At 43.7% G+C, this 144,179-nt stretch overlaps 3 long non-coding RNA genes across 4 annotated transcripts; 2 read left to right on the plus strand and 1 right to left on the minus strand.

The window, feature by feature from the left end:
* Positions 1-15,696: 15,696 nt before the first annotated feature.
* LOC310833197 lies at positions 15,697-77,670 on the minus strand. 2 transcript variants are annotated; one of them, XR_014558582.1, is made up of 6 exons: positions 77,592-77,670; positions 74,796-74,897; positions 49,701-49,896; positions 39,570-39,631; positions 29,592-29,664; positions 15,697-16,145 (listed from the first exon to the last, which is right to left on the minus strand). It is a non-coding gene; the product is annotated as an uncharacterized lncRNA (long non-coding RNA). The 2 variants fall into 2 exon arrangements; XR_014558583.1 differs by lacking the exon at positions 15,697-16,145 and adding an exon at positions 38,299-38,417.
* An 81-nt stretch (positions 77,671-77,751) lies between these two features.
* LOC310852449 lies at positions 77,752-79,604 on the plus strand. Its single transcript, XR_014568103.1, has 2 exons — positions 77,752-77,879; positions 78,404-79,604. It is a non-coding gene; the product is annotated as an uncharacterized lncRNA (long non-coding RNA).
* Positions 79,605-140,864: 61,260 nt separating this feature from the next.
* On the plus strand, positions 140,865-142,559 carry LOC310834061. Its single transcript, XR_014559079.1, has 2 exons — positions 140,865-141,075; positions 141,667-142,559. It is a non-coding gene; the product is annotated as an uncharacterized lncRNA (long non-coding RNA).
* Positions 142,560-144,179: the final 1,620 nt, after the last annotated feature.

Genomic DNA, 144,179 nt, shown 5'->3' on the forward strand with positions numbered 1-144,179 from the left:
CCTGAGAAAGCACTGCTAATAACAAGGCCAGTGGAAGCTGAACTATTTACAATTTTAAAAGATGATGCTGTTAAGGTGCTACACTCAATATGCCAGCAAGTTTGGAAAACTCAGCAGTGGCCAGAGGATTGGAGAAGATCAGTCTACATCCCAATCCCAAAGAAGGGCAGTGCCAAAGAATGCTCCAACTACTGCACAATTGCACTCATTTCACACGCTAGCAAGGTTATACCTAAAATTCTACAAGGTAGGCTCAAGCAGTATGTGGACTGAGAACTCCCAGAAGTGCAAGCTGGATTTCGAAGGGGCAGAGGAACCAGAGACCAAATTGCAAACATGTGCTGGATTATAGAGAAAGCCAGAGAGTTCCAGAAAGACATCTACTTCTGCTTCATTGACTATGCAAAAGCCTTTGACTGTGTCAACCACAGCAAACTGATGGGAAGTTTTGCTTCTGCACATGACTCTGGCAAACCGTTCTAAGCTGAAGCATTCCGTCCTCACCCTAGAATGTTCAGTTCACATTGAGTTCATGAAAACATTGTACCCTGACCTGTTCTTAATGCATGATTGACCACATCTATGGAACGTGATAGTTATGTTCTTTTAAGCCTTGCTATATCAATCACTAGTAATAGTTTAATAAGGAGGTTTTCATGCCTGTCCAATTCTGTGTTCCCTTTCCCAACCTTTAATCTATTGATGATTAATGCTTATATGCAACCTTTGTATTTGTGTTAACCAATCAGCAACAAGCACATATGTGGCAATGCTGTAATATTCAATAAAGGGGACTTTCCATTCGTCTGTCGTTTATTTCAACCCAACAGCAAACTACGGCAAGTTCTTAAAGAAATGGGAGTGCCTGATCACCTCATCTGTCTCCTGAGAAATCTCTATGTGGGACAAGAAGCTACAGTTAGAACTGGACATGGAACAACTGATTGGTTCAAAATTGGGAAAGGAGTACAACAAGGCTGTATATTGTCTACCTGCTTATTTAACTTATATGCAGAATTCATCATGCGAAAGGCTGGGCTGGATGAATCCCTAGTTAAAGCTATGGTTTTCCCAGTAGTGATGTATGGAAGTGAGAGCTGAACCATAAAGAAGGCTGATCGCTGAAGAATTGATGCTTTTGAATTTTGGTGCTAGAGGAGACTCTTGAGAGTACCATGGACTGCAAGAAGATCAAACCTATCCATTCTGAAGGAAATCAGCCCTGAGTGCTCACTGGAAGGACAGATCCTGAAGCTGAGGCTCCTCATGAGGTGGCTTTGGCCACCTCATGAGAAGAGAAGACTCCCTGGAAAAGACCCTGATGTTGGTACAGATGGAGGGCACAAGGAGAAGGGGGTGACAGAGGATGAGATGGTGGGACAGTGTTCTCGAAGCTACCAGCATGAGTCTGACCAAACTGCGGGAGGCAATGGAAGACAGGAGTGCCTGGCATGCTCTGGTCCATGGGGTCACGAAGAGTCGGACATGACTAAATGACTAAACAACAACATGGTCCAGAGCACAGCGCAAAAGACTGAAGAGCAGTTCCTCTGCCCCAAGTTTCTGTTGGAAGTTGTAAGAACTGCCCCAGAATATGAGGAGGAGTGGATATCTGCTGCAGGGTGAATCCTACCCTGGGAAAATGAAGAGTTACCGGTAATTACATATTTAACTCTTTCCCACAGGAATTCCGCGAGAATGGGGTGTGGGAGTCTGCCCTGCCCACTTTTGGAATGAAGTCCTTGTCAGTCTCCCACTGGGATCCCAAAAGGGTTCTGTTTTCTGTACTGGACCTTGGCTAATATGTCTTGGCCCTTGTCTAATTTTAAAAAGTGATAATAAGTTATCCAGGTTCAATATTAAAGTGTTTCTGTACTGCAGGAGCCTTGGACAAGGACAACTTAAGAAAGCTTAGCATATACCCCAGAAACCCAGACAATGGGATGACTTTCTTGTTTCTGGTTACTTTTCCTACAAATGTTTTTAGCCAAGGGCACTGAGCTAACACGTTGTGCTCTGGACCAGGTTTCTGCCTGCCTTGACCTCTCCTCAGTCTTTTTCATTAGCGTGTGTGATCATGCCACAGTTGCTTCTGTCTGGCTTGCTTCTCCCTACTAACTAGAGGCCTCCAATAGGATGCACAGTAGGAAGCAAAGCAGTTTATATGGCAAGACCCAGGCCCTGTTCTAGAGCAGCAACGTCACAAATCAAATTTGCACTATGCTCTGATTTTGCCTCTAGTTTCGGTGGATGGGGTGGGTGTAAGCAATGGCGAGAGGCAACCCTGAAAGCTGCCACCATTTCAAGAGCCATGCTGCAGATTGGACACCAGGATCCTAAATTTTGTAAAGAGTAAAATCCTGGCAAGATTTGTCTCTTGTTAACACCATTTCTGTTAACACCATTTCAAAGTAAAGGGAATAAAGGTGAAGAGAGACAAGCTTGCAAGTTCATAAGATTTATAATATTGGGAATTCCCCCCAGCAAAAAAATAAAAAAATAAAATTCCAAAGCAATCACATTGAAGCAATGTCCTGCAGGAGGCTCTTTTTTATATGGTCAGTAAAATTCTGCTCCCTGTTCATTATGCGTGTTTACAGTTTGCCACGCCCCGTGGGGCTCATAGCCGGGAAAAGAGCCGAATGAGCATCTTAAGAATTAAGCCTGGAGATTACATAAAATGAAAACAATTAAAAAGCAGTTTGGAGGATGAAGCAGCTGTCATAAAGAGGTTAAGAACCCTCCTGTGTAAAAAAATACTATTTTTTTGAAAATATCTGGATGGCATGGACATCCACGCAAGGCATCTTTGGAGAGGGAGGGAAGCAGTCTTCCTTCAGTCGTGTGCCATGGGCAGCAGAGCAGCAGTGCATTCACTTACTATTTAGTTTGATCAACTGCAAAGTATTAATGCTGCTTTCAATGGCTTTCCCATTGACTTGCATGTCACCACATGTAATTGCGGGTTTGTTCATTTGTTTGTTTTGGATCGTGTTGATATTGTCCTGTTTATGTTGTCGCTTCATATTTATTTTTTAAAAAAAGGTTGTCTCTCTTCGGAAAGAGGCAAGGAAGCGGCTGTTCCCTTTAATGGGCAATCAACAGAAATGGGACAAGGATGTTGCATTACAGCATGCGGCAATACAAGTCTGCTTGACCTGGACATCTCTTAATGCTGGAAACAAAGCTGAAGGCGCCTGCCCTCCTGGTGAAGCCAGGACGCACGCTCTGCTAGATGGGCCTTCACCCTCACGCAACACAGCCGCTGGTAACAGCTCCTCATTGCCTTGCCTGAAAGAGGCACACCAGCCCCCTGCTCACCCCACTTTTAAAGAGACAATGGGCAAGTCCCGCCAGCTCACATGCAAAGTGCTCCTAAGCATCATATCCTTTCCCATTCTATTAGCCTGGGATCTGAAAACCAAGGCCCAACGTGGATTCTGTTTTTATTAATTAACCAGGTTGCATCCAAGGCATACACACCTATTGGGCTGCTTGTCACCTACTTCTGCTTGATTTTATATTAATGTGTTATACATTTGATGTTAGCCACTCTGAGCCCGGTTTTGGCCAGGGAGGGCAGAGTATAAATATAATTGTTGTTGTTGTTGTTGTTGTTGTTGTTCTTGTTGTTGTTTATTCTCAGTATGTGCAGCTTCTGGAGAGCCAGTGTGGTGTAGTGGTTAAGAGCGGTAGTCTCGTAATCTGGGGAACCGGGTTCGCGTCTCCGCTCCTCCACATGCAGCTGACCTTGGGCCAGAAACACTTCTCTGAAGTCTCTCAGCCTCACTCACCTCACAGAGTGTTTGTTGTGGGGGAGGAAGGGAAAGGAGATTTTTAGCCGCTTTGAGACTCCTTACGGAAGTGATAAAGTGGGATATCAAATCCAAACTCCTCTTCTTCTTCTTCTTCTTCTTCTTCTTCTTCTTCTTCTTCTTCTTCTTCTTCTTCTGTCACTACCTTTGGATAGTATCTTAGGGAGATTAATTGGAACCTGAACAAAACCAAGTTATTGGATTCACAGAACCCATTTAACCACTAAAATTAGATTAATCACTTTGTCAGATACAAACTTAACAATAAACAAAACGTTGCCAAGGCTTTATGTGTGGTATATTTCTACTAATGCATATTGATTGCTTTTTATATAAAACAACAACCCAGCTCCGTTCTCCATTGCAGACAGTTTATACATTAGAGAAGGTTGTCTTCTTTATCCTCTTTTTTGGCCACAAAATTAAAAAAATAACAAATAAATAAACCCAGGTTTACTGACAACATAGATACCATGAAATTCCCAATACATCTGCTTATTCCACACTGGCTCAAAAGCTCAAGCCATGCATAAAAGAAGCAAAGAAACAGGCCACATTTCTGAAACAGGGCTCTGAGAGTTTCCTATATTCTGAGATATGATATTCATGATAAAAAGGCATTTTTGTAATAAGCCTCTGCTCCATAATACTTTTTGTTTTCTCTAAGTATGTGAAAGATTTTGAAAGTGGAAATATAAGCAATGCCTCATTTCTGAGAAATGACTGGACATCAGCAAATTGATATTGCCAAACTTAAACAAGACTTAGTTTGCTCATCTTCCTCAATCCCTAAGTAAAGGCTGCAAGCTTTAGACTGTAGGTGAGGACTTGGGAGGATGCTCACAAACAAACAAAAAAATTAAGAAAACATTTGTAAACCATGAGCATGAGTCAACAGTGTGATGCAGCAATAAGAAAGGCTAGTGCTATTCTTTGCCAACAAAGGTCCGTACAGTTAAAGCCATGGTTTTCCCAGTAGTGATGTATGGAAGTGAGAGCTGGACCATAAAGAAGGCTGATTGTCGAAGAATTGATGCTTTTGAATTAATGATGCTGGAGGAGACTCTTGAGAGTCCCATGGACTGCAAGAAGATCAAACCTCTCCATTCTGAAGGAAATCAGCCCTGAGTGCTCACTGGAAGGACAGATCGTGAAGCTGAGGCTCCAATACTTTGGCCACCTCATGAGAAGACTCCCTGGAAAAGACCCTGGTGTTGGGAAAGATGGAGGGCACAAGGAGAAGGGGACAACAGAAGACGAGATGGTTGGACAGTGTTCTCAAAGCTACGAACATGAGTTTGACCAAACTGCGGGAGGCAGTGGAAGACAGGAGTACCTGGCGTGCTCTGGTCCATGGGGTCACGAAGAGTCGGACACGACTAAATGATTAAACAACAACAACAACAGCGCTATTCTAGGCTGCATCAACAGAAGTAAGTATAGTGTCGGATCAAGGGAAGTCATAGTCCCACTCTATTCTGTCTTGGTCAGACCACACCTGGAAAACTGTCCAGTTCTCGGCACCACAGTTAAGAAGGATATTGACAAGCTGGAATATGCGCAGAGGAGGGCAACCAAGATGATCAAGGGTCTGGAAACCAAGCCTTATGAGGAATGGTTGAGGGATTTGGGGATGTTTAACCTGGAAAAGAAGAGACTGACAAGAGATATGAGAGCCATCTTCAAAAATGTAAATGGCTGTTACATGAAAAATGGAGCAAACTTGTTTTCTCCTGCTCTGGAGGGTAGGACTTGAACCAGTGGCTTCAAGTTACAAAGAAGGAGATTCATCAGGAAGAACTTTCTGACAGTAAGAATTGTTCAACAGTGGAATGGACTCCCTCAGAAGGTGGTGAACTCTCCTTCCTGGGACGTTTTTAAGCAGAGGTTGGATGGCCATCTGTCAGGGATGCTTTAGTTGAGAAGCCTTCATTACAGGAGATTGGACTAGATAACCCTCAAGGTCCCTTCCAACTGTACAATTATATGATTCTATAGTTCTTTTAAATATCAACAACCTCAGATATGCAGATGACACAACCTTGATGGCAAAAAGTGAGGAGGAGTTAAAGAACCTTTTATTGAGGGCGAAAGAGGAGAGCGCAAAATATGGTCTGAAGCTCAACATCAAAAAAACGAAGATCATGGCCACTGGTCCCATCACCTCCTGGCAAATAGAAGGGGAAGAAATGGAGGCAGTGAAAGATTTTACTTTCTTGGGCTCCATGATCACTGCAGATGGTGACAGCAGCCACGAAATTAAAAGACGCCTGCTTCTTGGGAGAAGGGCAATGACAGGCCTAGACAGCATTTTGAGAAGTAGAGACATCACCTTGCCAACAAAGGTCCGTATAGTAAAAGCTATGGTTTTCCCAGTAGTGATGTATGGAAGTGAGAGCTGGACCATAAAGAAGGCTGATCGCCGAAGAATTGATGCTTTTGAATTAATGATGCTGGAGGAGACTCTTGAGAGTCCCATGGACTGCAAGAAGATCAAACCTCTCCATTCTGAAGGAAATCAGCCCTGAGTGCTCACTGGAAGGACAGATCGTGAAGCTGAGGCTCCAATACTTTGGCCACCTCATGAGAAGAGAAGACTCCCTGGAAAAGACCCTGGTGTTGGGAAAGATGGAGGGCACAAGGAGAAGGGGACGACAGAGGACGAGATGGTTGGATAGTGTTTTCGAGGTTACCAGCATGAGTTTGACCAAACTGCGGGAGGCAGTGGAAGACAGAAGTGCCTGGCGTGCTCTGGTCCAGGGGGTCATGAAGAGTCGGACATGACTAAACAACATAGTTCTTTTATCCTGCTATATTGGTTTTCCTACATGGAGGGAATATTTTACATGGAGGGGCATTTAGCCATGTGAATCTCACCTTCACCCTAAGGCCATACAGCCCAAACACAGATTTACCATCTCTGAAAATTCAGCCTAAGGTTCAAATAACACATTATAGTCATTAAAATACCAACTATTGAAGAATATCAAAAAGATATGCTATCAGCACCCCTAAATATATCAGATATTGGGAATGTAATAGAAACAATGGGAAATGGGAAATCACTTGGACCAGACGGTCTTCCTAAAGAATGGTATAAAATATTCAAAAATCTACTAATCCCCAGACTTCTAGAAGTCTATGAGGAAATAGCTCATAATGGTATATCTGCTACAACATTCAATGAAGCTTTAATAATAATTATACAAAAACCTAACAAAGACCCTACTAATATGCAAATTATAGACCAATATCATTAATGAATGTTGATGCAAAGATTTTGAATGCAATATTGGCGGCAAAACTACAAAAGATTATTCAAGACTTGATACCTAATAATCAAACAAGTTTTATAAAAACAAGACAAGGTACAGACAATATCAGATTAACATTAGATTTGATAAATTTAAATAAAGATGAAGAGGAGTTTATGATATTGTCATTAGATGCAGAAAAGGCTTTTGACAGAATATATAAAGAATTTATGTGTTGCGTAAATTTGGTTTCCCTATAGAATACCGTAATTGGATTAAAATGATTTATAAAAACCCAACGTCCCGGTGTGTTACAAACAGAAGAATTTAGAATTTGATTAGTTTAAATCGACGAACGAAACAAGGATGCCCTCTTTTTCTGTTATTATTTAATCTGTGCCTGGAACCATTAACGAGCAATAATTCAGGATGAGCATATCAAGGGTGTAAAACACAACAAAGATAATTACAAAATTGTGTTATTTGCAGATGATATCCTTTTATTTATTACAAAACCAGAAGATACAATTCCAAAAATTATGGAGAAAATAAAAACCTTTGGCAGAATATCGGGATATTCTATAAATTGGACAAAATCCGAGATTTTACCAATTGGGCCAAGGGCTACATTGTATAGAAACCATCAATTTTGGATGTGCACTTTATTAAATACTTGGGTATAATGATTTCATCAGATATAAACCAAATTGTAAAATTAAATTTGAATCAAATTATAAATGAGATTACTTTTGATATTGAAAGGTGGGGACCTCTAAACCTTTCCCTTTGGGGAAAGGTTAATGTCCTCAAAATGAATGTTGTTCCAAAGCTTTTATACATTCTTAGAGGATTAGCAATACATATTCCCAAATTTTACTTCCAAAAAATAAATCAACTATTTAGATCATACCTGTGGGGTACAAAGCCACCAAAAATATCACTACATAAAATGCAGCTTCCAACTAAGGAAGGTGGTTTTGGTCTCCCAAATCTGGAACTGTATCACCAGGCCTACCTGCTGAGTAAGACTAACGAGTGGAGAGCTAGCAGGAATCCCAATTGGGCTACTCTCGAATATAGTTTCTTTGAACCTCTTGAAGGGTGGACTAAACTCGGCTCTAATTTTATGAAATATCCTATTATTCTGGAGACTATTAAAGCACCTATAAAAATTGGATGAATATAAATAAAAATAATAAGGATGACCCCTATCAGCTTGAGAAACTAACAATATGGGCCAACCCAAAATTAAAAATTGGAAATCAAGTAATAATTTGGCAAAATTGGATGAAAAAATGTATTTTGACATTGAATCAATTAATTGATGAAAATTACAAATTTGTGGAATATAAGACTTTGCAAGTAAAGTATGGATTAACCAGTGAAACACAATGACAATACATCCAACTGAAACATATGTTGGAAAGGCAGTTTGGTCCTGACGCTATAGCAGCCTCGGAAACACCCATGCTGCTACAAGATTTACTTTCTGCAACAAAAACAAAAAACTCTACACTTGCACTATATAAAACCCTACTCAACAGGAAAAAATATGATTTAGAATATGATAGACAAAAATGGAGTGAAGAGTTTTCTGGTGTGTGTGTTTCTTTGTGGCTGATTAGCTGCTCTCCCTGTGCAAAGGTCAGAGGGGGCAGGGTTTCTGTTGAGGTAGGTGATTAGCTGTGGGAGGAGCTTATTAGAGCTTACAGGGCAGTTTGATCCATCTTTTAGATTTAGGGGAGCTAGTCTCAAACGTTTGTTGGGGGAGACCTAGGATTTTTTTGGGGGGGATTTATTTGTCCTGTCTTCACGCTTTTTATGATGGTGGACCACTGTAGCCACCCCCAACGACACGTTCTCAAGATGGAGGATGAGGGAACAGCTGCAGTCGCCTGCGGTTCCTGCGCAATGTTTGCCATCTTGCCAAAGGTTGCAGGCAGCTTTACCTGCAGCAATTGCATGTTGATTGCCCTCTTAAAAGACAAAGTCCAGCAACTGGAGGAACATGTAGCAATGTTCCAAAGAATTAGAGAGCTGGAGCTCTTCTTGGAAGCAACCGTCTCCACCAAGGAGGAGGCAGGAGACTCCCCTGAGAAGGAGGCTAGTTCACCAACACACCTTGGAACGGACAGCTCACGGAAGAACCCCGACCAGACCTAAGAGGAGGCGTGTAGTGGTGATAGGGGATTCCCTACTGAGGGGAACAGAAGCAGTGATCTGTGGGCCTGACAAAATGTCTCAGGAAGTGTGCTGTCTCCCCGGGGCTAAGATCCAAGATGTAACTGAACAACTGCAAAGAATCATAAAACACACTGACAAATACCCCTTCCTCTTGGTTCATGTGGGAACCAATGACACTGCAAGCAATAGCCTCCACAAGATCAAAAGAGACTATGAGGCTCTGGGCAGGAAATGAAGCAATTAAATGCACAAATTGTCATCTCATCTGTCCTCCCAGTTGAACGACGTGGCCCAGAGAGAGAAGGAAAAAAAGGGGAAGTGAACAGCTGGCTTCGCAAATGGTGTAAACAGGAACGGTTTGGATTCTTAGATCACGGACTGCAGTTTCTTGAAGATGGACTTCTGGCAAGCGATGGGCTGTACCTCACAACGGTTGGGAGGAATGTTTTTGCCAAAAATCTCAGAAACCTCATCAGGAGGGCTTTAAACTGACTAATGTGGGGGAGGGAGACAATGCTCCTGAAGGTAGGAGTCTATCAATTGATGAAGATGATCATCCAAATGTCATAGACCAAATGGAGCAAACAGCATGCAGACCTAGTGGTGGGAGGAAAAAATCCTTAAATAAGAGACACGGGGGAATGATTAATGGACTTCAATGTCTGTACACTAATGCGCAAAGCATGGGAAATAAACAAGATGAGTTTGAGCTCTTGGTACAGCAAACTAAATATGACATAATAGGCATCACTGAAACCTGGTAGGATAAGTCCCACGATTGGAATGTAATAATGGAGGGATACAATCTATTTCAGAGAAACAGACCAGACAAGAAAGGAGGAGGAGTGGCGTTATATGTCAGGGATGTGTATACCTGTGAAGAGATCCAAGATTTAGAACCTCAAAGCCAAAGTGAGAGCATTTGGGTCAAAATTAAGGGAGAGAAGAATAACAGGGACCTCATTGTGGGAGTTTACTATAGATCCCCAAGCCAAACGGAGGACATAGATGATGCCTTCCTGGAACAGATGGCCAAGCATGCAAAAGGAAGGGAGATAGTAGTAATGGGGGACTTCAATTACCCGGATATTTGTTGGATGTCAAACTCAGCCAAGAGCATAAGGTCAAACAGATTCCTCACTGGCCTTGCAGACAACTTCATTGTCCAAAAAGTGGGAGAAGCAACAAGAGGAACAGCCATTTTAGATCTGGTCCTAACCAATGTTGATGACCTGGTTAGTGGGGTAGAAGTGGAAGGATCATTAGGCGCGAGTGATCATGCTCTTCTGAAGTTTACTATACAGCGGAAAGGAGCAGCCAAGCATACTAGGACTCAATTTCTTGACTTTAAGAAAGCCGACTTCATAAAACTTAGGGAAGTGCTGGGTGAGATCCCATGGACAGTAATACTAAAAGGAAAAGGAGTTCATGATGGCTGGGAGTTTGTTAAGAGGGAGATAGTAAAAGCACAACTTCAGGCAATACCAATGAGACGGAAACATGGAAGGTGCCTAAAGAAGCCAGGGTGGCAATCTAAAGAACTTTTAACTGAGTTAAGATTAAAAAAGGATGTGTACAAAAAATGGAAGAGGGGGGAAACCACCAAAGAGGAATTCAAACAAATAGCCAGTACGTGTAGACACAAAGTCAGAAAAGCTAAAGCACAGAATGAACTCAGGCTTGCTAGAGAGGTTAAAAGCAACAAAAAAGGCTTTAATGGGTACGTTCGTAGCAAAAGGAAGAACAAAGAAACAGTGGGGTCACTCAGAGGAGAAGATGGTGAAATGCAAACAGGGGACACAGAAAGGGCTGAACTCCTCAATGCCTTCTTTGCCTTAGTCTTTTCCGATAAAGAAAACAATGCCCGACCTGAAGAATTTGGAGGAAATGATTCAGCAGAGGAAACACAGCCCAGAATAACTAAGGAGATAGTACAAGAATACTTGGCTAGTTTAGATGTATTCAAGTCTCGAGGGCCAGATGAACTACATCCAAGAGTATTAAAAGAACTGGCAGATGTGATCTCAGAACCACTGGCAGTCATCTTTGAGAATTCCTGGAGAACAGGCGAAGTCCCGGCAGACTGAAGGAGGGCAAATGTTGTCCCTATTTTCAAAAAGGGGGAAAGAGAGGAGCCTAATAATTACCGCCCAGTCAGTCTGACATCAATACCAGGGAAGATTCTGGAGCAGATCATTAAGCAAACAGTCTATGAGCACCTAGAAAGGAATGTTGTGATCACCAATAGTCAGCATGGATTTCTGAAAAATAAGTCATGTCAGACTAACCTGATCTCGTTTTTTGACAGAATTACAAGCCTGGTAGATGAAGGGAACGCAGTGGATGTAGCCTACCTTGATTTCAGCAAGGCATTTGACAAGGTGCCCCATGATATTCTTGTAAGGAAGCTGGTAAAATGTGGTCTTGACTATGCTACCACTCAGTGGATTTGTAACTGGCTGACTGACCAAACCCAAAGGGTGCTCATCAATGGTTCCTCTTCATCCTGGAGAAGAGTGACTAGTGGGGTGCCACAGGGTTCTGTCTTGGGCCTGGTCTTATTCAACATCTTTATCAACGACTTGGATGATGGACTCAAGGGCATCCTGATCAAATTTGCAGATGACACCATACTGGGAGGAGTGGCTAACACCCCAGAGGACAGGATCACACTTCAAAATGACTTTGACAGATTAGAGAACTGGGCCAAAACAAACAAGATGAATTTTAACAGGGAGAAATGTAAAGTATTGCACTTGGGTAAAAAAAATAATGAGAGGCACAAATACAAGATGGGTGACACCTGGCTTGAGAGCAGTACATGTGAAAAGGATCTAGGAGTCTTGGTTGACCACAAACTTGACATGAGCTAACAGTGTGACGCGGCAGCTAAAAAAGCCAATGCAATTCTGGGCTGCATCAATAGGAGTATAGCATCTAGATCAAGGGAAGCAATAGTGCCACTGTATTCTGCTCTAGTCAGACCTCACCTGGAGTACCGTGTCCAGTTCTGGGCACCACAGTTCAGGAAGGACACTGACAAACTGGAACGTGTCCAGAGGAGGGCAACCAAAATGGTCAAAGGCCTGGAAACGATGCCTTATGAGGAACGGCTAAGGGAGCTGGGCATGTTTAGCCTGGAGAAGAGGAGGTTAAGGGGTGATATGATAGCCATGTTCAAATATATAAAAGGATGTCACATAGAGCAGTGTTTCCCAACCGGTGTTCCGCGGCACACTAGTGTGCCGCGAGACTTTGCCTGGTGTGCCGTGGGAGGGAGGCGGGCTCCATGTGCTTAGAGCAACAGGCTGCCGCCCCAAGCCTCGCGCGCCCGACGGGAGCTCCTGCCGGGTGCGCAAGGCTTGCAGACACTCGCCCGAAGCACGGGGCACCCTCCGGGGGGCTCCGCGTGCTTCGGGCAACAGGCTGCCGCCCCAAGCCTCGCGCGCCCAGCGGGAGCTCCTGCCGGGCGCGCAGGGTTGCAGACACTCGCCCGAAGCACAGGGAGCCCTCCGTAGGGCTCCCTGTGCTTCGGGCAACAGGCTGCCGCCCCAAGCCTTGCGCGCCTGGCAGGAGCTCCTGCCGGGCGCGCAGGGTTGCAGACACTCGCCCGAAGCACGGGCAGCCCTCCGTAGGGCTCCCTGTGCTTCGGGCAACAGGCTGCCGCCCCAAGCCTTGCACGCCTGGCAGGAGCTCCTGCCGGGCGCGCAGGGTTGCAGACACTCGCCCGAAGCACGGGCAGCCCTCTGTAGGGCTCACTGTGCTTCGGGCAACAGGCTGCCGCCCCAAGCCTTGCGCGCCTGGCAGGAGCTCCTGCCGGGCGCGCAAGGCTTTCACACACTCGCCCGAAGCACGGGGAGCCCTCCGTAGGGCTCCCTGTGCTTCGGGCAACAGGCTGCCGCCCCAAGCCTTGCCGCCTGGCAGGAGCTCCTGCCGGGCGCGCAGGGTTGCAGACACTCGCCCGAAGCACGGGGAGCCCTCCGTAGGGCTCCCTGTGCTTCGGGCAACAGGCTGCCGCCCCAAGCCTTGCGCGCCTGGCAGGAGCTCCTGCCGGGCGCGCAAGGCTTGCAGACACTCGCCCGAAGCACGGGGAGCCCTCCGTAGGGCTCCCTGTGCTTCGGGCAACAGGCTGCCGCCCCAAGCCTTGCGCGCCTGGCAGGAGCTCCTGCCGGGCGCGCAAGGCTTGCAGACACTCGCCCGAAGCACGGGGAGCCCTCCGTAGGGCTCCCTGTGCTTCGGGCAACAGGCTGCCGCCCCAAGCCTTGCCGCCTGGCAGGAGCTCCTGCCGGGCGCGCAGGGTTGCAGACACTCGCCGGAAGCACTGGGAGCCCTCCGTAGGGCTCCCTGTGCTTCGGGCAACAGGCTGCCGCCCCAAGCGGCATATAGTCAATATAGGCACAGAGTTAATTTTTTAAACATTTTCTAATGGTGGTGTGCCTCGAGATTTTTTTCATGAAACAAGTGTGCCTTTGCCCAAAAAAGGTTGGGAAACACTGACATAGAGGAGGGAGAAAGGTTGTTTTCTGCTGCTCCAGAGAAGCGGACACGGAGCAATGGATCCAAACTACAAGAAAGAGGATTCCACCTAAACATTAGGAAGAACTTCCTGACAGTAAGAGCTGTTCGACAGTGGAATTTGCTGCCAAGGAGTGTTGTGGAGTCTCCTTCTTTAGAGGTCTTTAAGCAGAGGCTTGACAACCATATGTCAGGAGTGCTCTGATGGTGTTTTCTGCTTGGCAGTTGGAAGATGGCCCTTGTGGTCTCTTCCAACTCTATGATTCTATGATTCTAGTTAGGGGTACAGATAACATTTGATATATGGGAGTCAAGTATAAAATCAACAGAAAGAGCCTCTATGGATCTAAGACTAAGACTTATTCAACAGAAAACAATATTCAGAGTCCAATGGACTCCAGCAAAACTTTACCAGAAGAAAATAACAAATGCAGACAACTGCTGGAGATGTGGAAGTAAAAATGTGAACTTAGTACATATGATGATTAACTGCCCAATGATAAGAACATTTTGGTGCAAGATAAATATATATATAGCAAGAGTGATAAAAAGAAATTGTTATTTAGGGGAATTTAATTTAATTCTGAATTATATATCGGAAACATGGGAGATTACAAGGGGTCAAAAAAATTGGATGTACCGTGCCATATTAGAAGCAAAAAAACTTGTTCTGATGAATTGGAAGAGCTGCAAAAAGATTCCATTGAGCACATGGCTTGACAATATGGACAGACTAGTTACCTATGAACAAATTGCATATCGACGCAAATTAAGAATGGATAAATATGAAGAAATCTGGAAGGAATATTTAAGCGATAAGGCGGACGGTGGTGAGAAGTAGGGGGAGGAGAGGTGGGGAAATATTGTTAAAAAGGTGTAGTCATAGGTATATCAGTACTCAAATCTGAAATGTTAAATTGTGTTATTAGTGTTATTGCGGTTTTTGTTGTATGTGTTTTTTGTGATTGTTGTTTGTATTGAAAAATTGATTAAATAAATTTAAAAAAAACACATTACAGTCATTGTGTGAAAGCAATTTAATTGGTTGTTCTTTTAACTAGGGGGAGGACCAGGGTGTATGGAGGGTGGGGGTGTCACTCCCTGTTGTCATACCCCTCCATCTCAATTGTCTTCACTACCTCCACCAGTAGATGGGAGCAGTCAGCTCTTTCTATGGAAATACCCAGGAAGTGAACGTCTGTTATGGATATTCCATCATTTTTAGGGAATTTTCAAAAACATTTTACCCAGATTTGAAGCTGCTCTTAAACAAGAAAGCAGTGTTTGTACTGCCCCATAGCTACTTGTCAGGGAACTGCCATCGGAGAGTCAGGTGGTGGAAGGGCTCAAGGAGGCTAGGAGACCTTCGGATGCGGAGGAAGGAACCAGTAGGGGGAGAGGGAGAGTTCCTGCAGAAACTCAATCGGAGGAATGGCTCCAAGATGTTTCCAGTGAGAACAGCGGGGAGGGCTCAGGACCTCCGCTGGGGACGCCCACTCCGCGCAGGAAACTGTCACGCAGAGAATCCAGAAGGAGAGTTTCCGTCAAGGAACTCTTATGTTGGCGTAAATTCTGGAAGCGCCCACTGACGGATTCTGCCAGCGATTGAGGTAGCCATGCACCCATGGCTCCGCGGACTGGGAGAGTTTAGGAACTGATGGCAAAGCTTGGAGGGCTTAAACGCTTACGCACGAGCAGCCCCCTTTTCCCATTACACTACTTCCTACATCTGATTCTAAAACAAAACAAAACAAAACAACAACAACGTAATTATAAATAATTTCCAGTTTTCGCATGGTTTTTTTTTGGGGGGGGGGTTTCCCCTAAAAAAATCAACAATAAATCAAGCTTGTTTTTGAATGCATGTGGACATGAGGCGAAAATGGGCATAAAGGCCTTTCTGCAAACTTGTGTTTCTTATTTGTTGTGCCACAATTCTCAGTCCTTGGCCTGAACTTGCCGCTGTATGAAAAAGTATTAAGATCTTCAAAGAAGAAGAATAAACACACATTTTTGATAGAATAATTATACAGTGGTGAAACGTGTAAGGGAGAGTGGAGCAGAGATGATTCCGCGGCAAGATCAGCTCATGACCCCAAGATACATAGCAGGCAGCATTAGCATTACAAGCTTGGAGGAGATACAATGGAAACTGCTAAAGCTCCAGGCTCCAGAAAGACACATAAAGATGAGCCTAACAATTACCTTATTTGCAGAGAAAGAAAGAAATGTATAATGTGGAGAAGTGCAGTTATAGGCTGTAAAAGAGAGATATAATGAAGTGTTGCAGTTATCTGGCTCTCATAGAGCTATAATGACAATCATTAGTCATCCAGCTGTAAGAAGGACATGTAATGTGTAATATTATTGCTGTTACCTGAGGAAGAGAGAGAGAGAGATGACAAAAGGTAGAAGTAACTGGTAATGTTACCTGACCCTGGGAGGCAGCAAAGATCACAAGACTTGCAGTTGACTGCAACTCAGAATGGGAGAGCCAGAAACTAACACAGGATGCTGTGGCTTGCCAAGGCAGAACCAGCAAGCTCAAGCCAGTCAGCCACAAACTGACTCTGGAGAATTGAACCCAAAAATAAACAGGGTGCTACTGTGGCTGAAGAAGCCCAATCCCACTCAACAGCCTCACAGCTACATTTTGAATTAGTTGCAGGTTTGAAATTGTCTTTGAAGAAAGCCCTGTATATAATGTAGTAAAGGTAAAGGGACCCCTTTAGGTCCAGTCGCGGACGACTATGGGGTTGTGGCGCTCATCTCACTTTATTGGCTGAGGGAGCTGGTGTCATGTGGCCAGCATGACTAAGCCGCTTCTGGCGAACCAGAGCAGCACACGGAAACGCCATTTACCTTCCCGCCGGAGCGGTACCTATTTATCTACTTGCACTTTTTAGTGTGCTTTCGAACTGCTAGGCTGGCAGGAGCAGGGACCGAGCAACGGGCGCTCACCCCGTCGCGGGGATTCGAACCGCCGACCTTCTGATTGGCAAGCCCTAGGTTCTGTGGTTTAGACCACAGCACTACCCACATCCCAGTATATAATGTATTACAGGAGTCTTATTTTATGGGGCCACCAAAAGATAGTTCGCTGATGCCAGGCTCTGTCAAGACAGAGTGACATGTGGTCCACCACCCCAATCTGATGGGAGGTGTTCTGTGCTAGGGCAGGAGCCTGCATTGCTACTGACAGAGATAGTTTCGGGGGTACAGGCGCGCCACCCCCCTTATATGCGACCAACTTACACACAACCACATATGCGTACAGCACCAGGAAATAATTAAATCCAAACCCAGAAATGGGGAGAGATAGAGCTGAAGAGTCCTCGTGGCTCATGAGATCATCCCCAGAGCCCAAAGAGGACTTCAGTGAGGGCAGAGGAAGCCCCAAAGAGACTGGAGGCACAGCAGGACTTTGTTTATGCTGCTTAGCCTAATGTGCTCAGCCTCCTCACCATAAGAGCCAACTCCTAAGGACCATAGGGGCTTGGGCCCCCACAATAAAATATTTGAGGAGGCTGCCCCCCAGTTGGTGGGGATTGCCATTCAAATGTTGTGTGTGCACTGCATCATGCGATCAACTATGTGAGGCAGGGCTTACCTGCCCCCCCCCCATATTTTATTCAAGTTGGCCCCCCTGCTCCCTGTTGCTGTGCTGGGTAGTGCAGCAGCCAGCGCCACTTCCCCATGTGTCCTCCAGCCCCCTGCCAGCCCCAGAGCTTCAAATCTAGCTGTGGATATTTTGGATATAGTATTTTTGGTATGGGTTGAAGAGAGTGGCAGAGAGGGCCTTTAAAGAGGGTTTAGAGGGTCCTCCCACTTCCATAGGGCCTTCTCAGAAGTTGCACCCGCCCTTTGGGAAGGAAATAAGCTATCTGACTTTCAGAAGACATCTGAAGGTATAGGGAAGTTTTTAATGTTTATGTTTTACCGTGCTTAATGTATTTATTTGCTGGAAGCCACCCAGAGTGGCTGGGGCAACCCAATCAGATGGGCAGCTTATAAATAAATGGGTGTTGTTGTTAGTATTATTATTATTAACACAATTTCACTTATGCGCACACAGACCCAGATCATAACCCCAATGTAAGTGGGGAGACGCTTGTACTGCCAGAATGTGAACTTGTTTCTCTATGAGAATTGCAGCCCCATTCAGCACAGGATGAACTCCACTAACATGGAGCTCCTGTGAGCCACCCACCAACAGGACCTCTCTTTTGTCTGCACTGACGTCATCTATTCCATTACTGCACACTGGCGCTAGTATAGCTCCTCATCACCTCACCGGAATTGGATGAAAAAGAAACTGAATTACCCTGTTGAAGGCAATTTGCACCACTGGTGCATTTGACGTGATGAGAGACGGTGCTTTATGGAACTTCCTTCCAGCTGAAGTCAGACAGGCCTCTTTGAACTAATGAAGGCTTTGAATTGAATTCCAACTTTATAGTTTTAACTTACTTTTGGTTTCATTGTTTCAATTACAGATGGCAGTAATTAAGCTTCATATAAATTGTCAAAGCGACCAAACGAAATAAAAATGTTATGTGGGAGTCATAAAGCCATAGCAGAGGCTTGTAATATTGCAGGGTACCTCCTGACCAGCACTCTGAGCTTCACAATGTATTGGAATGTATTGACCTTAAATGGAGTTGTGTTTCCTCTGGGCAGTGATGACCCTATATGGTGATGTATGTAATAAAAGCCTTGACCGGATGAGGTAACGTGAGACATTGGCAAACGGCCATGCGGCTGGGGAGAACAAAGGAGAATAAATCGGGGGAGAGCAGAGAGAGGATCTGCTCTTACCATCATGAAAATATAGCTGGCTTTCTGTGTCATTTTTCTATGCTAATCACCATCTCATGACGGCTGGATTTCCGTCAATGTTAGTAAATCCGTGTGAATGTCCCGGGCTCCACGCCCAGTGGGTTGTGCTCTGAATGTATTGCTAACACAGTCATTTAAAAAAATCAAATAATTTTCTAAATAAAACATTTGCCTCAGTTATGAATATAAAAGTGCCAAACTAAACTTCTCTCACCCTTCTGTGGAAATGTCAAAGCAAGTTTTCACAGGACTACAAGTGCCCTTGGAGTTATCTGGGCTCAAAGCCAGAAACAAAAGAAAGATGTTCCTTCACTGCTTTGCCTAGGAGCTGCTCCCGGGAAAACTAGGGATTGGAGGGGGGGGGGGAATCTATCCGCATGGGGGACAGTTTGGTCTACTCTAAAGCAAGGAGGGGTCATCTTAGACAAGGGAAGAGTCTCATCAAGCCTTGGATTGATTTGTAATATGATCTAACCTCAGAGAGCTTCTGAGTTAATCCGAGGTGAGCAGAGGAGAGCTTACTCACGCAGGACACAAAATGCCACAGAGACCAAAACAGCCATCTATTATTTCACTTCCGCCTCTCCTCTCCTTTCTTGCCTTGTCTGCTCTGCTGCAGCTTCCCTTCTTTATCCCTTCTTTTCCACTGTATTTAAAAAAATCTGATTGAGGAACTGGCATTGAACCCAAACTAACAGCTAGTTCCCACATGCATGTGCAGTCCTTGGTTTCTCATCACTTGATTGCTCAATGCAGCTGAAATGTGCAAACTGGCCAACTCCCAGGGATGTCACAACAATTCAACAGCTTTGATTCCAGTGTGGCTATTAAAGTTACGCTGGTGTGTTAAATTCTCCAAAACACATCCATTGTCTGTTTCTATCTGACTCACTTTCAGTTTGCAAAAACAAATTATTTGTAGCTGGAAGTGGAAACACTTGTACAAGGTAATTGGAGAACTGAGGAGGGAGGTGTGCATTTGAAGGTGCAAGCAAATGCAGTTCATTAAAAGGAAAGGGTGCCATGTGCTTGCAATTCTTAAAAGTATATATACACAAGAGATTCCACAGTCTGGGTGGACATCCAGGAACTATAGCAGAGAGAAGTTGATTCATGGAAATAAATGAATGGATGAGTTTTCGCATCCCTGCTGAAGTCACTGAAAACAATTGTTAGAGATGCTGTGAGACAAAAGGAAAGCTGTCAGTGATGTCTGATCAGCAATGACACATTCACACATGCAAACCGTCACTTTTGGATGAAAGAACCACGTGTGAACAGTCCCTTTGAGTAGATGCTCTTACACTGCAAAGATGCCCTGATTGCCCAGAATTTCAGAGTGGGCTACCGTACCCTCATGGTAACTTCTTGGCACCTATATTAGAATTCCATCATTAACTCTTTTTATTTATGTTACACACTGCCAGCCTGGTACAGTCTTCGATTTCAGACATTACTATTTTTTGCGAGCTTAGAATGGAAGATGCCCTTGATATTATAGCAATATGGGTCTGTCGTACTCACACGGCATTTGATTGGCTCATTCCAATTTCCCTGAGCCGTGATCAAATCCACAAATATTTTAAGATCTAACCCTGAGCACTGGAAACATCTGATTTTCCTTAGGGCTGTTATGGAAGTGACAATATTCAGAATTAATAAATGGCTGTTGGGGTCAATTTCTTGTAGAAGAAATTGTAGAAGACTTTCTTTAAAAAAAATATGGAGTGGTATATCACCAAATATGTAGACTGTGAGCTGCTCTAGATTTTGCCCATGCATTCCTAGATTTATGCACACCTAGATTTGCTGGTCAACACAAGCTGTGAGCCTGCCATTCCAATGAAAGGCCAGCATAAAAATGTTGAGCTACAGATTTGTGTTTGATCCTCAAAGGATATGGACCATCATTAGCTCCCTTCGGTCTTGATGGACCGAAGTACTACCTGCCCAAGTCCTTTTAGGAAAACTGTATCTTCAGCTGGTCTCAAATGCAGCGTAGTATACTTTGAAAGGCTTTACTGAGAGCAAATGTTATGACGGCTAAAGTAACACCACGTTCTATTCTCAGAGCCTCTGGACTCTAAAGGGTCTTACATCAAGGTCAAACAAGGGGCTGTGCTTTCTCGCTATCTCTCTTGGGAGAAGGAAGCAGGAACAGCAGCTATTTAAGCCTTCTGGCTCCCCCTCCACCTGCCTATGCTCCCCACAGTGCTTGCTGATTACCAGACTTTGAACAAAGCAGTTTCACAGGGATATGGAGAATGTTGCACAGAGACGCCTCATTTGAGAAGTAATGATGGGCACCAATTTACTTTCCTTTGTGGCATGTTTAGTTCACTTGCAAATAATGCCCTGTAATGTATAATATATCCCCAGTCCCAGCAACACTTATTTGCCCAAGAAACTGAGGAGGCTCAGTTGGCAGTGGCCACTGAAAGGAAAACATATCATTTAAACATCGCTTAAAACCTACAGCGGCTTTTAGTCAGAGCAGAGGTACCATCGGAACTGCGTTAATCATCCTCTCTGATTATTCACACAGTTGAGAAGAAAGTTGCACTTCAGTAACCTTTTACAAATATCTAAAAAATAAAACTGGCATTTTTTAAAAAAAAAATACTGCTGCAACTTTGCAATATAGATAGGGGAAATAATCTAGGGGTCAGAATGCAGACGCCAATGTCATGGGATCTAGAATGTGATTTCCAACAGGGCACCAAATCACTCTTGCAAAGCCCTGTGTGATTTGTGCAGCGTTCTCAGTAGACCACAGGCCAGCCTGATGGTATCCATGCTTGCTTAGAATGTGTTGTATATGAGCAAAATGGCAGCCGTGTGTCCAGTTCTACTCTTCGCCCCTGTAAAGTTTAGTGGGATTTACCTGTGTCCCAATGCTACAATGCTGTGCATTTCTGAGAACTCACTTAGAGGGCAGCCTATAAAGACTTAAAGGAAATAAATGAAAATGTGCATACAATTCTAGCCTTAGAGAGCTCTTCATTTTCCCCAAAACATTTTGTTACCCATAAAGAAGGTACTGGCAAATCAAAAAAGACCCATAAAGAAAGCCTCAGGAGAAAGGCAGGAAAATAGTATTCTGAGTCCTCCAGTGTGGATTTAATTTTTAACTTGTAGCCCTACGCCTGGCATTGCTTGGGAATTCCACGAAACCAAAAAATCGGTGCAGTTTTGTAATCTGAGTTATGCCCTGCAATTATTTTGCCTGTATTGCTAGGTGGTGCTGTTCTTCCACTTGACATATATCCCATAGAATCCTAGAAGTCTAGAGCTGGAAGGGATCCCAAGGGTCATCTAGTCCAAACCCCTGCAAAGCATCTGTGAGAGATGGCCAGCCAGCTCTGCTTGAAACGATATTGTCTAGCACTTTGGTGGTTTTATATTTTGATTTTATTCTGTGAACCGCCCTGAGATCTGTGGGTGGAAGGCGGTATATACATTTAATAAAGAGTAAAATGATAATAGCCCTAATATCCAAAGCAATAGCAAAAAGGAGGAGGTAGAGGAGGAGATTTACTCACCTGAAGGTGCTTCGGTCGTTTGTATTTGTCCACTCTGGGTGCAGGATACAGAGTATCCTGCAGTTGCATGGCGGTATTCTCCCCTGGTCTTAATAGGATGTTCCTTGTGCAAATCTGTGGAGATTTGTTGTTGTTGTTGTTTATACTTCATTTACTCTGGGCCGCTTATAACATATCTAAAAACATAAGAAAAACATCAAGTGTTTAAAATAGAGTTACCAGGTGTCCCCGGTTCCCGGGGACAGTCCCCAGACTTGCAAATCTATCCCTGGGAAACGTGGCAGCGGCAGCCTCAGCAGCCTGGTAGCACAGTTGGCTCTGGATGGCTTCAGGAGCTGCTTGCTGCCGCCGCCGCCACTGCTGAGGGGGAAGCAGGGATGTCCAGCGGTACAGATCTTCTGCCCCCTTCTCTCTTTGTTTTGACAGATCGGGAGAGGCTCAGGAGTCGCAGGCAGGTGGCTGTTGCCCAGGAGGGGCGAAAGGCACGTGGTTTTCTGCCAGGCAAGGTGCAAAGCCCTTCTTTCACACCCTGTGAAACATAAATGCTTTGCGTTTTTTAAAAAACCGGGAAACGGCCACCCGCCCACAACTCCCAAGGCTCCCTTGATCAGTCAAAACAAGGTGGGAAGCGGGCAGGAGATTGGGGGAGGCTTGGAAGTCACTGGTGGGCAGCACACCATAGCCCAGTTTTTTAAAAAACTCAGGGCATTTATGTTTCACAGGGTGCGAAAGAAGGGCTTTGCACCTTTATACAATATGCATGTGTGCTTGGGCCCAGGGTCTTTCACCTCACCATCCCCAGTACTGACTCCCTGTTGCTACTCAGCGTCAAAAAAAAAAAAAAAAGGGTCCCCAGATTCATTGAAAAAAATCTGGTAACCATAGTTTAAAACCTCCCAAAACAGGGCTGCCTTCAGATGTCTTCTAAAAGTTGTGTAATTCTTTATTTCCTTGACATCTGAAGGGAGGGCATTCCCCAGGGCGGGAGACACTACCAAGAAGACCTTTGCTGGTTCCCTGTCCCTTCGCTTCAGGCAGCAGAAGGCCCTCGGAGCAATGGGGGTGGAGACGCGCCCTCAGGTCTTGTGGGCCGAGGCCATTGGGGGCTTTCAAGATAAGCACCCACACTTTGAATTGTGCTCGGAAGCACAACTGAAAGGCAGCTGTCATATTTATAACACCTGGTATGATATTTACAGTATTATGCTGTCTGCCACTGTGGTGTAATATTACTTTAAGAAACCTGTAGGCAATACTTGCTGAGCAAACACAAAGTGTGGCCAAACAGTTCTGTAAACCGAACTGGGACCTACTATTGGTGCTTTGCAATGTCTGAATCTTATTAATAAATGTTGGTGTTTGTTATGTACTGAAGTTCTCACCCTGGGCCAGCAGGGGGATACTGTAGATAGTTCAGGTCCCCATATGCAAATAAGGGATCGAAAGTGGCATTCAATGATTGGATAGTTACAGAAAGTTGTTACAGTTACGTTGTACTGACCTTCAGTCTAGTTCTGTTCTGACCTGTGAATAAACAAGAGCTGTTTGGAGAATCACTGTGTCGTCTGATACGTTCACCCACAACTTAACAGTGTTTATAGAAGACTTGGATATGCTGAGATCTAGCAACAATTAGCCACTCTCTCATCTGTTGAGATACCAAAATTTATTTGGTAATATGTTGCTGTTCAGAGAAATGCTATATCATGAAACTTTGAAGAAGACAGTTTCTGCTTTTATCTATAGACATTTGCTTAGTACTTTTACCCCCACCTTCAACAATAATGCAAATAATGATTTGCATAAATTAGCAAGTTTCTGTTTAGGGTTTTTGTTGCTCTTGCCCATATAGTTTATCTGATTGCAATATTATTTATTACAGAGCTTGCATGTGTGGCTCATATAAATGACTGGCAGCTGTCTAGTTAAAGCTGCGTTTGAGAGAAAGAGATGCGCTTGCCTATCTGTTCAGAGGAGGAGGAGAAACCAAGGAAGAAATCTGTATGACTGACAGCTGAGAATGTGCCCTCGAGGCAATGTATGAAAACAAAATCTTTCTAATCCCCAAGGAAATATCGCGTGATCAGCAACACAGAAAGTGCTACCCTTTTGTAGCACCAACTGTTTGAAAGTGAACTCAGATGTAAGGAGTATTGCATTGATATATCCACCAAAATTACCGTATTTTTCCTTCTATAACACGCAGATTTTTTCTTCTAAAAAGGAAGGGGAAATGTCTGTGCGTGTTATAGAGCGAATGTGTGGTCCCTGGAGCCGAAAAATCATGCAAAAATCAAATCGCGGCGCTGCACGCTGCACGGAGAAGCGAAACCTGAAAAGAGGAAGCGGCTGCTTTCCTGCATTCTGCCTCAGGGTCTTACTGCCCACCCCCCTCTGTTTCGTTGCTGTGTTTGCTGAAACGGAACAAAGAGCAGGGAAAGCCCCTCCCCTCCAGGCAAGCTCCGGTGCTGCTGCGGGAGAGGGAGAGAGAGGGGGGAAGGGAGAGAGAGAGGGGGGAGGGGGAGGGAGAGAGAGAGGGGGGAGGGAGAGAGAGGGGGGGAGGGAGGAAGGGAGGGAGGGAGGGAGGGAGGGAGGGAGGGAGGGAGAGAGAGAGAGAGAGAGAGAGAGAGAGAGAGAGAGAGATGGCTGGCTTGGGTGAGGGGAAACTTTTGCCTTTCTTTCCTCCCCCCCCCCCCCGTTAAATCCCTCTCCTGCATTCTTAGCCAGCTGCTTCTCTGCACACCCCTCTAATGCCCCTTCTTTGTTTTTCCTTCGCTCCCCACTTAAAATGTGGTTACAAAGCATGGATCCTCAGGATCTTTGCATTGGGTCACCCCAAATTCACCATCAGATCACATAGCATGTCCATGGCTACAGCCTGCACCAAAAAAATCACGCACCCACTGTTGCCTGGGGCTGCAATGGTGCAAAAATGTGGTTAAAAAGCATGGATCCACAGGGATTCTCAGGATCGTTGCATTGGGTCACCCCAAATTCACCATCAGATCACATAGCATGTCCATGGCTACAGCCTGCACCAAAAAAATCACGCACCCACTGTTGCCTGGGGCTGCAATGGTGCAAAAATGTGGTTACAAAGCATGGATCCACAGGGATTCTCAGGATCTTTGCATTGGGTCACCCCAAATTCACCATCAGATCACATAGCATGTCCATGGCTACAGCCTGCACCAAAAAAATCACGCACCCACTGTTGCCTGGGGCTGCAATGGTGCAAAAATGTGGTTAAAAAGCATGGATCCACAGGGATTCTCAGGATTTTGGCATTGGGTCACCCCAAATTCACCATCAGATCACATAGCATGTCCATGGCTACAGCCTGCCCCCCCAAAATCACGCACCCACTGTTGCCTGGGGTTGCAATGGTGCAAAAATGTGGTTAAAAAGCATGGATCCACAGGAATTCTCAGGATTTTGGCATTGGGTCACCCCAAATTCACCATCAGATCACATAGCATGTCCATGGCTACAGCCTGCCCCCCCCAAATCACATACCCACTGTTGCCTGGGGCTGCAATGGTGCAAAAATGTGGTTACAAACCATGGATCCACAGGAATTCTCAGGATTTTGGCATTGGGTCACCCCAAATTCACCATCAGATCACATAGCATGTCCATGGCTACAGCCTGCCCCCCCCAAATCACATACCCACTGTTGCCTGGGGCTGCAATGGTGCAAAAACGTGGTTACAAACCATGGATCCACATGGATCCTCAGGGTCTTTGCATTGGGTCAGCCCAAATTCACCATCAGAGCACATAGCATGTCCATGGCTACAGCCTGCCCCCCAAAAATCACGCACCCACTGTTGCCTGGGGCTGCAATGGTGCAAAAATGTGGTTACAAACCATGGATGCACAGGGATTCTCAGGATTTTTGCATTGGGTCAGCCCAAATTCACCATCAGATCACATGTCTGTGGCCACAGCATGAAGCACAAAAATGATACATCCACTGTTTCATTCAGAATGTTTTTTCCCTTGTTTTCCTCCTCTAAAAACGATGTGCGTGTTATGGTCAGGTGCGTGTTATAGAGTGAAAAATACGGTACTTATTGATTCTTGTGAATGTTATGGCTAATATCCAATTATTATCTACCAACTCTGTCAAGAAACTCAGTGTCACTGTTGATTCTAATGACCTGTAAGGAATACATTAAAGACCTACTTCTAAAGTTGTTTTTCTCCATCTCAGAGTATTACCAGCCTGAGACCTCACGCTTTTGTTGTGGCTGCAATTGATTACAGCAATTCTCTGCTGGCTGAACTCCCAGCTCATGTTCTATATCATTTTTGTCTCATATATAACACTGCTGCTGGGATTTTATTATTTATTTTTACAGTTACTAAGATATGTCGTGGTCTTCTTCTCTTTCAGCATCTTTTGCAATTTTTTAATATGTTTCTGGTATATACCTGATCACAATCCTTTCTCTTTGACAGAGTAAGTGGATTGCTTCTGAAGTGCTGCAAATGCAGAGATGTGCCAGAACAACAATTATTTGTCTTTATTAAAATTTCCTCGGACGTTTTGTTTGAGGAGGAACTTTCAAATATGTTCAGTTTTCATTTCATGTGGCAATTTATGTTTGCACAGAAGCCTCCTGAGCAATTGTGGGTTTTTTAATCAAAAGTCCTTGAAAAACATCACATGTTTGAGGCAGAACCCTCAAATTCACCTCAAATTTCTTTAAGGCAAAGCTGTGATGGCAACTTGACCCAACAGAGTTTGGTGGCCCATCTCCTCCTCCTATTCCTCACTCACTGATTCATTCTTTTCTAGGTCAGATATGTAAGCCTCTCTGGCAAATAAATACACATGGATGCTGATTTGAGCTCCTCAGAAGACAGAACAAAAGGTCAATAAGATGAATGGATTCCAGTGTCATGTGCCAAAACGAAGGGTGTCACCAGTTGAGGAAGTCTGAAAGTGAACTCAGATGTAACTCAGGGGGCTGCTTACCAGAGCTGGAAAGATCGCAGGAGGGTCCTGAGAGTTTTCCAGGGCCATACCACAACCTTGGCAGACTCCAGTATGCAAGGAGGCACCTTCCTTACCACCCTCTGGGACACTGGGTTTACCGGGCTTTGGGAAGGTGGTGTGAAGGCTCTGGGATGCTGTCAGAGCCCTCGGTTTCCCTGCCCAAAGCCCTGTAAGCAAGGAAAACCTGCTAGGTGTGAAGGTGGAGTGAATAAATAAATGCAGAGAACTGTGAGTTTCCCCAGCTTGTCATTTACTTATTTATTTAGCCTGTCATTTACTTATTTATTTAGCCACATCCATGTAAGGTTATGGTCTCATAAGTAAAGTGAGCGTAAACTGCGAGCTTCTTGTACCATGGATGGGACCCCAGAGCGGCAGGCTGCTGGTTGTTTAAGAATAGCTGAGGTTGTAATGGAGCACACCAGCATGCCAGTGGTTAATGCGATAGAGCGGGGGGGGGGGGGGGCTGGGTTCTGCTTGGTGCCTGTGAAAAGCCACTCCACAACCCAGGGGAAGTGTGTGATCATGTCTTCAGGCATTTCATGCTTGAGCAAGATTCTGCAGTTATATCGACAGTTGTTTGCTTTCTGTGTGCAACATCACATACAGCAGACAGAGGCACACTGGGTTTTATTTTCTTTTGCTGTCATTGATGGGCTCCTATATATTACATGTTTTTTAAAAAAGAAAAAAACCCAGTGGGTTTCCCAATCATTTTATTAAATGGAAATGAAATGTTAGAAGCAGTAACTGCCTCACATTCAGAAAATGATCATTCTAGCTGCACATCTACAGTAAATGTAACAGAAAATTCAGTCGCACAATAAATTCCCCCACATTAGGCGCATGGAGAGTTTCTGGTTAGCTATTATTGCACATCTTCAGGCTACTGTGAAGGTGATGTATTGTTATTTTTAAAAAGTAAACATCACTTCTCATTTACCTGTCAGAGTTTGCTGCATTGCTATAGGTCTTTAACTCTTCTCTCTCCTGCAACCCTTTTCATTATTTGAACACTTCATGATTTTGAAGTGGTGGTGGGGATAGGATTAGCAACTTGCTAGACACCTGGACCCATCCAAGTACAGTCTGTCCCAGTTCTCAATGGGCTCATATTCAGAGAAGACCCAAGGAGGATTGAAATCCTGCGATTTCAGTGAGCACTTGAGATCTTCCGACCTTTCTTTGACATGACACCTTGAGGAATTCTTCTTTCCTCCCCATTCAAAGACCAATCCCACTCAATCCAAGTGCTCTAGCTTCTCCTTCTCCTATATACTATTCTGTACAAGAGCCTCTGTTTCCCTTGGCCTCCACCATGTCACACTTTAACACTGCCTAATTGCACGAAGTGCAAGTAGATAAATAGGTACCACTCCGGCGGGAAGGTAAACAGTGTTTCCGTGTGCTGCTCTGGTTCGCCAGAAGCGGCTTAGTCATGCTGGCCACATGACCCGGAAGCTTCCCTCGGCCAGTAAAGCGAGATGAGTGCCGCAACCCCAGGGGCAGCCACGACTGGACCTAATGGTCAGGGATCCCTTTACCTTTACCTTTACCTCATAATCTTAGAAGAAGAAATTGCAGGTTTCATTGTTTCTGAATGAAAAGTGTACATTTCCCCAATACCAAATCTAGCACAGAGAACACACAAGGGCCTGTTTTTATTTCATAACAAAAATGGAAACGTTTCTGTATTTGTAACAAAATGGACTGTCCAACTCAATTTGTAAAGGATGCATTTGAAAATCAAATGCCCATGACGATCACTGCGCAAGTGTTGTGTCGCTTTCAAGACATCAGTTTTCATCATAACACTTTTCACATGTACCCTGCTATCATGTTGGAACTAAACCACTCTGACATCTCAGCAGTGTTGATATCATTTAGCTAGCAGGAAGTTATAAAGCTGTGAATTGAGATGAATGGATTTCTAAACTGTCATCTTGTATTTCATTTTGCATAATGTACTAGGGTATCCAATTGCATTTGAAAAATATATAAAATGCTAAAGGACTGATGAGACTAGATCACTTGAATCATCCATGTTGAAATTGGAGGCAGTGAATGCTTATTAGCACCATGCTCCAGGATACAGTCTAAATTTTTAATAGCTGTTAGACATTTTGAGTACCCAACTTTGGCTGATCTTTAAAAATAGTTCTGTTTTAAATGAAAACTGAGTCTTTGAAATCAAGACCTCCTAGCATTCAGGGTATTAAACATTTTAAAATTTATTTTCCAGCTTGATTCATAACACAACTAAGACTAGGTACGGTAACTGGACTGAAATTAGTTTTCACCTTGATTCAAACACTTTCAGCCCCAGAAGGTGAAAAATTAAGATCAGTCACAGATCTGCTTCCATCATCTGAAGAACTGCACCATAGAGAGAAATTGCTAAAATCACACATTAAGGTAACAAAGTAATTCTACTTACTACAAGCTGCAGGTCCTCCACCTCGATCCCGATTTTCCTCAGTTGATTTGGGATATCCCTCCCCATTTCTTGACTGCAAAAGATGAAGACTATGTATCAAACTCCATTGCTCTGCTCTTGTCTCAGAGAAATCCACCAGGATCCCTCAACATTCTAGTCTATTCTGGAGAAAATACTCCTGTCGTCTGCGGCCAGTTTTTAAGATAGGCTGCAACTGGGGTTCCAATTGTGGCACAAGCATGCAAAAGGTCAAAAACACCAGAGGCAGATGACATGGTCTAAGACAGGTTGAGGGTCAGGTTCCACATCAAGTAAGCTGACCTGGAGCTAGAGGAGTTGGGAGTAAGTCATGTCTGTATAAGAGCTGGTGTATGGTATCAACCGATAGTATTCAGGTTGTGGGGTTAGCTGACATATTTAGACTAGAATGGCTGTGAAATTCCAAGATTTAAAAAGAAGCACAAGAGTTTTGTGTCTTTTTTTAATGCCTATCTTGATTTTTTTCCCACTGAAACAGATGAGCACCACCTGGACAACATGACCAAATATGCACCATATTGCCAATTCACATGTGTCAGGCTTTGCATACATGAGCAGTTACAGCAATTGCCAAGAAAAGTCTTCATAGCTTCCTTGCATTTAATGACAGGTGTGATGTCCCCATTTATGGGGTCCCATTTATTCCAAGGCTGGGTAATAGAGGAAATATAGCAGAGGGAACTTTTACAAAATAAATGTGCTCAGAAGCATTTGGGGTTTTTTTAAAAAATGTTTTTTTCAAGTGCACCCTCACGCCTCTAAGAGTCCTGTAAAATTGCTGTAATTGGTGAGAGCAAATTTAAGCTGCAGGGCTGTGAGTTGGGAGACCCATTTGCTTCCCTTCTGAAGGATCCCGTTTCCAATGCACAACTGCACTGCCCACTCTGGCAGTCTCTCGGTTGGATTACCTCAATGCTATATGCATGGGGCTGCCTTTGAAGACAGGTCAGAAACAGCAGACGGTGCAGAATTCAGTGGTCAGGTTGCTGACAGGGGCAAGACAGTCCAAACATGCAACCCCAATTCTAGCAGGACTGCAGTAGCAACCAATTAGTTTCTGGTCTTTGGTGTGTTTTATTTGTGCATTTTATATAATGAAGAGGCGGTGCCGGGGGGGGGGGTAATGCTTACATTTGACATCAGTACTGGACTCAGCCGGCTGCAGGGGCTGGTGGGATTGCTCACCAATCATTTCAAATTTTACATGGGCTGTTCAGAGCCCAGAAGAATGGGGACCTGGCTGGGCTAGTCTTTGGTCTGGTCCACTCGCAGGGCATAAAAGCTGGCTGGCAGTGCTGCTATCTGGTCGCCGTATTTGGGATAGGCCTGCAAATAGCTATAACTTTAAAGGGAAGGGGGAAGGAGTCCAGGAGAAGCCCTGGATCCTGGATTCAAATTACTGATGTAAGCAAAATAGCTGGAGTTGAACTTTTGTGTAGCCCTATTTAATATGATTTATGCTTTTAATTTCCTTAACATCTCTAAATTGTAAATTAATGGGTTGTGGGTGCCTTTTAGTATTACAGAACCTGAAAATAAGCTTGGGTGATTCAAGTGAGTGCTTTTACTTTGTAAAGGGAAAAATGGTTCTTTTTTATCTCTGAGAGCAATCCACATGTTGGGTAAACTGATCAATTGCTGACTAGCTCCATTCAGGCGGGCTCATTTTGTCTTCTCCCAAGATTTAATCCATCACACTGTTTTTTTCTTGTCAACACAACCAATGAACATCCACTGATAATGAAGAGCCACAAATGCTTGGAAACAAATGTAGTTCATTAGGCAGAAAGATAGCCTGGCTGTTTAGGTAGCAGTGGTGGTGCAGAGATATCTAAGAGCAGGGAAAGAGCATTTCTGGGATTATACACTAAAGAAAAATTGCCAAATGGCTATATGCATCCCTGGCATGAGTGTCAATGCAGTGGTTATAATCAGTTATGTTTTGTGTGATGATACTCTCTGGTACAAAGAACTGCCCGTGGTAGCCATTTTGTGCAGGCACTTTTTTCATTTTTTACCATTTTTGATGATGTGTTAGGCCTCAAACTTGTATGGAACGCACATCATATGATCTGAACAGGGCCGGCTCACCTACGAGGCAAGGTGAGGCAACCACCTCGGGCGGCAGGATCCACAGAGGCAGCAGCTCCCAATGTAGATCTTTATTCCCTCCTTGTTCCTGATGTAGATTCTTCCCTAGCAGGGTGGGAGATGCCATTTTGTGCTTTGTCTCAGGTGCCAAAATGTCTTGGACCAGCCCTGGATCTGAAAGCCCTAGCCAGAATTCCAGATGTTTGGGAGCTGCCTCTGTTGTCTCAGGGGTGATTAACATAGCTGTCAACTTACAGATTTGAAAATAAGGGACCAGCAGCCTTGAAAATAAGGGACCAGCAGCCAAAATAAGGGACCAGCAGCCTCACCTGTTCCAGGCATCCAGTCTTCCTGTCCTCCTGCAGGCTGGTCAAACTCATTCTGGTAGCTTCGAGAACACTGTCCAACCAACTTTGTAACCAGAGGTTCAACTGAATAGAATCTGAATCACATGCACCACAAGGCCTATGCAGCCTCAACTTAAGACGGCTCCCCGGCCTGGCTTTGCACTGTAAAGTTTGCAGCAGCACGTGCAACAAAATGGCGCCCAGCATTCAAAAAACCCCTCAGCTTGCATTAACTAGCCACACACAAGGCATGCAAGCTCCACCCCCCAGTCTTTCTTAGACTTCTTATTGGGTGAGCAACACAGCCAAGCAACACAGTTGGAGCCTCCCTCCTCCCTGGCTGGCAGGGAGGGAGGGAGAGGAGCTGCTTCCTTTGAAATTTAAGGGACATCATTTAAGGGACATCCATCAATAAGGGACAGCAGCGGGACATGGCGCTGGAATCCCTTCAAATAAGGGACACTTGACAGCTGTGGTGATTAAAAGGAACTCTGTGCAAGCTTGGAGATGCTCCCCAGCATTGCATGTTCTGGAGGCCTTGTATTAAAAATAGCTTTTGGAGCATAGCCCTCTTGAGGGTGGGTGTAAAAAATAAGCTCTGTTTGCAAGACCATCACTTAGTGAGACATACCATCTCTGGGCCTGGTGTGGCTGTGACATGCTGCCCATTTTGCTGAGGAGAGGGGAGATACAAAGCTAACCAGATACTTAGGGGCGCAGATGCTCCCCACCAAACCCAATGTACTTCAGATGTTTGTGCTGGGCTCTGCAGGTGTCATTCTTGGCCACAATTAGTGACCAGAAAGAACCGCAACAGGCAGCATCAATCGTAACCAAGGACACCTTCAGCAGAAGTAAGTAGGGTGATATCTTTCTTTTTTAATTGAACAGGACAGTTAATTGATCACGGAGGTTTTGTTAGAGATTCCATTACCATGAAAATGTGCATCTGTGTCACCCAGGAATGCTTGCTTGCTGCTTAATAGAGCTACTTAAAGGGGCAGTCCATTAATACTGCAATGTGATTTCCTGACATCACCATTACCAATCAGAGCTTCCTTGGATGTCAAAATATGCTATTCCAGTGGAATAAGAACAATGCAAAACCCAGCAATTTTAGCTACCTACTACCATCACCTGGTGCTGGCTCGCCAGAGCAGCTTTGTCACACTGGCCATGTGACCCAGAAGTGTCTCCGGACAGCGCTGGCCCCCGGCCTCTTAAGTGAAATGGACGCACAACCCTAGAGTCAGACACAACTGGCCCGTACAGGCAGGGGTACCTTTACCTTTACCATCACCTTCTATTCTAGGCTCTTTAGTAGGTTGCAAGTCTCAAGCAAAGCACAAGATGGATGGTTGACCTGGTGCTCTCTGGATGAAGCAGTCAGACGCAGATCACATTGTGTGCCAAAAATCAGTACAGTACACAAGCAAGGCAAAGGCTGGAGGCACAGCAGGTGCAAGGCAGAGCTACATAAGCTATGTTGTTGACCCAACAAGTGACAAGCTCCCTCGGTGACAGTGCCAGCTCAGATCCAGCTGGAGTATCTGATGGCTCCTGAATGGGCAGAGGATCTGACCAGTAGGAGTGTCGTAGGAGGCTTATCCTCATCCCTGAGCTTGGTGGCGCTGGAGGAGAAAATAGGGACATTTCAGGATCAAATCAGAAGCTGGGATGGATTTTGTAATTCCGGGACTATCCCTGGAAAATAGGGACACGGGGGGGGTATGTATTTAATCATCCAAAACTTCCACCTGAAACCATAAAGCTTGAACCAGACCCTCTACAATTAATTACAGCAGTGCCTGGGGAACGGTAGAGGGGACAAGTCTCTGTGCCTTTCTGCCCTAGCAACTGTACACAAATAACCCAAACATAATTTCTGCTCCAGAGGATTTTTGCACATCAGATGCAGCACTAGAACAGCGGTGTGATAAAATAAACAGATGGAAGGGGAGCATAAGGTAACCAGGAGGCAATTATGATTCACATTGTAAGCAGTCGCAAGACAACAGATGCTGAGACATCGCTCTTACAGATGAAACCGGCGCAGGAATGGTGCAAGGACAGCCCATACTGTCATTCCTCTCCCACAAACCTTTATTCACATTGCTGATATACTGAATACATAATCCTACAAGGTATTGTGAATGTTCTTTTACTGGTCCTCCTTAAATGATGCATGCCTAAAGAAAGCAGGGGCATCTCAGGTTCCCTACTGATCACAGTGGGACACACAGAGGTGGCCCTTCTAGCTGGGCCTTTATCAGCCAACCCTGAGCTGTAGTTCTCTTACATGGTTTTTTATAACCCACATCCTTCATGCATACCCCTTCGGGGCCTGCACTCTTGAAAGCAAGGCTCAGTTCAAACTCCTCAGTGTTTTTGTGCCCCTTTCTTTGGGCAATTCCATTGTTAACAACAATTCCACATGGTTAACAATCCCATCCAACCATTTTGGGTTGCCAACAGGATTTACTGGCTCCAATTATCTGCTCCCCACCCACATGCAGAAATCTATTGACCATAACTGGTGCTTATCTCTCTATATAATAAAAATATAATAATGTCATCACACAGTCCCCATTGGTCGATTTGTAGTGCCCCATCACAAGCCTGGATTCACATAAAGTAGGGGCTGGATAGAGAAATAAAAGTGAAGGCATGTTGTACAACAGCAGTGGCCAAGGCATGGGAGCAAGAAGGGAGGAGCACAGAGGGGGAAAGTGATGGTTTAAAACAATGGCAGAGGTTTGAGCGAAGTACTGGGAAATATCTGCAGGATCCACATCCTTTATGTTGCTCACGTGAAGTAGCTGAGGAATGGAAGAGGAGGAAGAATAAGGGGGTGCAGTGAGGGGGGAGGATCACTGAAAGGAAAGAAGTGGCTTTTTAAAACAATGGCAGAAGTTTGAGCAAAATGGGTGTGTCAGTAAGCCTGGGTGGCACAGGCTGATGCACAGGAAAGGAAATTTTCCTTCTGTAAACGTCATTAAGTAAATATATCCTAGTCATAGTTTCTAGTTTCTAGCTTAATTTTCCACCTTTATTCTCAACACAACATTTTTAATCAGTATCTTACACATATTTCTATTTGCCAGTGAATTAGAAAGAGCTAACAAAGTGCTAATTTTTTTTGGGGGGGGGTGTTCTGCAATTCTGCTGACTAAGGATGTTGGGATGATGATATTAACAATCATGTCTTGAGTCCTGCAGTACTAACAGATGAAGGTCCCAATGGCTTGGAAAACAGCAACATATGTTGCAGTCATTAATGGCTTTTTTGCCTGGGTTTAGCAGCAAGGGAGGCTGACACAACCGATTTGCTTTACCCTCAACAGGAGAGAGAGTAATTATGGAAGAGTATTGTATTTAGAAGCCTGTATTAGAAGGAACAAAAAATGAGTTCATCTCCAACCACATAACACGTCCCCTATAATTCAGTGCACATTCTTTTTCAGCACAAAACATGCTTTGCTAATTATTGCTAGTTGTGTCCCGCTTCCGGTGGCGATTTAATGAACAAATTCAGCAAATGTGAGATAATATGAGTCCTCTGTTCCTACCTGCCCACACCCAACACTAATACAACAAATCAAAATATGCAAACTAGAGACAAAATAGAATTATTTCACAGACATAAAACTTACAAGTTACATGAACTTGAAATCTGAATCTCACAATTTAATTTAAAAAAATTATGAACTTTAAAGGCCATTTTAGTTATTTTAAACACTAATATGCCAGTTTTCCAACATGTCTACAAGATGGCTTCTAAAAAGGTCCCAAAAAGATATAAGGACAGACAGTATTTAAGCAACATGAATCCCAGTCCTTGTGGAACTGTTTGGGCAAAACCACCTCTTTTCAATGGCCCTGGAAGAACACCAGCAGACACTGCTGTCAATGAATCAAATGGCTGTATATGCTGCCATCTGTTGACATTGACTAAAGTTTCCTAAACCCACCAACTAAAGTTTCTATCTTCAAATAGGAGCACTTTGATTGACAGAGAATCTAGCAAAACCATCACAGTGAGTGACAGATTGTCCACATCTGGGAGGTTGGAGCCTGAAACATAACAGGTTTCAAACCACCTGGGAAAAACTCCACTGACAAAATGACAGTCAGAGGGAGAGATCTCTTCTCCTCATGATCACCAACTCATGGACCAATCTTGAGCCTGGCACAATGCGATTCCATTCCAAAGGGATTTGTTTGCAAGATTAACGTTTGCCTAGCAGAAGAGTACTTCACCCATAGAATAAAAATTTATCAGTGCTCAGCAGAGGATAATTTGGCTTGGAATCCATTTCCCAAATAATTAACACCTGCCCTTGGGTTGTGGACAAAAGGATTTTGTATTCATTTTGTTGACAGACCGATTTGAGAGCACCGAGGCAATGCTGTTTGACAATTGCTGCACATACTTCATTTTGCGGAGGAAATGCATTCTGCTATCTGTCCAATCAATTATGCAGACAAAATGAATTTCATCATAATTCTGTCAACAAAATGCTAACTTGCTTTAAATTATTCGTTTGGCAAAATAAATTAACTTAAAATCCCTTTGTCCACAAAATAGATTTAAGCATTTAGGGAAGTCTTGTAAATAGTCTCTTCTGTTAGTTTAGTGTGTGTAATGCAAATCTATGGCTTAACTGATCCTCCCTCTTTCCGAAGGGAAGGGCTGCCTCTGGCTGCTCCAGCCTTGCTCTGCACTCTAAGGTCAGGCTAACATCCAGGGAGTTTATCCAGAGGGGGGGGGGGCAGATAACAATAACATGGAGTGGCTGGGCCGTGCAATGGGATCCGTTTCCCCCCTGACCCTCCCCCACCCTCCCCATTCTTATTTAATCCCAAGCAATTGGCAAACAGAGCTTGACACGAGGTATAATGGTAGCGTTCCCTGGCCAATCACCCTGCCAGTCATTCAAACAGGAGTGCTGGATCCTTGGAGTACTAGTCTGACAAGGAGTTTCTTGGACAAAGCTGAGCATGAAAGAGCAGCTTAATGAAAGACTGCTGTGCGAATGTCCTTGCGAGCTTTATGTTAATGTGAAAGAGAGCCTCACTTCTGTCCTTTTAAATCAATTTTGTTCAAAAGAAGGGCTTATCCAGGCGATTTTTGGAAATTCAAACATTACCCGTAGAGTTATAGCTACATGTCTATAGAGAGTGGGCATGGGCAAAGCCAAGGGGGGCAGTTGCCCCCCTTAGATCAAATAAAATAATAGAAATACTTAACTAATGAACCAATCACATTGGTTCTGCCCCCCCCCAAAAAAGTCCTCCCCCCAACCAGGTCCTGCTTCCCCTAACTAAAATCCTGGCTGTGCTCATGGTAGTGGGGTAACCTTGCACATTTCTTTTTCTTTTTGGTTAGCAATGGGTGGCGGAGGGATAGATTTGGTACAGATGCTCCAGTTGCTGACCCATCCCACTCTATACTAGTTCACTGCTGTTCCATTTTAAAGAATTAGAGGAGTGCTGCACTACTTGATTAGTACGGTAGGGACTGCTGAACCACGAAGGAAGAAACAGTAGGCCACAAAATGGCCTGTGAATGACCAAAAGGATACCATGCTGCTCATCATCAGTGATGCCACGGTCACTAGCCAATAGGGGCCATGAAACTAGCATAACTGCATTGACCTAGGAGGGAAGGGAAATCTTATTTCCAAAGCAGCCTAAAGCCAGAATAAACATTGCACTGCTGTGAATGGCACTGCTGTGTGTGTTTTGCTTTTGTTTCTTAAGGGCCCTCCTGCCCCCTGCTTTATTATACATTGTCAACACAGCCTGAAACTGTGTCACGCAGGGGGAAATATAAAGGATTACTTGGCCCTTGCTGTCACTGAGGGAGTAAAGCCAGGTTTGGATCGTACCATTTCAAATTGCTGATAGAGAACCATAGACTGAATGCTCCTCTGCACGAGGACCCGGGAGAGGGCATCCTAAACACAAAAGCCTAGTCAGCAGGGAGAAGGCTAAGCTAGAACCCCCCCCCCGCCGCCGCCGCCCAGCCAGGCACAGTGTTGGTGAGCACAAGAAATATTTAAATAATCTGCACCTCAACTTGTAATCCGGCAAGGTAAAGCTCATACCCACATTTACCACATCAGTGGAAACTAGGCACCTCTCTCTCGATTGCCTGCATGTAATGGAACAAGAATATCTTGTCTCTAGCGGTCCTGAAAGGCCTGCCTCTTTGGCCATTTTCTCACCTTGCTCCTGATCACTACCACTTCGTCTAGTTGTCATTGTGCCCCAGACTGACCACTGTTTTGCTGCTGTGGTGAAGTATAAGATGAAGCTATGAGGAATGTCTTCTTTTAGGATTCACCTGCCAGGCAATATGAGTTTCTTAACAGTGCTTCTACAAAACATATTTATTGGTATTTCACAAACAACCCACAGACAATTTTAGGCCAACCAACTAGCATGGTTTGCTGGACATATAAACCTAATATAGATTGGCTATTTTTAAACTATGATGTGTTATATGTGGTTTGTTTGTTTGTTTAATTATTATTTGATTCTTATACCTGTGGTTAAACAGGAACTGTAATTGCGTGTTGTGCTTAAATGATGTTGGTGTGCAGTAAGTACTAGACTAGAAGGTATATATGCATTTATTTCAGTATTTTATGCAAATTTTCATGTGTGGCCTGAATGGAAGCATAATACTGTATTTGTCCAGACAAGGAAAGTTAACATGTACTATGAAAATAGACTGAAATTTTGGGAGTAGGGCTTTTGATTAAGAGACATTCTGGATTACTGTTTTTTTTAAGGAGTTGCACATAGGGAGAATGCAAGGGGACATAAATAAGAGAAAATGTATATGGAACTGAACATCACAATGTTCACAAGAAAGGAGGAGGCTGGTAAATGGTGATCCATTATTATGCCTGAAACAGAATTACATATTCATGAATTCCAAGGTAATGTATTATATTTCTCTCTTGCTTAGTTAATAAATCACTACTCGATTACAAAGGATCTAGATGGAAGAGGAGCCTTTCTAGAAAGCTGCTTTGGCAGATGAGCAACAGATTTGTGAAGAATTCTATTCTCTGACCATGTTTGGTTGTGTAAAATTGAAAGGGGGAAGAGTAATGTGGTACTGGCTGATTTTAGCTAAGCCTTGCAGACAATTCTAGCAGCAGATAACTATCCCCGATGGAGTGAGGTTGTAGGTCTTTGCTTGGCTTGATTTTCATTATCCCTCCCTGACAGCCAGCAGAATGTCTATTAACAAGTGCAAAGAAGGTTATGAAAGAGCCATGCAAACCACACTGATCTTGAGCTAGTAGGTCTGTCTGTTTGATCTATGAAAAATGTGCACTTGCACAATACATTTAGAGTTGTCCAATCCATCAGATAGATCCTTCAAGGGTCATCGCTCTCAAAAGAACGTAACGGATTCAGGAACAGGAAGAAGGAAATAAAGGTTCATTCTAAAGCTGAACTATAAATAAGTAATTCTACTTACTTTGGCTACAGAATCGTACTTCCTCCTTCCTTCCATTGCTCTGAAGATATAGATACAGATATCTACAGATATAGAAAAAACGCTATGAAAATGCTATTAAAAACATTATAAAAATATAGATGCAATTTGCCATTGAGCTCTACAGCGCCATCTGGTGCCACATTTTTATAACACACCTACAACGTTATAATAGCAGCTGTGTAGCTGAGTCCTGAGATGTTTTTTCCTGATTCAAAGCTACAAAAGATAAAGACTCTGATGCAGATTTATTTTTCAAAGAACTCTAGTTAAGTCCCTAAAATAAATTCAACAGTGTGCTTATAACAAGCACAGATGTTGGTCCCATATAGGTCCGGTCCCAAGAAATTAGACCAAAAGCTCATCATTAGTCATGCGTATTAATATCTGTAGGCTTACTCTGAGTACAAATAGCATTGACTACGACCCTATATATTTTTAAAAGTTCTTTTTCAAATCTGTTCAAATATGCTTTGTTGAAGCAATTGTATCCTCTTAAGATGAATAACTAACAAATAGGCCATCTTAAGCAGAGCACCTTCTAGTGACCAAACAAGAGAATGAAATTCCATTCTTGCTAGATCTAATTAAATATTGCATTGTGGTATTTAAATCTACATTAAAGCCATTAATATAACTGAAATTCATCCGTTGAGTTTTAACTCTTCAGAGATACACCACTGTCCAGTTTTTACAGTGGTGCATTCCCTATGTTTAACTACATAAAATTAGTCTTTAATAAAGCAGCCCCTTAGTCGGCCATAACAACCTTATCTTTCATATACAGCAAAACACACTGGAAAACAAATGGTGATTCATTGTTTTTGTGTCTGAAAACTCTAATAGCACTCTAGTGGATTCAGCTAAAACTTTGCCTAACAATTACATCTATGACAGTTCCATTTATCTACTATTTCAGCAGCTTTAATTTGCACCGCTGCATACTGCCTAATGGTTCTGCAATTTTTGGTAAGGGCAGGATTATGTGTATGTGTTTGTGGGTTATACTGAATAATCTGAAAGTTACATTTTAATAAATTGCTTTATAATTAATTACACTAATTAAATGGCTACTGGCAGGTATTAGTAATGGGACACCATTTCAATCTTTGTGCAGGGAAATTAAACCATAGAGGAACAAGAGCGAATGAGAAGTGGTATTACAGGTTCAAGAGTGACAAATGGTTACTCAATCTAAAAAGCAGTTAAATAAAAGTACTTGGATGGCTGGTCATTTAATGCCATTGACTTTGTTGGTACAAAAGAATCATATGGCCGCTTTTCAACATACGTTCACATTTTTGCCAACAGACAACAGGCTTTTTCAGTCAAGACTTTTCCTGCCTTGTGCACGGTGCTTTTCTGTCTGCGCACCACCATCATTGTTACGATTAGTACAGCCATTCCTTTTACTACTTTTGCAATAGCAGAATGCCTATACTAAAAAACCAAAATATTTGTTGCACCCCAATGAAATATATACCAATGGCAAATAATACAGTAGTAGCAGTGGCAGCAGATGCACTGAGTTGCACCCAACAGGGGGCGGGCATCACGTATGCATGGTGTCAAACTCGGTCTGCCACCCCCCTCCAATGGGGGGCAAAGCATCCCTGGGACAGAGTGCTAGAGAACTATCCAAGAAGGAACTCTGGCAATTCTCAAATGGACACAAGGACACTTTGACATGTTCCCTTCTTTTTAAATGAATACGGAATCATTTCAGAAAAGAAGGAAATGATTGCTGCCTAGGGTTCTACTTACAACTCTTACAACTCATCCCTGTGTTAAAATAGGTGCACTGATTGCCATTGCTAATTTGTTTCTGGGTCGAATTCAAGGTGCTCACACTTGTGTTCAAAGTCTTAAATGACTCAGGTCCCAAATATTTGTCCGACCACCTGCGACACTCTCAGGTGTTGAGATCAGTAGAAGGAGCCCTCTTGGCAGTTCCACTGTCCTCAGAGGTTTGGCAGGGTGGCCCAGCAGTGGGCAGTCCCTAGGTTGTGGCAGCCCCTCCCCACAGAGGCAGGTCTGCCCCCTGCTTGATACCCTTTCCATCCCAAGCTCAGTACCCTGACCTATTTCTTGTAGAACTCTGACTCACTACAGTTAAAGAAAAAGATCCACCCTTGTTTCTAAACTGATGTCTTCTGATGTCATCACATTCCACAGGTGTCCAGTGTTCCTTGTGTTCTAGAGGCAGTTATTGAGCTCTGTGATTTGATCTCACGAGGACAGGGCTTAGGTGCCCATTCAGGTCAAAACCCAAACGCACCACAATTCCTGTTCAGCAAAGCACCTACCCTCATCCTTTTGGAACTGGGCAGCGGCCTTCTCCTGTGCTGAGGGGGACTTGAGTTCAGGCCAGGCCAGTCCTGTTTTCCTTCCTATATATTTTGGGACAAACTACGCCAGCCTCCCCCAACTGGGTGCCCTCCAGATGTTGGGGAGCACAACTCCCATAAACCCCAGACACTTTTAATATTCAGTTTAAGGCTCTTGCACTGGAAACAAGATCAAATTTCCATGTATGCCTCCTGGCCAACCAGAGCTGTTTTAAGTTACGAATGACACAAGGCCTTTGAACTAGAGAGCCACACCTTATTGAAAGACTAAATAAAACCTGGGTTGGAACTTCAGATTCTATCATGATAGAACTGCTAAGAAAATACAGAATGGATTTGTGAGCATTGCAAACCGCACAAGCAAAGAAGCTCGTATGAGCGTCTAAATTCAAAATCCAGGCAAACAGAATATGTTGAGTGTTGATCTAAGCATATCCCTTTGCTATGTACTCATACCATATATTATTTATTTGAGGAATTTATATACCACCTTAAAGACCAACTAAGTCAGTTCTTGGTATGAGCTTTCGTGTGCATGCACACTTCTTCGAAAGCTCATACCAAGAACTGACTTAGTTGGTCTTTAAGGTGCTACTGGAAGGAATTTTTTTTGTTTTGACTATGGCAGACCAACACGGCTACCTATCTGTAACTTATATACCACCTATCAGGGCAAAGCCCTTCCAGAGAAGCTTGCAAAAACTGGTAAACAACAATTTTAAAATAGGGAATACACAAAAACAGCCTAATTTCAATCTAAAAAAAGTAACAGTTTAAACATGCAGCACACAATACCTCAATCCAGCACATACTGAAACAAAGGTTAAGATCTGTTTTAAAAAGACCTATACGAGGTCATCATAACTCTTTGGGGAGCTGCAGAAATGTTGGGCCACCACTGAAAAGGCCCGGTCTCAAGCACCCACCAGCCATGCATGCAATTCCTACAGGAAAAAGCAGGTCTCTCCGTAGTTTTCAATACTGGATCTCAAAGCAGCTGTCTTATTACAAAAGAATTTCAGAAACAGACTGGAAAGAGAAGTTGCTGAATTACAACTTATTACTAAATTGAAAACTATGGAGAGACCTGGTCTGAATAGAGATATTGGATTCTTGTCTCATTACACATGCTAAAACTATTTTTGGTTATCTGCATACTATCCCTTGCTTTTTCCTGTAGGACTAATTGCAGTCGTTAACAGTCATCAACAGGTTTACCATACCCGCTAAGTCAATCACCCATCTCCTACCACCCATCAGAGTAATACCCCTCCTCACCCTCCCACTATATATAAGGGTCTGGTGACTTCTCTTTCAGTGTATCTGAAGAAGTGTGCATGCACACGAAAGCTCATACCTAGAACAAACATAGTTGGTCTCTAAGGTGCTACTGGACCAATTTTTATTTTTATTTCTAGAAAGAGAAAGAGGGAGGGAGAGGAAGATGATGGATAGGAAACACTTAAGAGGCATAAGGAGCCCCTTTTGGGGGCCCTGGTGCTGCTGGATTAACAGCCCCCCCCCAAATCTGGAATGCGCAGCGGCTCTTCTTCTCTCCTTCTGTTGCAGCTCAGCAGCGGAGCATCCGCTTTGCATGCAAAAGGTTTGATCCCCAGTGGCACCTCCAGGTGGGGCTGGGAAGGTCCCCTTCCTGAAACCCTGGAGAGCTGCTGCCAGCCTGTGTAGTCAATATTGAGATCAATCCATCAGTGGTCTGAGCTTGGGCAGCTTCCCATGTTCCCTTTACATTGCTTAGTTTTTTTTATTGAAAGAGCCAGCAAAAAGGTAAGAAAATCCCAGCTGGACCTCGCCAAAGGCCATCTAACATTTATGCAGGAATTAAAGGGTTTGGGGGCAAATGAGCTGAACTCTTGTTTAGGGGTCCCTCTAACCTGACATCCGAGCTGTGGGGAGACTACAGAGCAACATGGGGGGGGGGCAAAATTAAGGGTGTTGCTCTGGCTCACTGTCAGTTGTGAGCTTTCTTGCTTGAGAGCTGCCTTTCCCTTGGAGGCTGTCTGCCCCCTGCCCAAGCCCTGTTAGCCTTGTGTTGCCCTGTGGCGTGGAGTTCCAGAGATGAACTCTGTGCTGACAACTCCCCTGCTGCAGCTCTTTCACTGCAGGGATCTTTTGCTGCCGTGCTGCCCATGTTTTTACTTTTTGCTGTTTTTTTCTGCTGCTTTCCATTGTTTTATTGCATTTTAAATTGTTTTTGTTATAATGCTTATTTTAAACTATTATAAACCATCTTGCGCTGGCCTCTGCTTAGGAAGTCTAGATATACATGTTAGCATTAGGTATTACACAAACATGCAAAATGGAGCAAATCATAATTGATTCTGAACTCCCATTTCAGGTCGTGTAAGCTCTGCAAGGAGAAACCTGAGGACAACAGCAGCAGAAGACGTTGCTCCCAAATTAAACTATGTCCCCCAGCTTAGATGTATTTGTATGCCATCAACAAACTGGATTTGAAGGGCAAAGTTTAATTTTTTCCAAAGCACCCAACAGGCCATTGGTTTCACCCACTAGTCAGATGGTTCCCTGCAATTGTCAAAGGGATATGCAGTTCTGTATTTCTTCCTGTACAAATGTGATAGCTACAAATGAGAAGAAAAATGTTGCTCTTGATCTAAACCAAGACCGTTGCTGATTTCTATTCTTAGTGAATCAATACTAATCAAGCATAATTATCAACTCAGAACAGCTGCAAGCCATCAGGCGGGGCTTGATTCAATTGCACTTTCGTGATGACACTGTAAGTCAATACATTCTGCAGACATTCTTTATTAAAGAAAGAAAAATCTAAGTTTGGGACAGGAATGTCATAGGGAATACATTTACAAGACAGGGCTTTCCATATACACAACGGCACAGTATGGGACTAGTCAACCAATATAGGATATTTATCACTGTCAATTTCAGTTCTGCTACCATAAGTCTTTTCAAATGTATTGCGGAACAGGTTGTATTTCTTATGTTACTGTTCTCTGTCTGAGACAGAGAGATAAATGTTAAACAGACATGAATGGAAACAGAGATTGGGGCACCTAAAACGTGCAACAGGATTGCCATTTCCACCAGTTCCTCATCAATCAGCTGTTTGCCACAGTAGTCCAGCAGACCAAGGGCCAAAGTAGATGTTACACTAAAGTGTCAAGAGAAACCATGTCAGGCTTTCTTTAAAACAGCATCATCATACTGGGGGGTTGTCAGTGGGCAGGGGTGCTGACTTGGGCCCCACACAGTGGGTACCCAGCACCCCACAGTCCTTCTGTGGACTGGCAGATTTTCACTTAAATTAAAATATGCAGAAGATAGCTACATATATGTCCTGTGTAACATCTAGTTTGACCTGTGTTCCCAAAAGCGATTTACATCACTGCTAATGTATCTCACACAGTGCAATTCTATATGTCTACCCAGAAGTAAGTACCATAAAATTCAATGAGGCTTACTCACAGGAAACTGGGTATAAAATTCCAGTTCCAATGTGTCAGGGAACTGCAACCCAGTTCTGGAGGATTGATTTCTGGAGCATCAGCATATGAACTGCACATAGTACCAATGTGCATAAAATATCATTATCTGTTTGCAGGTACAGGATTTAAGGAAAACACAAAACACAACATGGACAAAGTATAGACTGCAATGTACCTGGGGCAGGAAACAGAAAATAAAGATTGCCCCGGGGGGGGGGGGGGAGAGAGAAGAATACATTTGGAGAGTATGGTTGAAGTGATAAAGAACTCTCACTGGTGATACTGCTCACAATGCCTGTCTGCACAAACTCTAAATTTTATATTATATTAGAGAAATATAGGTAGAGAACAGCTTCCCACCTTGCTAACAAAAGGAATCACATATGAGCCATGAAATATCTTCACCTTGGAGCATCATAGCCAAGGACTTCTGTACAATGAACAATCAATATCACCTTGTGCTTCTTGGATTCTATTCTTATTCTGAGGGTGAGCAGATGATCTTTAGCATGCAGTAATGGGAGCTGGGTGATGTTATTTCAACATTTACCAATCACAGAATTCCAGGGAGAATAATTATATGAAATAGACCTTAGTTTGCCCATCAGTAATTTGCTGAGTTTGCCATCTCAGCAATATTTGAATATGTCACATTCCTTTTGTATTGCAGTCAACCTGACAACCATGTGGAAGCAAATGTCAGAAACTCCAAGAAAATGAAGGCATTCATTGGCCTCATTAGCTGCAGAAATATAATGAAATAAGCCCTACATAAAAACAAACAAATAGGAACAAAATGAATAGTGACATCGACAAGCAAAGTCAGAGTATGAAAGAAGACCAAGCCTGAAATGCCAATTAGAATACAATTAACACCTAATGTCAAGACACAGAAGCCATATTTATACAACACGGGTCTTGTGTTCAAATGTTCACAGGAGCAGGATTACACCCACTGCCCCCTTTTCCACATGTTCATTGTAATCCATAGCCTATCAGAATTTATGATGGATGCATGGAGGTTAGTCTGGGCCAATGGGCACAATCCCAATTCCTTCATGTGTCTTCATACAGCATGCATATGATGCCCAAACAGGTCATGGTAAGTGACACCTCCCCACAGTGTGTATATAATCACTTTGTAGGTAATGAGGATTGCCCTTCCCAGTTGGTAGGACTATACATACAACCAGTTTACCAATTGGTGACAAGCGAACTATGGCAAAATGGATCAGAGCAGTACCACATCCTTTGTGCTGCAAAATATTATTGCCCCTCTTCCATCAGCTGAGCTGCTGAGATGTGCAGAAAGGCATATCCCACTGACTGTAGTGACTAGGCAAATTATATTTGTTGTTGTTTAGTCGTGTCCGACTCTTCGTGACCCCCTGGACCAGAGCACGCCAGGCACTCCTGTCTTCCACTGCCTCCCGCAGTTTGGTCAAACTCATGCTGGTAGCTCCAAGAACACTGTCCAACCATCTCGTCCTCTGTCGTCCCCTTCTCCTTGTGCCCTCCATCTTTCCCAACACCAGGGTCTTTTCCAGGGAGTCGTCTCTTCTCATGAGGTGGCCAAAGTATTGGAGCCTCAGCTTCAGGATCTGTCCTTCCAGTGAGCACTCAGGGCTGATTTCCTTCAGAATGGAGAGGTCTGATCTAAAAATAGCCCAGAAATGGCTTTTGGGGGACGATTTTGGCAAAATTAAAAAAACCAACTCAACTTTTTTTCACTGTTTGAAATATGGTACCCCTAACAAACTGTTGAAATTCTGGCTTCTGCACTGAAGAATTAGAAAAATCCTTACAGACTTATTTGATTGTGATGAGTCCGTATCTGGACCACACCTTTTTTGCTCGTACCAAATACTTCCAGCCACATATATTTGTCGGCATCTCCGTTATGACCAGGCTTCTTCAGTATCATCTACCTGATATCCTGTTGTCATCAGTGTGTCTACAGGGTTAGCATCCATCAGGTTCAGTTTGGTTAACACATCAGCAATTTTCTGTGACTGGTCTACTAAAATATTACCATCTTGGTCTCTCTCTATTTCCAGATATAGGTAGTTGGTTACCTCACCAAGATCCTTCATGTCAAAGTGCTCTTTCAGTAGAGCTAGGGCGCTATTGTACATCTTGACATCCTTCCAAAAGAAAAGAATATCATCAACATAAAATAAGCAGTACAGCTTCTTTTGCCCTTCCTCTTTGACAAATACACATGGATCAGCTTTACCTTGCTGAAAACCTAGAGAAAACAACACTTCAGTGAGTTTAGACTGCCAGCATCGTGCACTTTGTTTGAGACTGTATAGGGACTTCTGTGACTGGTCTACTAAAATATTACCATCTTGGTCTCTCTCTATTTCCAGATATAGGTAGTTGGTTACCTCACCAAGATCCTTCATGTCAAAGTGCTCTTTCAGTAGAGCTAGGGCGCTATTGTACATCTTGACATCCTTCCAAAAGAAAAGAATATCATCAACATAAAATAAGCAATACAGCTTCTTTTGCCCTTCCTCTTTGACAAATACACATGGATCAGCTTTACCTTGCTGAAAACCTAGAGAAAACAACACTTCAGTGAGTTTAGACTGCCAGCATCGTGCACTTTGTTTGAGACTGTATAGGGACTTCTTCAGAGAACAAACAAATCCCTGTTTTACCTGTACGCCATCAGGTGGAAGCATATAAAGTGATTCAGCTAAGGTTTCGTACAAAAATGCTGTATTCACATTGTGATGAGAAACATGTAGATTCTCTTCTGCAGCAAGTTTGAGCATAAGCCTAATGCTCTCATATCTCATGGTGGGTAAGTAGGTCTCATGATAGTCTTCTCCTGGTATCTGTGAAAAACCTCTGGCTACCAATCTGGCTTTGTGTCTGACTATCTTGCCATTTTGGTCTGTCTTTGCTTTGACGACCCATTTGCTGTCAAGCAGTTTCATCCCTGGAACTGTTCGAACTAGCTCCCATGTTTTGTTCCTCTCTATGGTGAACAGTGGTTCCTCCAATTCTCGATCACAGCCTTCAGAGGGTCGCAAAGAAGCCTTAGCACTCTTGAAATCCTCTGAACCATCCGAGTCAGTTTCAGAATCAGAATCAGAACCTTCATCAGTGGGTGTGGGGTTTTGCTGTTGTTTATCCTCAGTCTCTTCACTGTCATCAGGATAACATTGGAAAATTCCCACATTCTCCCCCCATTTGGCATTGTACTCAACTTCTAGTGAGCCTAACTGGGTTAGAGTCAGTCATCATTACTCTGTAAGAACCTTTCTGATATCCTAGAAAGATACCATGCAAACCATGTTTGCCTAACTTGGAGATTTGTGGTGTGTAAACCCACATGTCAGAACCAAAAATTATCAAGTGCTTGATGTATGGTTTCTTGCTAAACATCTTTTCATAGGGGGTACAACCAATTGGTGATGATAATCTGTGATTATAAGTATAAATAAAACAGCCAAGCGCTTCTGCCCAATAACTCTCTGGAAGATTGGCATCATGCAGCAAGGTTTTCAAGCCTTGAAGCTAAGTTTGGTTTACCCTTTCACCAGGTCCATTCACCCAAGGAGACTGTGGACTTGAAAGGTGTTGCAAGTAAGGTCTCTGGTATTAGTTGTCTAATATTTATAATGTCCCTCTCATTGTTGTTGTTGTTGTTTAGTCGTTTAGTCATGTCCGACTCTTCGTGACCCCATGGACCAGAGCATGCCAGACACTCCTGTCTTCCAATGCCTCCCGCAGTTTGGTCAAACTCATGCTGGTAGCTCTGAGAACACTATCCAACCATCTCATCCTCTGTCATCCCCTTCTCCTTGTGCTCCTTGTGATCTTTCCCAACATCAGGGTCTTTTCCAGGGTGTCTTCTCTCCTCATGAGGTGGCCCAAGTCTTGGAGCTTCAGCTTCAGGATCTGTCCTTCCACTGAGCACTCAGGGCTGGTTTCCTTAAGAATGGATACGTTTGAACTTCTTGCAGTCCATGGGACTCTCAAGAGTCTCCTCCAGCACCATAGTTCAAAAGCATCAATTCTTCAGTGATCAGCCTTCTTTATGGTCCAGCTCTCACTTCCATACTCAACAGATATTTCCCATGAATACTTCAGTTTAAAAGTATATTCATATTACTTGGCAACATACATGTTTCTATCAAATTTGAAACATTTCTGTCGCCGCCAACAAAACAGGAAGCAATCTCTTGTTTTTATGAAATATTTACTTCTAATTAATGTACAGTTTAGCTCCCCATTAACGTTTCTCTATTTATTAGTTTCTGTCTTACCGGCCCTTAGTCCCTGGGTCAGTTGTCTCTGCTGCATGGCCTTCCCTTTCCTTGTAGCAGTGAGTGGCACTGCTTTGCAGTGGTCTCTGGGTGGCCGTCACCGTAGAGCAGTGCTTGAAGGATCCAGCTTGGTTCTGTGAAGCCTTCAATGTGAGGTTCCACAGGGGTCAATCTTATCCCCCATGCTGCTAGACATCTGAAATATGAAAGGGCTGAGTTAGGGTGTGTTCCATCATCAAGCTGGTGACACACAGCTATCTTCCTCCTCTACATCTGCATTTGTGGCAGTGGATGTTCTGGATTGTGTCTGGCTGTGGTAATGGACTGGATGAGAGCCAACAAACTGAAGCTCAATCCAGATAAGACTGAGGTAGTGCTATGGAGCAGTGCTAGATGGATGGGACTCAACATGTTCTGGACGGGCTTGCATTGCCCTCAAAGGAGCTGCCATGCAGCTTGGAGGTACTTCTGTATTCTTCACTGTCACTGGAGGCACAAGTAGGTTCACTGGCAGTTTCAACTGGTGCCCCAGCTGCTACCCTATATAGACAGCTTGAGTTGCCGAACCTGTGGTAACCTCTAGGTTAGATTACTGCAATATGCTGTACACGGGGCTGCCTTTGAAGACAGGTCATACATTTAGTGCAGTGTAGACTATGCAGAATTCAGAGGCCATATTATTGTCTAGGACCAGAAGGTAGGGTGATATTGCACTGTTTCTGACCTGACTGCACTGGCTACTAATTAATCTCTGGGCTCAATCCAAAGTACTGGCTTTGAACTTTAAAGCCCTTTATGGCTCAGAAGCATGAGATCTCTTCTTCTTTTTTAATGAATATTTATTGGTATTTTCAGCATACATATAAAAATCGAAAACAAAAATAAAAAATAAACAAAATAAAAACAACACAAAAATACAAAAAATTCAAAACTTAACAACAATTAAAAACACATAAAGTTTCAATTACTTATTTTCTTTTACCTTATTTCTCAGACCTCCTCACACCTCCCCTTCTTGTATTCCAATTTAAATTGTCAGTTCAGCAAGTCCTTAACTTATTTCTCCACTTTAACTTAATAATTTGTTCTAACCTGCTGTTATTTTACTTTTCTTCTTTCTTCCATTTCCTCAATTTATATTTTTGCAAACCTTATTTCTTTTTGATTTAAAAACCAATTTTAACTTATCCAAATTTACACATCAATACTTATACCTCATTAATTATTCTTAAACCTTTTTCCTAAAGTCGACCAAAATTTCCCTTCCACGGTTTTCCCAATTTCCATACAACTAACAAAAATATAAAAGCCAAGCAAATTATATTTGTATACCCTTTGGATTCCCAAACTCCACCCACCCTTTTCCCAGTTCCAGTCCCCAACCAATATCCATCAGTCTTTATATGTTATTTAGCCTGGAGATCTCACGTCCGAGGCACTTAAATCTCTCTCAGTTCCTCTCTGCCGGTCTTTTTGATAATCTTTGATATTAAACCCCAAATCTCGGAGAAGCTCCGGCCCAACAGGATCCATATTGCTTCCAGCCAGACCTCCATATTTAAAAACAAAGCCTGTGGGGTACTCCAACTCTTGTTTCATACTCCTTTCAAATCCAAATGTCCCCAAAGCTCCAACTTTCACCTTCAGCAAATTTGTAATCCTCAGGTCTTCAGATCTCCACAAAAGGAGATTTCTCCATTTTTCAGTCTCCAATTCAGGCCAGGCTTTCCACATCAAATTTTTATTTTCCTTTTTTGTCATCATGTCAGGCCTCAAATTGCAGCTCTCCTTTGGCATCTGCAGAATTCCAGCTCCTCCTTCATTTTCTTCTAAAGCAACATATTGCTCCATCTTGTCAAAGCTTTCAGTTTCATCTGTTTGTTCAGTTGGATGGGCTTCCTGTTTCAAGTCCTTATCAGATTCAACACTGTTATTTACTGTCAAGCGTAGTACTGAAACCTCTGTAGCCAAAACATTGAATTGACCTTGTAACTTTCCCAAGAGAACAAATGCTCTGTCCAATTCTGCTTGAACTTTCCATCCTCCAGCCATTCCTGTAATGTCACTAAAACCCCTCTAGGGGGATTTTAGTTCCTTAATATTCCTTTCAGCTCAAAACCAAAAGTCCAGTTATTTTGTATCAGCCCTTCCTTATTTTCAGCAAGTTGTAACAAATAAACCAGCAGAAGCAACGGAAACAAAGTTCTCTTTTTCCGGCTGACAGCTAACTGTCTGACAGCTAACTTGACAGCTGTCAAACTCTTCAATATTACATCAGCAGGCTTTCTCGCGGGACGCTCCCGGGTCTGGGGGGGGGGTGAAATTTCAGCTCCCAAAATTTATCTTTTATCCTCCAGTAAATCTTCTTATAATGTCAGAACCGTGAAGTTAAAATCTTATACTAAAAAACAAAGAAAAATTATCTCGACCTTAGCTAACAGGTCCTTTGCTTTAGATTGTTTACAAAGAGCGGGGGTGGACTTCCTTTTTAACCCTTCCCCACTCGTTCCTGATCCAAAAAAGAAATTTTTTAAAGTTCCAATCTCCGTATTACTCATGGGTTGATGTTTTAAAGTCCGATTAATCCAAGGAAAAAATCAGCGCTCTCCGTCAATGGCTTGCGGCTTCACTCTGTAGAAGAGGGAGTACTCTCAGCACCGCGCTGCACCCCGTCCCCGTTCTGAAGCCTTTAAAAAGGCTCCTTCACGGATTGGGGGGCGCAAATGGTGCCCGCCGAGTCTCTGTGTTCACAGGCTTTCGCGCCTGTGATTTTAAGGGTCCCCACGTGGCCGCAGCGGCAAGACCCAAACTACGGAGCCAATTCCCTCTGGAGCTCAGAGGGAATCCTCCATTAAATGATGGCGCCAACCCGGAAGAGGAGCATGAGATCTCAAGGACCACCACTCTTTGAAAGCCCCCTTGCTGCTTTTGGAACTTCCAGTTTGGGGCACTTTAAAGAGCAGGACTGGGCTCTTTGCAAAAAGCTTTTAGACAGCTCTGTGCTGTGATTTGAAGTCCCAAGAATCGGGGCTTCAAAGCACAGCACATCTTACTAATGTCAGGTGATTGACAGGTGGGCTACCCCACCCACCTGTCAAATTTGTCACAACAGGAGGGGGAAGGAGATAATGATCGGCCCCAACCTTCAGAAAAGGTTCCCTCCCCTTGCCTTAGTGTTATGAAGCACAGCTGTTATCTTGCAAACCACACTGCCGGTGATGGAGTTGTTTTTCTTGCCATCTCTTTCACTATTTTATTACCTTTATGGATTTCAATGAATACCATTTATTCTTTTTGACAATTTCCATCCATGAACCGCTAAGCTAAACAGCTGTTTGAATACACTCCACATATATCATTTAAGAAATGTCACAACAGTACTCAAGAATTTGAAATGCCTTGTTGTCATCTATTCTGCCTCACTGACAGGCAGAAGCCAAAATTCAATCAGAATGCTGTTGTTTTCACAATATATAAATGTTAAAGTCACTTTGATGTTCTTGATACCAGCATTTGTTAAAAAAATGGTGATCTGGAAATGCTAGTGCCCATTCTGCAACCCACCATAAAATCCATGAATTCACTTACAACTCATGCACTGAGCAGTGTGGGCTGTCAGGCCTGGAGTCCAACGCAGAGTCAGTTGGCAGTGAAGTTAACTCTTTCTTCAAGGACACAACATACAACTCAGCAACAATTCCCAGCAGGCCCCTATAGAGCGGTTGCCTGGATTGAAGGTCCTTGCCTTCCAGCCAACCTAAGGCTCCCTCTCCCGGATGTTTCCCAAGCAGTCTCAAACTGTGTCTGCCCACCTCTGACCTCTGTTCTGCCCTTCTCCTGCACGTTCTTGGAGACCAGGGGGAGGGGAGCTTGTCGCAGCAGGAGATGGAGAGTCCCGGGATTCTTTAGCAGCCCCTTGACCCCACTCCTTTGCTTCAGCTTCAGAGTCTGAACTGTTCCCTTTCACAGGTTCCTCTGGCTCACAAAACTCTGTCGCCCCTTCAGTTTCCAGCCCCTCCTCCCAATCTTCCCCCTCTAACCTCTTCAGTGTCCCACCACCAATCCCTGCCTTCTGATCCTTCCTCCTCTAGGATTTCCCTTGGGGGTTCCCCAGCTGACACCTTTCACCACTCCTCACCATCTAGCCAGTCCCTAACATGGGCTCACAAAGTGGGTTGCTAGTGTCCGCTGCTGAGTATTTATGTGCAGAGCAAGGAGGATCTGGTATTTTCTGCATGGTGTAAAAGTGCACATGCTGTATGGGTTGCAGACATCAAGGTGGTATCATCATGATTTTGAACAAAATATTGGGGAGGGGGTGGAAATGGGAGAACGATGGCATTATGAGAATGCACAAGGTGAGTTCCAATGGTGATTCACTGGAGGTCACCAGTGGTTCCTTGTAAGTGCTGCTGGATGGGCAAGAAACACAGCAAAGTGTCAGAGGTACAAAGACTGTTAGCTCAGCATTGTGGTCTTGCAGTGGCTGGTGGCACCCAGATGTGGGCCATGATGCTGGGGTTTCCTTAGGAACCCCCTAACCATCCTAATTCAAGCACTTTTAAACCCCTTGATGGATATTATTTTTTCCAGAAATAGGGAGGGTTAAAAAGAAAAAGAAAAAGAAATAAATTGGGAGGGAGTTAACACTCTTGTTCCCTGAGCTCTGATAGAATTGCTGATCCACAATAGAGGAATGATCACCTCTGTAATAAAAGTATTTAGATTCAGAAGATTGCCCAAGGTTGGGGAATACCTGAAAACCCCAAAGTTTCCTAGCGAGCGGGCTGAAACAGCACATCCCAGTGTGCTATTTTTGTGAAAAATGTCACTCTCCTCCCTATAACCTTGACTGAAGCTTAAAATGAGTTGCAGCTTAATGGTGGAAGAAAAGTATGCCTATAGAAAAGGAATCATGCTATATGAGTAAGAAAAAGAAACTAGACTCAGGGCAGCTTTGGTTTCCACTAGCCCTTGACATCATATTTTACAATGACTACAGGAGCTATAAAGATTTCCAGGAAGGCCTCCCATCAATAGTCATCCTACTATTCACTGTGATTATCCAGCTGTAAAAATCACATCACCAGCAGATATTGTACCTAAGTCCAGGGAATACAATATAACACCTCAAGTTTCCAGAATCCCATAAATCTTGGTGGCCTCCACTGGCTGCAAGTGCAATGATGGTGAAAGATCATTCCTTTGCACCACTGTGTCCCCAACCATTACCAGTAACACAATAGAGCACATTTGCCACTCAAGATATCTGCCAAAATGCAGATCTAAAGAGAGAGAATTTTGAAGCTATGAAATAAGCAAAACATAGCTTTTGGGGGGGGGCAGGGAAACCACTTATAATAATGGGAATGATAAATGTGATTTATCTTTCAGAAATAGCCATTTGTCCGGTGGGCAGGAATTGAAAGAGCAACCTCTGGGGAACTGGTGGGACGCAGAATGAAAATGTGCAATCAGTTTACAATGATGTGCCCACAGCTGATGCCATAGAAAGGCCTGTGTGGATCTGGCCTTTTCAGATATTTCCAGACCCCACCTTGAATTTGTAGCTTTCATTTAAAGAAAATGACATCTCTAGCCCTTTAATTTTTGAGGAATCTGAAAGCCATTATGGCTGTCTACTCTATCCAATTAGTTGGTAAGAATAAATTGGGTCCTCCTGGTTTCCTAAGTTGCAACCAGGGAGTACAAAAGGCATTGGAATGGCTGATATGCGGTGCCACGGTTTCACAGGGATAGGAGCCATTTCCAGAGAAGGGCATAGCTGCCAGTTGTGTCAGGAAATGCACAAAACAATCTCTCCATTTCTCTTGGCGAGCCCTTTGTCCAGAGAGAGAGAGACTGGCCTGTGAGCCTCTCCTTCACAATGGCAACCGTCATCTTGAAGGAGGCAGTCTAGAACACAGTCAGCATCCTTTCCTGTCAAGGCTGAGCTAGAGCAGTTGAGCCAGAGATACAAGAGAAGAAGGCCAGGAAGTCAGGATTAAGGAAACAAGCCAGAAGGAGGCAGGGCAAGAAACTCAAAGAGCCGTCAAGACTGTTGGTTCTCAGGGTGTCTCAGACCAAGTGGGAAGTCCTCTTCTTGCCTTGTCTTGGTGAGTGGAGCAATTTCACAGCTGATGTTCCAAGCTGCAGTCATGAGCCAGCAGCCCATAGGCATGCTGTTCTAGACACTTCTCCTCTTTTAGAAAGTGCTTGCTTCCTTTCCAGTAAATGGCAACCCCAACTGAAACCACTGCAGCTGAGGGCCTGTATTTGCATTCTCCCCTCATTGCACCAGGGATGCAGTCCTTGGTGCAGCCTTTGGTTGTTCATAGCTTTGGGATAAGCCACACATCTGCAGCAATGTCTTCCTCTCCTAGGCCTGTTTCAGTACCTAGCATATCCACCCATGGGGCATCCTGGTTAGCAGTTTTAGACTATGAAGCGATAGAACTTTCAGATTCTCAGTTGCTCTAGAATAATGGACCACTATGCTGCTTTGGGGGTTAGTGTGAAATGCCAGCTTACACCATCTAAGAAGCTAGCCCAATATCTGAAAGGAGAAGAAAATGATACTTTGTGTTCCCCCACAGAAAATTAAGGATCACTTTCAAAAAGTAATAAATGTGAAATTCAATTTCCAGAACTTAATCCCATCAGAGATTTTCATAACACTATCTTTAGCAACTAAGGCAGCACATAGGGAAAACTGTATTGTAAAACTTTGCTGAAATGAGTGAGGACAAAGTTTTGGGAACAAATATTTTCCAGCAACATCTGGTCATTATCATAGCTTTAATTTCAGAAACCTAATTCCAGAGATCTATTCTAATTTTGCAGCCTAGTAGGAAAAAGAGACCATTATCTTGATCCCAGGAGTTTGCTGATACAAGTAGACATTTGCTATGGCGATTGCAAAGAATCACACATCGATCATATATACCAACCCTCTTTTGACTGCCACACCAATTACTTATTTGTAAAAGTGATCCTGCAAAGTGATCTTAGGATGAGTCAAGATGACAAAAATACACAATAAGATACACCTTAAGGTAACCTTACCAGATTCCCCCCCCCCCAATGAATCCGGGGACACTTTTCAGCTTCAATGGATTTTGTCAGAAGACTGATTTGTAAATCCGGGGACTGTCCCCAGGAAACAGGGACGTCTTAAATCCAGCAAGACAATATATGATTCACTCCAAATATTCCTTTCTAAGACAAACTAGATGGCTACAAATGGAAAAAGAGGAAGTTTTCAGCAGGCCCTGGAAACTAATTAATGTCAGCTCCAGCCATACGTCACGGCGGAGGAGATATTCCAGAACCCAAGTGCTACCACTGAAAAGGCCCTATCCAAACCCCAGCTCCACACAATTAACTTGGCAATGGGATTACAACAAGGTCCACCCAGGCTGATCTTGAATAACAGGCAGGACAATACAAAAGGAGGTGTTTCTTCAGATAACTGGGTCCGAAGTCATTTAGGGCTTTTCACGCAAACACTAAAACAGAGAACTGGAATCTACACTGCCATGCAAACAGACCATTTTCTATTAAACCTTCCAAAATATTGTAAAATTATCCATCAGTCAGCAGACAGTGTCTTCCTATTTCTTCATGTTACCAGCACAAATTTTCCTGCATAGAAGGCCATTTTTCTTTGGAGTTTAAATTGTCGCAAACTATTAAAAAAAAAACCTGAACAGTGAAAGCCTCTATTAAAGTATTAAATATAATAGCGATTGGAATTAAACACTCTTCTCATGAAAGCTTTAGAATTTTTATGACAGCCCATAAGCAATATCCAAGCTATTATGGAGTTGGAGGTATTCCTATCAGAATTATGATGCTGCAGAATTTACAGTGCTGCATTTTAAAGGTCAGGGAGCCTCAGTTGGTTTAAAATTCACATGACATTTTGATTTGAATGAAACCATGGACCCAGCATCTAAGAACCCTTCTCTAAGTCAGAGTTAGGCAACTTATTTTATTTTCAAGTGCTTATTTTTGGCTGCATGCCAAGAAGAGGTAGATAATCTAAAATTATATAACCATATTGCCTGCTTCTTGGGAGAAAAGTGATGACAAACCTAGATAGCATCTTAAAAAGCAGAGACATCACCTTGCCAACCATATAGTTAAAGCTATGGTGTTCCCAGTGGTTATGTATGGAAGTGAAAGCTGGACCATAAAGAAGGCTGATCGCCGAAGAATTGATGCTTTTGAATTCTGGTGCTGGAGGAGACTCTTGAGAGTCCCATGGACTTCAAGAAGATAAAACCGATCCATTCTGAAGGAAATCAGCCGTGAGTGCTCACTGGAAGGACAGATCCTGAAGCTGAGGCTCCAATACTTTGGCCACCTCATGAGAAGAGACGACTCCCTGGGAAAGACCCTGATGCTGGGAAAGATGGAGGGCACAAGGAGAAGGGGACGACAGAGGACGAGATGGTTAGACAGTGTTCTCGAAGTTACCAGCATGAGTTTGACCAAACTGCAGGAGGCAGTGGAAGACAGAAGTGCCTGGCGTGCTCTGGTCCAGGGGGTCACGAAGAGGCGGACACTACTAAATGACTAAACAACAACAATTGTATAACCATCTAAAATTATTTTCATTTGTTCAACACCTTATACCAGGGTCACCAGCAGCGCACTTGAGCACACATCTACCCACACAAACGTTCCCTGATGCCCAAGGGTCACCTCTCCCTCCCCCTGGTGAAATTAGGCTTGAAAGAAGCATTCTGTTGTCAGCAATAGTATAAGCTGTAGTCTGTGCTCGAGTGTGATTTCTGTGTGGTGCCCATAATAGCTTCTCTGATTTGCAAATGTGCCTTATGCACACACAAAAATAGTGGTGTTGGGGGATGAGTGTTCAGACCCCTGGGCTCTCACTTGTGGGCTGCCTCAGGGTTCTGTCCTCTCCCCCATGCTTTTCAACATCTACATGCAGCTGCTGGGAGAGATCATCAGGGGGTTTGGGATGGGTGTTCATCAGTATGCAGATGATACCCAGCTCTACCCCTCTTTCAAATCAGAACCAGTGAAGGCGGTGAAGGTCCTGTGTGAGTGTCTGGAGGCGGTTGGAGAATGGATGGCGTCTAACAGATTGAGATTGAATCCTGACAAGACAGAAGTACTGTTTTTGGCGGACAGGAGGCGGGCAGGTGTGGAGGATTCCCTGGTCCTAAATGTGGTAACTGTGCCCCTGAAGGACCAGGTGCGCAGCCTGGGAGTCATTTTGGACTCACAGCTGTCCATGGAGGCACAGGTCAAATCCGTGTCCAGGGCAGCTGTTTACCAGCTCCATCTGGTACGCAGGCTGAGACCCTACCTGCTTGCGGACTGCCTCGCCAGAGTGGTGCATGCTCTGGTTATCTCCCACTTGGACTACTGCAATGTGCTCTATGTGGGGCTACCTTTGAAGGTGACCCGGAAACTACAACTAATCCAGAACACGGCAGCTAGATTGGTGACTGGGGGTGGCCGCCGAGACCATATAACACCGGTCTTGAAAGACCTACATTGGCTCCCAGTACGTTTCCGAGCACAATTCAAAGTGTTGGTGCTGATCTTTAAAGCCCTAAATGGCCTCAAAGGCCCAGTATATCTGAAGGAGCGTCTCTACCCCCATCGTTCTGTCCGGACACCGAGGTCCAGTGCCAAGGGCCTTCTGGCGGTTCCCTCCCTGCGAGAAGCCAAGTTACAGGGAACCAGGCAGAGGGCCTTCTCGGTAGTGGCACCCTCCCTGTGGAACACCCTCCCACCAGATGTCAAAGAGAACAACAGCTACCAGACTTTTAGAAGACATCTGAAGGCAGCCCTGTTCAGGGAAGCTTTTAATGTTTGATGTATTACAGTATTTTAATATTTTTTGGGAAGCCGCCCAGAGTGGCTGGGGAAGCCCAGCCAGATGGGCGGAGTATAAATAATAAATGATGATGATGATGATGATGATGATGTCTCGACACAGCTTACAGTTGAGAATACAGTGCAGGAACAACATAAAAAAAGTAAAACACAATAAGCAAAGTGCTAAAACTCTAATTATTAATAATAATTTAATGCTCATCACCAAAAATCAAAACAAATCCCTATCCTAAAGGAATCCCGATAATCGGAGGCACTGTTCCTCTAAACACCAAGTGACAAAAAGAAGGAGATGCAATCTCCTTGAATTTTGGTTGTGACTTCAAGGACACAGCCTCTTTTTCAGGGGTAACATTTCTGTCCAGGTGGATTTTTTATATTTGTCAAAATGTCTCTGGCTCTACTTTCTAGATGAGACCTAGACGTAACTGGTGGCTGAAGACTTGCTTTCCTCTTCTTCTGCCCCCCCCCCCCCAGCAATATATCACAGCTTCTATAGCCTACATATAGTAGGGGTATTTCAAATGAGAGTCGTCATAGCATCCTATTTTATTCTCTTCACAATATGGCAAGCCTATGTGACATTTCAATGGTATGCATTTGGCCACTGTGTGAAATAGAAGGGGCCTTTGGTCTGATCCAGGAGGCCTCTTCCAGTGTTTTGCATTAGCATTTAAGTTGCATCTTCCAAATATGTTCATAGTTTCCTTAGTATACAGTGGTACCTTAGTTCATGGACCACTTACAACCCGAATGTCGCAAACCTGGAAGTGAACGTTTTGGTTCTCGAATTTTTTCTGGAGGTCAAACATGACTTGAGCTTCTGTTTTTAGTGTTGTTCTTCTGTTTTTAGAAAGATCGCGCTGATTGGGGCGGTGGGGAGAAGCATCCCGGCAGCACTCTGAAGCCCAGCTGCTTTGACTTGAGAGAGAGAGAAAGATTGAAAGATCGCGCTGACTGGGGTGGTGGGGAGAAGTGTTTTAGGGGTAGCTTTTCAACAGCCTGCACCAGATTAATCCATTTTGAATTACTTTCTATGGGAAAGTGCGCCTTGGTTTTGGAATGTTTTGGTTTTGGAACGGACTTCCAGAACAGATTAAGTTTGAGAACCAAGGTACCACTGTATATGTAAAAAAAGATAAGTGTCAGTAACTATACCCAGATTTGTATACAGTGGTACCTCGGGTTGCAGATGCTTCAGGTTACAGACTCTGCTAATGCAGAAATAGTACCTTGGGTTAAGAACTTTGCTTCAGGATGAGAACAGAAATCGTGCTCCGGCGGCGCGGCGGCAGCGGGAGGCCCCATTAGCTAAAGTGGTGCTTCAGGTTAAGAAGAGTTTCAGGTTACAAACGGACCTCCAGAATGAATTAAGTTCTTAACCTGAGGTACCACTGTACTCAGTTTTATCCATTTGCCTAAGGCATGATCAAATGCTTTTCTTGTGGGAGTTTTTACTAATATTTCATTGTGAGAAGACAGTTGGGCATTTTCCCTAAACCATTCCTTTCCTCAGATATCATGTATTGGTAGCAAGGGATGAGAAAAGAGTATGGGAATGTTAAGTAATTAAGATTTGTTAATCTTAACACTTATGCCATTATTGGACTTCTGGGATGCTATCTGCCAAATGTCTTTATAAACCTGCTAAACAGGCCAAATTTACTCTTTCGTAGCAATACAATTCTTAGTTTAACCTGGCACTGAAATACTGTTTGGCTTAGATCCTAAGGTAAGTTAGCAGAAGTCCATAGGAGGAACATTTCCTGTTCCTCCTCCACAGCACTGCCGTTTGCACCTCACAAAAGCCTCTTCATGAATGCACGATGGGGTAGCCTTATAGACTTTCTTAAACAGGGGCTTGTGTGAGTACTGGAACAAAAGCTAGACACAGAGAGAGATGAGGGTAGATGTTTTGATTGATCTTGTGGCTGTAAAATGCTGATTCTACATTATTCACTGCAAAATCTGTCAGTGATTAAATATATTAGAGATTGGCATACTATGAATAATACCAGATTAGCCTTTGATCAAAAATGTCAGAGTAAACATCCCTGGGCCACCAAAATATTATCCATCACTTTCAAAAAGAGTAGACTTCAAATCTTTTCATTTTTAACATTACTCACCCTAACATGCTGTCTGTCACACCTTTTTCAGACTTCTTTGGACACCACTAGCGGTTGGCAGGCAGGTGTTTTGGGCCTGATAGTTTTTAATCTCCCTCCGGAGCCCCACAGCCGACGTGCCCCTAAAATGAGTACCTAGAGAGGGCAGATTACCAGTGCAGTCCCAAAAACAGGCCCAGAGATAGCATCCTTCTTTCCTTTCTTTTAAATATAATCAGGAGACAAATGGCTGTCTGTATACATAGTTACAGGTGCTTTTTAAATCAGGGTGGCAAGCATTCTTTGGGGTTTTTTCTGCTCTGGACCCAATGTTAGTCCCTAGTTTATAAGGCTAGGAAGGAATAGAATGGAATTTAATTTTTTTAAAAAAATGTTCCAAAAAGATTCACCTGATATGTTCATATTCTGTATTTTTCCCCTAGTCTAATATTACGATTCTTATGCAGGCTCAGTGATGAATTTGAACAGGGGTGCAGCTAGATACTCAACTCAGGGCCGGCCCACCGATGAGGCAGACTGAGGCAGCCGCCTCAGGCGGTAGAATCTCAAGGGGTGGCACCTGCCTACCCCACCACCACTGGAGAAGTAAAGAGAAGCAACTCCGGCTTCCAGGTTCCTGCAAGATCTTGTAGACTTCTCATGAGATGTCACCAGAACCCTGAAAGCGCAGTCACATGAGCCCAGTAAGGGGGGGCACCTTCCCATTTCACCTCAGGCAGAGAAATGGGATGAGTTACCCCTGCCTCAGTTAATGGTTTTATAGTGCCCCCTTCTCCCTCCCTGTGCTACCATTCCAAGTTTTACCATTGCTACTGAATCCCAGATGAAGTGCACATATATCTTTATTTCCATGTGCTGCATACCTACCTACATACATACAGGCACCTTGATTTGCCATGCTTATGCTTTGGTTCTATTTGTTTGTTGGGATCTGATGGTTCATGGGCAGAAAAGGAAGTGCTTACACTAAGGTTACAAGATTTTTTTCAATGAATCCGGGGACACTTCAACTTCAGTAGGAATGGTTGGATTTTGTCAGGGGACTGATTTGTAAATCCACGGACTGTCCCCGGGAAACAGGGACGTGTAGTAACCTTGGCTCACACCTCTCAATGCTTCTATGTAGTTAAAAACCAAAGTCGCACATTTAAGCTACTAACAATAATAAGCTACTACAGATTATTTATTTTTATCAACACATTAAGTATAACAAGACATTAAGTATAACAAGTTGGACTGTACCACTGCAAAATGTAAGTGGGGAATAACATATTTGAATCTTTTCCCATGTGAAACTCTGAGCAATCATAAACTTAAAACAGGATCCTAGGTGAGTCCTGTCTGCTGCGCTAGTCTACTTACACTTTTTAAATTTGCTTTAAAAAAAAATATTTAATCATTTTTTTGATACAGACACCAACCACAAAAGACACATACAAAAACCATAATAACAATAACACAATTTGACAATTCAGATTTGAATACACTGATATACCTATGACTACACCTTTTTTAACAATATTTTCCCACCTCTTTATCCTCCCCCTACTTCCCACCACTATCCGCTTTATCGCTTAAATATTTGTTCCAGATTTCTTCATATTTATCCATTCTTATTTTCCGTCGACATGCAATTTGTTTGTATGTAGCTAATCTGTCCATAATTTCAATCCATCTTTTTTAATTTGTGGGAAATCATCAAGAAAGCGATTGCCCCACTGTAGCTGGAATGGTACGGTCCATTCTATCACCAACATGAGAAAGATCAAACCAACACTCCCCATTTGGTTATGAAGGGGAATGGCATCTTCAGACGATGAGAATGGCTGGCTGTTATCATGGTCAAGTGTCCCTTGCTCAAGGGTCCCCAGATGTGAGTGGAAGGAAAATGATGACATCCACACCTTTCGAATGGAAGCAAGATAATGTAGCTGCTCTCTTTTGAAGATGTTTGGAGCCACCTTCAGTCAAAGAGTGTTTCAGTGCAACGGCTATTTTTTTCTGCTGCTGCAAATGTGGGTGTGCATCTGCCACAAGTTTCAGTGGCAGTCAGTAATTCACACCACAAAAGCGGCAGAAAGAGTGTGAGATAGAGTCTTTTTATGTGAGTGCAATTTTCCTGTTTATCATTTTTCAAGATGAAAAATAGGCATCTATTTGGCATGATTCCAGAGCAATGGTCTTTAAATCATAATTATCCCCAAATTTTATAGAAAACATTATTGCTATTTTGTACAGCAAAGCTGCACATCACTAAGTAATTGGCAACAGATGTGGTCGAGTTATTTTCTTTCAAATCTGGTAAAAGATACTTTTTTAAAAAAGGAATTAATCCACTTCTAAAAGAAGCCTCCTTATCCACAATACTTAACAAAGCTACAGCTTTTCTCCTTAAACTTGTACATGGAGGATATATTTTCCTTTTGTGGCACTAATTGTCAATCAGTGTGGTGCAGCTCCGCCTCTTCCAACTGGCATTCATTCTCTCTTAGACATAATGGATGATCTGCCTGGGGGTCAGAGCTGAAATGCAAACACCTGCATTCTGATTCAGTGGATATCTATTTAGGGATACATTTGCCAGTCTATCCAGTTGCTGGTGGGAAAGGAGAAGCTGTAGAAAGGGTAGTATAATGCAACAGCAGACACTAATTAATTTATCCCCCAAAGAGGGCCGCATTTGGGGTGAATTTTTTAGAGGAGCACTCAAAGCCATAGAAATGTCCATGGCAAATTTCTCTCCATATATCAGTACACTGAAGCAAAGCTATGTGGACTTCCCAGAAGCATCTGCTTGGCCACAGTGAGTAACTGGATGCTGGACTAGATGCTGATCCATCACGGATCTTCTTAGGCCTGCAACCTAAGAAGTGGGCTTCAAAGTAAGGTATGTCCCATTGGATAGAGCCAGTCTGCTTACATAGCAGCTTTTGATCCATTGGACAGTGTTGGTACAATACACACACACACACACACACACACACACACAAAAACACTAATTCCTGGATGCCAAGATCCAATTTGGGGGCAAGTGCTCTTTAGTGAGAGAACTCCAGCTGAGATTTAAAGTCACAAAATATGTTGCAAAGTAAAGCGTGGAAATATAGACCTTTACAATATGCCCTTCCAAGGAAGTTCCAAAATTTCCCTCCTCCCCCAGCGTAGGAAAAGACTACACATTTGGTAAATTAAAAATTGGTTTACTTACAAAACATTCAAAGGTCCAGTTCATATGCTTTTCCACACATCAGTCAGAAAAGTTGCACAGGCAGTAAAACATAGCTTAATTACAAAGTGATAACAGAGTATTGGTATAGGAACTCAAGAGTGGCTGGTGAGAGCCTCAAACCTTTTCACATGCTGAGCTTCTCAGGTAGGATAGTGAGGTTTGATTACCTATTTCTTCCCAAGGTAAGGAGAAGTGACATAGCTAAGCCTAGTAGCACAGCTTATTACCCCTTCATGCATTAATTAGAATGTTGGTTATCATAGAATCATAGAGTTGGAAGAGACCACAAGGGCCATCGAGTCCAACCCCCTGCCAAGCAGGAAACACCATCAAAGCACTCCTGACATATGGTTGTCAAGCCTCTGCTTAAAGACCTCCAAAGAAGGAGACTCCACCACACTCCTTGGCAGCAAATTCCACTGCCGAACAGCTCTTACTGTCAGGAAGTTCTTCCTAATGTTTAGGTGGAATCTTCTTTCTTGGAGTTTGGATCCATTGCTCTATTGCACACGCTTCTCTGGAGCAGCAGAAAACAACCTTTCTCCCTCCTCTATGTGACATTCTTTTATATATTTGAACATGGCTATCATATCACCCCTTAACCTCCTCTTCTCCAGGCTAAACATGCCCAGCTAAACATGCCGAGATACAACATCAAGGAGAAAAGATTTTGATACTAGGAATTTATGCACCAAATGACGGGAAATCGGAATTTTACAAGAAGTTGCATGAGATTATGCTGGATTATCTGGACTACAACAACATCATTATGATGGGAGATATGAATGGGGTCGTATCGACCAACATGGATAAGTCACAAAGCCAAAATGTTACAAAAGATGGCAGACTACCAAAGACTTTTTTTGAAATGACAGACAATATGGACTGGATTGACATTTGGAGAACCAAGAACCCCCTGAGAAGAGAGGGAACATTTTTCTCTGAAGCCCAGCTGACTTGGACAAGAATCGACCAAATATGGATAACTAGAGGTCTGGCACCCAAGGTCAGAAAAGTGGATATCTGCCCAAAGACCTGCTCCGACCATAACGCACTCAAGATGGACATGACACTACTGCCAACCGGTTCCTTTAGATGGAAGATGAATGACAATTTGTTTAGAGATCAGGAGATTATTAAGAAGGCCCAAAAAGTTTTGAAGGATTATTTTGAGATAAATATGAACACTACGGTGGAAAAAAGAACTATCTGGGACATAAGCAAAGCTGTGATGAGGGGGTTCTTGATACAACAGAAGGCTGTAAAGAAAAGGACACAAAATGAAAGGAAAGACAAGATCCTGCAGAAAATCAAAGAATTGGAGAAGAAGTTAAGATCAAACCCGAAGTCACAGCCAATTCTGAGAGAAATTAAACTTTACCAAGCACAATATTCTAAACTGATAAATCAGGAAATAGAGTGGAAGATTAAATTAATGAAACAAAAAACTTTTGAATCGGCGAATAAATGTGGGAAACTGCTTGCATGGCAGTTGAAGAAGAGACAAAAATTAAATACAGTTACAAATCTAGAAACTGAAGGAAGAAACATTCAGAACCCCATGGAAATCAGAAAGTGCTTCCAGAGATATTTCAAAAAATTATATACTCAAGGGCCGCAAGATGAGGTTGAGATTAAACAATTTTTGGAAAGAAATGGACTAACAAAATTGTCACAAAAAAACAGATTAATCCTGAATAACAAAATAACACGACAAGAGATTGAACAAGCCATTCAGAACATGCAACTGGGCAAATCTCCAGGGCCAGACGGCCTGACCTCCAAGTATTATAAGACATTAAAAGACTATTTGATCCAACCAATGATGGAGGTCTGTAACGAAATTATGGAGGGGAAGAGGGCGCCGGAATCGTGGAAGGAAGCTTTTATCACATTGATACCAAAATTGGAAACTGAAAAGACACAACTCAAGAACTATCGTCCCATTTCCCTTTTAAATGTGGATTACAAAATATTTGCAGACGTCTTGGCAAGCAGATTTAAAAGAGTTTTAAACGAGGTAATCCATAAAGACCAAGCAGGCTTTCTCCCAGGTAGACACATGTTTGCTAACACAAGGAACATTATTGACATTTTGGAACTTTTGCAAACAGACATAAATACAAAAGCAGTGTTAATTTTTATAGATGCGGAGAAGGCCTTTGATACTATCTCTTGGAAATTTATGAAGGGAAATCTAAAAGAAATGGGAGTGGGACGGGGTTTTGAGAATGGGATTGACGCAATATATTCAGAACAAAAGGCTAAATTGATAGTTAACAATGTGGTTACGGAAGAGTTTAAAATTGAAAAAGGAACACGACAAGGCTGCCCGATCTCCCCTCTGCTATTTATTTCGGTTCTGGAGGTGCTCTTGAATATGATCAGAGGGAACCGGTTGGTGGAAGGGATCCAGGTCGGAGCGAAACAATATAAACTTAAAGCCTTTGCAGATGACCTAGTTTTGACTTTGTAGGAGCCGGAATCTAGTACGAAAAGAGTATTGCAACTGATACAAGACTTTGGTCGGGTAGCGGGATTTAAATTAAATAAACAGAAAACCAAGGTGCTGGGGAAAAATTTGACAGATACAGAGTCAGAACGGTTTCAGAGGGAAACAGAACTAACTGTGGTTAAAAAAGTAAAATACCTAGGGGTGAATATAACAGCAAAAAATCTGAATCTATTTAAGGATAATTATGAAAAATGTTGGACTGAAATTAAGAGGGACTTGGACAGTTGGACAAAATTGAAGCTTTCTTTGTTAGGCCGAATTGCTGCTATTAAGATGAATGTATTGCCAAAAATGTTGTTTTTGTTTCAAACATTACAGATTGTGGACAAGACGGAGTGCTTCCGGAAGTGGCAGAAAGATATTTCTAAATTTGTCTGGCAGGGCAAAAAGCCCAGAATTAAGTTTAAGATATTAACTGATGCGAAAGAAAGAGGGGGCTTTGCCCTGCCGGACTTAAAGTTGTACTATGAAGCCGCAGCTTTCTGCTGGCTAAAAGACTGGCTACTTCTCGAAGACACTGATGTACTGGATTTGGAAGGTTTTAACAATGCTTTTGGTTGGCATGCATACTTATGGTACGACAAGGTTAAGATCAATAAGGCCTTTAAGAACCATATTGTTAGGAAAGCAGTATTTAATGTCTGGACAAAATACAAAGACTTATTGGAAAACAAGACTCCGAGGTGGCTTTCGCCTCTGGAAGCTAAGGCCCGAAAAAGACCCAATATGGAGGCCAAATGGCCAAAATATTGGGAAATATTAGAAAAAGATGGAGACAATTGGAAATTGCAGAGTTTGGAGAAAATGAAGGATAAAGTGCGAGACTGGCTACATTACGCTCAGATTAAAGAAGTTTTTAAAAATGACAAAAAGTTAGGGCTCCAGGTGGAGAAATCGAAGTTGGAAACAGAATTGTTAGAACCAAAGACTAAGGTACTATCTAGAATGTATAACTTGCTGTTAAAATGGAATACACAAGACGAAATGGTTAAATCGGCTATGATAAAGTGGGCACAGGACATTGGGCATAACATTATGTTTGAGGATTGGGAAAGGTTGTGGACCACTGGGCTGAACTTCACCGCATGTAATGCTCTGAAGGAAAATGTAATGAAAATGATATATAGATGGTACATGACCCCAGTTAAACTTGCCAAAATATACCATTCGTCTGATAATAAATGTTGGAAATGTTAAGAAAATGAAGGAACATTCTTTCACCTCTGGTGGACTTGCCCTAAAGTGAAGGCCTTCTGGGAAATGATATATAATGAGTTGAAAAAGGTATTTAAGTATACCTTCACCAAGAAACCAGAGGCCTTCCTTCTGGGTATTGTCGGCCAGAAGGTGTTAAAGAAGGACCGAACATTTTTTATGTACGCAACAACGGCAGCAAGGATACTCATCGCTAAGAACTGGAAAACTCAAGATCTACCCACACTGGAAGAGTGGCAGATGCAGCTGATGGACTATATGCAACTGGCCGAGATGACTGGCAGAATCCGAGACCTGGGAGAAGAGAGGATTGAGGAAGACTGGAAGAAATTTAAGACGTATTTACAAAAATATTGTAATTTGGTTGAATGTTAAGAAGGATGCTAGATTATAAATAATTGGCCACCACTAAATTAGATTTGAATTTGATGATAAGTGAGATTAAAGAAAACATAAACCATTTGGAGAATTGCTAGATTATATTTAAAAGAGTGGATATAAGATTGTAAATAAGTTGATAATTTGCCTGGAAAAACCTTTTAACGATGTAAATGGGAGCGGGAGACGTGAGGGAGTCCAAAGATGTGATGAAACCACGTTATGATACAAGTAATGTTGTTTATTATCTGTGCATTTGTATTCAAAAATTTTTAATAAATATTTATATATATAAAAAAATAAACATGCCCAGCTCCCTTAGCCGTTCCTCATAAGGCATTGTTTCCAGGCCTTTGACCATTTTGGTTGCCCTCCTCTGGACACGTTCCAGTTTGTCAGTGTCCTTCTTGAACTGTGGTGCCCAGAACTGGACACAGTACTCCAGGTGAGATCTGACCAGAGCAGAATACAGTGGCACTATTACTTCCCTTGATCTAGATGCTATATTCCTATTGATGCAGCCCAGAATTGCATTGGCTTTTTTAGCTGCCGCGTCACACTGTTGGCTCATGTCAAGTTTGTGGTCAACCAAGACTCCTAGATCCTTCTCACATGTACTGCTCTCAAGCCAGGTGTCACCCATCTTGTATTTGTGCCTCTCATTTTTTTTACCCAAGTGCAATACTTTACATTTCTCCCTGTTAAAATTCATCTTGTTTGTTTTGGCCCAGTTCTCTAATCTGTCAAGGTCATTTTGAAGTGTGATCCTGTCCTCTGGGGTGTTAGCCACCCCTCCCAGTTTGGTGTCATCTGCAAATTTGATCAGGATGCCCTTGAGTCCATCATCCAAGTCATTGATAAAGATGTTGAATAAGACCGGGCCCAAGACAGAACCCTGTGGCACCCCACTAGTCACTCTTCTCCAGGATGAAGAGGAACCATTGATGAGCACCCTTTGGGTTCGGTCAGTCAGCCAGTTACAAATCCACTGAGTGGTAGCATAGTCAAGACCGCATTTTACCAGCTTCTTTACAAGAATATCATGGGGCACCTTGTCAAATGCCTTGCTGAAATCAAGGTAGGCTACATCCACTGCGTTCCCTTCATCTACCAGGCTTGTAATTCTGTCAAAAAATGAGATCAGGTTAGTCTGACATGACTTATTTTTCAGAAATCCATGCTGACTACTGGTGATCACAGCATTCCTTTCTAGGTGCTCACAGACTGTTTGCTTAATGATCTGCTCCAGAATCATCCCTGGTATTCATGTCAGACTGACTGGGCGGTAATTATTTGGGTCCTCTCTTTTCCCCTTTTTGAAAATAGGGACAACATTTGCCCTCCTTCAGTCTGCCGGGACTTCGCCTGTTCTCCAGGAATTCTCAAAGATGACTGCCAGTGGTTCTGAGATCACATCTGCCAGTTCTTTTAATACTCTTGGATGCAGTTCATCTGGCCCTGGAGACTTGAATACATCTAGACTAGCCAAGTATTCTTGTACTATCTCCTTAGTTATTCTGGGCTGTGTTTCCTCTGCTGAATCATTTGCTCCAAATTCTTCAGGTTGGGCATTGTTTTCTTTATCGGAGAGGACTGAGGCAAAGAAGGCATTGAGGAGTTCAGCCCTTTCTGTGTCCCCTGTTTGCATTTCACCATCTTCTCCTCTGAGTGACCCCACTGTTTCTTTGTTCTTCCTTTTGCTACGAACATACCCATAAAAGCCTTTTTTGTTGCTTTTAACCTCTCTAGCAAGCCTGAGTTCATTCTGTGCTTTAGCTTTTCTGACTTTGTGTCTACACGTGCTGGCTATTTGTTTGAATTCCTCTTTGGTGGTTTCCCCCCTTTTCCATTTTTTGTACACATCCTTTTTTAATCTTAACTCAGTTAAAAGTTATATGAGGCTGGTTATCCCATGGACAGCTCCTTTAACCTAAGAGTGCGGAGATCGCTTCCTTTTCCACTGCAGCCCCCTAAATTCTTGCCTCCAATCTGTTCCAGAGTTTCAAATGTACCTCAGGAAGCTGTAGAGCATATCAGAGGAAATCTCCTCCCTTCCTATCAGAGGCATCTGCTGGAAATGGGGCAGTGGTACTGCATCTCTCCTACCCACTGTGTTCCACGGGGCTTAATCCTAGATAAGAATGCATAGAACAGCAACGCCAAAGTCTACTACAGCACAATTGTATGCATGCATACTCAGAGGAAAGTCTCTTTGTGTTCAGTGTGTTACCTCCCATTTAAGTATGCATATGATTGCAACCTTAATGTGCATTTGTGCATAGTGTTTGGACTTTTTTTAAAAAAGAGCCTTATGAGATCAATGAGTTTTTAATCAAACTGAAGGTGAATCTATTTCCTCAAGGGAGGTGCAGCTTTAAGTCTAACAATTTACCCATTTCCCCTTACAAAGACATTTGAGGTGCATTGGGATTTGTTTATTAAATTACCGTACAATTGGACCACATTGTCTTGGCCAGCTGCATTTCTCATTTAAAAATATCATAGGCCTGGTTCTAAGTTACTGTGTGTTCTGCCTGTTCTTGAAAGAGAAAAGGGGAGAGGGGCACTTGGATCAATTGTTCATAGTGGTGTGTTGCCCCAGGAGCGGCATTAATTCTTGTGTCAGGTGACTCACAAGTTTAGGCCTAAGGAATTTGTAGGCTAGTCAGAAGATGGAGTGGTAACCAATGACTTCAAGGTTATGAATGCAATGCACTTCCCCAACCCCCCAAGACACAAATAGGTTCTGCTAAAATTATCTAATTAAAACGAACTCTCAGTCTTTCAAAGCCCATAATTTAACATCCTAAGCTACCTACATTTTGCTTTTCCCTGAAACCTGCAATACAAAGGGAAGGTGGGAGAATCCTGCAGAGGCAAGTTCATTTCCCCCCCAGGCAGGACTCTCCTAAGCCTCCACTAGCTATATTGCAAAGCTCAGTCAGCAATCTCAGACTTCTGGGGGGCTTCAGAGAGAAAGCGATCAAAGTGAAGGAATTACTTCCTTCATTTCTACCAGCCTGCTGAAGTGTTGAAGAGTCTTACCTGAATCCCAGCCAGATGGAGAATCTATCACATCCCACGCACCATGTAACATTTGAATGCTCATTTGAGATAATTCTGTTAACTCATGAAAATGCATGCAGTTGCCTACTGGGAAATGGGCAAAAGGAGGAAGAGGGAAAGCAAGAGCTCCCTCAAACTGAAAGGCGCTGAGCCACAATTTCTGCCGGAGCTTGCTGGTTAGTGGCCAGGTGTCAAATGAGATATCCTAGATACCACAGGGGTCATCCTTCCAGGTGTAGGTGCTGAGTTACCCAAAGAGGTGTATTTCTAAAGCCCCATGTTTATCCTGTTGACTATAGCCATCAAACAAAGGCTGTTTATTTATATTAATACTTGTGTTAGATGATGAAAAGTTGCAACAAAAAACTATGGAAGGGAAAATAAAGGGAAAGGGAAAGGGACCCCTGACCATTAGGTCCAGTCGTGGCTGACTCTGGGGTTGCGGCGCTCATCTCGCTTTACTGGCCGAGGGAGCCGGCGTACAGCTTCCAGGTCATGTGGCCAGCATGACTAAGCCACTTCTGGCGAACCAGAGCAGTGCACGAAAACACCATTTACCTTCCTGCCAGAGCGGTTCCTATTTATCTACTTGCACTTTGACATGCTTTCAAACTGCTAGGTTGGCAGGAGCCGGGACTGAGCAACGGGAGCTGTGCTTATTCAAAGCTGCTAACTTTGCACCCCCAACTTGTGCTCTTTCACCTCAGCTCAATCGGCTGACAATTGCAGGTGATAATTCTACAAAACAAGCTGCTATTAAGGGCATGAGAGCAGGCCTGGATAGTTAGTTGGCAGTCTGATCTGTGTCCGAAACTGTATACCAGGAAAACTCCAAGATGGCCAGCATGTTTACATTCTGTTCTCTGCAACTAGGAAAAAAGGAAGAGCCGTGGTGATGAAAATTAGTAGAGGTGACCATCCTACTAGCTGCATTTTGAACAGCTTCTTCATTATTTGCTGCTGACCCATCTCAGCATTTCCTCGCAGTCACATAGGCTAGAAGGGCTTTTGAAATATGTTTCTTTATGATGCTTTGCTCTAATGACCAGGCTGACATGGACCTCGAGTAAATTGTTTCTGGCACAATCAATACAATGGTCTCTTTGTCCTGCAGCATATTTACAAGTATGCTGTCTCAGCATAGCTTTTTTTTTTTTTAAAGTTATTCATTTATTCCCTTTGCTGACTTTGGGCATATAATAAAACAATTCAGTAAACATCCTTTACTGAGCTTCCTTTCTTGGAGACCTACCAAACTGATTTTGCAAAATAACTAAATCATCCTCTATTGCATATTAACAAAATGTCCATCGTTATGACAGGCCTGTATGTGTGTGAGTGTGTGTGTGTGGGGGGGTGTTCAATGCACCTCTGTGCGCTTTGCACAGAGAGAGGCAATTTACATGCCTGTGAGGCTGCCATCTAGCTGAAGCTAAGCAGGTCTGGGTGGTCTGATCAGTGCCTGGATAGGTGACCACTATATGGTTTTAGTTCCATGATTGAATAAAGGTGAGATATAAGTTTAAGATAATAAATAAAACATATACACATACAGGACTGGATCCAGAGGGCAGCAAGTGTGGAGATCAAAATATGCTCAAGAGTAGCAAAACCCCACTACTCCAGCAGTAATGCAGCCAAGGAGCTCAGAGGCACCATGGGAGATTTTTGGCCCATCTTCCAGGCTAAGGGGGCTCATGGGGGACACATTCCCAAAGGACTACCCAAAACCTGAAACCACAGGACTTCCCTCTGTTGGGTTAATGTCACTGGAGAGGACAAGCCACTCTGTGTGTGTGTGTGTGTGTGTGTGTGTGTGCGTGCGTGCAGTGGGTGGGTGGGTTTTGCTTCCACTGTGATGGTCTCCCAAAGCAGAGGTGCATCAAGGTCCCCTGTCTCCAGCATCACAGAGCTGCCCAATCAGCATGAAAACTGCACTTTTTAGCCTCTGAGAAGTTGCCTTCTCACAATTTGTGCTGATTAGAGCCAATGAGAGTGAAAGGAGGTGAGTCAGCCACTTCGGTTTGGCTCTAGGGTAATCCTGGAGAAGGCAGAGGGGGAGAAGCAGGGAGGAAGAGTTGTTTTGTATGTGCCAAAGCTAAGCATTTAGGAACGGTGAAAACACAGGTTGCTTCTGCTTTAAGAGAACATTCTGTTACGTATAATAGAGCTTTAAGGAAAATACAATGTAAGTGACCGCAAAAGATATTGAAGCACCAGCAATCATTTGCCCATGTATGTGCACGGACAATAGATCTAGCTGAAAGACAATGCATTGAGATCTGCATTGATCATTGCAATGCAATACATCTATTGTTATCATCATCATCATCTTATGATATTGTATATTGTATAATGTATAATCTTAGAAGGTTGTACCAATCAGGGGAAAGGAGAAGGCGGGGGTTAGAATCCTCTTCTTCTCTGTTCTAGCTGCCACCCCTAGACAGGAAGTGAGAAGTGCTTCTCTGGTTAAACTCCAAAAGCTCTGATAAGAACTTAGGAGGCAAAGGGTACCAAAAACTTTTCACAGTTCTGCCCTAATGAGAGAAAGCTGCCTTCTCTCACTACCAGCAGTACACAAAGCTCTTGGCTATTACCTATGTGCCCCTTGAATAGCAACATCATGCTGTTAAACACCTGACTTTGTTTTTAACACCAATGTAAATATGGATAACGATACTTACTCAGTTCTGCAGAGGTTAAGACACTCAATTTTCATGTCAAAATGAAAAATTTCTTCCTTAGAATAATTAAGGGTTCCCACCAAGTGATAGTAACACACTTATCTGTATTTACAAAAACATGGCATTTTAAAGGCAATTGCACTGAATAGTTAAAAGTATAATAAATCTTCCTTTGCTCAGGTATTCTCCACATGCACAAATTACACATTTTATCAGTATCTGCCAACATATAACTGCGGTCAGTTACACACCCCCCCCCCGTATAAATGCCAAGTGAAACACTGACTTGGATTTAAGGGCATGATTGCTCACTTTGAGGGCATGATTGCTCACTGACTGATTTTAGTCACTGTTTATTTTGTTATCTGGTTATTCATTTTGCCATGTGTATGCTATCCCATAAGATAAACTTAACTGGAGAACATACAATAAATAATTTTTAAAATGCAAATTCAAAAACTACTGTATGGAATATTGTTGGTCACTATGCATTTAGACACCCAATATGATTACCACATTTTTCTAATGGTTCTTGAGATCAAGAGAAAAAAAATTCATCTGTGTTTGAATACAGCTCGATGTCATTTTAAATAAAGGTGATGGATTGAAGCTTTCAAAACTCCAGTGATTTTAACCACTTATTTCAAAATTTCACTGTTTTTTTCTGGTTTGGGGAATTTTTGAGCAATGCTGGGAATGAGCAACACTGCTCCTAAAACATAAAACTACATCGTCAAAAAGTGCACAGATATAAAAAAAACAAAACTTACCACACTCTAGCCATGATGTAGTCTAACAACTTTATATTAATAGTGATTATATTATTCAACTACAGTGGTACCTCTGGTTGCGAATGGGATCCATTCTGGAGGCCTGTTCGCAACATGAAAAGAGTGCAACCCACAGCGGCGTGTCTGCGCACACGCGGGTTGCGATTTGCCCCTTCTGCGCATGACATCATTTTGCACATCTGCGCATGCGTGAGCGGCGAAACCCGGAAGTAACCCTTTCCGGTACTTCCGGGTCACCATGGGACATAACCTGAAAGAATGTAATGTGAAGCGGACGTAACATGAGGTATGACTGTACCTAATATGGAAGATTGCAATCCAAAAGAAGAATGGCTAATCAGGTGTTATGAGGCTGAGATTTAACTGATTGAGATGATGGGGTTTTGAGATTAAAGCAGAGTTAAAGCTATCAAAGACAGTAAGTTTTGTCATTAGCTGTCAAAACATTCTTACAATAATTTTACAAGTTTTTCTGTGTAGTAGAGAATCCCTTATGAATGTAAATTAAGATACCCTCTGTTCTCGAGCAGAAATATCCAAGACTATTTTTGTTGCTCTAAAATTTGCTTTATTTACGGATTCTCAAGCAAAGCACAGAGCCGGGCATCATCCCTAACTCTTCGCCATGTTGGCTGAGACAAATGAGAGCTGGAATCCAGTAGCATCTGGAAGCAATTGTGAAAGCAGTTGGGCATTCACACTAGTTTCCCATAAATTCCTCAAGATTGCACACGCAGTTTCAGCTAATGCTTCCTCTGACTCTATTCAAACTGTAAACTGTTTTCTTCCCATTTTTCTGTCTTCTCTCCTCTGTTGAAATGGTTTCAGTTGTGTCATGTTAGCAGAATTTATGGAAAGGTTAGAGGGGTGCCCCTCCAGCAGACATCACTCTCCCCCAGACTACCAAAATCAACACAATCACTCCTGCAGATATCCCCACAAAACACTTCATCACACAGTTTTTCCTATCTCTATTCAAAAGGACCACTGCTGCACATTACCAAATGTAACAATTCATTGATAAATGTATCTATGTACTGGCTCAACGGGAAAATGTTAGAAAGTCATATAAAATCACTCCAGTGTCCGATTTGCACCTTCCAACTTTGTTCTGTTCAGGAAGGAAATGGCCACAAAGGGGGGAGCCTGGGACATGAGCAGGGGCAGCCACAATCCCAGAAGCCTGAGACCAGTAATCAGCAGCTTCCTTGCCTGGGTGATAATCTCTGGCATCCTGGCCCCTGAGTGCCAGACAGGTAGCCATTCCAGAAACAATAGTAAACCTAACCTCAGTTTATTAGGATCTAGAATCATAGAATCATAGAATCACAGAGTTGGAAGAGACCACAAGGGCCATCAAGTCCAACCCCCTGCCAAGCAGGAAACACCATCAGAGCACTCCTGACATCTGGTTGTCAAGCCTCTGCTTAAAGACCTCCAAAGAAGGAGACTCCACCACACTCCTTGGCAGCAAATTCCACTGTCGAACAGCTCTTACTGTCAGGAAGTTCTTCCTAATGTTTAGGTGGAATCTTCTTTCTTGTAGTTTGGATCCATTGCTCCGTGTCCGCTTCTCTGGAGCAGCAGAAAACAACCTTTCTCCCTCCTCTATGTGACATCCTTTTATATATTTGAACATGGCTATCATATCACCCCTTCACCTCCTCTTCTCCAGGCTAAACATCTTGGTCAAGACAAAGGGGTGTGATTAACTTGACCAGAGAAGAGGGACATGTACATACTGTGGTACCTCTGGATATGAATGGGATCCATTCCGGAGCCCCATTTGCATCCTGAGTAGAACGTAACACGCGACTACATGAGTGTGCATGCATGGGTTGCATTTTGCTACTGCCGTGCATGCATGTGACGTCATTTTGAGTGCATGTGCAAGCGGCGAAACCCAGAAGTAACACGTTCCGTTACTTCCAGGTCGCCGTGGAGCGTAACCTGAAAACGCTCAACCTGAAGCATATTCAACCCAAGGTATGACTGTACTACTCACCTCTTACTTAATGGGTGCGAAGTGGAGGTCAAGGGAAGGATGAAGGCAAACCTGATGTTCAGGTTTTTGCCAGAAAACCCTTTCCAGATTACGACACAGCTGTGATGTACTTATGATGTATGTATGATGCTTCACTAAGGGTGTTGTGGGTAAAATGGGAAACTTGTGAAAAAGGGAGCCATCCTTTGTTCTGGGCTTCTTCCTGCTTCTTCCTTGTGGTAGTTTGAAGCCTACAGCCTGCTGTTTTGCTCCTATATTCTTGGCTGGTATCTTTGTTTGGCAATCCAGGTGAGCCTGGAAGATTTTCCTGTAACAGTCATGTACTCTGAAAACATTGAAGAGAAATCCTCAGCTATCAGGAGGACATTCCCCAATATTTTGTGTGGAAGAACATTCTATCACTTGAGCCTCCACTAGAATTTGAAGTACTAAAACCCAGATATGGATTTATCATCTCAGTGAGAATTAGGCCAGAGAGATGGGTGAGAAAGTGTCAGTCAAGAGAAAGAGATGTCAATCTCTTGCAGCAAAACCAGCAAAACTTAGGCGGCAACTTAGAGTTGCCAAGGGATTTGTAGTGCAGTAGGTAACCCTTGGGGGGGGGGGCAGAGTCCGAATATTAACTACAGGCCTCTAGTCATTATAGAGTGATATTAAAAAACCAAAATCCTATATAAAGTGGTCAAGACATGGTTTTGGGGGGTCCCAGATTCTAAAATATGTACAAAGTGCAGCAGAAATGATACAGTAATCAGTGCAGGTGTAAACCTGTTTGAAATGGATTGAAATTTTCTTTCCCCATCATCTATAAGGTTCATCCTTACAACCGCCAAAAATCAATGAGAATTACAGATGAATGAGAAGATGAAAATCTGTTCCAATGAGTCACCTTCCTGTTACACATTTCCTGCTGGCGGCAGAAGCTATGTGAGAGCTATCTTCTCTTCTAGTAGCATGTACTTGAATGAAGCTCAATTATGAACTAAACCAAGCTATACCCTTTGAATAAAGTCCCACCATGATAAGCCAAAACACTATGTAGCATCCACTCTCCCAAAAGTAATTCAGACAAGGAACACAACATCAATTTCTGTAAACGGCAGGTACTTTTGATATGGCTTGTCATGTACAGCTTGTCATGGTACCATCGCTATAAAACCATTCCTATAAAAACCTTGTCAAATGCAATAAATCATCAGGCCTTCTGCTTCCCAAACATCTTTTAATCTCATAAACTTGGAGCTCTTCTATGGAGTGCCTGGGTTATAAATGCATTTAAAGATAATAGGCAGCTTGTTGCATGCTCTGAGTTCCAAAAGAGAACAGATTTTAATGGGGCAAGGAAGAAAAACAAAGTTTTCTAATACCACCCATCCATCAAAACCTCCTCACTGCTTAAGGGAAGCCATCAGGGCATGTGTGAAAAACAGTTTATGGCTTGAAGGAAGTTCTGGTGGCATTCCGCCCCCCCCCCCCCGTATAATCAGATTTTTCATCTCACTATGCAACATGCAGGAATTTTACTGTTCATCATCCATAGATCAGAATCGTCTTCGTATCAAAAGGTAACTTCAAAATAGTCCCAAGGCACAAGAAAACAGGGATACAACCCAAGAATACAAAATGCAATCTATTTCATTTCATTGAGTATTAAGAGAACTCTTAGCTTTCCCCAGCTTACATACCTAACATTACATTTTAAAAGCCTACATTCAGAGAAAATATGAGAGTGGGGTTTTTTATCAATTAAAAAACAAAGTAGGAGATCATTGATGTCAAAGGCTGTGAGATAAGACAGTACAGTACACTTCGTCCTCTGAACAATATGAGGCAGTTGTTATATCTAGAGAGAAAGAGAGCCTATAAAGAGACATTTTCAGAAGCTGCCTCTGTGATGTCATAGTTGTGTTTGATCAGCCAAAGCTCTCTGTAGTATCTAATCTACCAAAAGAGAATTCAGACAAGAAACACAGCCTCCGTTTTCTAAATAAATGGTAGCTATTTTTGATAAAACTACTCAGGTATATTTTGTTCATGCTAGATTAGCATTCTTAATGTTATTTTAGGCTTCTGTTCCTTAAACATGAGGAGGAAGTGTGCACAATTTAACAGAAGGTAAACCCAGGGCATAAACTTCAGGCATGAGGAAAGCTAAAGCCACAAAAATCTTCAGTGAAGGGAAGTTAGGTTGAGACACAGAGACTGGCCCAAGGCCACCTGGTGAGTTTCATGGCAGAGAGGGGATTTAAAGCTAAGTGTCCCTGCTTTTAGCTCATCACTTTAACCACTACACCACACTGAAAATGAAGCATTTCAACGTCCCACTGAGTTCACTGGGAGAGCTGAACACATGGTTCACTTCCAAATACATTTGACTTACAAGTGCCTGACTCTGGCTGGATTGTTATCAGGGAGCCATAAGGATAAGCCATGAAACACAGGAACTCTAGATTTATCTAGGGAAAACCCAGCATTTTTCTTCCATGCAGATATTACATTGCAAAGCTATTATGCATTTGAGGGCGAGTAGCTTTATAGTAACTTTTTAAAAAGAGAGAGATAGCTTTATTATTATCTTCAGGAAACGTTCCGTGGCCTCTCCACAATGCCATGCATGCCCACATGTGCCAACTGTTACTTGGCTAGCCTTTACAGAGTGAAGGGCAATGTGCCAGTCATACAATTAACTTTCTACTCGCTAGTCCCAGAGCTCATAAACACCTTAGGCCTGCAGGCTCACACTGACTGTCAACACCACATACCGTAATTGTAAGCCAGCTTTATTAAGGGGCCAGACGAACTGAAAAGTATGTACTGCATTTAGTACTTTTCAGGGCTTCAGTCTTAATTAAAACCAAGTTTCTGCTGGCATGCACTCAGTGCTTTTTTTTCTTTAAAAAATGTTTAGGAGTACTCTCATTTTCCTACTCATATTGAAATACTGCCCCTCAATGGGACCAAGCTTAGATTCATAAAATGTTTAGGGGTATGTGTACCCCTGCACCCCCCAGAAAAAAGCACTGCATGCACTTACTTAAAAGACTGTCAAGCATTACCCATATAAGCAAAAGGTAAACAATCAATATTGACCCATCCCATTGTGTGTAGGGACGCGGGTGGCGCTGTGGGTTAAACCACAGAGCCTAGGACCTCCGATCGAAAGGTCATAGAATCATAGAATCATAGGGTTGGAAGAGACCACAAGGGCCATCGAGTCCAACCCCCTGCCAAGCAGGAAACACCATCAGAGCACTCCTGACATATGGTTGTCAAGCCTCTGCTTAAAGACCTCCAAAGAAGGAGACTCCACCACACTCCTTGGCAGCAAATTCCACTGTCGAACAGCTCTTACTGTCAGGAAGTTCTTCCTAATGTTTAGGTGGAATCTTCTTTCTTGTAGTTTGGAACCATTGCTCCGTGTCCGCTTCTCTGGAGCAGCAGAAAACAATCTTTCTCCCTCCTCTATGTGACATTCTTTTATATATTTGAACATGGCTATCATATCACCCCTTAACCTCCTCTTCTCCAGGCTAAACATGCCCAGCTCCCTTAGCCGTTCCTCATAAGGCATCGTTTCTATGCCTTTGACCATTTTGGTTGCCTTCCTCTGGACACATTCCAGTTTGTCAGTGTCCTTCTTGAACTGTGGTGCCCAGAACTGGACACAGTACTCCAGGTGAGGTCTGACCAGAGCAGAATACAGTGGCACTATTACTTCCCTTGATCTAGATGCTATGCTCCTATTGATGCAGCCCAGAATTGCATTGGCTTTTTTAGCTGCCGCGTCACACTGTTGGCTCATGTCAAGTTTGTGGTCAACCAAGACTCCTAGATCCTTTTCACATGTACTGCTCTCAAGCCAGGTGTCACCCATCTTGTATTTGTGCCTCTCATTTTTTTTTTACCCAAGTGCAATACTTTACATTTCTCCCTGTTAAAATTCATCTTGTTTGTTTTGGCCCAGTTCTCTAATCTGTCAAAGTTGTTTTGAAGTATGATCCTGTCCTCTGGGGTGTCATCTGCAAATTTGATCAGGATGCCCTTGAGTCCATCATCCAAGTCGTTGATAAAGATGTTGAATAAGACCAGGCCCAAGACAGAACCCTGTGGCACCCCACTAGTCACTCTTCTCCAGGATGAAGAGGAACCATTGATGAGCACCATTTGGGTTCGGTCAGTCAGCCAGTTACAAATCCACTGAGTGGTAGCATAGCCAAGACCGCATTTTACCAGCTTCTTTACAAGAATATCATGGGGCACCTTGTCAAATGCCTTGCTGAAATAAAGGTAGGCTACATCCACTGTGTTCCCTTCATCTACCAGGCTTGTAATTCTGTCAAAAAACGAGATCAGGTTCGTCTGACATGACTTATTTTTCAGAAATCCATGCTGACTATTGGTGATCACAGCATTCCTTTCTAGGTGCTCACAGACTGTTTGCTTAATGATCTGCTCCAGAATCTTCCCTGGTATTGATGTCAGACTGACTGGGAGGTAATTATTTGGGTCCTCTCTTTTCCCCTTTTTGAAAATAGGGACAACATTTGCCCTCCTCCAGTCTGCCGGGACTTCGCCTGTTCTCCAGGAATTCTCAAAGATGACTGCCAGTGGTTCTGAGATCACATCTGCCAGCTCTTTTAATACTCTTGGATGCAGTTCATCTGGCCCTGGAGACTTGAATACATCTAAGCTAGCCAAGTATTCGGCAGGTTGGCGGTTCAAATCCCCACGGCGGGGTGAGCTCCCGTCATTCGGCCCCAGCTCCTGCCTACCTAGCAGTTCAAAAGCACCCCTAAGTGCAAGTAGATAAATAGCGGGAAGGTAAACGGCGTTTCCGTGTGCGGCGCTGGTGCTGGCTCGTCAGATGCAGCTTCGTCACGCTGGCCACGTGACCCGGAAGTGTCTTCGGACAGCGCCGGCTCCCGGCCTCTTGAGCGAGATGAGCGCGCAACCCTAGAGTCGGTCACGACTGGCCCTGATGGGCAGGGGTACCTTTACCTTTTGTCGGAGGGAGAACCCACACATATCCATTAAGTGTTGTTGTTTTTTTAAGTTAAAATATTCTAGGTTTTTGCTGGCATGGCCAGGGGCAGTTGAATCCGCTCCTTATAAAATATGTTAGGGAAAATATGTGGTGATGAAACATCATGGTATGTTTTCCATGTCTCCTGCTTACCCCAGAGTTTAAGCACAGCTTAGATGGTTTTCATTAGTGCCAGTTTCTCTGTTATTCTCAAGAACCAAGCCTAGGGCTCGTTCTAGGGTTGCCATATGTCCCCTTTTTCCAGGACACATCCTCTTTTTCCATGGGTAGTGATTTATAGTTAAAAGTAGAAGCCAGCAAATGTGTCCTCTTTTTTGCTCTCCAAAACATGGCAACTTTTTCGCTCTGCAAAACATGCCTACTTATTTTGCAAATGAAATGGGGAAGTCTGCAGCTTGGCCACGGGCCTAGTCAGCAATCCAGCAGCCGGTTGGTGGGAACTGCTGGATTGCCTGCAGATTGGCCTTTGGAGGCAGGCCTGGCTCTAGAGAGTGCCCAGGGGGCAGGCCCCACCAGCCAATGGGCCTTGCATGGGTCCGCTCCCTGGGGAATAAATTGAGATGAACCCAGCAATCCTCTTCAGTTTTCTGTTGGATCTCCCACCCTCCCTCCTCTTTTCCACATGCTTTTCTTTCAGGCTAAGATCCTGCTATGGACGTTGTTATCTACTATATTTGGTGCTGGGCAGGAATTTTTTCACTTGGCAAATTGGCACTGGTCATTTGGTTTTTGCCTACCTCATAGCAATCATTGTGAGGTTAGGCATTGGGTAACCCTTGTTTGGGACACGGATCAGGGCTTGCTGATCAGAAGGTCGGCAGTTTGAATCCCCGCGACGGGTGAGCTCCCATTGATTGGTCCCTGCTCCTGCCAACCTAGCAGTTCGAAAGCACATCAAAGTGCAAGTAGATAAATAGGTACCGCTCCGACGGGAAGGTAAATGGCATTTCCGTGTGCTGCTCTGCTTCGCCAGAAGCGGCTTAGTCATGCTGGCCTCATGACCTGGAAGCTGTACGCTGGCTCCCTCGGCCAATAAAGCGAGATGAGTGCCACAACCCCAGAGTCTGTCACAACTGGACCTAATGGTCAGGGGTCCATTTACATTTAAGCCTTGTTTGGCTGGAGGGGAGGTTGCAGCCTCCGTCTGTCCCTCCTTGGTTAAGGGTATCCCATCAATGGGATCTGTGAGGAGTTGCTTCTGTCTGAAATCCAGACGGGGCTAGGGCCATAGAACTCCAGCAGAAACCCCTTGGGGGTACCCCTATTTGATGTAAGAGGTGGGCAGGCAGGAGGAAAGTGACGGTAATATGGACCTAGATTCATGGTGGTGGCGAACAGGACACACCCCAGAAGAAGAAGCAAAGAAATAATGGGAAATAATGGCAGATGGGGAACCGGAGCAAGCTAGCAGATGCTCTATTCCTGAACAAAGGCAGGACTCAGAAATCGGAGCAGTATAGCATACAGTGAACACTAAGTCACTAGAAAGCCTGGTAGAACCTTCTCCTTCTCCAAGCACCAGGTGATCCCTTCCTCTCTTAGAGCGGAAGGCAAAACAGAGACAGAAATATTCTGTTGCCGGCCACCATAGCCAGCAAGGCGGCATTTGGAAGCTGGGAAGTATGCAAGGGGTGTGGAGTGGGCACTCCGAGCAACGTCTCGAGACTGAGGGGAGCACTAGCCTGTGAGTCATGACAGTGTCCAATAAAGCCTATTTGAACCCAAAACGTATATTCTGTTGTTGTGTATGGTTATTTCGTCATATAGGGGTCACTGGGTCACAGGGCCTTGGCACACAAGGGGAGAAGTATGCATGCCAACTTTAAGGTCCTTGGAGGAAAGGTGAAATATAGCTGTAAGAATGGGTTCAGAAGGGGAGCAACTATGAAAGCAATGACTGAGGATGGGGGGGTACATGTAAGGTATGCATGTTAATTATGAGAATGACTTGATTAACAAGATCTCTTTCTAAGGTCTAAATCCTTTTCCATTATTGCATGTGAGCACTACATAATGCAATTAAGAGCTACAGAGCACAAGTTTTCTCCCATCGAACAAATTAAGCTAATCCCTGATAGGACTTTTATCTTCTGTGACCAAGGCACAAATGTGGCAGGGGTCCCACACATTCAAAGAATGCACCTAGGGCATGGTCGCAGGCTCCACCCCAGATGTATTCTGACCCTGCGAGCACGCGAGGGGATGCACAGTGCAGACGTGCATCAGATTGTATTTATTTATATTTAGAAAAGCATTTCTCTTTTTTTTAATAATATTTTTTATTAGTTTTATAAAATACAGAAAAAAGAATCAAGAGCATATTATAAAAGTAGAAAAAGAAAGTTACAAATTTTCTTACTCTTTTTTCCAAATCTGTTGGACTTCCCCACGTCCTCCCAACCCTGCATTCTCTGTGATGCATAACGTCTGCAATTTGTTAACTTGTTTCAATACTTATTGTATCTTCCTTTTTATCATGTTACCCAATTTCAAATATATTATGGCCCAAATCATGTACGTTTTCATTTTAACACAATAAAGTTGTTTCATTATTCTATCTCTGACTCCTTGTACCTTAATTTCCATTTCTTTAATTTAACATTACTGAAGCTAGAATTTCCTAAAAGGTGCGTTTTTTAACATTCATACAACTTATAATGTTTTTCCAAATAGTCTTTAAATTTTCTCCAATCCTCCTCAAATGTTTCTTCTCCCAAGTCTCGGATTCTGCCAGTCATTTCGGCCAGTTCCATGTAGTCCATCAACTGCGTGTGCCATTCCTCCAGTGTGGGTAAATCTTGTGTCTTCCAATGTTTTGCAATCAGGATCCTTGCTGCTGTAGTAGCATACATAAAAAAGGTTCTGTCCTTCTTAAGCACTCTCTGGTCCACCATGCCCAGGAGGAAGGCCTCTGGTTTCTTAGGTAAGGTAAATCTAAGTACCTTTTTTAGTTCATTATGAATCATTTCCCAAAAGGCCTTCACTTTCGGGCAGGTCCACCAGAGGTGAAAAAATGTCCCTTCCGCCCCTTTACATTTCCAGCATTTATTATCAGACAGGTGATATATCTTAGCAAGCTTGACTGGGGTCATGTACCACCGGTATATCATTTTCATAATGTTTTCCTTCAAGGCACTACATGCCGTAAATTTCATTCCGGTGTTCCATAACCTTTCCCAGTCTTCAAACATAATGTAATGCCCCAAATCCTGCGCCCACTTTATCATGGCGGATTTGACTGTCTCATCCTGAGTATTCCATTTAAGCAGCAGGTTATACATTCTCGAAAGTAATTTACTTTTTGGTTCTAACAATTCTGTCTCTAGTTTCGATTTTTCCACCTGGAATCCAACCTTCTTATCTACTTTAAAAACCTCTTGAATTTGTGCATAATGCAACCAATCTCGCACCTTGTTTTTTAGTTTTTCCAAGCTCTGCAACCTCCAATTGTCTCCAATCTTTTCAATAATTTCCCCATATTTAGGCCAATTGGCTTCCATATTAGGTCTCTTACGTGCCTTGGCCTCCACCGGTGAGAGCCACCTCGGAGTCTTACTCTCCAATAAGTCTTTATATTTTGTCCAGACCATTAAAATTGCTCTCCTGACAATGTGGTTTTTAAACAGTTTGTGCACTTTAACCTTGTCATACCACAAATATGCATGCCACCCAAAAGCATTGTCGAACCCTTCCAGATCTAGGACATCAGTGTTTTCCAGTAAGATCCAATCTTTCAACCAGCAGAAGGCTGCGGATTCATAATATAACCTCAAGTCTGGCAGGGCAAATCCCCCTCTTTCTTTCGCATCAGTTAATATCTTAAACTTTATTCGGGGCTTTTTGCCCTGCCAAACAAACTTAGAGATATCCTTCTGCCACCTTCCAAAACATTCCACCTTGTCCACGATCTGTAGGGTCTGAAACAAAAATAACATTTTTGGCAATACGTTCATCTTTATAGCTGCTATTCGGCCCAACAAGGAAAGTTTCAGTCTTGACCATGTTTCCAAATCTCTTTTGATTTCTGACCAACATTTCTCGTAGTTGTCCTTAAACAGATTCAAATTTTTGGAGGTCAGATACACCCCTAGGTATTTTACTTTTTTAACCACATTTAATTCTGTTTCTTTCACAAACTCATCTGTTTCTGTACTTGTCAAATTTTTTGCTATAACCTTAGTTTTTTGCTTGTTCAGCTTAAATCCCGCCACCCGACCAAAGTCCGAAATTAATTCTAACACTCTTTTAGTACTAGAGACAGGCTCCTGCAATGTTAATACCAGGTCATCTGCAAATGCTTTCAATTTATATTGTTTCACTCCGACCTCAATTCCCTGTACCAACCGGTCCTTTCTAATCATGTTCAATAGCACCTCCAGAACTGAAATAAACAATAGGGGGGATAGGGGGCACCCCTGCCGTGTCCCTTTTTCAATTTTAAACTCCTCTGTCACCACATTGTTTACTATCAATTTCGCTTTTTGTTCTGAATATATTGCTTCTATTCCATTTTCAAACCCCCGCCCCACTCCCATCCCTTCCAAATTTTTCTTCATAAACATCCAGGAAATATTGTCAAAGGCTTTCTCCGCATCAATAAAGATTAGCACCGCTCTAGTGTTTAGCTTTGTTTGTAAAAGCTCCAAAATATCAATAATGTTTCTTGTGTTGCCAAACAAATGCCTACCAGGGAGAAAGCCAGCCTGGTCCTTATGGATCACTTCATTAAGCACTTTTTTAAACCTACTTGCCAAAATGTCTGCAAAAATTTTGTAATCCACATTTAGGAGTGAGATGGGGCGGTAGTTCTTAAGCTGAGTCTTTTCAGTTTCTAGTTTGGGTATCAATGTGATGAAGGCTTCTTTCCACGTTTCCGGTGCCTTCCTCCCCTCCATAATCTGATTACAAACCTCCAACAAAGGTTGTATCAAATAGTCCTTCAAAACCTTATAGTATTTGGGGGTAAGTCCGTCGGGGCCTGGAGATTTGCCTAATTGGAGGTTCTGAATGGCGCTTTCAATTTCTTGCTGTGTGATATTACTATTCAGGGTTGTTCTCATTTCCTGAGGTATTTTCTGTAATCCGTTGGTTTTAAGAAATTGGTCCACCTCCGAATCTTTCTGTGGCCCTTGTGAATAAAGCTCTTTGAAGTATCTCTGGAAGCACTTTCTAATTTCCTCGGGTTTCTGTACCATTCTCCCTTCAATCTCTAGATTTGTAACTGTATTAAGTTTTTGTCTCTTTTTCAACTGCCATGCTAGCAGTTTCCCACACTTATTTGCTGATTCAAAAGATCTTTGTTTCATTTGTTTAATTCTCCATTCCACCTCTTGATTTATCAATTTCAAATATTGTGCTTGGAAAAATTTCACTTCTCTCAGCACTTCCTTCGACTTGGGCCTGGATCTTAGTTTTTTTTCTCCATCTCTTATTTTTTCCAATATCTTCTCCTTCTTTTCATTCCAGAGTTTTTTCTTGATCGTGTTTTGTTGTATTAGAAACCCTCTCATGACTGCTTTACTTGCGTCCCAGATTATTCTTTTTTCCACAGTAGTATTTAAATTTATCTCAAAATAGTCCTTTAAAGTTTTTTGGGCCTTCTTAACAATCTTCTCATCCCTTAGTAGGGTGTCATTCATTTTCCATCTGAAGGATCCGGTTGTATTTAGTCTGAGTTCCATTTTCAAAGCATTATGGTTGGAGCAGGTTTTTGGGCAGATTTCCACCTTTCTAGTCTTTGGTGCCAGTCCTCTAGTTATCCATATTTGGTCGATTCGTGTCCATGTCAGATGAGCTTCAGAAAAGAAAGTCCCTTCTTTTCCTAGGGGGTTCTTAACCCTCCATATGTCAATTAAGTCCACATTGTCAGTCATTTCAAAAAACGTTTTAGGTAGTCTGCCATCTTTCGTTATGTTAGCACTTTGCGACTTATCCATATTTACAGACACAACCCCATTCATATCACTCATCATGATGATGTTGTTGTAGTCTAGGTAGTCCAGCATAATCTCATGCAGCTTCCTGAAAAATTCCGATTTTCCTTCATTTGGGGCGTATATTCCTAATATCAGAAATTTTTCTCCTTGTGTCTGAATTTCGATCGCCAAAATTCTGCTGTGTTCATCTTTGAATAAAAATTTCGGTGACAGGCTCTCCTTTGCATATATCACCACTCCTCTTTTCTTCACTTTGTCCGAAGAGATGAATTCTTGGCCTAGTCTTTTATTAATTAGCACTTTTCTGTGGAGCCTTGTCACATGTGTTTCTTGCAGGCAAATAATGTCCAATTGTTCTTTTTTCAAAATATGAAATACTTTTCTTCTTTTTTCCGGAGAATTTCCGCCGTTTATATTCCAACTAAGAAGCTGCAGCGACATCCTGGTCTAATTGGTGGGTCTACAATGGGGTGTCTAGGTTTCCCTCCGATCCCGGAGGTGGTAATGTTGGTCCAGATCCAGGCGGTGTAGGCTTTGGAGATGGTCCCGGTGGTGGTGGAGGCCAAGAAGCTGCAGCTCCTTTCTGGAGGTCCTCCTCGTGGTCGTGCAGGAACTTCTGTTGGTCCTCCGGTTTTTTAATTCTTACTTTCCTTCCTTTGTAGGTAAATGATAGTCCTTGCGGAAACTCCCACCTATAAGGGATTGTGTTATATCTCAACAATTTGGTCAAATCTGTATAAGTAGTCCTAAGATCCAAAAGGTGTTTAGGTATATCTCTGTAAATTTCAGCCTTTTTACCTTCTATCTCCAAAGATTTTTTGAAATGTAGGCCTAGTATCTTGTCTCTTTCCTCTCTCGATCTCAAAATAACCAAACAGTCTCTGGACTTGTCCTTCTTTATCAATTTTCCCAGTCTAAAGGCAGTCACAATTTTAAAGTCCTTATCTTCCTCTATCCCCCAGAATTTGGAGAACAAAAGTGTTAAAAATCCCTGTAGATTTCCTTCCTCCAATTCTGGGATAGCCCTTAATCTGAGATTATTTTCCTTACTTTTCAATTCAACCAATGACAGGTAGGCTTGTTGTTCCCCTACCTGTCTTTTCAGAGGCCTTACTTCCCCCCTAATCTCATCAACCTTTTTGTTCGCCTGTTCTGCTTTTTGACTAGCTTCCACCGCAAGCTTATAATTTTCAGTCGTTGCCTCTTGCAATTTTTCAATTGCCTGAGTATGATGAGAAACTTGCTCAGATAATTTAGTAATAGAGGATGTAGCTTGGTCAATTTTTGATGATTGATTGTCCACTTTTTGATTTAAAATTCCAAGTTGTTCCAAGATTTGTTTCAGGACTATTTCAGATCCTCCAGTTGCCATATCTTCTGCAGCAGGCTCTACAGCAGGCTCTTCAATTTCCACCTCCAGTGCTGTCAGCACAGTTGGGACGGATGATCTTCGTTGATGAGATAGGGTTGTTTGAACAAGTTGCCCTGGTTTCTTTTCTTTTTCTTTAGCTTTAGCTGCTCTTGTTCTCCCTGTGCCACTCATTCCACACCTGCCTCTGTTCAAGGTCAAATTTTCTTTTGTTTCATAAGTTAGACAAAGTCCAGAGTGTAAACAATTTAACCACAGAGAATCACAATAAAGTACAGTCCCCAGGCCTCTATATCTCCACAATCCTCTAGGTGGGGGTATTTCAAAGTTTCAAGGAAGGAGAGAACTCTTGTCCGCCATTGAAGTTCTTATATTCCCTATGTTAAATCTTTAATAGTTCCAGAGCACAAAAGGAGGTTTCCACAGGCTTTCTTTGTCTTGAAGAAAAGCCACAAGGTGTCAAGAAAGGTCCCAGCAACAATGTTTAAACGTTAGTATCTCAGTCTATGTATCAGTTAAGCTCCAATAACAGTATCAGCAGTTTGACAGTTCTCCTTTGCACACTGACAGCCCGATAGCTGGGTTGTCCCTTTTAACTCCACATAGCTCAAAATTAGGAAGAAGGTCCCAAAGATAAAATCCACAACTTTTGCAAAGATTTCCTGCTTGTCTTTTCACTACAAAGTCTGTCAAATACACCCTCGTTTTACTTTTACAGTCCCTTTTCAGCGCTTCAGCGCTCTTCTGCGCAATTGCCTTAATCTGGTTAGCAGGATCGGGAGACGGACTTCCTGTTACTTGCCTCCCGTTTTCAGCCGAATTTCAACCAAATTCCCAAATTTTCCGATGTTTAACTCCCCTTACTCACGGGTATGTAGCAGCCAATTTTGATGTTTTCAAGAAGAAAGGTCGGCGCTCATCATCATCAGCAGCGCGGCTTTGCATCCACGAAAAGAGCGATGAACTCACAGCGCCGCTCCCCCTTTCGCGTTCCGGAGCCCCTTACGGAGCTCCTTCTTCGTTTCCGGGGGGGCTTTGGGCGCCCGCCGAGTCCCACGGCCGCAGGCTCGCTCTGCCTGCGGTTTTTCTTAATGGGTCTCCGCTTTGCCGTAGCGGACGACCCTTTTTCGCGGAGCCCCTCTTCACTGGGTAAAGAGGACCGCCATTGCTGTTTTGCGCCGCCTCCGGAAGTCCCTAGAAAAGCATTTCTCTATCACCAAATCATAAACTATCAGGGCAGTGTATAAAATGCCACTTTGAACGTACACAATACAAATACTCAGTAAAGTGACTGGCTAATCAATTTAAACAGCTTCAAAGGTCTGTCAGCATGCAAAACTAAATGCCGGACTTCTAGTGCTAGATGTCACAGTCCCCCACTCCACCCCTCTAAGTGCATTCGTGGAATGTCTGGAAACCCAGCTCTGCTTTGGGAAAGGGCTTTTGTCAGCAAAGAATCACAGTGATTCCAAAGCTTTGGAGGCAGACAAAATGAGCATGTAAACTCGGCTCACCTTTATCTTTCTCCGCAGCAATTCAAAGAGGCACCAGCTTTGATTTACTTTCAGTGAAACTGGCTCTCAAAGTGTGTGCAGCATTGAGAACGAGGATTGAATAAACCAAGTTAACTCCACTGAGGCTGATTTCATTCCTCCTCTGGGTCCTGCTACCATTACGTTTCTCGTAAGATCTAGTCCTAACAATTTTTCTAAGCAAGCGAGTAATTTCACTTGCAGGAATATTGCCACTACATGAGCCATAGAGAAAGGAGCCAAGAGGGATAGAAGGAGGGATGTTTCATGGAAGAGAAAATCAGCCACACTCCTTTTTCCCAAGACTCCTCACTCCCCCTTACCACTTGAATGCTTTTTTCCTGTCTGGAGTGTGTCCATCAACTCTGATAATGTCTCTTGCCTATCTGGATGGAGGAAAATGAGGGGTGGGTATGTATAAATACCCAGGGATTTGCATGCCTGGAATGCGGGTAAAGAAGTGATTAGGGGATGTTTTATAAAACAAGGTATAAGAATAAAAAGGGGAAAGTGAAAAGGAAAAAAATAAAACTAATGGAAGAAATAAGGGGAAAAGAACAAATTAAACAATAAAATAATGAAACAATTAAAAAAGAAATTAGGTTATTACAGACAGAATACATGTCCAAAATAGAACAGGAAGTAGAGTGGAATGTGAAAATGTGGAAGCAAAATAATTTTGAATTTGTCTGGAATGGCAATAAGCCGAGAATCAAACACCAGATATTAATAGACAAAAGGTGGATTTGGTGGATTTGGACTACCGGATTTGGAACTATACCATGCCGCAGCTGGACTAGTTTGGTTAAAGAAATGGATTACACTAAAAGATACAGATGTATTAGATCTTGAGGGGCACGACAACCGGTTTGGGTGGCATGCCTATCTGGTATATGAAAAGGCGAAAGTACACAAAGGTTTCTTGGGCCATGTAGTAAGAAGATCACTCTATAAAATCTGGAGTAAATACAGAGGAATTTGGGAACCTAAGATACCTTTGTGGACGTGCCCAACAGAAGTGATAGCAGTCAAAAGGAAAAGCATGAAGGAAGACTGGCACACTTACAGGATGTTATTAGAACCAGACAAAGAAATGACAATCCTAAAAAAAATATGAGGATATTAAACACCATCTGTCAGGTTGGCTACAGTATTTCCATCTAAACCAAAAATTGAGCACAGATAAAAGAAAAGGTCTTGCCAAGGAAACTTCCGCCTTTGAAAAAGAGTTAATATATAATAAAGGAAAATATATATCAAAAATGTACGAACAACTTTTGGAGTGAGAAGTGAAAGAGGAGCAGATTAAAACATCTATGATAAAATGGGCACAGGACTTTGGATACAATATTAATATGGAACAGTGGGAAATGCTATAATTTATAATCATGTTATAATTTGAGGGAAAATACCATGAAGATGCTTTATTGATGGCATCGCACCCCGGCAAAACTCGCCAAAATGTACAAAGGAAGTTCACCAATACGCTGGCATTGTAAAAAGGAAATAGGATCTTATTGCCGTATGTCGTGGACTTGCATGGTTATAAGCGAGTTTTGGAATAAAATATATTATGAATTTAAGAAATTATAAATAAAATTATTTATTATTATAAATATAATAATAAATTTATAATAAATTTATAATAAATTTATAATAAAATATATGATGAATTTAAGAAATTATGTAAACTTACTTTTTTTAAAATGTTGTGGTTCTGGACTGTCAGGAGTTAACACTCCAGAAGCGTTCTTATCAACTGGGTGCACTGCCCACATGATCTGTGCTTTTTCCTTTGATCTGTACTCCGGAGGCTTCGGGTTGCCTTCTGCAGAAGCCTGGAGAGCGAGAGGGGTCGGTGCGCACCCACCCCTCTCGCTCTTCAGGTTTCAAAGATAGCCGCCTGAAGCCTCCAGAGCGCAGCGGGAGCTAAGCTCCATTTCTACTGCCGCTTCGCTGAAGTGGCGCTGCGCAGAGAGGGGGAGATTTTTTTTTCTTGTTCTCCCCCTCTAAAACAAGGTGCGATCTATAGTCGGGTGCGTCCTATATAGCGAAAAATAAGGTATATCAAAAGCTGGTGTTGTTTTTATGCCCTGTTTGAAAGCCGATATTGATGTGTATGTACTTGATGGTATGAAATGTGGGTTACTTTCTGTTTATGCTCTTGACAATGCTGGTTTCCAGGTGCAGTTTGGGAATCAGGTATGCACCATTTCCAAAGGTGGGGAGCAGTTAGTACAGGTACGAGGCCACGGTGGGCTGTACATACTAGAAACAGGTGATGACGCTTCTGAGGAAGCACAGGAAAAGTGTGCCAACATCCCCACTCATGACCAGTGTATGCACTTATGGCATGGAAGATTTTCACACGCGAACTGGAGATACGTATGTAAACAGGTAGAGTGCGCTGAGGGCTGTAAAATGAAGGAGTGCCCTAAGTTTCTCGACTGTAGAGCTTGTAAAAAAGCCAAAGTGTAGACCACCAATTACCCGAGGTCTCAAAGAGTGACCAAGAAAGCCTTTGAGCTTGTGCATGCGGATCTTTGTGGTCCGATGCCAGTGGCTAGCTTGGGTAATTCCAGATACATTCTGTGTCTCACGGATGATTTCTCAAGGGTGGGATGGATTATCATACTCTGAGATAAATGGCAAGCAGCCAAGGAGATCAAAGAGTGGGTAGTGGCAGTAGAACTGGAGTTTGACACCCGCGTCAAAGCGTTTCAGACAGAGGGTCGGAGTTTATAGCCTCTAGTCTGCAAAACTTCTTCCGTGTGAAGGGTATTAAGCACATGAAGACAGTGCCTTATTCCCCGCAACAAAATGGAGTTGCGGAGCGCAGGAATCAAACCCTGCAAGAAGCCATGGAGGCTCTTCTGTTCAATTCAGGGCTGCCCAAATGCTATTGGGCCGAGGCTGTGAAGGCAGCGTCGTTCACGCTGAACAGGACATATACCGTATTTTTTGCACCATAACACTCACTTTTTTCCTCCTAGAAAGTAAGGGGAAATGTCTGTGCGTGTTATGGAGGGAATGCCTACGGGTGGCATGCCTACAGATTTTCCTCCTCTAAAAACTACGTGCATGTTATGGTCGGGTGCATGTTATAGAGCGAAAAATACAGTAATTCTGTGGTTGGGAACACGCCCTGTTTCATGCTCCATGGAAGGAAACCCAAGGTGCACTACTTTCGTACCTTTGGGGTGGAGGCTTGGGTATTGATTCCCAAACAACAGCACAGGAAAGGTGGCCCTAGATCACGCAAAATGATTTTCTGTGGATACGAACCAGGGTCAAAAGCCTGGAGGTTTACGTATCCAAGTGGAGATCGCTTACGTGTGGTAATCAGCAGGAACACTTAATTTTGTAAGCAGGCTGGTTGGGACAGGATTCACGGAAACCCCGAAGTGCTCACAGTTTTGTTTTGAGGTCTTGGTTCAGAGGATCAACCAATTGCACCTTCTGGCGGAGCTGATGGCAATGCACCTGCTGGCGGTCCAGGCCGAGCTGCCGACCACCACCAGGGCGCAGTGCCAGAGGGGGCAATTCCAAAGAGAGGTGAAGTCAGAACCCAGGAGTGTACCCTCATCTCTGCAGGTTTGCCCTAGCTGGCGCAGGTCAGAAGGTCTCCCTTGTGTCCTACAGACAAGCACAGTCCAGGAGAGCAACGCAGGCGCAGCAAGTCGCTTGGTGGTTCACCAGACGCCAGGGACTCACAGGCAGAGTTCAGCATGTCTGAGTCAGAGGGGGAGTCCGGCATGGGGCCAAGACAGTCTAAGAGGACCACGAAGGGTAAACCACCTGACCGTTTCACAGTCACGAATGTGTGGGCTGGTTTTGCTCAGTGTGAACCAGAAAGCTTTGCTGAGGTTCAGAAGTTACCTCAGGCAGAATCCAGCAAGTGGCAGAAAGCCATGGAAAAGGAGCTTAGTGCCATGAAGTCTCTAGGAGTCTTCACGGTCACAACTCTGCCAGGTGACCAGCAGGCAGTGAGTTGTCGCTGGGTCTACAGTTTGAAACCCACTACAGGTGGAGAGCCACAATATAAAGCCAGATTGGTGGCAAGAGGTTTCAGCCAGCAACCGGGGCTACACCATTCCCAGGTGTACGCGCCCACAGCCAGAAATGAGACCATGCAATTGCTTTTGGCAATAGCAGCGCAAAGAGGTTCTGAGGTCGCTCATTTTGACATCAATGTTGCCTATTTAAACTCACCACTGCAGGAGAAGATATACATGTTACCTCCACTAGGGTTTGAGGGAAACAAACCAGGTCTGGCATGGAGACTGCACTGTTCGATTTATGGCTTGAGACAGTCAGCCAGAAATTGGAATTTGTGTCTCAACGAAGCTCTGGGGAAGCTAGGGTTCCAGAAGAGTCTGACAGACAGCTGCCTGTACCTGAAGGGGACAGTCCAGCAGCAGGACCTGGCTCTTATCTTTGTTGACGACTTTGTCTTTGTTGCCAGTACAGGTAAACAGGTGCAGGAGTTTGCAAGGAGGCTGAAGCAGCCCTTCAAACTCAAGGAGTTGGGTCCTGTGAGCTTACATCTTGGGGTGCAGATTCACAGAGACCGAGATGGCAGTTTTTTTGCTAAATCAGAGAGCAAAGATAGAGCAATTACTGCAAAAGTTCCAGATGGCAGACTGCAAAGGTGTCAGAACACCAATGGAAACATGTTTTCTGAAAGACGGCCAGTCTGAGGTAAAGCCAGAGTTCAAAAACCGGGAGGTGTTTCAATCTGCTCTGGGGAGTCTGCTATATCTATCACAATGGAGCAGACCCAATATAGCCTTTGCTGTTAACCTCCTGAGCAGAGAGGCTGCAAAACCCAGTGTGGTGGCCTGGAATGGTGTAAAAAGGATCCTTAGGTATCTGCAAGAGACCAAGGAGTATAGCCTCACACTGTCAGCTCAGGGAGATGCACAACTTTAGTGCTGGGCTGACGCAGATTGGGCCAACAACTCAGACAGGAAGTCTATCTCCGGAATAATTGTAATGTACGGAGATTCTGTAATTGGCTGGAGGTCCAAGAAACAAAGGGACGCAGGTGGCGCTGTGGGTTAAAGCCTCAGCGCCTAGGACTTGCCGATCGAAAGGTCGGCAGTTCGAATCCCTGCGGCGGGGTGCGCTCCCGCTGCTCGGTCCCAGCGCCTGCCAACCTAGCAGTTCGAAAGCACCTCCGGGTGCAAGTAGATAAATAGGGACCGCTTACCAGCGGGAAGGTAAACGGCGTTTCCGTGTGCGGCTCTGGCTCGCCAGAGCAGCGATGTCACGCTGGCCACGTGACCCGGACGTGTCTCCGGACAGCGCTGGCCCCTGGCCTCTTGAGTGAGATGGGCGCACAACCCCAGAGTCTGGCAAGACTGGCCCGTACGGGCAGGGGTACCTTTACCTTTTACCCAAGAAACAAAGACTCGTTGCTCTGTCATTGACTGAGGCAGAATTCAGCGCTCTTTCAGGAGTGTGTAGAGAGCTGGAATTCTACACATGTCTGGTCCAGGAGATATGTGGAGATTGTTGCCTACCCATAACAGTGTGGGAGGACAATCAAGCTTGCCTGAAATTGGCAGAATCAGGCCAATTTAACGCCTGGACCAAGCATTTGTACATATGGTTCAAATACATGTGAGAGAGTGTTAAGACAAACGTGATCAAACTGAGGTATTGTCCTAGGGAAGAAAACCTTGCTGATGGTTTTACCAAGCCCTTAGATTTCCAGAAGCACGGAGAGTTCTGTGAGGGGCTAAACATGGGTTGAACTGTTTGTATATTTGCACCCAGGTCATTGCAAACGAGACAGGGTGTGGTTCTGGACTGCCAGGAGTTAACACTCCAGGAGCGTTCTTATCAGCTGGGTGCACTGCCCACATGATCCATGCTTTTTTCCTTTGATCTGTGCTCTGTGGGGGTTGAGCTGTCTCTGGAGAGCAGTCTGTCTGGGAACCCTAGCAAGGTCGTTTCAGTTTTTCTTAAGAGGCAGAAAGCTGAGAACTTGCAGCTAGATTCTGTAGGTTTTCTTTTCTGTTTTGAATGCTACTAAATAAAGAGTTTTATATTAGAAGCGCTGGTGTCGAGCTGAGTTATTCAAGACACCACATCGACACAGAGAAGCCATTTTATGCTGCGTGTGAACTCTGCTATTATCCGGCCACTGAGGAGAGTGGCAGCGCGCAGAGAGTGGCAGCAGACTAAGTGGGTCAGAAGATATACGACCCAACAAACTTTAACAAAAAAAGCCAGAGATTTTCCTTCTAAGAATACTGCCAATAGAAATAAAGCAAAATAAAAGACCACTGCTTATGTACTCAATTACGGCTGCAAGAATACTGATAGCCAGAAGTTGAAAATGTGAAACAACACCTACAATAATAGATTGGCAATCAGTCATGCTTGAGTACTTTCAATTAGCAAAGCTGACCGGAAAAGTCAGAGGAGCCCCAAATCAAAAAATATTCAGAGAATGGAGACTATTCAAAGAATATATAAGTTTATACTGTAAAAATGACGTTATCCTAGCAGAACTGAATGATACTTGTATAAAATAAACAAGTGGAGTAAATATACTAGGAAAATAGACAGGAAAAGTTATAAAACAAACTGTGCAATAAAATTAAGACAATAGGAAAAGTACAACGAGAATGATTAGAAGTTTCTTCCAGAAGACTTTATTAGAAAAGACAGGATGTTATAGTCAATGTTCATCTCTTATTGTTAACTCTTCTTTGCTTTTTATCCTCATTTACTATATTTATTTCCTTTATATTTTTGTGTTTAATTTTGCTGTAATTATTTGTAATGTACATGTAAGATGATATTTTAAATCAATAAAGATGAATTATTAAAAAAAAAAAAGAGGAATGCATCCATCACTCTGCCTACCACTGCAACTGGCACCACTTCCCACTGCCATACAGGTCCCAGGAAGGTTGCTCACAGTTGTAAGGGAGGGATACAAAAATGGGAAAGGCTGCAATCTGAATCCCACATACCTAGTGCTCAGAGTAAGTCCCAGTGAATTAAATAGGAGTTACTTCTGAACAGAAACAGTTGTCATCATGTAATAATAATAATAATAATAATAATAATGTTTTTATTTATACCCCGCCCTCCCCAGCCAAGGCCGGGCTCAGAGCGGCTTACAAGCAATAATAAAAACAAGATGAATGATTACAACTTAAAAACAAAAATAAAATACAACATTAAAATAATGGAACATTAAAATATTAAAATGTAGCCTCATTGCAGGAGAAGGAAAAGAAAGAAAGAGGAGAAAAGAAAAAAGAGAGAGAGAGGGAGGGAATCAAATTGGCTCCAAGCCAAAGGCCAGGCGGAACAACTCTGTCTTACAGGCCCTGCGGAAAGAAATCAGATCCTGCAGGGCCCTGGTCTCATGAGGCAGAGCGTTCCACCAGGCTGGAGCCAGAGTTGAAAAGGCCCTGGCTCTGGTTGAAGCCAATCTAACTTCCTTAGGGCCTGGGACCACTAGGGTGTTGTTATTTATGGACCTTGAGGCTCTCCGTGGGGCATACCAGGAGAGGCAGTCCCGTAGGTACGAGGGTCCTAGGCCGTGAAGGGCTTTAAAGGTCAAAAGCAGCAACCTTAAATCTGACCCTGTACTCCACCGGGAGCCAGTGCAGCTTGAAAAGCACTGGGTGAATATGCTCCCATGGCAGAGACCCCGTGAGGAGCCTCGCTGCAGCATTCTGTACCCGCTGGAGTTTCTGGGACAGCTTCAAGGGCAGCCCCGCATAGAGCGAATTACAGTAGTCAAGCCTGGAGATGACCGTCGCATGGATCACTGTGGCCAGGTCGGGGTGGGAAAGGTAAGGGACCAACTGCTTGATGCGGCGAAGGTGGAAAAATGTCGCCTTGGCTGTTGCTGTAACTTGCGCCTCCATGGAAAGGGAGGCATCAAGGATTACACCCAAACTCTTAACGGAAGGCAATGGCACTAATTGGGCCCCCGCAAGAGAAGGGAGTTGGTCCCTCATCCCCATGCCATCCCGACCTAGCCATAGGACCTCTGTCTTCGAAGGATTTAGTTTCAATCGGCTCCCACGAAACCATCCAGCCACAGCTTCCAAGCATCTGGTCAGTGTGTTCGGGGCCGAGTCAGTGTGGCCATCCATCAGCAGATAGAGCTGAGTGTCATCAGCATATTGGTGACAGCCCAGCCCAAAGCTCTGGATAATCTGGGCAAGGGGGCGCATAAAGATGTTAAAAAGCATTGGGGAGAGAATTTCGCCCTGCGGCACTCCACACACCAAGGAGTGGCGCGACGACATTTCCCTCCCTAGTGCCACCCTCTGTCCCCGACCAGAGATAAAAGAGCACAACCAGTTACGGGCTATGCCCTGTATCCCCACGTCTGCAAGGCGGTGGTCCAGAAGATCATGATCGACCATGTCAAAGGCTGCTGACAAATCTAAAAGGATCAGCAGTCCTTACCCGCCTCGATCCAGTTGTCTACGGAGATCATCTGTTAGGGCAACCAGAGCCGTCTCCATCCCAAAACCAGGACAGAAACCGGACTGAAATGGATCTAATGCCGATGTTTCCTCCAGAAACCTACCAAGCTGTTCAGCAACCGCTCTCTCAATTACCTTACCCAGGTATGGAAGATTTGAAACTGGGCGGTAATTGGATAGGTCTAAGGGATCTAATGAAGTTTTTTTTTTTTTAAGAGTGGACACACCACTGCTTCCTTCAATTCCCCTGGGAATCTCCCCGTGTCAAGGGACAAATTGATAATTTCAACCAGGGGGGTCCGCACAACATCTGGACACTCCCTAATCAGCCAAGACGGGCACGGATCAAGGAGGCAGGTGGTGGGCCCACCAACTTGGAGGAATCTATCCACATCAGTAGGGAGTATCCGATCGAAATGGACCAACACTGGACCTGAAGTCAGTCGAGGGGCCTCCAGTTCAGTCACTGTATCTAAATTGGCAGGGAGGTCACGGCGGAGCAACAGGACTTTCTCCGCAAAAAAACTCGCGAATGCCTCATAGCTGTGGGTCGAATTTGTGCTTAAATTTGGTTGTCCTAAGGACGTTATTGACCTAATTATTTTAAAAAGTTGTGCCGGGTGAGAGCTAGCGGATGCAATGGAAGCTGCAAAGTAAGATTTCTTAGCAGTTTTCATAGCCATCTCATAGGCTTTCATAAGCGTCCTATAAGATGTTCTTGAGGCTCCGTCACGAGTCCGTCGCCATACTCGCTCTAGCCGTCTGAGATCCCGCTTCATTTTCCGGAGCTCCTCAGTAAACCAAGGGGCCCAGTTTCGACAGGGTCGCAGAGGGCGCTTAGACGCGATCTCATCAATGGCTGCCAAGAGCCGGTTATTCCAGTCCTCAGCAAGGTCATCTAATGAGTCGCCAGGAGGAGCAGGGTTCCGCAAGGCTTGTCGGAATCTATCAGGATCCATCAGTTTTCGCGGACGAGCCCAAATAGGTTCGCCACCCGAGCCGGGGAGGAGCGGGAAGTCTATCTTGGCTTTCAGAGCGTAGTGATCAGACCATGGCACTTCCACAGCAGGGAGCATGATCACATCTATGCCAGCCCCAAAGTTCAGATCCAGCGTGTGGCCTGCTTGATGAGTGGGGCCCAAAACAACCTGGGAGAGCTCTAGTGTTGCCATGGAAGTCACTAGGTCCAGAGCCTGTGAGGAGGGAGCGGCATCGGCATGGACGTTGAAGTCTCCCAAAACCAGTAGGTTTGGGAACTCCAAGACCCAGCCCGCCACCACCTTCAGCAGGTCTGACAGGGTGGCTGCAGGTGTGCTGGGTGGTCGGTACACCAGCCAGACAGCCAAGCTCTCCTTGGTGCCCCACACGAGACCAACACATTCAATGCCGGAGATCGCCGGTGATGGCAGAGCTCTGAAAGATCAATGTAGTGATCATTGTGGCCTAATCGTAGAAAATGCTGAGCTAGTAGTTCACAGGAGCCGATAAATGGTGCTGGGGCACTGGAGAGGGAGGATTGTCACTTCCCTGAAAGACATTCAATGTAGAATCATAGAATTGTAGAGTTGGAAGGGTCTCAAAGGATCAGCTAGTCCACCTCTCTGCAATGCAGCGATCTCAACACACAGTCCCCCATCCAATGTGAAACTGTACCAGACCCTGATTAGTTTGCAAGCGTGCTAGAATTTTTTTATTGCTGTAAATCCAGACCATTCCGGGTATTTGCTGTACCCCACTGCAATTTAGGTCAAACTCTGACAGATTCCGTATTTTGACTCTAACTGAGGATCTAAATAATAAATACTTCCTGTCTGTTTGGTCCTCCTACCTGCAAAAGTACTTTAGAAATGGCAAAGACTGCTGTAAAGGGGTGAGAGCAGGAGAGCATCGGTTTCTTTTTAAAAATGTAAGAAAAGTCCATTTATTCAGCCCCCTCAGTATACATAAGCACTCCAGTCTCTTGCTAGATTATCATCACAACTTCATCCCCATAGATAATGCACTGTGTTCTGATTATAATCATTCCCTCCCACCCCAAGGCCGAGGATACAGGTGCATTCAGACCATCTGAATGACTTCTTTCGCCTTGGTAACTGCAGTATCCTCCTGTGAACACCTGAAAGCTTCAGTCTGAGCTGCGGAGGCACTCCGATAAGATGCCAGCACCTTCTCCAGCCTCCCTAATGGATTTCTAAGTGATGTATTATCACTGAACTGCTCCTTTTCTTGCCCACCCCTCCTTTAACGGCCATTTCCCATCGCACATCGTGATTTATAGTGTGGAGGTGGAGGATGAGCACAGCGTTGTCTATGACACCCATTGTGCACATCCCTGCTGGCTTCTGCCAAAGCCTGATTTCAATGTAGATACCAAACTTTTCTTTTAAAGAAGGGGAGGGGCACACAATCTAATGGAGGATTCCTCCCCACCCGCCCCTCGCATGCCTCTGATTCATGCTTGACACTGAGCTTATATCTCCCGCCGACTGGCATTAGCAGACATCAGTGTGTCTGGAGGAAATAATTTTAGATCTTATCAAGGAATTTTGCTGAGCCACTTTTGGCTCATTCGACACCCATAAACCTGTCACTCCATCCCAGTGTAACTTACTCTCTCTTCCCTATTCCTTCCTTCAATCTTTTGCTTTCAGAGCACTATTTCCCCATCATTTATCCATCCTTACTTCATTGCTTCTGGAAAATAGTGTGTGTTTGTGTGTGCATGTGCAAGGCTCCTTATTAAAAACACACACTTTCTGTTACTTACACACAATGTCAGAGGAGCACAACTTTCTTCCTTCTTCCTCCCTCCCTTCTTCCCTCCCTCGCTTTCTCTCTGCCCACCTTCCCAGCTCACAGGCTTTTCTTTGTCAGGTTTGTTGGCCTGTGACTGACAAGCAATTACAATAAGTAATTTCATTTCTGTGGAAGATAATAAAACGTGATACCATAACTACCCACAGAGCCTCAAACGTATTTATGTTCAGTCTAATAACCTGGTGTGATGCTGTTAATCTTAACAAAGGGTGCCTGGCAGGTGCCGCCAAAAGCTGGATCTTCATGTTCGTTCACTGTTTGCCGAGCTTTCCACAGGGAGAGCTCCAAGCTGTTTAAAACAGGGCTCCGGTCTAGTTTTTAATTACATTTAGTTTATTGGAGGCAGAGCCAGATGCATAAGTAATCCGGGAACCTGCCACTCCTTATGAAAATTAAGTGGGGGGAAGGGGAGAGAAAAAAGATTTAGCGAGATAATTTCTGCCTTTTACCTGCAGTGGAGGTTGCAGGGTGGTGCCAGGGACCACAGGGAGATTTGGGAATTGTTCATTGCACCAGGCCAGTGAGCGGGACGAGATTGTCATCAGATTTGTTTAAAATGCTGCGTGTGAGTCTCAATATGCAGCATGTGGTATTGGCTGTGAAATTACCATGTCAGATTGTGTTTTACTTTTAACAACCAAAAATCCTGCCCACATGGTTGTAAAGTAATGTTGTGGAATGGGCAGAAAATTGTTTTTTTTAGAAACACTGGTACCTTGCATGCCTCTTTTTGGCTACATTTAGACAGCACTTATTCCTTTTCCCCAAGCATTTCCTTACGTGTTAATTCCCCCCAATATATCTATTCCACACAATGTCAAAGCCACTTTCTGAAATGTAGCAGAATGGAATGGAAGTTCAGAGCTCATTTCTGCGTTTAATTGCTTATGGTGTGTGTATGGGGGGGGGGACTATTTGCAACCCCAGTAACCCAGAAAATCACAGGAGTTTTACGCTGTAAATTTTCTGCTGCAAATCACACCATGTGATGAAATCTGGGGTGCTGTTCCGGCCTAGAGGTCTTTCCTGCCGTTCTTATGGGTGAATCATGAGGGAGCAGAAGCAAGCGCGCGCACAAAGCGTGGCCACATGCCACTGTGTCACACCCACTGGTGTAAATGAAATTGAGGGCGACCTGGTGGTATATCCATTTCCAAAACATAAGCGTGAGAAATTGGGACAGAAGCAGTGGTCTGGTTACAAGGAAAGATAGAACAATAATCCCTGTGTCTGAATACATCAAAATGTAAACATTTGTGGATTCCAAGCCTTTCAAGCTCTCAGCTGGCTTTCTTTTCTGTCACAACATGTTCCAGGTTCAAATTAATTAAAAATGGTGGTGGTGGGGAGGGGAATAGCAGGCTCAAAAGGGGAAAGGAAGAGAGTTGCCACATTTGTTCCGTTGTGGGGGTAGATAGCCCCCTGTTGCATTTGGGATGCCTTTTGTCACAGTTTGGAAGTCATAATAAAATTTGAAAGTTTTGCACTCACCCTAACTTGCTTGTCTCACACAGTCTTCCTGTTAGGCCTCAGCTTTTGTAGCTGGAGTCAAGTCAGTGTCCCAAAATGCTTTGTTACGAAGAATAGTCCTGGTAGCCAAATCTAGAACAAAACAAGCAACTGCAGAACCTTCACCAATGGTGGTCTGTACCTTTAACATACCTAAAACTGAATTATACAGCAGCCCAACACGAAAAAGGAAATGAAGGCAGGGAACATGATATGCCATATGGCAGATTTCTGATACATTTAACAATTAGAGTTTAATAAACGAGTAGTTCGGTTATTAAAAATGGAAAGTAGCCACAGAGAAATGCCCCAGTTAGCTTCTCAAATGGTAAAATGAGATGCTAAGTTGTGAAGGGCTCTTTTTAATGAGGTACAGATGAAGCAGATAAATCAAATTTCGGGCAGCTAATGCAGCTTGTCAGACTGCCAGCTTAAACTGATCATTTAAGATGTCCTACCCATGTCATTTCCAGCACATAACTGCCCGCCATGTGTCCACATGCAAGTGCTTTCCTGCTCTGTGCTGCTTGTCTCCGTGTCTGCCTGCATTTATTCTGCCTTTCCACTGCCTGGCACTTTTCACATATGTCCGCACAGCATGATAGACAGAATAGTAGGCCCTGATAGATGGGTTATCCAAATGGCCAAGAGGTAAATTGGAATAATGCAGAGATCTGAACTCATTTCTAAGGTAAACATGAGAACATTTGCTGTGTGAAGCAGTCTGGGAGGTGTCAGCTTGGGGCTGGATGGAGCAGCGTTTTAGTTGCTTGCTGTTTACAGATATTTTCTGAGACTTTTGAATTTAAAGGTCACTTATTATTATCATTCAGCTGTTCACCTCACCAGGGAATCACTCCTTTTTGGAGGGCTCTGAATGGAGCATTCAGCAAGGTGCTTTGAAAATACGGGAGTAGTACTCTGAGAGAACAATTGTGTATGTTTGGCTCTTCTGAGAGCCAAACTAGACACAGCACAGGAGATGTGTGTAACAGCCTTCCAATGTTCGTCTGTTTTTATTAAAAGAAGCTATGGTATGGTGAATGGGAGAGTAGCAATGAAGGTGTTGTCATATCGACTCACCCCTCATGTAGCTGGGAAAGCAGTTGGGAAGGCAGTCTTGAGCAGAAAAGCAGCCAGAGAGGAATTTCAGCAGCACACAATTTCTTCCCCATTGTGCGGACCAGCTGCTTCTTAATTAACTGAAATATTGCACACATCTCCTGTAGTTTAGCCAGCATCTCCCAAAGTGATTTCTAGAAGTGCAGTATGTGGAAGCGTGTCATGGAGCTGCAACCAGATTCTGGACCAATACTGTGTTCTGGAGCATCTGCAAGAGAACGGCACATTTCACCAATTCATGTGAGATGTCATCATCTGTTTGTAGGGCCAGGAATCATAAATGCAAGCAACTCAATCTCAAAAAAAATAAAAATGGCAAAATATGAATCAAATTGTTACCTCCACGCATAGGGCTTTCATCAGATCTATAAACAGCCAATTTGGGGGAAGTATACTCTCCAACATTTTGCAGATGAAAGCAGGGGTGGGATAGCTACTACCCATTCTGATGGCTATTAGTGAAAGTTCGAATTGGGAGTTCCATTTATTTTTATTTTTTCCTAAATATTTTTATTGAATTTTAGATTGTGTAGGGATGCAGGAAAAAAGAAACAAGGTAGATACAACAACAAAAATGAAGTTAAAAATTGTCATAGCCTGGAAAGAAAAATTATAGCAAACTTCCACCCACTACAGAGACTTTCATCAAAAGCCTATAAAAATAAATATGAAAAAGAGAATAAATACCAACATTTACATGCCAATCGGCTATTATCCATGTATAGACATTTGTGACTTAGTGCATATATTTTAGAATAAATTAAAATGGAACTGAATGAACCCTACTTGGTTCAGGGTTTTTTTATTATTCATTCGGGTGGGACAATTGTCGCTTGGTGTCAACAAAAGCAAAATTTAAAATTGATTTGAAGATTTCTCCAACAAAAGATTTTTTTCCTGACTGGTAGAAGTGGTTGGCCAAAAGAGTTTTGATAGACTAGCAAAGTGCTTCAAGAGAGTTCTGTATATGCTTTAAGGATGCTTGAGGAATTCAGCCTTTGTGAACACCAGTTCAAACTGGCCAGACTCACACCTCTCACTGGCTTTCACATATTCCAATCAATTTATTCGTTTAATTTACAAATCCATATTTAAATAGGGGTGTGGGCAGTTAGGGGAGGGGTAGGGACATGTTATGCTTCTTCTGGGGCAGTTTGCCCCCCCTTTGGGCCCCACCCTGCACTCAGCTCTCACCTGTGACTCCTAGAAGATGTCAGCAGGTGACATCATCCACAATCCCGGGAACAGCTTCGCCTGGCTGGCTAAACCAGGTGAGGGCAGCCAATGGGTCTCAAACCCTGGGGAAGTTAGGGACTTCCCCTGCATGTGAAGACAGCCTCTGGTGAATTGAGTGGATGAGACCCCATCAGTGAGGCTGAGAGTGGGGTCTTGTCATCTGGGCAGCAGTTTATTTCAGAAGGATGGACCTAGAGGTGAACGTCCCTTAATATCCTCACCAAGAAGAGCAAAGTGTGGAGAGGTCCAGTCAGAGTTTGTGCATGCCCCCCACATCTGACAAATCCTGCAATCTTTATAGCATTTCTATTACCCAAAAAATAAAGACAGAAGAATTTGTGGGGAGCGGGGGGAGGAATATGTCAAGGTAATAAAGATATGAGCAATATCAACACGGCAAAAAGATCTAAGGAAATGATTAGTTATTTAAAGAGCTGATTAAACAAAATATAATTAGGGCTACCCTGGCCCTTTTCCCAGAGTTCATAAACCTATAAAATGAACTCTTTGGGGGCTATACAGCTCAAAGTATGTCTTATATAATCAGGCCATTTATGTAGATAACCTTTTCCTCCCTCCTTCGGTTTGTGTGTGTTCTGTCTTCCTTTTATACAGCTAAGCTCTTTTCTTATTACTTGTGGTGTTGTACATGACTTACATGCCTCCTTTTCACTCCAAGCAAGGATCACAAGTTGGAAAATGAATCACAGTCTGTAGCTGACATGGAGGACCTAGCTGAAAGACAGCCATTATTTACACAAGGTATCTGGTCATCCCAGAAGGAAATGTTACTCAGAATTTGGGACTTGCAGCTACAAGGTCAAGTGTGGAATTACCTTGAAGCATGAGATGCCACTGCACTTCTCACAAAGACCTAAGAGTGCGCTGAAACTCTAATCTGTCTTGATTTCTGTTAATATCATCTACAAATGTTGGTGCCAGCCTATGGTAAGAGTTTTCACAAACCAGAATCTGAGCTCTCCCAGTTATTGGGTGCCCAAAAATAAGCAACACAGTGTTGTATCCAAATGGCATACAGGCAGGGCTCTCCCCCCCCCCCCCCGAGCTCAGTTCTGGCCCCTCTCAGGTGGGCGCCATTGCCATTATAAGATAACAATGGAGGTGTTCATGGTGAGTTCTGGCACCTCTTTTTCTAGAAAAATAGCACTATATACAGGACACATACAAACGGTCTGCCAACAGCTTTTGATGTTTCAGTATTACTGAAAATCAGAATCAGAGACTTTAATTAGGATTGGGATAGAGGGTTGCTAAACCATTTCCTTCTGACTCTCTTCTCACACAAAAAATGGCAACCCCACCCCCTGTTACTTTCCCACCTGCAAGAAAAATATATATGGAATTCTTTCTTTTGTGTGGCAAAATTCATGCCCATTGCAGATTAGCATAAAGCTTTTGAGGGCTCAGTGTTCAGATTTTTAAACACTGGATGCTAGACCTATTAATTATCAACTGACTGGGCTTTCAAGAGACCGCTTCCCACTTAATCCTTTGTCTTTATATTGTCCTGGTGATGCCGACATATAGGCTTATGATACGCCACATTGCCAATCAAAGAATAACCAATGTATGTATAAATTGGAGTGTTTGCTTTATTATGTGTTTACAGAAAACCCATGTATACAACCAGACTGCAAGATGGGAACTAGGCAATCAGGGGACAGAAGGTATGTAGGGAGATCAAGAGTTACTGCTTCCAGTAGCGCCTGACACTTATTTACAAAGCTGATAATGAAGCATAAAAAGATATGTATTGACTTAGTTTGGGGAAAAATGAAGTCCCTTACGTACACTGTATATGATCTGGGTGTTTTGCACAGGCATTCTTTTATCCTCCTCCAAGGAATGAAAGTTGCTGACAGCTGCAGAGAAGAAAATAGGACACAGCTCTAAACAAAGAGACCAATTAATATAAAAAATTGAAATAAGTTTCATTAGAAGTGCAGAGGGCCATTTTCCATGTTAACAGCATCAGGATGTTCCTACATATCACTCCTTGGTCTGAGGACTAGAAACACCTGTTGCAGCTGCTCTTAGTAGTAATAGTCTTTCTTTCTTTCTTTCTTTCTTTCTTTCTTTCTTTCTTTCTTTCTTTCTTTCTTTCTTTCTTTCTTTCTTGTATATACTGCTTACAAGCCATAATGGATTATAAGCAGTTTACAGGCATAAAACCAATTATAAAATCCATGCATAATTTAAATTCTAAAATCCATACATAATTAAGAAATTCATACATAACTACAATTCCGGGGCTCCTTCCTGCACCACCCAAGCAGCAAGGATATGCCTTGAAAGCACAAGAGGTCACCACTTTGCAAAAGGAAAGCCCATCTGGTCACTGTCCGGATGAGAAACTGCCTCAGAAGCGCCTGTTAGGCAATCTTGCATTCCGGGGTGGGGGGAATTGGCAGTATTCCCTTCCTGGAAACTGCAGCAAGACTGGTGTGAGGCACAGCGGCAGCCCACCTTCCTTCCACCTCGACGGCATACTGTCCAAGCGTCTCTATTTTCCAGGGATAGTTCCAGAATTACGAAAGGCATCCTGGCTTCCGATTTGATCCCGGAATGCCCCTCTTTCCCCTGCCAGTGCTGCCGCTGCTGCTGAGCTTGTCCTGAGTGGCGGCAGCAGGGGTGGCTGCTAGGGAGGCTGCGGCTGGCCTCTTCCCTTGGGCAGCTCATGGCAGCTGCTGGAGAACGGGAGAGAAGGAGGAGGAGGAGGAGGAGAGGCTGCAACTGCACAGGCCCAGCCTCATGTGACATGAGGGGAGGGCTGCTCCAGGCAGGAGGAAAAGGGGCAAAGTGCAGGAAAGATGATCAGAGTGCAAGCAGTTTTGATTTTAAAAAGAAAGAAAAAACACTTTGTACATCTGTGTCTAATCTTGTCCCTTCCTAAAATTTATTTACTGGTGGGTGTGGGTGTGTGGGTGTTTGTAAATCTACCAAAGAATAAAATAAAACAAAATCAGGATTAAGGGTTTTCTCAGGGCAGTGGAGGGCGTGTGTGCTGTGTCCAATTGGTGAAGTGGTGGCAGCACCCACCCTTCTTCTGATAGGAAATGCTCTGCGGGTGGAAGGGGGAGAGAAAAAAAGGAGGTTGAGGAGGGTCATTGGGGGGGTGATAAATGTCCCTATTTTCAGCTGGGGAATGTTTGAGGGTATGAGACTGAGGCCTAGGTGTGTTGCAATGGCCCCTATCCCACAAGTCCCCTGAAAGGAACTAAAGGCAGCTTACAGATAAAATGGTATCTGAAGAAGTGTGCATGCACACGAAAGCTCATACCAAGAACTAACTTAGTTGGTCTTTAAGGTGCTACTGGAAGGAATTTTTTTTGTTTTGACTATGGCAGACCAACACGGCTACCTATCTGTAGATAAAATAAAAGGGTAAAGGTACCCCTGCCTGTACGGGCCAGTCTTGACAGACTCTGGGGTTGTGCGCCCATCTCACTCAAGAGGCCGGGGGCCAGCGCTGTCCGGAGACACTTCCGGGTCACGTGGCCAGCGTGACATCGCTGCTCTGGCGAGCCAGAGCCGCACACGGAAACGCCGTTTACCTTCCCGCTGGTAAGCGGTCCCTATTTATCTACTTGCACCCGGAGGTGCTTTCGAACTGCTAGGTTGGCAGGCGCTGGGACCGAGCAGCGGGAGCGCACCCCGCCGCAGGGATTCGAACCGCCGACCTTTCGATCGGCAAGTCCTAGGCGCTGAGGCTTTAACCCACAGCGCCACCTGCGTCCCACTAGGTTTCATTACACCGAGGCAAAAGAAAGCCGAGTATAGGCGGACATGCACTCTGGACATTAAGCAGGCCAATTTCAAAAAGCTTAAGGAGCTTCTGAGTGAGAACCCATGGTCAGAATTACTCAAAGAGAGAAGAGTCCAAGATGGATGGGAGTTTCTAAAAGGAGAAATATTGAAGGCCCAAATGCAGACAATTCCAAAAAGAAAGAAAACTGGGAGATGTCTAAAGAAACGAGTTCAGGAGAAGTCCCTAACTCACCAAGGGTTTGAGACCATTGGCTCCCCTCACCTGGTTTAGCTGGTCAGTGGAAGCCGTTCCCAGGGTGTGGCCACTGTCACCTGCTGACAGCTTCTAGGAGCCACAAGTGCAGGGTGGGGACCAAAGGGGGGCAAACTAACCCAGAAGGAGCACAATGTGTACCCCACCAGAGGAACCTCCCCAAACGCCCCATCTATATATGCATTAATTGACAGGCCCAATTTTCACAATGGGTCTGGTACCCTCCTGTCTACTTCCACTGTAACTTCACAGAACATTGCTGTTTTCTCCAAGGCAGGCTAAGGCAGGTGAGAGGAAATGAAAATACCCACGGGGGAAAAGAGCTGAAAGAGGAATGAAAAAGAAATGGTCATCATAAAAATCAAAATGCTCCACAATTGTTGTAGCCACCAGCTGCATAATATGGCAGCGTGCAAAGGCATCTGACCACAGGAATGAGAGCATCCAGAGAGGTAAAGGATGCCTGTCACAAGCAATGGTGGGGAAAGCGGCAACAGGTATGAAAGCAATAAACTCAAGTACTTTCTCCTGCTTTGCCATCATAATTGTCTCCAGGAGGGTTACGATTTTTCTAGTTCTTAAGCCAGGCAAAGAGATCCAGTCTTGACTCTAATTATGCTGATCAGCAAGTATCTTCAAGCAATTTCTCTCACTTGCAAACAGCTTTCTCCTTTCTGAGTTAACCATTAAAAAACCCCGGACCTGGAATCATAAAGCAGGCACATGTTCGCCGACACACAGTTGCACATTGTGAATAAAATTCATCCAAGTAGGTCGTCCGTCCCCCCCGTTACATGCTGTCCTGAGATAACTTGCATTGGTTTCCTTAGGAAGGAGCTATTATCAACCGATCAGACTCTGTGACTGACACCAGCTAAAGAGCTTTGCTCAACTTATCTGCAGATTGTCAAAAGGCCTCAGCTTAACTTAGACCTTCTGGCTGGTTTGGCAGGTGGGTTGGTCAAGGCATATATTTGGCAAATTATGTTGAGCAGCACAGCATAGGTCAAAATTAATTAATTCTGCATAGGTCAAAATTAATTAAATAACTTTTGTTATGCTAGTGGGTCATTGCAATCATACAATTTTTATTTCATTCATTCTAAAAGAATTATAGACTACAAAATCTATAGACCACAAAAGCACAAAACTCTCAAAGCAGTGTACATAATAAGATTATCAATAAAAAGCAGCTAAAGTTCACAAAACAATTTAAAAACAAATAATACATAAGATAATTATCAATAAATCAGTAAAACCTTTAAAACAAGCATAACTAGCTAAATTATATTTCTGGGTAGGCTTGCTGAAATAAAAATGTTCAACAGCTGTCTGTAACAAGACGGTGAGGGTGCCTGTCTGATGTTAAAAATCCTAATAGGCAGGTGCTGCTGTGCTAAGAGATTGACTCATCACCAATGTGGAACAAGCATCACTGGGCATTTGTAAAAGGGCAAATTCTGCACAACCAAAGGAGTTAAATAGGCACATATGGGGAGAGGTGAGCCCTCAAGTAAACCAGTCCCACGGTTTTCCACCACCACCACCCCTCTCTCTCCACTTAAATAAAAGCCATACAAGATTGTGGCGGTGACACGGTTTCCAATTCTTTCCTTTCCCACAAGATACAGATAAGCCACATCAGGACTCCATCGGCAGGAAAAGGAAGGGTCCAAACCAGTTGCAAGCCCCAAACAACCAAGTGGAGACCAAGGCCAGCAGATAGACTCCATCCATCCATCCAATAGACACTGGCGGAGGAAGAGGAGTGTTTGGGGAGCGCACCACCCCCAGCAGTGCCATCCCTGTAGGGTGCCATCGTAGCTGCCCCCTACCCACCCACGCCGGGCGCCATGCCCCTGCAGGCAGTGTACCCCACCCCTGCAGGTGGCGCCCCAGCCCTGCCCCTGCCTGCTCTCCACTGCCACCACTGCCAACAGATAAAGTGTTGTTCTGGGGCACTTCAAAGATTATGATGTGTTCATTCTTCCCCTTTTGATTATATTATCTGAGAAATAACCAGTCAAAAAGGTAATTAGGAAACACAAGCAAACACTAGTAAACCAACATTATTAATGAAAAGAAAAATACCAAGCAAACATTATTAAAGAGTAATCAAAACAAGGAATCACAAACATAAATAAGTTATCATTTCAATGTAATTTAACTGCTTGGTCCAAGGGTTTAATATTTTGAGATTTGCTATTAACCCTCTCTCAATTTGATTGCCTGGGTTAATTTCACTGTGCTTGTAATTTCCAGGATCTTAATTAGTTCTTGAGAGAATGGGGTGCATCTATTTGTTTTCAGAACGTGAATTAGGTTTAGCTCAAAGATGAGGAATCTGTGGACCTCCAGAACGTTGCTTGGCTCCTGCTTCCATCCTCCCCAGTCAATGGAGCCTGTGGTCACAGATGATGAGAGATGTGGTCCAGAGACATTGAGACAGCTGCAGGTTCCCAATCCCTGGGTTACCTTCTAAGAACATACAAAACCAGCTCCTGTTCCTTCCTTTTTTACAACTTTCAAATAAGTCACAGCAGTATATGGGTTAGCAGGAGAAGAGATGCACAAAACCATATTTCTCCATTGTAAGATTCTGGTTTAGGAATTAGCACTAATTGGGAAATTGCTGAATGTGTATAAAGGCTGCCATGCTGAAATCACACTGCTACAATGGCACATTTTTACACTTTCTGAGGGTATAGAATACATTGCATTTCCAAAGGGTATCCCTGTTTTGAGCTCAAACATGTTTGGGATCTGTCTGCTAGAACCTGTACTTAAGGCCAAGTTTACATACCCATCAACCGTCCCATTTTAAGTGGGACATCCAAGAATCACAGAAGCCAATCCTGGATCACAGAAGATTGGATCCTGGATTGTCCCATCTTTTGGTCCAGTATTTTTGTTGTTGTTATTGTTGTTATTGTTACAGCATGGTTCTGATAATGCCAAAGTTGCAGGTTTGATCCCTGTATGAGACAGCTGCATATTCCTCCATTGCAAAGGGCTGGAGTAGATGATCCTTGGGTAATTTTATTTTAGGAAATAAAAATGTGTGAAAGATCAGGTTCATGGAAAGTGACCTAGGCACTCGGCAGAAAGGCCTTGGTTTTTCACTTGAAGCCCAAAATCCAGCAAGCGGAGTCAGGTGCAAAAGTCATATGGGGTAGAGCAGTGGAGACGGGGAATTAGATGCAAAATGAATAAAACTGTAGAGTTGGGAGGGGCCCTGAAGGAGTTGGACTAGATGACCCTTGGGGTTCCTTCCAATTCTAGAATTCTGTGATTCTATGAAGCCTCAAAGGATGAAGCCAATAGCAAGACTTGTATACACAATGCAAGTGTACATACTACAGTCCAGAGTTCTAGCAGGCTAATTTGGCAAAGGGGTGGGAGGCAGAAAGGCTTTTGTTGTTGCTGCTGCTGCTGTTAACTGAGAGCTAGAAATCCATGCCGATCTACTGCAGATCATCCAGCAGTCTACAGGCAGATCGAGATCCCTACATTCCAGCACCAAAGAAGAAATGCATTACCATATTTTTCTGTCTATAAGATGCCCCCATGTATAAGACGCCCCCTATTTTGGGGGGCTCAGATTTAAGAAAATGGGGTGGAGATGTATCCATGTATAAGACCCCCCTAATTTTTGAAATTATATTTTAGGGGGAAAACCTAGTCTTATACGCGGAAAAATAAGGTATATCTGCTATATAATCTAGTCATCCTCTGTCAATACCCATATCATACCCTTTCTTGTGCATCACAAATATGCTTTGCTGTGTGCCAATAAATAACTAAAAGTTAAAGCTTGAATATGCACATTATGCAAATTTTCTTTTAAAATGTAATTTTAAAAATACATATGTTCAAACTCTGTGTTCAGCACAATGGCATTCCTCTTCAGAATGTACTGTCTGATGGCTAAAATCAATCTGTTGGAAAGGTAATGAGAATTTCCTCTTTAGCCTTTTAATTAAGTTATTTTGATCATTAGGAAGTTGTATAGTGCACAGGAATTCTTCCATCTGCCTAATGAACAGATGTGGATGGGATCGAGTTGCATAAGACCCTGTGAGTGGCACCTCCATTTGCTTTGGGTGTGTAAAAATTTTGAATTTTGAAGGGACAGTGAAATACATTAACTGTGGTTTAAGCCCTACGGACTATGCCTCTGGATTATTTGCTGATTTACTAAACAACACACTTACTCCTAGGTAAGTGTGCATTAAGACTACAGTCCTATGTGCACTTAATTCTGTCTCCTATATCAAGAAGGCCAAGATGGTAACCCAACTAGTTTTATTTGGCTTCTCAAAGCCCTGTCAAGTCTGCTTCACCTGTAAAAGAAATGAAAAATGATTCCAAGTTGTAAAAAATAGAGTAATTATTATTATTATTATTATTATTATTATTATTATTATTATTATTATTATTATTTATACCCCACCCTCCCCAGCCAAGGCTCTTCTGTATGTTCTACTGTATCACTGTCTCTTGAGGCCGTAGGGCAGAATATAATCAAATGTTTAAAATAATAAATACACCTGGAGTTGGGTGTAGGTTCTCCTGAACTGGGAAGTTCTTCTAGCGAATTTGCTCGTGAGAAAGGCAAGTTGCGCAGCAAAATACACTTCTGGTCATCAAGACTGCTTTTTGGAGACCCGAAGGGCTTCAAGAAGGTGGGCATTTGTGCCCTATATAAACCTTCCCTTGTGAGGAACGTCATCTCCTAGCATTATGGTTACAGTTACATAACACTTATTTAACCCAGCCATGTGCATCAATTTGTGTGTATGTATTTATCACAAAGATCGTTTAGATCAGGCTTGCCAATGTGTTTACTTTGAAGGTTTTGGTGCTGCCCCCGCCCCCCACCAGGAAGACATATCGATCTCAGAGATGCTGGTCTCAGAAGAGCAGCAGCTCTTACAATATTTATTGCATTTGAAGTCTCTGCTCTTGATCTTTTGAAAACTGATCTCAGAGGAGGGTGACGAGCAGGCGTGGGGGGGGGGGGCAGGGACGGGAGCATGTGGAAAGAGGGAGGACGCAGAGTCCCTTTGCTCTGAGAGCGTTGATGAAATGTAAGCAGGGAGGTGATCAAGGACATTAGCAGTTTCCAAATTAAGCCTTTAAAATGCATATTAATGAAGGGGAAGAGATGAAAAGGCTTCACAAAGAAGGCATGGGGTGGGGAGTAAACAACACTGGCTTTGCAACAGGGATTTCTTCATTTAGAAGTTTTGCCCTGGGGCTCAAGAGCAAGCAGTGGAACACAAAAGCCCACCAGACTTAAGAGACTATGGCTGTGTACACACACTCCCAATTACTCTGCCCCCAAAGCTTTTTGGGGAAGCAGTGGACACAGGATGTTAGCAGCAATCCATATCTAGCCTGTCATTTCTTGTGAAATCCTGGGTTTGGATGCAAATTCTCCCCCAACCAGCTTTGAACTGAATTGAGAAAAAGAACACAAACCTACCTTGCTGTGTTTTAAGGAAGTAGTGTGCACACCTACGCCCTTCATGGACTCTGTAGCCAAGAAGACATTGAGGAGGGAACTACCCCATGTCCCCCCGTAGCAAATTGTGGGGACCGATGGGGAAACTCTGCAGTAGAACATTTTTTTTTTAAAGTCTCTTATTTCCTTGAGGCACCTTCTACACTCGTAGTGGAATGGATGTGAGTTGGTCCACTGTACTGCTGTTCACCACCCTCATCTCCAAGCGGTGAGAGACCCCAGGAGTTCCAGTGTGGTGTAGTGGTTAAAAGCGGTAGTCTCCTAATCTGGGGAACCGGGTTCGCGTCTCCGCTCCTCCACATGCAGCTGCTGGGTGACCTTGGGCCAGTCACACTTCTTTGAAGTCTCTCAGCCCCACTCACCCCACAGACTGTTTGTTGTGGGGGAGGAAGGGAAAGGAGAACGTTAGCCGCTTTGAGACTCCTTAAAGGGAGTGAAAGGCGGGATATCAAATCCAAACTCTTCTTCTTCTTCTTCTTCTTACCCAGGGTTCGTGTTTCTTTTGGGAATGAGGCATAGCAGAGACTGTGGCGACTTTATGGTCTATGGTTTATTTATTTATACATATATACAACCTGAGTCTGTGATGGAGGAGTTCACAGCATTAACAGCCCCAAAGGGTCTTGTTTCACCCCTAACCACAGCCTTGGATTCAAACAGAAATTCAACATTGCTCTCAGATGTTGCTCTGACTCTCCAGCTTTCTGCTTTACTTTGACGTCACATCACTGCAAACTCTCAGCTCTTGCCTTGGTCTTTTTCTAGCTACCAGCCAGTTGAGGGAGGGCCCTCCCATTTGCTATCTCAAAAGATCCATATTCCTTTGCGGCCCATCTTCCAGGCATCGCCTCAACACAGGAAGCTAGACTGGCTTATATTGAACACTTGCTGGATCCAAGAGTTAGCAAGGTCTCTGCATGCAACCTACTTCCCTCCACCCCAAATTCATAACAGTATGTTAAGAGCATAAGGATACATTTTCCTCCACTGTCTGAGCCAGAAAGAAACATGACACTAGCATGGAGGAATCCAAAAACAGAAACAATTTCTACCTTCCCAAACAGAAATGAGTCCTCCAGATGTGATAAACAGGCCTGAGCTGCTGAGCGCATTAAAAGAGCTTTAAGAAATTAGTGTGGCTGCAGGATCAAAAGAGTGCAGTCGTACCTTGGATCCCGAATGCCACAAACCCGGAAATGATTGTTCCGGTTTGCGAACATTATTTTGGAACCCGAACATCCAACGGGGCTTCTTGCGGCTTCTTATCTCAGAACCCACAGGAGACAGAAGAGGGAGAAAGAGCCACATTAGTTGCTGGGCCTGTCTCTTATTTGTGGCAGCAGCTGACTGCTCCATTTGTGGTGGCCACCTAGCTCTCTGCTTTCAGCCTTGCCTTGGGCCTCATTCTTCTCAAGCATTTGGGTGAGGTGGTCTGGAAAATGCCTGTGCCATGGTTTCCATGTGGCAGCTTAAAATTTTTTTTTATAAAAATTCTAACCACTGCAGCAACCCACAGCAAAGGCCTTCTCCTGGTCACTTTGTCCTGAATGCCTGCTCTGTTCCACCCTTCTTCTCCTGGCCAGCTAGCACTGGGGTTGCCCTGCCTTCTCCTTCCTCCCTTGCTCTCTGAGCATAGCCCCAATCTGGCTTTTGCACAAATGAGGTTTCTGGCCCAGTTTGCAGAGGTTAGGTTTTATATCTTTTTTTAAAAAATGAGTGATTATTTTAAATCCCTATTTTGAAATACTATTTGTTATAGGAACACCATTGTATTAAAGCTGAAGACTGAATGTCCCAGCAGGTCCTCTTAGCCATCACCAGCCGTGACTTCTGATTTAAAGCTCCGCTTTTAAGCAGAGTAACCTTGGCCCTTTTGTCTCATCGTTTCCTCAGCAGCAACTCAGCCTTGGGCACGGAAAGTTGCCCTCCACCGTTCCTGGCTTTTCAGCAAGATAAATCTTGTAAACAAATGCCACTCTCATGGTCTTTAGGCCATCTAATGGAGCAGTTACACCGACTCTGATTTTATTACCTGCTGACTGGATGGATTTCTAGAAGTTCCAGTGGAGTATAGTTTATTCCGCTGCAAACAGGATAAACTGATAATGATCCCCTGGTCTTTATTTAAACACACACTGGGATTCATCAGGTGCAATTCTTAGATGGAAAGAGAAGTAGATGAGTAACTGTCAACATGGCACCATAAAGCCATTACAAACAACAGCATGATACAGGTGTGGAACAACTATTAAAAAAGAAACAGCTCTCAAATATTGACTGACAAGTGAGAATGTTTGGTACTCTGTTCAAGTTTCAAATACAATTCTTGCAGCAGTTTTCTCACAAACTTTCAATAGGTGGGGGTACACTTGACTGTTCTTATGAAATAAATTTGGAGGACCCTTCCACTCTTGCCTTTTGATTGACACATGCCCACCTTCAGACAAGTTTGCCTCCCTGCCTTGTGTTTCTGAATGACCTGGGTGTGCTTCCTCTGAAGGAAGATAATTCTGCTGCATTTCTCTGTACAGCAGAGACTGAATGATCCAAACACTCCTGATATTGATATGCAGCAGAATCCCAGTGGGAGCGGCTGGAAGGAGAAAAAGCCAGAGCGGTTAATCGGGCAGAGAGGCAACGGGCAGCAGCGTCTTCTGGGGTTTGCATTTTGGACAGCTCACAGGCTACTTTAACTTCACAATTTATTGTGGCACATTCCCAGCCGGTCTCTCATCATGGCCCACAGAAACCACTGTAGAAATAACTTTTTTATCTCGTTTATGCAGGTCCCCTAAGGTAGGATACCTTATTGTTAAAATCCTTGGCAAATATGATGCAGCTCATATCTGGCTGCTAATTCCTAATGCTGATGCTATTCTGAATCAGTAATGGATTGCATGAGGGTTGATGAACTGCAGCTCAGACCAGAGCTTCTGTGGTAGGGAGGTAGCCCCGTATCTATCTAAGGAAGTGGGGTGCAAGCTGTTCTGAATGTGACTACGCTGCTCCAAAGCACCAGGTTCATGGCCTGGGAGTTCTACTGGATCATATCATTGTCAAAGGTCTTCTATCAACTTCACCAGCTACAAACTCTCCTGGGCAGAGGTCATCTGGGCCATTTTATCCATGACTTGGTGAACTCTAGGTTAGGCTAGCACAATGGTTATGTTACTGCAATGAGGTGAATAAACTGCTGCAGGACACAACTGTACAGTGCATGATTTTGCATGGTGTGTAGAGAAAGTGTGTTTTCCTTCCTTGCTCACAAAACTCAAACACGGAGCCATTCAAAAAAGTTGTCAGTTCAGGACAGAGCAATGAAACTGGCCACCAAAAGATGTTGCCACCGACTTGTATGGCTTTAAAATGGGAAAGACCCTGAAGATCCTCTGAGATTTTTGCTTAGCAAATATGCTTCAAAATTCACTTTTGGCAAAATTCAGTGGCAACTCTGGAGGTCAGATTTGCCCGCCACATTGGTTCTCTTAGTTAAATGAAAGTGTTACTTTAAGGCCTAACCTGTCACTCACTGCAGGTCATTAATACACTGGTGGTTGCCTCCATAGGTTTTTCCTTGAAAAGTCACCGGGTGACAAGATAAAACTAACTTTTTAAATCAAGCGTATTTGTAGAACCAGCAGGCTATAGAAGAGGTGAGGAAAACAATGGAGTAGGAGAGTGTTTATCAAGTAGTTTCCTGCGAGACTAATAAAGAGTCAGTTTACCACATAATGTTATTAGTTATATGAAATTAGACTGTCAAGTACAGCTTTATAAGCGACACAGAGAAACAGAGAAAGGCACGTGAGGGAGTGAGAACACCAGGGGCAAATCACTGTCATACATAAAAGAATGCCTGGCAGACAAAGAATTAAGTTCACTCTTCAGGCCAAGCTATCTCTGGCTGTTATAAATACATTTTAATGCCTCTGTCAGCATGGTGAATGCAAGAGGCAGCCTTTTCAAATAGTGTGTGTGTAAAATGATCCCATTCATAGGAATTGTTTAAAAGAGACATTATTTAGTTTATTTGGTGCTGCAATGAAATTTCAATATAAGTTAAGAAGGGATGGGGGCTCGATGATTCATTGCCCACTCCAGGACTTAACTGGGAGCAAGGCTGAGGGCAGGGGGGAGCGTCCCACACAGAAAGGGGCTTGGAAAGAGCATGCCAGGTCCATCCTTAATAAAAAAAAGACTTCCCTGCTTCCTCCTCAGGGAGAGAGGGAAGGAGAGCAGAGTGCAGCAGATAGTGCCAGGTGGGAGAAGCCTACTAAGAAATCCCCAGGGGGAAATCTCTCCCTCCAGCGGCAGAAGGAACAGCAGTATAACTCTTCCACTAAGTCCTATCATTTCTTTTCCCCTGGCCCAGCAAAGTAACTGACACAGGTTTATTTACTTCAGTCCTGATATTACTTACTTCTATTTCCGTTTCTGTCTCTGGGTGCTGTACAAAATACAGGTGTGGGATAGCCAGCCTCTTAAAACCAACATGCTTAAGTCTAATTAATACATGAATGGATTAATACCATAGAGTAAACTGTTCTGCCAGGCTCAACTATGTCTACTTACCCTCAGCAAGCCTATTGTCCCACCCACTGCAATCTACATGTGGACTTTGTTGTGTGAGGAGCTCTGAGCTGCTCCTTCCAGCCACGTGGCTTTAGCAAGACTCTCTTGAGTTCCTATACCAATTAACTAGGAACTTTTAACACTTTGTAAGTCAGCTTTGGAGCCTGGGCACACATGGAGAGCTAACACTGATGAGAATCATCAAGCCGCCAAAGTGGTTTCACAATTACCATATTTTTCTCTCTATAACACACAGATTTTTTTCTCCTAAAAAGTAAGGGGAAATGTCTGTGCGTGTTATTGAGCGAATGTGTGGTCCCTGGAGCCGACTGGCGCGAGTGCAGGGGTAAAAATCAGGCAAAAATCAAATCGCGCGTCAAGGAGGAGGGAAGTCTGAAGAGAGGAAGCTGCTGCTTTCCTGCATTCTGCCTCAGGGTCTTACTGCCCACCCTCATCTGTTCCATTGCTGTGGTTGCTCAAACAGAACAAAGAGAAGGGAAATCCCCTGCCCTCCAGGCAAGCAGAGGGGAAAGAAAAGGATCGCGGCCTTCCTTCTAATTCCTCTCCGTGCTCCGGTGCTGCTGCTGCTGCTGCGTCCAGGAAAGCATTCTAGGGATTCGCAGGCAGCCGGAAAACATGCAGGTGGGAGAGAGAGAGAGAGAGAGAGAGAGAGGGAGGGAGAGGGAGAGGGAAAGAGAGGGCTGGCTTGGGTGGGTGGGGGGAAACTTTTGCCTTCCTTTCCTCCCTCCCGTTAAACCCCTCTCCTGCATTCTTAGCCAGCTGCTTCTCCGCATACAGGAGAAACATGCAGGTGGGAGAGAGGGGGGGGGGGCTTGGATTGGGTGGGTGGGGGAAACTTTTGCCTTCGTTTTCTCCCTCCTGTTAAACCCCTCTCCTGCATTTTTAGCCAGCAGCTTCTCTGCACACCCCTCTCGTGCTCCTTGTCCCTTCTGTGTTTTTCCTTCCCTCCCCACTTAAAACGTGGTTACAAAGCATGGATCCATATGGATCCTCAGGATCTTTGCATTGGGTCACCCCAAATTCACCATCAGATCACATTACATGTCCATGGCTACAGCCTGCACCAAAAAAATCACGCACCCACTGTTGCCTGGGGCTGCAATGGTGCAAAAACGTGGTTACAGAGCATGGATCCACATGGTTCCTCAGGATCTTTGCATTGGGTCACCCCAAATTCACCATCAGATCACATGTCTGTGGCCACAGCATGAAGCACAAAAATGATACATCCACTGTTTCATTCAGAATCCCCCCCCCCTTGTTTTCCTCCTCTAAAAACAATGTGCGTGTTATGGTTAGGTGCGCGTTATAGAGTGAAAAATAAGGTATTTCCTCTCCATAGGACCTATTATTTTTATAATTATTTCCTCTCCCAGGACCTATAGTTTGCCTAAACTGGTTCTGCTATAACAACCATGATTTACTGGCCAAAGAATGAGCCTTGCACATTCACTCCTCTCCTCCCATTAAGCCACAATGTTCTCGTTTAAAACTGGGAAACTGTGTTTTAATCTCAGTTTACTGATCTGACCCTGTTTAGAAAGGAAGGATTAAGCCACATGACAAATGTTAAAAGACATTTGAAGAGATGTCATATATCTTTGGTGCTAAGCTGAAGTCTCAGTTCATAGGGGGTAACAGTGAAGCTCAATGGGCTTATTAAAAAAAAAAACCAATGACCTGAGTGTGATGTCCCTACATGACCCAGACAAAGGATTCAATTTGCAAAGTGCCATTGAAAGTAGAAAGTTTGAAAAATGCTTTCCCAGACAAGTCTCTTCCTCAGCTCCACACTTGTAAAATAGAAATAGCTCACAGATTTGTTTGTGAAGGAGGAGGAAGCAATTTATAAAATAGCCTGCACATTGCAAAGAGCTATATGAAGTATGAATTATGTCTCATCACAAGAGCCTAAGTATTTCTTCCTCAATCCAACCAATTTCCATCTAGTCTATTATTCTGTGGCTAGCAGTGGCCAGCCAGATGCATTCGGAAGTTCACAAAGAGGCCATGAAGGCAGCAGCACCCCTTGGCTCTTCGTCCCCAGGATCTGGTCATCAGAGGTGCAAGTGGTACCTGAAGCTAGGGATCGGGGAAGATCTCTAGTTGGGTATCTCTTAAGTTCAGTTTTCCACATCAGTTTTGCCAAATATATTAAAGATCCTCATGAAAGTTCAGCATCATTTTAGTGCAAATTTCTCCTGACACATGTATTTTCATATGTGATTTTGCAAATCAGTTTCCTGTACAGTCATACCTCTGGTTGCAAACATGATCCACGCGGGAGACACATTCGCAACCCGCAGCGTTCGCAGCCTGAAGCGCTGCATCTGCACACGCACATGATGTGATTCGGCGCTTCTGTGCATGTGTGTGATGTCATTATGCGCTTCTGCACATGCACCGAAACCCGGAAGAAACCTGTTCTGGTACTTCCGGGTTCGGCACAGTCTGCAACCTGAAAACACGCAACCCGCAGCATTCGTAACCCGAGGTATGACTGTAATAGAATGTATTTTCGAATATTATTTTCACTACTGTATGCATTTATATGCAGTTTACCTGACCATAGCATCATTCATGTATTACTTGCCTGGAAAACTGCATTGCAGAATTTCAAAGCAAGGGTGGGTGTTTTGGTTTGTGAATTGTTTCAGAAAGTGTGGGTTACATACATTTACTTCTAAATGTGAATTGAGTCCATTTTGTCCCCCAATTCTATCTCCTACAAAACATTTTTACACACCATCACTCTCTAACAGAATGTTCCTATTGAGGGGTTTCAGCCAGCCATGTCCTGTTGAAATAAGTTGAAAAGTTTTGATCTGAATTTTACTGTTTTTACTTTTAATGTAAAATTACAAACATCTAAAAATAATTAAATGAACTGTTTCAATTGTTTTTTATTGGTAATTTTCATTCTTCTTGTAAACCGCTTACTGTAATCAAGCGGCATATATGAGGACCCATATACAGTATTTCCCTGTGTGGAGGTGAAAAACCAGTCAGAGATGTTGATTCTGAGTTGTTGAAATGACAGAATTAAGTGTGGCCACTCAGCACACCCACTACAATACAGCTTTACTTGCAGCTGCTTTCAGTTTTAAAAACTGCACAGGAAAATATCCTAATATTCCACATAATTTATTCTATGTACCATCAAACAGATGTTAAAGACACAGTTCAGGGACCAATACAAACCCTGGTACTCAAGCATAAACTCAGAGGTGCCTTTACGTTTATTATTACTTCGCCTGTTCCAGCATGAATATGTTGGAGCTTAGCATTCGAAAGAAGTGGTGGAGCAAGGTTGTGGTCAACTTTAGCTCAAATTAATCCCTCTTGGCGATTCTGTGCTTTTAAAAGCATGCCTTCTAAGAGGGAAGGGTGTGGACAGGTATGCAGTTTTGTCATGTTGGTTTTATTTTGCTTTTAACTTGTCATTGATAGCTGCCTAGAGCTTTTTTAATAAAAGGAGGATATAATTTTTTAGATTATATAAGCAATAAATGTGTGCATATCTATTTTTGTGGATTAATAGAATAATGATTAGAATTCATATATGCTGCTTAGATTGTTCTTATCTCCTTACAGCAACTTTGTAAAGCACATATATTATATTATTCCCCTATTATAGGGGCAGGAAGGCTGATCCCACATGAGAGCCAGTGTGGTATAGCAGTTAGTGATGGACTGCAACCTGGGAGTCCACAGTTCAAATCCCCATTTGGCCATGAAGCTCACTGGGTTGTTGTGGGGATTAAATGAGATGGGGGGGGCAGAATCATGAGAAAAAGGTGGGATATTAATGGAATGAAATTAATAAAGTCTGGTATCAGCTCAACTAAAGCCGCTTTCAGCAACCTGCGCCAATACATTTGGAAGACAGCAGGTGGATAATGGCTGACCTAGAAAGTTCCTAGCAAAGGTGGGTTGCCAACCAAACTCGGTCCCTTAATAATACACCAGAGTCTGCCAGGCAACCGTCTTCTGTCTCAGAGCAAAAGACTGTCTTCCAATTAGTGCCACAGAATTTTTTCCATCAGCAGAAGCATTTCTACTCGCTTGATGGAGCAACATTTCCTTTTCCCCCATGTACAGTTCTGGGGTTTTCCCCAGGCCTCCAGAGCAGATACGGGGAGATGGAGCAGGGAGGAAGCCCTGTTGCACTAGTGGGAATCACTGAACTGGCTTCCACTAGCACAACAATTTCATTGAATACGGCCCACAAGTTTTAATTATCCATACCATTTGTTTAGCTTGCCTCAGACGTTTTCCGCAAGTGTAAAGGTAAAGGGACCCCTGACCACTAGGTCCAGTCGTGGCCGACTCTGGGGTTGTGGCGCTCATATCGCTTTACTGGCCAAGGAGCCGGCGTCCAGCTTCCGGGTCATGTGGCCAGCATGACTAAGCTGCTTCTGGCGAACCAGAGCAGCGCACAGAAACACCATTTACCTTCCCGCCGGGAAGTATTTATCTACTTGCACTTTTACGTGCTTTCGAACGGCTAGGTTTGCAGGAGCTGGGACCGAGCAACGGGAGCTCACCCAGTTGCAGGGATTCAAACCACCAACCTTCTGATCGGCAAGTCCTAGGCTCTATGGTTTAACCCACAGCGCCACCCACGTCCCTTCAGCAAGTGTAGTGCAGAATAAAAAGATGGGGTATTTTCCTCAGCTAAAGGCTAGTTACACTGAAATCTTTCCCCAAAATAAAAGGCAAATAAGAACTTCATCCACACACACACACACACCAGCAAAAAACCAATGACATTTTATGTAATATAGCTGAAGTATGACTGATGGTAAAATATTCAAATGTTGTAAAATGAAATAAAATAAATGAAATGGCAACGGCATTATAAAACAAATGGTGGAAGGCATTTTATTTTTTATTTTTACTACTACAACAAAAATCCATATTTCTCTGACTGGCAAAAGTCAGGTGGGCTTTTACTTAGTCTTTTTCCAATGGCAAATACATTGGTGGTTTTCAGGGCTGGACTGCCTAATCCATCAGTACTCCAGCTAACTTGCATCCAGAGGGGGCTCTCCGGCTTGGTGATTGCAGATCATTTCCCAAGGTACCAGTTAGAGTTTCAAATGCACTACTGAGAGTGAAAAATGAACAAATAAATTGGATTTGCCAGGGCCCGTCTCACCAGTCAAAAGAGCAGGCAAGGAGAACAAAGAGGGAACGTGCAGACTGACCTTGCTCACAGAAGACACTTGCCCTGCAAAGGGCAGGCTTGGAATCATTTTGCAGGGTATACAGGGAGTTAGTTATTATGCAAAACTCGTCTGGACAGGCAGCTGTCCCCCTCTCATGATTCTGCCAGGGCCCCACTTCCTTTTGACCTCCAGTGGTTTCTAATGCTCAGCAGAAAGTACCAAATGGTGCCAAGATGAATTCGGATGGTGATTTTGAAATTTGGGCAAGTGCAGGTTGGGAAAGGTGTGAGAATTGCATTTGAACTCTTCTCCATGTAACGGAATTGCAGAGGTGGAGGGTGAGCCGATTAACCTTGCATGGCATCGTCCAGCATTCCAGCTTGAGATAAATGGGACACAGTGGAGCAGATAGTTAAATGAAGATGGATAGAATTTTTAGCCAGCACAGATTAGTGTTGATGGAGCTCCACCAACGTCTGTCAGATGTGAATCTTGCCTGGAAACCGGAGGGAGGGGGGGCACGGGAAATATTTTCAAGCAGATTTTGGGATAGGTTTGCTTAACAGAGCAGCTTCCACCTCTACGCCCCCCCCACTCCATAAATGAACAGCTTTCAGCATTTCCTTTGTCCCTCCAGCTTTTCCTCATAAATATATATATATTTTTAATGGTATCCACAGTACCAACAAAAATTTCCTCTCCTCTGTCCTCCAAAGGGCAATTAAACCCCATTACCCTTCAGGAGACCCACTCAGGCAAGACGGTCACTGACAGCCTGTGAAATTGTCACCAGGTAATCATCGCCAAGGTGGCTCAGAGCTCTCACCAAGCAGCCAGCCTTGTTCAGCCCAGAGCCCTGGCAGCTGAGGAGAAGAGGGAGGGAGGGAGGGAGGGAGGACGAGAGACTGCAATGGGAGTTTCCTTCCTACTCAGTCATTACTTCCCAAAAGCCTGCTGGGATTTCCCAATAGAATGGCATATTTATTTTCCTTTTATAGTTGGGAACAGTGAAAAAATGTGTCAGTGCTGAGGAGAACACCCTACGTGCCCATGCCGGGGGTGGGGTGGGGGAGTTACGGCCACTTCACATACCACTTCAATTTTTTAAAAAAGTGCCAAGACCACAAAAAACAGCCACATTTGCAACCTGTTCAGTCTCAGACTATATGAAGCAAGCCTGATCAATTCCAAGTATTAATGCTGGCAATAGCACTGCTCCATAAGCTGTCATAGTGTGTGAATCCTGGATCACACCAATTCTACAAAAGGGACAGCCATTTTTCTGTGTATTTTGCAAGTTTGGCATACCTGTAAGTATGACCCCCCCCCCCCCGGTAAAATTCTCTGCATTTCTAGGGAGGAGGTGTGAGTGTACATTTCATCATAACATAAGAATAAATCTCTAGTTTTCTGCAACAAACTGATTTGTAATAAACACTGCTAATCTTCTATGAAGTTTGTAACTGTTTTTATATAATTTGCTTTCTCCTTGGATCTGTGTTTGTTGCTATAGGGCTCCCTTTGCTAATAAGCAGGGGGTGTTAGAAACCGTGTCCTCCTCACAGAGAACATGTGTTGCGGTGAGATCATCAGGACTGACCTCACTGCTTGTGTGGGTAGGAGCGACTGGATAGCCGCAACAACCCGATTGGTGGTCCCCCAGCTGCAGCGGTAATTCTGGCCATTGGGATTGTTCATGCATTATCCAAGGGACCTATATATACCACTGCAAGTTGCGCTGAGCTTCCTTTTTTTGCCTCGTGCATCGGCTCACCCACCCACCCTCCCTCTATTTAGGGTTCATTATGACCCGGACGCGGCCTAGGACTTGCCGATCGTATGGTCGGCGGTTCGAATCCCCGCGGCGGGGTGAGCTCCCGTCGTTCGGTCCCAGCTCCTGCCCACCTAGCAATTCGAAAGCACCCTTAAGTGCAAGTGGATAAATAGGTACTACTTTATAGCGGGAAGGTAAACGGCGTTTCTGTGTTCTGCGCTGGTGCAGGCTCGCCGGCCACGTGACCCGGAAGTGTCTTTGGACAGCGCTGGCCCCCAGCCTCTTAAGTGAGATGGGCGCGCAACCCCAGAGTCGGTGACGACTGGCCCGTACGGGCAGGGGTACCTTTTCCTTTACCTATGACCTTGCTATGCCATCGTGGGTCGTCTGTTTCTGAGACAGGGGCCCAGGAGGAATTTTCCTATTTGGCAGATTGGCTGGTGCCACTTGGGTTTCGCCTGCCACGTAGCAGATCCTCACAACTTTGTAAGGTTTGGCAGTTAGGCATTGGTTCAGTGTGGAGGAGAGGGGAGGTTGTTACATCTGCCCCCCCCCCCAATGTGCGAAAGGGCATTCTGTTAAAGGAATCCAGGGGCTCGCCTTCCAGGGGCTAGGGCCACGCCAGAGCCCCTGGGAGCATTTGGGGGGTGAACTTGAGTCTGAGCCTGGTCCAAAGCTCCCCCAGGATGTTTACCTGTACTGACCTCTGCCGGTGTCTACTCATCAGTGCTGCCCTGCTAAGGTCAGGGGCAACTAGTCGGGAGCCAATGCCTAAGCAAACCACTCACGATCTGTAATCAATAAAGTTGTGGCCAAAATTATGCCAATAACCTTAAACTAAATTCTGTGTCTTTATTTATTGGGGGAGATCTTTATTGGGGGTGTCTTTATTTATTGGGGGAGATTAACACGCAAACCTATGGGGAGAAGTCATGTTGCATTTCACTCTGTTCCTGAAGAGCCATTTTGGAATAATATGCTCATTGGAGAAATTTTGGGTTTTGAAGATTTTGGGTATGCTTCCCCCCCCCCCTTCAGACAAGCTTTTCATTCTAATTCTCAGAGGAGCTCTTGGAGTGGTGACTAAAATATATTCTGTCTTTCTGAAGGTTATGTCATACATACTTTTTATTTGAGGGGTTGATCAGGCTCTTCAAAGCTCTGGATGGTCTCAGATCTGCTTATTACAGAGGATGCTTTCTGTCACCTTGAACGGCCTCATATCGGCTGAACGGTGGGGGAAGCCTGGCGACTGAACAAATGAACTCTTCAGCTCCAGCAGGAAACCTTTCTGCGGAAAAAGTTATCTTGTGAGGAGCACATTGCCCCCAATGCTTGGCTTGAGCCCAGGTGTATGCGTTTTCAAAACAGAATAAAAAGCACACAGTGGAAATTTTACATGTCTGATAAATAGGAGAAAAGAGGGAGAGAACAAAGGAGAGCATTTTCAAAGAATAAGAAATCAGTCCAGTAAAGAGTAGGTGTTGTTGTAATCCACAGTTGCATGGCCAGCTATGACACTGTAGCCTTCTTCAGACATTCACTATTCACATGAGAGGGCAAGCTTATTCTACTTCCCCCAATTGCTAGTCTAATCACTTTCCAGAGATTGGAGGATGATATTCTGAAATGGGGAGTGCAACTTTTCTTGAAAGATTCCCTCTTTCTCTTATAATTGCAATGACACCCACCTGAGAGGTGCCAGAACTAAGTTCCAGTGAGTTCCCCCGGGAAAAACAAAGCCTGCTTCCCATGCATTTCAGAACCCCGATTTTCCATGAGCATAGGAGGTCCCCTACTTCCTGGTTATCAGAACAGTGATGGGGACAGAGCTATCTCACTTATCTGTACTGCTTGCCTCTCTGTATGTGCCAGAAAGGGTTTTGGACTTCTTTTAAATGTGCATAAACTCGTCAGTCTGGAGGACCACCAAAATAATCACTCAGGAATGAACATTCCTTGGGCAAAATTGAATTGCTGTACAACCTCTGAAATCTATACGGCTTAAGACCCAGGTATTTAAAGGACTGCCTAGCTCTCCATGAAACTGCTCAAACCTGAAGATCATCCTTCCTCCTGGAAGGACACCTGCCTATGGAGAGGTGAGATAGGTGGTAAGCAGGAAGAGGGTCTTCTCTGTTGCAGCACAACAGGGATACGACCTGTGAAGATGCACACGATTGTTGTAACCCTAAGGGCTTTCGAAAGAATGAAAAGTTTTAAAACATTGCTGGAGGAAAGACACCACCCTTTCTGTATTGCACATTACTCCAAAAATGCTCTCCCTAAATGAAACTCAGATTACTCTCTTCAAAAGTTGTGCAACCCTTTAACAAGCACACCATAAAGAGCTCATAACCCACCGACTCTCAGCAGCAAGAAACATCATAGCCAGACACTGGAGAGACCTGTCAGGAGTAAGCATGGACCAGTGGTATCAAATAGTATGGGAAACAGCCTTTTTAGAAAAACTAACCAATAGTGAAACTGATGCAGGAACAGATAGAAGAAGACGCCTTCACTCCAGTATGGTCCCACTTTATCACATACACAGCCCAACAAGACAACAACAAGAATCCGCCGACAGCATACGAATCAGTCTGGCTAACCTGATTCAAATTACACATTCACACCCCGCTCACACAAAAAAACAGTTCTCACTACAGCCAACCAAAGGCAACCAACCACACCCTAAGCCACCCCCAACCTCTCTCACTACCAAGGAAATACAACAAGCGAATAGTAAGAGAACCCACACAAGTAATGCTGACAAAATCGTTCACACACACTAAGTAGAATAATAGAAGCATAACCACACCACACCACTCGCCACTCCCCCTTTTTTCTCCCCCCTTCTTCTTCCTAATTGTTTAAACCAATTCATAAATCAAGAACTTATACATTGATCACTAATAATGAAACGTGTTGTAGATATTTTTCCACATTTATTATGCAATTTTTGTGATATACTAATGACATGAGAAAATTTGGTATACTTGTTTGTATAACATTCTTGTTTATAAAACCCAATTAAAAAACAAAAAAACAAGCACACTCCACCATGTGGTGGAAGCAGAAAGTGCAGAGAAAACAGAGCAACGAAATTCAGCAGGTTCTGTAAAGTTGTATGGTGTTTGACAGCAACTGTTGGAGTAAGTTAATGACCAAATGGGTGCTTAGGGCAATCCTGACCACGTTCTATTGAATTCAGTGGGGCCTACCCCCATAAGTATGTGGGGTTAGGATTGCAGCCTAACTATTTGATAATCTGAAGAGTTTCTACTGCAAATTCCTCCCATTCAATCTGTGTGATTACTTTTCAGACTTGCTTTCATGTACATCATTTCTTTCTTCTTCTGAGTCTGGGTGCATGTGCCTTTTAAAAAAGAGGCTTAGGAGCAGGTGTTCAACCGCTCCCCTTCCCCGGGGGCGCAGCATTGCTGGCGGACATCTGGGACCTCGCAGTGACCTGAGAGTGGGTGGATGGATGCTGCCCAACCGTGTCACACCCCTGACTGACCAATCGGATTAGCCGGGGGCGTGGCTGCTTGCCATTTACACCGCCGCACAGCTAGGGTGCAACCTCTTCTCGCCAGATCTCCCAGCCCGCCCACCCTCTATTTCATGCGTTGCTTGACTTTGGCCTTGCTATGGACTAATGTTGGTCACCTAGTTGCAGAGCCAAGTAGGAATTTTTCCACTTGGCAAATTGGCACCAGGCATTTGGTTTTCGCCTGCCTTGTAGCAATCATCACAACATTGTAAGGTTAGGCATTGGGTAAGCCTTGTTTGTGGGAGGGGAGGTTGTTGCTGCCGCCTGCCCCTCCTCGTTAGGGGTACCTCATTAAAGGGATCCGGGGGTGTGGTTCCTGTCCGAAGCCTGGGTGTGGGCTAGGGCCATGCCACGACTCCATTGGTGACCCTGGGGGTGCTCTTAATTGATGCATATCATAGGGCTCCCCCTGTCAGTGGTTGACCCTTGAGAGACTTCCGGTAGATGGGCAGGAGAGTCAGGTTAGAGTCTGGCTTGACCCAAATGCCTTAGCCAAACCGCTCACATCTGTAACCAATAAAGTTGTGGCCTTATTTATCCCATTAACCCAACATACTTGTGTCAGTGTGTTTATTTCTGAGGGGAACTGCAGGACCTGGGGCCTCACCAAGCAAGTCTGGAGAGAGAAACACATAGCTAGGCAGTACCCTACATAAAGGTAAAGGGACCCCTGACCATTAGGTCCAGTCGTGGATGACTCTGGGGTTGCGGCGCTCATCTCGCTTTATTGGCCAAGGGAGCCGGCGCACAGCTTCCGGATCATGTGGCCAGCATGGTTCTGGCAAACCAGAGCAGCACACGGAAACGCCGTTTACCTTTCTGCTGGAGCGGTACCTATTTATCTACCCTGCACTTTTTAGCGTGCTTTTGAACTGCTATGTTGGCAGGAGCAGGGACCAAGCAACGGGCGCTCACCCCGTCACGGGGATTTGAACTGCCAACCTTCTGATCGGTAAGCCCTAGGCTCTGTGGACCACAGCACCACCTTACTCGAGAGTAATTCAGTAGACAGAGAAAGATTTATTTCTTCTCTGAGTTTATGAATCAGATTATATTGAAGCTATTTGTCCTTGGTGGTTTATGGGAAGGTTTTTTAACTAATGGGATGTGTTCCTCGTTCACTAAAGGAAAAGCACCAGTGTGAGTGACAGCCAGAGGAAAGGAGGTGGAAAAGCCAGGAAAGAATGTTCCAATTCAGATTTTGTTGTTCACGCCCATTTCCTATTGCTTACAACAAAACCCCAGCCCTTGGCTGATCTGTTGAATTGGATGCAGCTGGCAAAATTGAGGGAAGGCAGTGCTTTGTTCTGTGGAGGCAAGTGATCATTTGATTATCTTATCTGCAGCTGAATGGACTCCATTTTCAATAAGAAAATTATCCCAATAGAGGATATACATTATGAACAAAAGACTGCACTTCAGCAGCTTAGAAGCTGCTAAAATGGGAAAAACAGGAGTAATCAGAACATATTTGAGTGTGGAGTTTGGAGATTAATTTTATCAGATGCAACTTTGCTCAAGGAGACATAAGCATTTTTAATTATGTACCACTATTCCCCCCTTCATGGATCACTGCCTTGCCGTGGCGAAGGGGCTTGAATAACTCAGAGAAGCTATGAGCTATGCTGTGCAGGGCACCCAAGATGGACAGGTCATAGTGGAGAGTTTGACCAAACGTGATCCACCTGGAGCAGGAACCGGCAAGCCACTCCAGTATCCCTGCCAAGAAAACTCCATGGACAAAGACAACAGGCATATAAAAGTTATGATGCTGGAAGATGAGCCCCTCAGGTCGGAAGGCGTCCAACATGCTACTGAGGAAGAGCGGAGGACAAGTACAAGTAGATCCAGAGCTGATGAAGCGGCTGGGCCAAAGCCGAAAGGACGCTCAGTTGCGGATATGCCTGGAAGTGGAAGGAAAGTCCAATGCTGTAGAAGATCAAACCTATCCATTCTGAATGAAATCAGCCGTGAGTGCTCACTGGAAGGACAGATCGTGAAGCTGAGGCTCCAGGACTTTGGCCACCTCATGAGAAGAGAAGACTCCCTGGAAAAGACCCTGATGTTGGGAAAGATCAAGGAGAAGGGGACGACAGAGGACGAGATGGTGGGACAGTGTTCTCAAAGCTACAAACGTGAGTCTGACCAAACTGCGGGAGGCAGTGGAAGACAGGAGTGCCTGGCGTGCTCTGGTCCATGGGGTCACGAAGAGTCGGACACGACTAAACGACTAAACACCACTATTCCTAAAGGAACACTGAACTTCTTTCTTAAGGCATTCCTCTTCCTCCCCTCTGTCACATTTCATCTCATTTAAGCCAATTGAAACTATTCCCCAGCCCCCCAGGCACCGTCATTTTGGCACATAAAATGCCCACTGCTCAGCCCCCTACCATGTGCCACCTTTGCCAGCCGTGTGGTCTCCCTACTATTACCCAGCTGACTTTTTTGCACACCTGGACAGGCACTCTCTGGGCACCTGTCTTTACAATATGTTTGACTCTATCATACTTTTTACTAGTTTGACCAGGGACTCTGCTCATCACCGCTAAGCAACACTTGGTTTTGTTTCGGAAAAATCTGGGTGTGAGGCTGCTCAGTCCCCCAGCTGGTCGGGCAGAGCCCGCAGGTCCCTGCGGAATAAAGGAAGGATTCCAGCCAACCGGAGCAAATAGCTGTAGACCAAAGTTTATTGTGCAATAGGTTCAAAGAGGAATTTTAAACCCCGAGGATGGGGTGACAAAGACTTTAAAACTTTCCCACCATATCCCAGAATACAGTCCATACAGCATCATTGCTACATCATTGCTACATCACTGAAATGTCACAAAAGGGGAGGGCTTAACTTTGGCAAACATGTCCAGACAAGTCCTTGGTACAAGATTAGCATAAGTAGACATGGCGGGGCAAGACTCAGGTATAAGATTAAAATATACAAATATGTCTTAAGTACCCACCACCCAAAAGTACAATAGAACTTCCTTTGCATGTCTGGAGTCTGAAGCAAGTCAGGTGATGAGATTTGGCTTCCCTTGGCTAACAATGAGCCCAGCAATTGTCACCTCTGAGAACTTCCTGGAGTCCTTTTTCAAGGGGAAAATAGCTTTGGAATGGAGGAAACTGGCAAGGAGTTGATTTTATATTATTTTAAAGCTAGGTAACTTCCCTGAGCTGTCAAGTTGGAAGGATACATTGAGGCATAATATTTGTATCATTTAACAACTTTAAAGATGTGCCCACCCCGTAATTTCCGTAACAGCTTGCTACTAGTTTCCAGATGCTACCAAAACTTTTATTCAGAAAGGATATAGAAAAATCACAGGGACACTTGAGAAAATTATTTTTGGGGAATTCCTATGCGGAATAACATGGTCCACAAGTTCAAACAAATATGTAAATCAGAATTTTACTATCTTTCAAATTTCACACTCCTTTAAACATTCTAAAATGCATGTTTAAATGTGAATTTTGAGAGATAATATGCATTAAAAGAAAATACTTTGAAAGAAAATACATAAAAGTGCTTTGAAAGAAAATACATAAAAGTTCTAAGCCTGTGCTTAGGAAATTTGAAATTGAGAGGAAATTTTTAAGATCATCAATTAATGTGGAGATTGATCTGAATTATTGATAAATATGTGAAAATTACACAAACAGAAATATAATAGATTTGCCCATTACTATAAAATTACTCTTCATGAGTAATGTCACAGCCCTTAATATATTTGAAGATGACTATCATATCGTCTTGGTCTTCTATTTTCCAGGCTAACCATACCCACCTCCTTCAAGCGCTCCTCATAAAGCTTGGTTTCCAGACCTTGATCGTCTTGGTTGCCCTCCTCTGCACAAGTTCTAGCTTGTCAACATCCTTCTTCAATTGTTGTGCCCAGAACTGGACACCGTATTCCAAGTGTGGTCTGACTGAGGCAGAAGAGAGTGGTACTGCTACTTCCCTTGATCTGGACACTATACTTCTGTTGATGCAGCCTAGAATAGCATTAGCTTTTTTTGCTGCTGTATCACACTGTAGACTCATGTTAAGCTTGTGGTCCACCAAGACCCCGAGATTCGTTCTCACACGTACTGCTAGTAAGCCAAGTGTCTTCCATCCTGCATTTGTGCATCTGGTTCTTCCTGCCTAAGTGCAGAACCTTACATTTGTCCCTATTGAAATTCATTTTGTTAGCTTGAACTCAGTTCTTCAATCTGTTAAGGTCATTTTGAATTTTGATTCTGTCTTCTGTGGCATTAGCTACCCCTCCCAGTTTGGTGTCATCTGCAGATTTGATCAGCATCCCCTCAATTCCTTCATCCAAGTCATTTATAAAGATGTTAAACAACAACAGGCCTCAAGCAGAACCCTGTGGCATCCCACTTGTCACTTTTTTCCAGGATGACGAGAAACCATTAATGAGTACTCTTTGGGTACAGTTAGTTAACAAGCTACAAATCCACATAACAGATACCTCGTTCAATCCACATTTTACCAGCTTCCTTGTGAGAATATCTGTTGGGAATTTCTATTCCACCTTAAGGAGCAGACATGGGATTGTTACATGTCACATGTCTGTTTACATTCCAGCACAGTTTGCTGGGAACTTCCGTTGTGTATAGTTTTTGCTTTTGACTCTCTGATGAGACGAAAGAGAGATGACATGTTTTCTTTGTCCTGATTTATGCTTAATAAATCTGTAGCTTGTTAGTATGCTTACACAAGGCTTATGCCACTTCTGTTTGCGCAGTATGCTCTGCTGATATAGTGTGCTCAGGTTTTGAAGTCTGAGTCACTGATTTAGGTCGCACCAGAGATTGGGGGATCATCACGGCTGGAAGGGCATAATGCAGCTGGGGGCTAGCCAGCTGGCTTCGTGACCCCTGAAGGATGCCGACATGGGGGACTTGGTCAAAAGCCTTACTAAAATCAAGATACACTATGGCCACAGCATTTCCCTGAACCATCAAGTATGTAATTCCATCAAAAAAAGAAATCAGATTGGTCTGGCAGGACTTATTTTTGAGAAACCCATGTTGGGAATTAGTAGTCACTCTTTTGACAGAAAAATAAATTTAAAACTTCATGGAGGCATCCTCAGTCAAACCACTGGCATCTCTTAGACTATGTTATTGTCCATGCTAAAGATCGCCGTGATGTGCTCTTTATCAGAGCTATGACAAGCGCCAATGATTGCTGGACAGATCACCGACTAATATGCTCCATGATGGCTATCAAGATCATAACTCAACGCAGGCTTCAAGGAAGGAAACCAATTTTATTTGGCAAGGGGGAAAAGCTAGAATTAAATCTGAAATCATGACAGGGTCTGAAGAAATACAGTGGTACCTTGGGTTAAGTACTTAATTCATTCTGGAGGTCCGTTCTTAACCTGAAACTTGAAGCACCACTTTAGCTAATGGGCCTCCTGCTGCCGCCGCACTGCCAGAGACGATTTCTGTTCTCATCCTGAAGCAAAGTTCTTTACCCAAGGTACTGTTTCTGGGTTAGCGGAGTCTGTAACCTGAAGTGTCTTTAACCTGAAGCATATGTAACCCGAGGTACCACTGTAGGAGGCTTTGCAGTTCCAGATTTAAGAAGATATTATGAAGCTGCATGTTGGAGCTTCCATGGAAGCCGCCCAGAGTGGCTGGGGACCCCAGGCAGATGGGCAGGACAGAAATAAATCATTATTATTATTATTATTATTATTATTATTATTATTATTATTATTGGAGCTGGTTGAAAGAGTGGATGCTACTTAAAATTATGGAGATTTTGAAATTAGAAGGTTGGAATAGAATCTACGGATGGCATGGCTATCTAATGTATGGGAAAATACAGGTACACAAAAGATTTATGAGCCATTTAGTGAGAAAGGCTCTATTTGAAGTTTGGGAGAGAACAAAGGAGAAAATCATAGAAAAAACTCCATGGTGGACCTCCCCAGTAGAGGCAACCTCCACACTCAAGAATAATGCAAGAAAACTGTGGCAGTGGCGTAGCATGGGGGGTGCAGGGGGGGCCGATCCACGGGGTAGGGGGTTAGGGTTAGGGGCACAAATCCACGGGGTAGGGGGCGCAAATTACTTGCCTTGCCCCGGGTGCTGACAACCCATGCTACGCCACTGAACTGTGGCCAACCTACAAAGAGTTAGTGGAAGAAATGAATGAAAAACCAAAATTAGAAGATTATGAATAATTTAAAAAGATGGGAATAAATTGGCTGGAATATTTTCAATTGAAAGTGACTTTTGAGAAAGATATAAAAAGCAGAGGTTTTGAAAATAAAATATCGAAGTTAGATAAAGAAATCTTACAGAGTAAACAAAAAATACTTACAAAAATGTATAAATTACTAAATAATATACAAATAGATCAAGAAATCAAAAGTAAGAATATGTTAAAGTGGGAACAAGATTTAGGTTATGAAATTGAATACAAAGATTGGGTTAAATTTTGGACAAAAAATATAAATTTTATGGCTTATCAATTGAAAGAAAATTTCATGAAGAAGCATCATAGATGGTATATGTCGCCAGACAGGTTGGCAAAAATGAAAAAACCAGGTGATAAGTGTTGGAGGTGTAATAGAATGATAGGAACCTTATACCATATGTGGTGGTCATGTCCGGAAATTAAGAAATATTGGAATATGATATATGAGGAAATTAAAAACGTCACAAAATAAAAGAGCAGAATCATATTTATTAGGAATTTTGAATGGTGACATCCCGAATGGAAGGACGTAAGGATCCAGAATTGGCCTCCACAGTCACTTAAAGGCTTATTGTTAAAACCATGTTTATGGAAGACAATCAAGACAAAGAAGAATAACCACAGCTCACAGACTGACTGTTGAATTATTTGTTCTAGAACCTTCCCTTGTATCGATGTCAAGTTCACCGGTCTTCCTTTCCCCCCTTTTTGAACAACATTTACCTGCCTCCAGTCTGTAGGGACCTCACCTGTTCTCCAAGAATTCTCAAAGGCTCTGAAATTACTTCCACAAGCTCCTTTAGAACCCTTGGATGCTGCTCCCTGGAGATTTGACTTCATTTCAAGTAGCCTGGTGTTCCCTTGCTACCTCTTTTCCTATCTTGGACTGCAGTTCCCTCCTTACATCATTTATTCTGTTATCACCAGGCTGGGCATCACTTGTCTTTTGGGTGAAGACATATCTAATCAAAAGTTTCATATGATTTGTACCACTGTGGAAATGCTGACCAATACCACAAGTATGAAACAAATTCTGAACCCATTCCTTAGGGAGTTCTAACAAGCTTGGGCCTCATGGGGTTGGAAATTGTTTGAGAAAAAGTTTGGTAACTTAAAGATGGGACAATCAATAACTCCACATGTCTCTCCTACTCTTCAGCTCTATGTTTTATTTTTTGTCAACAACACATTTTAACTGTCTGCAATCTCTAAGCCAGACGAAGCCACCTCTTTGTAGATAATGGTGCCGTATGTCCCTATCGCAAGTCCTGGTAGCCACCTGCAATTTCTACCATAGCATATGGAGGGAGAGAGCATTGCACTGAGTGAATCTCATTCGTTCTGCATGATTAGTCCTCGATCTCCCAGTACAGATGTTAACACATATGGTCCTTATCACCATCCCACTAATCACACAAATAAGAAAGAAACTTTTCTGTTAACTTTGAGTCTCAGATTGACAGAACTGGTCCCTAATTATCCATACTTACTACCTTCCCTCCTTTCAGCTGCTTAAATTAGCACATGTCATTTTGGCAAACTTTTATTAACTACAAGATGCAAAAAAAAAATTGCAATGCTTACTCAGTACAAAATTGGGCACTCAGAAAAACTTCAGAGGATACAAGGAGAGCAGGGCTGCCTAGCATTGTTTGCAATCTACTCTTAAAAAGTAAAGGTAAAGGTACCCCTGCCCGTACGGGCCAGTCTTGCCAGACTCTAGGGTTGTGCGCTCATCTCACTCTATAGGCCGGGAGCCAGCGCTGTCCGCAGACACTTCCGGATCACGTGGCCAGCATGACAAGCTGCATCTGGCAAGCCAGCGCAGCACACGGAACGCCGTTTACCTTCCTGCTAGTAAGCGGTCCCTATTTATCTACTTGCACCCGGAGGTGCTTTCGAACTGCTAGGTTGGCAGGCGCTGGGACCGAGCGACGGGAGCGCACCCCACCGCGGGGATTCGAACCGCCGACCTTTCAATCGGCAAGTCCTAGGCGCTGAGGCTTTAACCCACAGTGCCACCCGCGTCCCATACTCTTACATAACTCCAAAAGCCATCCTTAGACTGAAGCTCTTATTATTTCTGGGCCATTTTCTAAAATATATAAATTGTTGCACCCAGTCAGCACTGTATTCCAGAACAGTTTCCAAAATAAAAACTATGAGCTGGCAATGGTCTTCCTACATAACTTAACAAACAATACTCGGGTATGCTGCACAAAGCATATTCTCTGAAATACCAGTGAAACAACCATGAGCTCAAATGTGACGTCTCATCCCACAATGATTTGGTTGCTTTGCTATTTGATGCATAGACTACCCTTCCATACAAAGATTCCTAGGATGGAATACAACAAAAGTAATTAAAATAAAGTGATGATCCCATAAAACATCAGTACAAATAAGGAGCAGCAACCAAGAACCAGTAAAAAACAGTGAACCCATAAAATCCATCAAGCCATTAAAAAATTCACACACTGTTGGGATTGCCTGGACAAATAAAAAAGTATTCACTTGGTGCCAAAGCGAAATCAACATTTGTGCCAGGCAAACTTCTCTAGGAAAGGCATAGACTATACAGGGCATGGGGCATCACGAAACACGCACCAAAAAACCCTTCATTTTAAAATGTGCTCTTCCAGTGAACCCTCAAAATGTCCCCCTTTAAAAGTTATTGCCAAACTTTCACACTTGCCTAGCACAGGTAAGGCATAAAATGGTTTTACTTACAAATCTCTTCAAAGGTCAGATTCATGTGCTTTTACATACAAGCAGTCAGAAAAGATGCACAGGCAATTAAAAAAGTTGCTTAGTTGCTGAAGCCCACATGCAGAGGAAGAGAGCAAAAGACTTGGTTACCTATTCCCTTTTATATTGTAAATATGGTTATGTATTTACAATATAAGATTTATCTGTACTTGTCAAATTACTTTTTTGGCACATTGCTGTACATGTTACTTGTGTTCCATATTTGAACACACACACAGGTACCGCTGTAGTGGGAAGTTAAGCAACATTTCCGTGCACTCTGGCACTCATCACGGTCCTCTGTACGCCAGAAGTGGTTTAGTCATGCTGGCCACATGACCTGGAAAGCTGTCTGCAGACAAATGCCGGATCCCTCGGCCTGAAAGTGAGATGAGCGCTGCAGCCCATAGTTGCCTTTGACTGGACTTAACCGTCCAGGGGTCCTTTACCTTTTTACACACACACACACATCTCAAAAATATAAGTAAGCTCAAGAAACCTCATTAATAAAACAGTCATACAGGATTTTATTTTTTGATGTGGAAACAGCATTTGAACATTTAGAATAGGATCTGTTGTACAATATTTTAATGGCATGATATCCCAGTATGAAAATGGATTTGGCAAAGCGTTTTCTCCTTCATGGAGAGCACGTGTTGCAGTGGGGTCTGGCAGGCCACCCCCTCAGTTGCCGGGCGGAATCATTTAGATAGCCATTGGCAGTGATTGGGCTGTTTGGGTTACTGGGCTAATTTTGATGTTGTCAATTTGTGGGATGGACCAAACGTTTTTTAAGCTGGGCTTGCAGTTTCGCACTTTCTCTTTCGCTGTGTGAATCATAGAATCATAGAGTTGGAAGAGACCACAAGGGCCATCGAGTCCAACCCCCTGCCAAGCAGGAAACACCATCAGAGCACTCCTGAAATATGGTTGTCAAGCCTCTGCTTAAAGACCTCCAAAGAAGGAGACTCCACCACACTCCTTGGCAGCAAATTCCACTGTCGAACAGCTCTTACTGTCAGGAAGTTCTTCCTAATGTTTAGGTGGAATCTTCTTTCTTGTAGTTTGGATCCATTGCTCCGTGTCCACTTCTTGGAGCAGCAGAAAACAACCTTTCTCCCTCCTCTATGTGACATCCTTTTATATATTTGAACATGGCTATCATATCACCCATTAACCTCCTCTTCTCCAGGCTAAATACGCCCAGCTCCCTTAGCCGTTCCTCATAAGGCATCGTTTCCAGGCCTTTGACCATTTTGGTTGCCCTCCTCTGGACACGTTCCAGTTTGTCAGTGTCCTTCTTGAACTGTGGTGCCCAGAACTGGACACAGTACTCCAGGTGAGGTCTGACCAGAGCAGAATACAGTGGCACTATTACTTCCCTTGATCTAGATGCTATACTCCTATTGATGCAGCCCAGAATTGCACCAGATCACCTGGAGCACTCGGACAGTCTGGAGGACAGTGGAGCGATCTTCTCATTGTCTGGTTACATTTCTTTATTTCCCCCTTCTTTTTAATCCTCTCTAGTTTCTTAAATAATTTAATTCCCCTTTTTTCCTGTTTGATTTCCCACCCCACCCCTTACCCTGCCCTGTGGGAAGATTCTTCCTGTATCTGTGAGCGCTGCCTGTGCGTAATCCTCCTTGGCTTGCCTTTTCCAATAGGGGAGAAGCCCCCATTAGGGGCTTTCTTTCACAAAAAGGTTTCCCCCCATTTTGCCTGTTTGTTAACTGTGGGGCTAGCCAGGGCTGTTCCCAGCTTAGCTGGAATCACTTTCGTTTATAGTATCCCCAAAGGTTGGCTTTATTTTGGGTGCATGCAGTTCTGTTGGCCAAATTTTAATCTAGCCTTGGGCGGGAGCGCTATTTTGAGCTTCCTTTAATATTGCAATAAGACAAAGATTCTTAAGAGCAGAAGCAGGGAAGCCTTCACAGCCTGCACATATCATTCAATCCTAAATCTGCTACAGTTAGCAGTACAGTAAATTGGTAAGTCTCTGTGACACGTGACTCATTCTCTCTGTAAGAATGTATCTGCTTGCAGGCGCAGTTGTTGCTAATGTATATCTGAGGCAGACAGAGTGGAGCCAGAGGCTCTCTGTGCCTCCAATGAGCACTCTGTGTATGCTCTTTAACTATGCTGTTTCTGAACAAGTTTATTTTCTTCAAGTTTGTTTTGCCCTGATAGTGGTGATCGCCATTTTAGAGACGAGCCATTGTGGCTTAGTGGCTAGAGTGCAGGACTAGGACCTGGGAGACAGGGTTCATATCCCACACTTAGCCATTGTTATAACAAAGCAAAACAAAACAAACTGCTCCTTATGCTTTTGTGTTGCTGGGTAGTTTGGCCCATTTGTGATATTGCTCCCAAAAAGAACTTTGAGTTTCTTGAGGGGGTGCTTCCCTCTAAAAGGCCAAGCAGGGGTCCTGGACAGGTGGTGGGCTGCCTCAAGTCTGTTATGTCACTGGAAACATTTATGTCTGGCCTAGCAGGTGATCCTGGGGCTTTGCCCTAGAATTCGATGTACTCTGGCAGTGTTTCCAGCCTGCTTTCTACCTTCCCCCGAGACCTTCTTCATCAGGGGCCTTCCATCTCTAGAAAAGAGGGAGAGGATTTTCCTCCTTCTGGGCCCCTTTTTTCTGATTCACAATTTTTCCAGAACCGAGCTAGGTCCTTAGGGAGGAAGGTAGCGTCCCCATGTGGTGCACAAAGCATTGGTTTCACCGGTTCCTCACATTGTTTAGTTTTTTGCAGACTATGGCAGGGCCTTTGCAGATGCCTCCAGAGCTTGTCTCTCCTGCAGAGGATGACTTGCTGATGCCCCAGGTGCCTTCTTCCGGAAGGAAGCGTCTTCGGAGGCGGCAATCCAGGTGGAGGGCAAAGAGGAGCAGGGAACGTGATTCCACTTCCTTGTCAGGTACATCATTCCTGAGCTCTGATGACGATTTCAACGTCAACTTGGACCTCAACAGGGCTGGGTCTTTAGGGATCATTCTGGATAGCTTAGCTGGTCAGCACATAGTGCCGGTAATGCCTAGGTTGCAGGATTGGTCCCCATATGGAACAGCTGCATGCTCCCCCATCGTTCTACCTGGACACTGAAGTCCAGTGCCGAGGGCCTTCTGGCGGTTCCCTCACTGCAAGAAGCCTAGTTACAGGGACCGGGCAGAGGGCCTTCTTGGTAGTGGTGACTGCCCTGTGGAACGCCCTCCCACCAGATGTCAAAGAGAACAATAGCTAGCAGACTTTTAGAAGACATTTGAAGGCAGCCCTGTTTAGGGAAGCTTTTAATGTTTGATGCATTACTGTATTTTAATATTTTGTTGGAAGCTGCCCGCAGTGGCTGGGGAAGCCCAGCCAGATGGGCAGGGTATAAATAATAAATTATTATTATTATTATTATTATTATTATTATTATTATTTGGACTAGATGATCCTCAGGGTCCCTTCCAACTCTATGATTCTATAAGTGGCAATTCACTATGATGGGAATGTTAGACGTAGGGCTGCCATCATCCCCACGGCTCGCTGGGATCGCAGGGATGGGGAAATGTGGACCACTTGCGCAGCTCCACATTTCGAATGGAAATTCCCTGAGCAATAGAACCTGAAGCTGGTATGCAGGAAGCTGCCCCGGCGGCAGCTTTGTTGAGACTTCTTTAGGGGTTCTGGCCAGCGTTGGCCCTGTAAATTCACACTTCATAGCGGCAGCACAAGGCGCCCCCTGCCCAAGCGGTGGCTGGGGGCTGTCAAGCAATAGCTCAATACCTCTTGCCCACATTCCCATAAAATTATCTCCCTTGAAAACCTGGCTGAAAGGTTATCCAGATTGGTCAGCGGCTTTGTGCTTGTGGGAAGGGTTTTCCCAAGGTTTAGGATTCCTCTGGCTTTTCAGCCAGTGGCTCGGAATACAGCAAATCAAATGTGAGG

The sequence above is a fragment of the Podarcis gaigeae genome, assembly GCF_964106915.1.
Source record: "Podarcis gaigeae genome assembly, chromosome: 1".
NCBI classification, from domain to species: Eukaryota; Metazoa; Chordata; class Lepidosauria; order Squamata; family Lacertidae; genus Podarcis; species Podarcis gaigeae.